The sequence below is a fragment of the Canis lupus genome, chromosome 2 (genome assembly GCF_011100685.1).
Source record: "Canis lupus familiaris isolate Mischka breed German Shepherd chromosome 2, alternate assembly UU_Cfam_GSD_1.0, whole genome shotgun sequence".
Classification (NCBI taxonomy): Eukaryota; Metazoa; Chordata; class Mammalia; order Carnivora; family Canidae; genus Canis; species Canis lupus.
In genome coordinates, this window is record NC_049223.1 from 28,903,991 (window position 1) to 29,012,684 (window position 108,694).

At 41.8% G+C, this 108,694-nt stretch overlaps 1 protein-coding gene and 1 long non-coding RNA gene across 4 annotated transcripts; one reads left to right on the forward strand and one right to left on the reverse strand.

Moving 5' to 3' along the window:
• Positions 1–492: 492 nt before the first annotated feature.
• Positions 493–86,191, reverse strand: LOC111091660. 3 transcript variants are annotated; one of them, XR_005355375.1, is made up of 7 exons: positions 86,132–86,191; positions 73,304–73,435; positions 33,969–34,219; positions 14,902–14,973; positions 7,688–7,829; positions 2,509–2,593; positions 493–766 (listed from the first exon to the last, which is right to left on the reverse strand). It is a non-coding gene; the product is annotated as an uncharacterized LOC111091660 (long non-coding RNA). The 3 variants fall into 3 exon arrangements; XR_005355374.1 differs by lacking the exons at positions 33,969–34,219; positions 73,304–73,435; positions 86,132–86,191 and adding an exon at positions 17,833–18,385; XR_005355373.1 differs by lacking the exons at positions 14,902–14,973; positions 33,969–34,219; positions 73,304–73,435; positions 86,132–86,191 and adding an exon at positions 8,699–11,368.
• IL2RA (interleukin 2 receptor subunit alpha) lies at positions 24,282–73,140 on the forward strand. The gene is made up of 8 exons (NM_001003211.2): positions 24,282–24,395; positions 61,360–61,542; positions 63,675–63,785; positions 65,950–66,156; positions 67,897–67,977; positions 68,420–68,491; positions 69,564–69,630; positions 73,080–73,140. The coding sequence occupies exons 1-8, from the start codon at positions 24,332–24,334 to the stop codon at positions 73,099–73,101; spliced, it is 807 nt and encodes a 268-aa protein (NP_001003211.2). The 5' UTR covers positions 24,282–24,331; the 3' UTR covers positions 73,102–73,140.
• Positions 86,192–108,694: the final 22,503 nt, after the last annotated feature.

A 108,694-nucleotide genomic window follows, 5' to 3' on the forward strand; every position in this document is an offset into this window, starting at 1 on the left:
TACTGGCCACATGCATACTATTTAGTATCTTACATAAAAATGTCTTTTGCAATAAAGATTTCAAGAAATTATCGCCTATTATATCTTGTATGTTTAATTACAAACTTGATGATAGATTATTGATTCTTTTCAGTGGTGTATTAATGATTTAAATTCTTTTTCTAGTCTAATAACTCCAAATAATGATTCCCCCTGTTACACTCTCATATTCTAAAGTGCATATTCTTAAGTCAGAGGATTGTTTCCAACAGCGAGCATGAAAATCAAGATGCAAAGTACAGAGGACACATTCAGGTGTGGTTAGAAAAATTATGAAAAAAAAAAAGGAAAAAAATGATGAAGATGGTCTTGGGGAAAATGAAAAACCTTTTCTTCTGTTTCCCCAACCTCCTACCTTCTGCTACATTTCAAGGTAAGGTGACAGCTCTGAATAAACAGCGCAAACTGTATTTTCCCCATCATGTGAAAAGACCACAAGCATTAAAGAGGATGTCTTTATCAAAATATCTGTAATTGTGACCTTCAGAGAAACAGAACAAGAAGTACTGGTGAATTTCTTGTTTTTTTCATGGGTATCCCTCCTCCCTTCCTTTCATTTCCTTCATATCTAAGACTTCTTCCTGAAGCAAAAACATAGTTTCTATTACCAAAAAAAGTTGAAAAACAGAATTTAATCCATGTCCATCCACTGACTTCTCTCTTCTGTGATGGTTGGTCTTCCCTGCTCTAAGAAGAGACATTTTGTTTGCTGGACCTGAATATTATCCTAGAGAGAGAGAGAGAAAAAAAAAAGCAAATCTGAACCATATTTTTCAAACCTGATTGGGGTCATTCTCCTGTCAAAGGCCACAAATGACTCCTACACAACTCTGCTTTCTCATGTGAGAGAAGGGAATGAAATTGAACAGTCGTTACAGAGTCATACAGTCAGAGGGCTGAAAGAAACTATAGGCCCCATCGCCATATTCAATGCTTGGATCTTTTCTATGGTACCCACAACATCGAGATTTCACGGTGCTAATCAATTTACTCTCTTTCCCCTCCGGGTTCTGAACCTGTTGAGAAATAAAAGAAGTGTGATTTTGTGACTTAGGGTAAGAAATATATATCTGGTCTTCATCCCTATTTCTGGTATAGAGTTTCTAAAGCCTTTGGAATCTCCTAAGTGATGAGAGTGATCCGTCAATGCTGTTACATTAATGAGGTGTCTTTCTGAAAGCACCTGTTGATGGAGACTGGTAACCAGGGGAACCAACCATGTGATCTGAGGGTGGAAATTTTCAGTTCCCACTCCTCCCCTTGACCTCTAGAGAGAAGAGAGGGCCTGCAGGTTGAATTCAATCACCGATGGCTAATGATTTAACAACCACACCTCTGTAATGGAACTTTCATAAAAACCCAAAAGGACAGGGTTAAGAGAGCTCCCAGTTTGTGAACAGGTGGAGATTCAGGGAGAGGGGCACGCTCAGAGAGCATGTTAGCTCCACGCCCTTTCCCCATACCTTGCTCCGTGCATCTCTTCAATCTGCCTGTTTCTAAGTGTACATCCTTTAATAATAAATTGGTGATCTAGTAAGTAAAATATTTCCCTGGGTCCTGTGAGCCACTCTAGCAAATTAAACAAACTCAAGAAAGGCATCTTTGGAACCTGTGATCTATAGCCAGTCAGTCAGAAGTATAGGTAACAGCCTCGACTTGTAATGGGTATCCTGAGGTGGAGGGGGTTGTCAGAACCTCCAGTTTGTAGCCAGTTGGTCTGAAGTATAGGTAGCAGCCTGGGTTTGTGGTTGGTGTCTACAAGGCAGGGGCGGGGGGTGGGGTCAGTCTCGCAGGACTGAACATTTAACCTGCCGGAGCTGACACTATCTCTGGGTTGGCAGGATCAGAATTGAGTTGAATTTGTAGGACACCCACCAGGTATCAGAGAATTGCTTATTGATGGAGAGAACCACCTAGCCCCATGCCCTCTGCATCGAAATTGATGACCAGAACACCTATAAGAAGGAACACAGGGACCAAAATATTAGCTTTACTAAGGTAAAACTAGGTTGTAGTGGGTGGTAGGTCTAGGCCTAGGCCTTGTGATACACATGGGGAGGATTGGGTGTGTAAAACAGACTCCTGCCCAACCCTGTGAGGGAGAGGCCTGCCATGTACTGTTGAAGACAACATGCTACCTATTTTACACAGAAATATAGAACATAAACAGCCTCTACTAGACTCTTGACATTTGGCCAATCAGGAAATCATACCGCTCTCTTGAGGAAAAGGCAGTGACGTGGGGAGGAAAGAGAGTAATTTCCACCCAGTACTTCCAGGAGCCAGAAACAGTATCCAGAAACTGTCTATACCTGGACAGTAGTGACTTCTAGAAAAATTCTTATGTGCAACAAAAATCCATATTGTTTTTTGCTTCTGCTTTATAGCACTTGTTCTATCTGAGAGTCTTTTTAGAATAAGACTAATTCCTCTTCCATGTAATAGCTCTTAGAAAGCTTTGAGACGTACCTTTAGACAGCATCATAGCTCATCTTCTCAGTTGAGCATTTCATTCAAATGAAAAACCGTTGGTTCACTCAGGCACCGTCTAGGTCTGCATATTAGATGTTTAAAGGTCACAATCATTTACAATGGACAAAAAGTAGACCAAATGGTAAAAAATAACTGAATATGCAAAGAAAACTTACTAAAAATAATAAACTATTATATTGAATGATGAAATACTAAAAATCTCTCATCAAAATCTAGGAATTGGACAGGTATGCCCACTCTTATCACTGTTGTTGATATCACTGTTGTTGATTGTCTTGGGAAATACTGACTACGCAGTCAGATGAGAAAATGAAATAAATGGTATGAATCTAGGAAATAAGACACAATAATTTTAATCTGCCCATGACATCATATCTTGCTAGTGAAATAACCATGACTTGTTAAAGATTTGTGAAACTGCTTTGCAATTTTCTTTATTAGCTCTTGCTGGATTCCAGAAAATGTTACTGTGTTAAGAGATGTTAGGTGTTATCCAACAATCTCTTCCTCTTAAAAATACAAAAAGCTATGTTCATGAACAACAACAACAACAACGACAACAACAACAACAACAAAACGAAAGCAAGGAGAATTAGGCTCTCTGTAGTCTCTGTACTATTAACTGTTCATGGCAAAGCTGTTGTGGCTGTACTTTGTCTTTTCTTTCAAATTTCAGCTCCATTTGGATTTTAGCTTTACTGTGCTATTAAAAGGACCCGTGGCTCATCTTGCATTCACCGTTGCTTTTACCTCTCTATCATGCACTTTTGAAATCCTAGCTTTTCAGAATCTCATTTAAGTTATTTAATTTCCTCTCTCACTGGCATCATTACTTGCAATTATACTAGCAGAAATGAAATGTCTTGGCTTTCCAACTTTCTCAGGCCATCTTTCTACTCCAAGTCTTATGTCGCCTGATGCTGCCCGCCTTTTTGTGAACTCCTGCAACATTCTTTTCTAAAGGTAAATGTATGTGTCTGATTGCTTCCAGGCTTTCTCTTTATGGTTATCACAAATTCCAGGAAAATAAATAGGAATATGGTTATGCCCCCCCCACTCCAAATTCCTTCTATGTCTACTATTACTCATTTCTTTCTTCTTCTCCATTAGAATAATGTAGAGCCAAGATTCTCTAAGTGTAGTTCCCAGGATAATGCAAATTCTCCAGTCCTTGGACTGGAGATGAGGCCCATCGATCTGTGTTGTAACAAGCCCTCCAGGTGATTCTGATGCATTCTAAAGTTTGCAAATTGCTGACATAAAGGACCTAATTACATCATTTATCTCATTGAGTTTTTCTTTTTTTTGAATTGTGGAAACTCTAAAAGATATTCCTTTATCAGAATTATCTAACTTGGGACGCCTGGGTGGCTCAGTGGTTGAGCGCTTTCTTTCAGCCCAGGGTGTGATCCTGGAGTCCCAGGATCGAGTCCCACATCAGGCTCCCTGCATGGAGCCTGCCTCTCTCTCTCTGTGTCTCTCATGAATACATAAATAGAATCTTTATTTTTTATTTTTTTTAGAATCTTTAAAAAAAAAGAATTATCTAAACTCCACATTCTGCAATTTATGTTAGGAATGTGGTTTTCTTAAATCTTCTCTCAAATTACTTCTTGGTTGCTTCTGTTTTCAAGGTGATAAATGTTCATGCAGATCTCTAACCTCTTGACATGTTATACTAGTCCTTCTCATCTCTCCAGAAGCCTGCTTCTTTGAATCAAGCATTTGATTCAATATTATTTTGAATGTTATATTCTAATCCTAAGTACCTATCAGTTGATCTTCAACAGTTGCTTCTGCATTCTTTACCAAGCCAACCAACTGTGTTAGATTTTCAAAAGGTCCTACTGTACACAGGGTTCCATGATGACATCTCGAGGCCCTGGGCCTACTGGGGAGTGGGGAGCTAGGGAAAGGCCTAGTGGGAGCCCTTGGGGTCCCCCACCTCCACTTCAACCAGAGTGACTCTGATTTTGTCAGTTTTATCATTGGCTTTACTCATTTAATACATTTGTTTCAAAAAGAGAGGAAAGTTTTCATGCTTTACAAAATATTTGACAGCGACTGGGTTAAATAAGTAGAATACTACATGCCTATCTAGAAATGCATAGATAGGGTACAGAGATGGGACAGATATCAAATGTCTGAAGTGACACCTGTCCTGTCATCACCATCATTATCAATCAGAAGGCACTCTCATTGCCATTCTTGATCTATAGCCACACGTAAAGAACTGCAGAGCAATATGGCTGTCATTAGTCTCATTCTTGGCCCTCTACTTTTCACTCCATCAGCCCAAGGAGTTAAATATTCCGATAAACATTTATTCCAATAATTTACTTATTTCAATAAGCATTTATTGAACAGTGACCACCCCCTTAAGTTAATCGCAGTCCCTGCAACTTGAGAAAGGGGCTCCAGACTTTGCTTTGCTTTCCACTAACATGATGCAACCAGTGTCCATTCTCTTCTTTCAAACTTCCCTCTGCAACAGTGTCAGAGCCTTGAAACAGGTTATGTGTATGAATGCCTCTTTTATTCAACAAAAATGTAGATCTTACATTTCATACTGATGGGCTAGAGTGAGGAAGAAGTGTGCATAAACGAACAGGGGAACAAGTAATACAAAACAGGAAACAAATCATCACAGTGGGTTTTTGATGTATGTATAAATATATTATTTTGCAGCAGTTTGAATTCTCATCTATGTTTTTATCACAGTTATTCGGTTAGTTTAGGTTTTCTCTGCTCAAAATAATTGAAAGAAATATAGGCTTAGAGAAGTATGCTTTAAGACAGAAAGAAGCTAAGTTGAGATTGTAAAATTTCAGTAAAAATTCATCAAACAGACTCAAGAGTTGCTGATAACAACACATATTCTAATTATTTCATTCTTTCCATCCATATTCTTCCTTTTATATTTCTGGGTTGTCCTTATTCTTTTTTGCATGCCTACTCAGCCCAGACTCACTATCTTTGGGAACTATGCCCCCAACACACACACACACACACACACACACACACACACACACACACACACACACAAATGAATTCCTGTAGCCATAACCATATTATATGGCCATGGCGCTTTGGCACAGTTGGTTGGACCAGGAATGGACCTTTGCCCTTAAGGAAATTCAATTCATTGGCTGTGTATGGCCAGTCAGATGATCTCTGGTGGATGTGAATCAATGGATGAGAAGACTGAGTACTGATGGGCAGTCCTCTAATTCTGGACCATTAGACCGACAGTCCATACTTTCCTACAAAGTCACCAGTTCTTGAGGCTTAGTTCAGCTTTCCTTGGATTCTGTGATGTACCCAATATCTTTCCATAAATACTCTCCTTCTCTCTCTCTGTCTGTCTCTCTCTCTCTCCTCTTTCTGCTTACTTGACTGGATTTCTGTTATATGAAACTAAATATTCCATAAGACACTCTATCTTTGAGAAGGCCCCTACTGTTACTCTCAAACATCAAACCATATGCCCCCGCTACTTCCAAAACTGTTTTTAAAAAAAGATTTACTTATTTTAGGGGAGAGAGAGAGCATATGTGAGTAGGAGGAGGGACAGAGGGACAGGAAGAGGGAAAGAGAATCCACAGGCAGACACCCCACAGAGTGTGAGGCCCCACACAGGGCTTGATCCAAGAGTCATCTGCTTTAAGTGAATGAATCACCCAGGCGCCTCCTCTACTACCAAACTCTTAATCTCAAATCTTAGTAACCATTTAAACCATGCTTCTCAATGCAGGCTACAATTGAAAATTACTTGGAAATTTTATAAAACCTATCAGTGCCCCAGCCACATCCTACACTGGTTGAGTCTGAAACTCCAAGTGCAGGGCCTTGATATTAAAAATGACTTTAAGATTCCCCAGATAATTCTAAGAACCACCCAAGACGGCAAAACACTGGAATATGACAATAACCACCCATTCTGCCGATGTATCCAGTGAAGGTCATACTCACTGTAAACTTTATCTGGCTGTGATGTCTGTGCTAAGAAAATCAGATATAGAAACATCATTAAAAAAAACAACAGACAGGGAGCCTGGGTGGCTCAGTCAGTTGGGCATCTGCCTTCAGCTTGGGTCATGATCCCAGGGTCCCAGGATCAAGCCTCTCTTCAGGCTCCCTGCTCGGTGGGGAGTCTGCTTCTCCTTCTCTCTCTGCCTCCTCCCCCCGCTCATGCTTTGTCTCTCTCTCTCTCTCTCTCTCTCTCAAGTAAATAAATAAAATCTTCTTTAAAAATTATCAAGGTAATTCTTCCCTTTAAAGGAGATTTATTTCTCTTTCCAATATGGTATTTTTTACTGTTTTCTTAAATAACTGTTCTCTCTCAATTAAAAACATGTTTCAATTTATTCAGCAACCATTTAGAAAGTGAAAGCCACAGACTGGGAAAAATATTTGCCACCAGTATCTATATACCTGACATATATACATCTAACATAGATATATATCTGAGATATATATATATGTCAAATGATTCATTATTATGCAGAATATATAAAGAATTCATAATAATTATTTTTTTAAAAAATACAAAACACCCAACTTTAAAAAATGGGCTAAAGATTTTAGACACCTGACAAAAGATATCCAAATAGCCAATAAATATATGAAAATATCCTCAATATTATTATTGCATTAGGAAAATGTAAATCAAAGCCACAATGAAATGTGAAATTAATAAAGTGATATGTGAAAGAATGAAGTAATTAGAATAGATGTTATTATTAACAATCATTAAATGCAAATTAAGCCCAGCAGAATATCTAAAATTAAAAAAGGCAGGGGTGCCTGGATGACTCAATCAGTTGAATGGCCTACTCTTGGTTTCATCTCAAGTCATGATCTCAATGTAGTGAGACTGAAGTGCATTTTGGGGCTCTGTTTGAAGCTTCTCTCCCTCTGTCCCTTCCTCCACTCATGTCCCTCTCTCTCTCTCTCTCTCAAATGAATAAATGAATCTTTAAAAATTAATAAAGTTGAAAAAGACAGACAGTACTGGGTGTTGGTGAGTATATGAGTATACAACCATTGCTAGCAGGAGTATAAAACAGTCAATTTGGAAAAGTGTTTGGCAGTTTCAAATAAAGGTAACATACACCTACCACATGACTTAATTATTCCACTTGCATGTACATACCCAAGATAATTGTATGTGTATCCACAAAAAGCTGTATACAAAGATGTTCCTAGGGGCTTTACTCATACTTCCTGGCAGTATTCAATTGTTTGGCAGTTTCATACAGTCAACATACACCAACCAACGACCCAGGAATTCACTCCTGCATATACCAGAGAGAACTGAGTGTAGGTGTTTACAAAAAAAAAAAAAGTACAACAATTTTCACAGGAGATTTATTCATATAATCAAAACCTGAAAATAACCCCAAATGCTCATCAATACAAGAGTGAATAAACATTTTGGTATATTTATATGATGGAATACTACACAGTAATACAAAAAGAAAAACCTACTGATATATGGGATGACATAAATGAATCTCAAAAACATCATGCTGAGTGAAAGAAGCCAATTCCCCTTCCTGCCAAAAAAATACACACTATATGGTTCCAGTTACATGAAGTGAAAAAACAAACAAAATTAGGGTATGGTTAATGAAATCAGAAAAGTGTTTTTTTTTCTAGCAGAAAGGAGACATTGATTGGCAATAAGCAGAAGGACATTTCCTAGAGGGATGGAAATTCTATAACAATTGGGGTAGTGGTTACCAGAGTGTGTATGTGGCTTGAAATTCATCAGGCTACACATTTAAGACTTAACGAATTTTAATGTTACATGCACTGAAATTATACTCCAGTAAATACGTATTTAACAAATATTTACCAAGGTTCTGTTATGTGCCTGGACATGTACAAGGCATTTAGAATTCAAAGAGGAATGAGATAGGAAGGGTACTTCTCCCTAGAAGGGATGTTGGCATTTTAGGCAATGTATTGATAATAACCTTCTCTTTCTCTCCTGGGCTCACAATTAAAGAAAGTAAGGAAGGTAGGAAGGAAGAGAGAGAGAGACAGAAAGAGGGAGAGAGAAAGAAAGGAGAAAGAAAAAAGGAAGGAAGAAAGGAAAAAAAAGAGAAGGAAGAAGGAAGAAAGGAAAAAAGGAAAACAAAAAAGAAGGACAGGGACTTACCGGTATCAGAATGTCAACATTGTTACTGACATAAGGACTGGAGAAAATGCCTCTAGACTTATCATCCAAATTTACACATGAGTTGGCAGTCCTTGGACTCCCAAGAGTCCATCCAAGGAGAAGTTTGTGTCCAGAGATCAGACTTCCCAAGATTGCTAGCTTCACATCCTGACATTGTGACATGGATGGACTTTGAGGACATTGTGCCAAGGGAAGTAAGTCAGCCAGAGAAAGAAAAATATACTGAGTGATCTCACTTATATGTGAAATCTCAGAAACCTGAACTAGAAACAGCAGAGCGGTGGTAACCAGAGGCTTGGGGGAAGGGGAAGTGGGGAGTTTTTTGGCCAAAGGGCACACACTTCTAGTCATAAGATGAATAAGTTTTGCGGATCCAATGAACAGCATGGTGATTATAGTTAATAATACTGTATTACATACTCAAAAGTTGCTACGTGAGAGATCTTAAGTGTTCTCACCACAGGGGAAAAAAAAAGGTAATTATGTGACACGATGAAGGTATTAGCTAACCGCACAGTGGTAATCATTTTTACAATATTTAAGTGCACCAAATTAACACGTTGTATGCCTTAAACTTACACAATGTGTATGTCAATTATATCTCAATAAAGCTGGGGGTAAAAAAAAAAAAAAGATTCCTGGCTTCTCAAGATGGCTGCAGAGTAGACCCACTTCCCAAGACTGTTGGCTCAGGGAATGGTAATAGAACAAGAGTGAATCTCTAGTGCTTTTGAACTTGCAGTAGATTAGCTCCACTCAATTGAGAAACAGAGGCCAGTGGATGTCACCCACCAATCAGGTAGGTCAGTCCTCCTCCATGGAGAGGAGTAAGTCAGGAGTGGGAAGAGAGGCTGACTGTACAGTCCAGCAGAAGATCATCCAAGTGAAAACATGAGGCCAGAGAAGGGCAGGATCACCCAACAACCCCCCAAAACAAGGAGATAGACATATAAACAAGCAAGCACAAAATGTTTTATAGATGATAACAACAAGTTCACAACACGTACGGAAGAGAATGGTGTACTCTATTGGGAGTGAAAGTCATAAAAACTTCAAAGAAGGAGAAAGACAAGCTGACTTTGAAAGACAAGAGGTGGAGGGCCTTCTCAGGCAGAGTTCTTCCAGAACATGAGAAGAGTCATGAAGATATGGCGTGGTGTGACACACCCAAAGAACTTTGGGGACTAGGTAGTTGGTGTAGCTGCTTGCTGAGAAGAGTGTGGCAAGAAATGAGGCTACATGACAAATGTCTTTGGAGGCTGGGCTAAGGATTTGGGGATTTATTTCCAAGTAATAGAGATGATCCTATAATGAGATTCCTATTTTTAGATGGTTGCATACAAGATGGAAGGTAAGTCTGAAGCTCAGGATTATAGTCAAGGAGAGAGACGCTGAGGATCTGACATCTCTGAAGGAGATGGAGAATCCAGGGAAATGACTGAAGGGAAAGATAGAGTTCAGCTTGCGAAGTGTTGAGTTTGAGAGATTTATAGGACCTGGGCAAGTCTCTCAAAGGCAGCCTGATGTATCGCTCTGTAGCTAAGGGGGAACACTGAGGCTGAATGTATAGATTTACAAGTGGTCCAAATGGCTACCGCTATGCCTAGACAGAGTGAAAATAGAAAAGCACTCCCCATCCAGGTGGAGGGTTCTCTATTTCTACCTGCCCTCTGTCTCATGAGTTGTGTTGTCTCTTGTGGGAAGACTTTACCTTCCCATCCCACTGGTGTCATGCTGGGCCATGTGACTTGCTTTGGCTGATGGAATGGAATGCATGCTGCACTCAGAAAGCTCTAGAAACTACTCTATGTTTCTGTAAACTCTCTTGCTTGATTCCTTGTGTCACAAGGTTGACACCTGCCAAACAGGGGCTGATTTTCTAATTGACATCTGCAAATGAAGAGGAACAAGACTGAGAAGAGTTCTAGTCTCCTCGCTGTCTGGAGTAGAGCAGACAGTGAGGCAGAGGTGTGCATGACCCTCAGCTGACATTTGGCATGGGTGAGATTTAAACTGTTTTTGTTGTAAGCCGTTGAAGATTTGGGTCATTTATTATTGCAGCAAAACTGGCTAATACCCATTCTCACCTCTCACATCTTCTTGAATCTACTACAATGTAAGTTCTAAGAAGGCACAGACATGATTTTGTTCACTATTGCTTTCCCTGAGCCCCCAAATGGTGACTGGCACATAGTAGTTGCTCAATAAAACCTGTTGACTGAGCTGTCTCCTCTAACATTCCTTGACTTCCCCTTTTTCTCAAGTGACAACCTTGTTTCTTTCATTTCACTGAGAAAATTAAGAAATCAGAAGACTCATCTTACCTCTCACCACTATATTTATCAGCAGACCTACCTCTGCCCCATTATTCACTATTTCCTACTTGTAATGGAAGCACTATCTATGCTGATATCTCAGGCTGGTTTTTTTGGTCAAAACATCGAATCCTCTGGTCTTTCTCTTACTCGAAAACGTTGTGCCTACAATTCTCTCTCTCTTTCTCTCTCTCTCTCCCACATTTTCATCAGCATACTACTATACTATAATGACTTTCTTCTTAGAAAACAAAATCATTTTTAAAAAGTCAATAATTGCCAGGGTCTAGGGGGAAGGAAGGCATGAATAGGCAGAGCATATCATTATACATTTGTCCAAATCCCCAGAATTTACAACCCTGACAGTGAACCCTAATATTAACTATGGACTCTGAGTGAGGATGACATGTCATTGTAAATTCATCAGTTGTAACAAATGTACCACTCTAGTGGAGGATGTTGATAGTGGAGGAGGTTGTGTGGGGGGGAAGTGGGCAAGGGGTAAATAGGACATCTCTGTACCTACTACTCAAGTTTTCTGTGAACCTAAAACCACTTCAAGAAATAAAATCCACAAAAAATCAACTCACTAGCCCCCACAATGCCTTCCAGCTACTGGTTTATTCTTTGTTTTCCTTTAGAGCATGATTTTTCAAATGAGTTATCTATCAATAGATCTATGACAAAGGAAGCTAAAGCATACAATGAGGACAAGAAGTCTCTTCAAAAAATATTGTTGGGAAAACTGGTCAGGTACATACAAAAGAATGAAACTGGACCACTTTCTTACACCATACACAAAAATAAACTCAAATGGATTAAAGACCTAAACATAATACCTGAAATCATAAAACTCCTAAAAGAAAACACTTGGTTATCAGCCTTTGCAATATTTTTTTCTGGACCTGTCTCCTCAGGCAAAGAAACAAATCCAAAACTAAACATTTGGGACTATATCAACTAAAAACCTTTTGCACAGCAAAGGAGACCATCAATAAAATGAAAAGGCAACTTACTGAGAAAATATTTGGAAATGGTATATCCAATAAGAGGTTGATATCCAAAATATAAAAAGAACTCATACATTTCAACACCACAACAAAACAAAAACTAAATAATCTGATTAAAAATTAAAAGACCCAAATAGAAATTTTTCAAGGAAGACATACAAATGGCTAACAGACACATGAAAAGATGCTCAACATCACCAATCATCATGGAAATGCAAATTAAACCACAATGAAATATCACCTCACACTAGTCACTAGTATCAAAAGAAAGAGAACGAAAGAAAGAAAGAAAAGAAAAGAAAAGAAAAGAAAAGAAAAGAAAAGAAAAGAAAAGAAGGAAGGGAGGAAGGAAGGAAGGAAGGAAGGAAGGAAGGAAGGAAGGAAGGAAGGAAAGAAAGAAAGAAAGAAAGAAAGAAAGAAAGAAAGAAAGAAAGAAAGAAAGAAAGAAAGAAAGAAAGAACAAGCGTTGGTGAGGATATAGAGAAAAGAGAATCCTAAAAAAAAAAAAGAGAGAATCCTTGTGCATTGTTAATGGGAATGTAACCTGGTGCAGTCACTGTGGAAAACAGTATTGAAGTCCCTCAAAAACTTAAAGATAGAAATATCATATAATCCAGTAATTCTACTTCTGGATAGTTACTCAAAGAAAACAAAAACACTAATTTGAAGGGATATATACACCCTCATGTGTATTGTAGTATTATTTACAATAGAAAGATACGGAAGCAACCTAAATATCCATCTATAGATGAATGGATAAAGAAGATACAGGGTGTGTGTGAGTGTGTGTGTGTGTTACATTTAATGGAACATTGCTCAGCCATTAAAAAGAATGACATCTTGCTGTTCACAAATGGATGGGCCTAGAGGATATTAAGTGAAATAAGTCACACAGAGAAAGAAAAACACCATATGATCCCACTCATAGGTGGAATCTAAAAAAAAATACAAAAACAAAAACAAAAGAAATGAACAAACAAACCAATGGGGGTGGGGAACAGAAACAGACTCACAAATATAGAGACCAAACTGGTGGTTGCCAGAGGGGAGGAGGTGGGGATAGGTGAAATAGGTGAAGGGGACTAAGAGGTACAAACTTCAAGTTACAAAAATAGTTATGGGGATGGAAAGCATGGCATAGGGAATACAGTCAATAATACTGCACTAACCTTGTATGATGGCAGATGGTGACCACGGTTATAGTAGTGAGCATTTTGTAATGTATAGAATTGTTGAATCACTATATTGTATGCCTCAAACTAATACAATATTGTATGCCAACTACAGTTCAAATTTTTTATCAAAAGTTGTTTATCTCTCACCTACACAACATTCACTTCAACACCAATTACCATGGCCAGAATAGAATTCTTGGCTTCACCCGTCCCTCATAACCCAGAGCCATCTTCCACTCATCTTGCCTCTCTTAGTAAATGGCGACATCTTTCACTGAGTATTCAAGCCAAAGATCTGAGTCATACTTGATTCTTCTATTTTCCTTATGTCCCTGACCCAATCTATCAAGCAAGTTCTGTGAGTGCTCCTTTGAAAATAGATACCCCAAATGGACACTTCTCACCAGTTCCACCGCTATCATGTCAGGCCAAGCCACCACAGTCTGTCCACTTGGACAACTGCAATAATCTGATCACTTTGCTCCTTCACTCTCGGCTTTCTCATAGCTTCCATCAATTCAAAATAATATCCCCAACTCTGACCTGGTCTATAAATCCTTAAATGGTTCAGCCCCTCCCTACTTTTTTAATCTGCATCTCTTTCCTCTGTCCTCTGGCTTGTTCACTCACACTAGCCAGATTGTTGATCCTAGAACACCAAGCTCATGCTGCCACTGGGATCCTGTTCTTCCGAATATCTACATGGCTGTCCCCTTCACTTACCCAGGACTCTGGACAAGTGTCGCCTCTTCAGATGGGCTTTTCTTGACCTCCCCACCTCAAGTAGCATCCTGTCCAGTGCCATTCTGGCGTACTTTACTTACCTGTATTAGTTTTCTTTGTAACACCTACCCCATGAAACACTACACTATCTATTCGTTTGCTTGCTTATTGTCTATCTGCTTCACCAGAACTTAAGCACCACAATAACAGCAAAGATTTTCTGCTTTGTTTCTGCTATAATGCCAGTGCCATGTGGCTGGCACATAAATTGTAGTGGAAACAGAGTACCAAAAATGAGCTCATCAGAAGATGAAGAATTTCTTTCTTTGTATAAAACAGATAAGTTACCAACATGAGGAAATATTGGTAATAACAGGAGATGTGAGTTTTATCAGAAAAAGACAGAGAAGTGAGAAAAGTAGGATTTAGTCCTTGTTTACAGCATGGATGAAATCAACCTAATCTCAACAGATCTCAATATCTTCATTTATCAACAAGAAACAGAATATTCCACAACAGATTGGGGAGAAAAAAAAAGGAAATAACTCAAACAAAAAGTTTTGAGCTTTTTCCAGAAGAAATGTATTTCACCAATTCGAGGTATTGTTAATACCCCATCTGGTCATGACTGATGGAATAGATTTTTGGATTTCACGAATTTAACAACTTGCTAATGTCACTTCTATGTTTTTTCTTTGTTCTGTTTTAATCCTCCAGGTTCATATTGAATACAAAATTTGCCTATCATAAAATAATCCTCTTGCCCCATGACCCAGAATGTCTTTGGTTTTGATTTTGCTTACCATTTTTCTTTATTTTTTGTTTTGTTTCATTTCCTTTTCTCAAGCTCTGAAACTAGAAGTTGCTAGAAATAATTGTAGGGAAAGTTGTGAGTTTTCATGAAAGGGTAAAGTTGCTCAGAACATTAAGTAAGCAAAATATTATTTCTCCATTCTTACCCGCTCAGTTTCTGGAGATCCATTGGCTCTTAAGGAGAGCAGGTCTAGAGCCAAAGAGAACACACTCTGTTCCTAAAACAAAGGAGCTTACATCAGAGAGCTAATTGCAACCAATTCTCTGGATTCATGCCTAAGGGATACTGACCATCTTTCTTACTAAAACTGAAGGTGTGAGTACCATCAAACCCTTTGTAGCCTATTGCATAATTGTGGACTCAGATACACACAATCAAATGATTTCTCCTCAAATCTAGTTCCTTAAAGTAAAACCTCTAATGAAAACCAGTTAAGGCTAATACCATATTGATCTTGTCTCCCAAACCAGAGCTCTAAAAGGACTCTCCACGTAATCATTCATTCAGCAGATACTTACTGAATACCTGTTATGCACAAAGTAGTACATGAGGCACTAGGAATAAAAAGGTGACTTAGAGGCATTTCCTGTCTTTAGAAACACGTAGAGGGGTGCCTGGGTGGCTCAATCGGTTAAGCATCTGGCTCTTGGTTTTAGCTCAGGTCATCATTTGGCAGTTGTAGGATCAAGCCCTGCATTGAGCTCTGTGCTCAGTGCGGAGTCTGCTTCAGATTCTCTCTCACTCTCCCTCTCTCTCTCTCTCAAAAAAAATGAAATCTTTTTTTTAAAAAAGATAAAAAAAGGAACACATAGAGTCTGGTTGGAATGATCAGATGTTTCCAGAGACATGTAACACATTATAAATTTGGAAATGCCCTGAGAGTGATGGAATAGTGACACTATTTAAGGTATCTAGACATGACACCATCCCTAATTAATCGTGTGACTGTGGGTGTTTCATAGCTGCAATGATACTCAATGTCTTCATCTGTAAACTGGAAATTATGATAATGCACTGGCCTTATCCAGGTGCTGTGAAAAGGCAACGAATGAGATAATACATATGAAATTCTTAACACAGTGCTTGCCATGTAGTGTGTGTTTAATCAATGGCAGTGATTATCATGGCCACTGAGATGCAAAGGAGAGATGAGGATACATCTAGGATACAGGGAAAAGGTGAGATTTCCATTAGGAGGTAACATTTGAGCTGTATCTTAAAGAATCAGTTAGATTTGGACTTGGGCATTTAGCAGAGAGAACTAAGGAAAGAGGAAGTCGTGTTGCAGTAAGGTTAGTGAGCAGTTGATGATTTTTGTTTATTGCTCATTTGTCTGTAGCAAAGCCAGCAGGAAGGAGAATAGTGGAGAATTCCTGTTGAAGAGCTAGGTTAGGGCAGATTAGGAAGGATCTTGAAAGCCAGGCTGATGAATCTGGGCTTAATCCAAAGACATTATGGATTCCGAAGACTCTAGGTTTGGGGTAAAGGAAGGGAAAAATGACTACACTTCAAGAAAACTAAACTGGAAGCAATGGAGAAGAATGATGGAGGAGACAGCATGCCCACTTCACATAAATCCCGACAGTCCCCTAGTTCTAATACAGCCCCAGGATCTGCTCCAGGCAGCCGTTAGTAATTGAGCAATGCTGGCGTGAAGGATGAGATGGAGGATTATCCATCCCTGAACTAGAGCCACGATGGAAGAGATGAGGGAGCTTTTGCTGGTATCCAGCTAGCAAATACACGTCTCAAATGGAAAGAGGGAAAAGGCACCTAACTTTCTGGCCATCTCTGTGAGATCCAACAGGACTAGTCATCTGAAGCTGCAAAATGATGGCAGGGTCAACTTTCACCTGTTACAGATGGAGGGCTCAGTTTTTGATTCATTCAAACCAACTGTTCCCTCCCAGTATCTTAGAGGCAGGGCAATTCACAATAGTCAAATGGCTCCTTGGAAACCAGACATATGAGGAGGGTAGTTATTCGATTCACAGTGGATTTAGTTTTTCCATGGTGCCCCTGCGCCCCATCTAGTAAAATCTGGTGGAAATTACAAACTGTAGAAATTCAGCCCTCTATCACAATAACAGGATGCACCTGTAGATTTCATAGAATTAGCAGCAGCATTCTCTCAACACCAGTTTGAGAGAAATAAGACTTTGCATAGCACCAACTGGGGCAAAATCTGAAGTAGTATGACATACCTCTCAACGATGAAAGGTGTCACAGCAGAGCAGACTCCACATCTACCACCCACTCAACAAACGTGTGCTGAAGACCTCCACCCCCGGCTTCCCTTGTGTTGGTTGATTTGCTATTTGGGGGATTATCAATTTAACAAATGTGTTTGCAATTGGTTGGGGGCCTTTCTGCTCCCAACCCTATAATTACATTGTGGGCTCTTGGTGAGCAGGAACCCTAGTTTTCTTGGTCTTTGCATCTTTCCCTGGACTGAGTGCTTTGTTCCTGGGTTCTCAATCTGATTCCTTGAATTAAACCTTATTGAAGGATGCCCCCAAGAGCACGTATGCTGTATGGAAAAAACTAAATGGCGGGACCTTGAATGGAGATTTCAGGCCCGTATCTAGAAGATGAAGGTCAGAAAGGCCTGGGGCACCACAGACTTAGGAAAACAGCCTCTTCCTGAACCTAACAAAAACATGAGCTATGTAAACAATCGGCTTTCTGCAGCACCCCTGGTCATTTGACTGCCTAGAGTCCTCCTCTCTCTGGATTCTGACTCTGAGGCCACAGCTCTGCAAGCGTGCTCTGCTAGGAGTGTGAGATGAGAGAGTGGGGCCGCTTTCATGTGGTGCAGCTGGCAAAGGCAGGGCAGGCCTGCATGCTCAAAGGATCCCTGCAGAACCCCAGTCATTTCTCTTGTCAAGAGCTCATTTCTTTCTTTCTCTGAGTAGATTGTGAGCATCCTCAGAGCGAGTCTGAATTTCTTAGATTGTCCCCAGATCCTAGCACCATACTTTAATCGCAGGTTTGCAGGCAACATTTGCTGAGGGGTGACTTGACAGAAATGAAATTCCTTTATCTGAGTTTTGCCCTCTCCCTTCCTGAGACTCACCTGTTGACGTTAGTCCACTACGAAATGGTGAAGAGGAGAGCAGCAGGGGAGAAGAGGGAGAAATCCTGGGATTCCTGAGCTCATGGGCCTTCTCTCTTGCCCCTGGTTCACAGAGGAAGCTGTGTTCAGCATTTTAACACACCCTCAAAGTGAAGTCAACTCCAAAAGGCAGGAGCAAGAAATGGGAATTTTATTTATTTATTTATTTATTTATTTATTATTATTTTTTTTTACTCAAGACTTTTGTGGAAGTGTTGGGGGAAGGGGTTAACATTGCAGAGCAAATTGCAAACTATTATTTGCCAATGATCTTAAAAATCCCTTTAAGCTCTCTATTATTTCCCCCAAAGTTCCCCTTAGTTTTTCCCTCTCTCCTCACCCCTTCTCTGTGCTGTCATCTCTACTTCTCCATTGCCAATTCACCATCTCTTTTTCCACTATAAAGCAATTTTTCTCACCCTTGACATGTCTAATGTGCATGCTCATGCCCACCCTATTGACTCTGCCTATTCTCTGTGGAGAACTGGTGACACCATCCTCCACAAATAGGAGTCAGCAAGCTGTGGTACCTCGTCCACCTATGAAGTTTACCATCCCTCACTGTTGTCACTTCTTTCTTATCTCTTTCTTCCTTATCTCATCCTTTCCCCTTACTTTTTATTTCTGCTCTCAAGCATTCAAGATGCAGCTCTTTTATCTCCTTTCAAAGGAGAATCTGTGCCACTTGGGACAAGGGTCTTTGTTGAAAGGACCAGCAAAATGACAAGCCATAATGGTAAATGAGGGGAAAATGAAAGAAGGTGACAGATTTCTCACCACATCTTTTCCCTTCACCTGCTCTTCCTTTACCCCCTTTCTCTGCATCGAGACTCTTAGAAATAGTTTCTGCTATAAGCTAACTATTCATTAGTATGGTGATGGAAGAGATGCGGGAACCAAGGGTTTAGGATAGTCTGGATGATAAATGCCAAAAACAGAGTTCCTGTCTTCAAGGACCACCCAATATAGTGGGAATGAGAGAACAACCAAAACTGAAGGACTAGCTCTTGTCCATTAATGGCACCACCTTTCTGCCCCTCACCTCATCTTAGCCTCAGGCACCTGGATTTAACCACCTGTTGTCTCCTCCCATCTGCCCTTGCTGGCCTCTTCATTCTGTGTCCACTAGCGTCTTCACCAGGGAACGTTCAAGGAAGGGAAAAGATGAGATCTAAATCAGTGAGTTTTTACTCTACCAAAGTTTACAACCGCCATTCTTTACTTCTTGCCCCTGTATACCAGGTAATAAAACTGCATTTTTCCTTTGCAAGATATCCTGACATCGTTCCTCCTTGCCATTCCTGTTTGTATCAGTTCATTCAGGTCCTTATTATTTCATGCCTGGGGAATATCATAGCATCTCGGTACACCCAGTCTCCCCTGCACCTTTAATCTCTCCTGTTTGCTGCCCCAGCTCAGGCATTGCTTGGATTGTGCCTGCCCTTGCTTTGATATCTTTAGGGATTAAAATTCAGATATCTTATATTGTCCATCATGGTCCACCTCAGTTTGAATCCAACTGATATTTCTACCCACAGCTTCCACTATCTGTCTACCTGGCTCTGCTTCTGGCCAACTGCAGACCATCCCTTGTTACCTAGGCATGTCCACCTACCAAGGCTGCACTTATTCCTCAAGGACCATTTTTAGACCTTTCTCCATCATAACAACCCACTAAATTTTCCCTTCCTGGCTTTCTGTTTTTCTTCTTATCATGACCATTTGTATTTATCATTTTTTACCATTAGAAAACCATCTCTCAAGCCTAAGATAAGGCAGACTGGATCAGAAATTTGCTGTCTGATGTAAGGAACAGTTTCTTCTGGGAAGTACCAAGCTTTTCTGGTAACAGGGTTGAGCAATTTCCTGATAAACTGAGACTCAACTTGCACAGTTGACCGTCTGTCCTGTGAGGAACTTAGCTGCCTTTAACCAAATGTTCCTTTCTTAGGCTGAATCTATCAATGTTATCTACACTTTCTTAAAAAGAAAACAAAACAAAACAAAACCCTCTAGTAGAACAAAAATCTTTGAACTGGACTCACTGGAAATTACCTCCTTGCAGCAGGCTTGAGACAAAATTTTGACATGTACTCACAAATAATTTATCTGTAATTGCTTTACCATATGCTAGTTATATTTTATGCATAATTGTCTTCACAAATAGCAGTATAACAGCATTTAAACAGTGCATTACAATACAGCATGGCAGGTACTATGACAGTGGTAGATAGGATTAGAAACGGCCTCCTGGAGGAAGTGATACTCAAGTGTCTTTCCGTCTCAATTATAAATTCATCAAGCACAACAGCTTTGGTATATAGAGCGTCAGTGTGAGATTATGTATAATTCATGACAAAATGGTTCTGTGACCTTCCCCTATCCCTAGATCTTCAGTCTCTGCATACTGCAGTGTGACATCAACTAGAAAGCTCAAGGTCAGGAAACAAGGACTGAAAGTTCACTCAGTGCAAATTGTAAAAGTCAACTAAGTTCTTTGTTTTATATTAGTCCATCTGAATACTGAGAGTTGGTTGTCTTACTTTGTCAGAAAAATTGTGGGGGCTTTGTGATATAGTATTATCTTGAAACTTTCCGTTAACATGAATTTAAATGTTTTATAAATACAATCAATTACTTAAAGGTATCTTTTTTTGTACTGCTTTTCTAGTGGACCTACTTGTTCCTTTGCTACTTGACCTTCACCATCTTGTTTCAAATGTCAAGATATGTTTATATGAAACTTTAATATTAGGAAGAAACTTCAAATTATGTCAGACAATGGAATCATTTAGCTAGACTTATGGTTTAAAGCAAAATGGCAGAACCTCCATATTTGGAAAAGATAAGGTAAAAGCATTTTTGCTTAGAAGCTCATAAAATGCTGTTTTTTTCCCATTGGTGAGTTATGGTTGTTCTTACATGATTCGAAAATTGTTGAGCCATTCCTAAGCAAGCCTGCTGTCCAATGGGAAATCACTAATGCAGGAATGTGTGACGTTTGCTCTGTCCATTGAGCACAATTATATTAGTCAGGGTAAGTCAAGCTGCTGTAACAAAAGACCCCACAATGATGTGGCTTAATGTGAAAAAATGTTTACTTATATATAGCAGTTTGAGGTACATACACCTGGTCATATGTAGCTGTGTCCAGGCATTCAGTAGCCTGGTTGGAGCACAGTACTGGCATTTTCAATACCCAGCTTCCAAGATTACTCTGGTCACATCATTCCAGTCAGCAGGAAAGAAGAAATGCCAGGGTTTCCAGTAAAACTAATGAGGTGGAAGTCCAAAACATCATTTCCACTAACGTTTCTTGGCAAGAACTTCATCATAGAATCATAGCTATATGGGATGCTACGGAGTGTACTCTATTCATTTGCCCAAGAAGAAAGGAATAATGATTCTGGTGAACTGCTAGAGGTTTCCATCACACTGTCATGTTGTGGCTGTCAATTTAGTGGTCTCTGGACTGTCATGTAACTTGAATTTTAATTTTATCATGTGTTTCTGATATTACACAGTTTGGTGAATACCCAATATTTATACTGCAGAGTCAGTTCTGTGACTAAAATAATTTTACATGGTTTTCCAACTGGGACTGACATGAGCAAGTAACGAGTCCTAACATTCCCAAGAGAAAGTGAAAAAATGCAACCTGAAATTTCCTGAAAATGGAGAAGTGAGCTTCTAAAGGCAAATCAGCTGATAATTTTTTTCTGAGCAGTGTGCAATTTCGATGCTTCTCTCTCTCTGCCAACATACCAATGTAAGATAGGGTATAAGGATTGTCAAATGTGGCCTCTGATAGAGGATCTACCTAAGATCATGATTCCAACACTCCTCATAAAAATTACTATTATATGGTTTAAAAGACCCCCTGAATCGCTATTTTCATTTTAATAATTTGTATACCAGGCGCCTGGGTGGCTCAGTCGGTTGAGCAGCCGAGTTTTGGTTTCAGCTCGGGTCATGATCTTCATGATGAAGTTCTTGCCAAGAAACATTAGTGGAAATGATGTTTCGGACTTCCACCTCATTAGTTTTACTGGAAACCCTGACATTTCTTCAGCTCCTGAGATCAAGCCCCACATCTGGCTCCAGGCTGAGTGTGTAGTCTGCTTGAGATTCTTTCTCTCTCTCTCTCCCTTTGCCCCTCTCCTCACTGGCACACACATGTGCTCACTCTCTCTCTCTTGAAATAAGTGAATCATTAAAAAAATATTTGTATACTTTTTTATAATAAAAGTGAAAAAAGATATTTAATATACTTTATTAATATTTTATTACTTTATTACTAATAAAATAAAATAGATTTAGCTCTGCTAATCATTATGAGGAGGAGCTGAGGGAGGTTCTGTTGTAAAGCAAAAAAAAAATCATGCTTCAAATTTGGTTATTTTATAAAGAAATTAATTGATTTGTGAGATTAACTTTTGCTGTCTTCTTTAACCCAAATGTACCTTATGAGTCCTGGTTAGTATTTCTTTGATCCTCAAACAATTGGTAAACAAATATCATTAAGTTTAATTTTACTTTAATTCATAAAAGAAAAAGAAACTGACATAAAATTGAAGGTATTAGTAAACTAGGTATTTTTCACTTTCCATCAAGAAATGTTAATTCCTAAGACCTTTCTAGAGGTTAAGAAAAACATGAAGGTCACTAAAAATCTTGGAGGTAATTGTGGTTTTATTTGCTTCTTTATTACATAGATGCTTACTCTTTGAGCTTGTCTGGATTTCACATCCCGTGGCCCTATTTTCCTTTTACTACTTAATCTTGCTGCTAGCCACTAGCTTTCCTCTTTTCCTTCCTTTTTTTGAAAAATTCAGCCCTAAAATTTTCAGGCAGAGCAAAGCAAGGGAGACAAAAGCAGTTTCTGGTGGAAGGTGATACAGTAGCCCAGAATAGTGGTGGGGTCACAGCCCAAAGGTAGTGAAGAAGGTGTCTCCAAGGGGATGCTGTCTGGAATGAGGAGTCAGGGTCTAAGCAGAGTGGAACAGGGGTCCCTACAGGGAACAGCCCAGTGGGGGGAAGTCAGAACCTGATCACTAAAGTATCGACGGGCAATGGAACATCCCCCAGCAACTACTGTTACATAGTTTATTGGGAGGAGATTTTTTTATGGTACTTACAATTTTTCTCGAAGTTTGTTTCAAAATTATACAATAATAACTACAGCTAGCAAAAAGCTCCAGTTTAATCAGTGGGACAGGCTCTTGGGATAACAGGAATTGTCACACTCATGCATACAGTTGAAAATGTTTCCAGCAGTGAGATTAAGCCTGCTCTGGAATCAAAAAATAATCTTGTCACACTTTGATAAGTGTCTCCCTCCCAGAAAGAGATTGGTTGACTATTTTTCTCTGCAAACTCTGGTACTCAGCTTGGAAACTGCTCTTAGTTCATTTGCAGAATTCCAAGGCTCTCTTCAGAGGCAGTTGCTTTTCCAAGAGAATGTCAGGGGTAGAGATAATACATAGTAGAATCATGAACCGCCTTGGTTTGGCCAGATGGTTTCCTTTTGCTTGTTCCCGAATATTTTAAAAATTGTGTTTTACTATACCTAGATGATGGCTAATAGACATGAATTTCCAGATAGCAAAACACAGTCAACCATTTCATGAAAAGCAGACATAACTCTGATAATTAAACAGGGAAGAAAGATTTGATTTTGAAAAAAAAAAAAAAAGAAAAGCCCAAGTTTAAAACTAAAGCCCACTTTTAGTACAACGCACAACCCTTTAAGAGAGGCAAAATATCTTGTAAAATGACAAATCACATTCAGGCACCTGGACATCGTGGTGAAATAATTATGGCTACTACTGAATATAGATCTCGGGAGACAATTCATGAATTCTGAGTATGAGTCAGTCTTCTGCATCCTTTTCAATTACCTGAATATTGAGGACCCCACCATGGTCCCCCATCTCATCATGTGGCACCTGCTGACTCCTCCAGGAGCTGCAGGTCTGGGGAGAACCTCAATTTCACAGTGATGTCATTTATGAAACACTAAAATGAGACCACTGCCAAGAAGTGCTTGCTCACCCTCTTTCAGCAGCAGGGGAATCTCCCTTTCCTTTTCTGGGTGAAGCTGAAAAAGGATTCATAAATGAAGTCCATCCTTCTCACTAACCCCAGCCCACACCTCCCAGCAATTGAACTTGAAAAAAAACCTGGTTAAAACCACTTCCTATATTTGAGAGTAAAGGGGGTTAGGCACAATTTCCTGGCTGAACAAAGCAGCCTAATACTTATAGAGAACAACTCCAGACTGTCATAGAGACTGGAGGGACCACAGCAAAGATGACACCCCGAACGGACTGATATCCTTTCATCTCCCATCCTCCCAGCATAATGAAATCAAGAGGCTGGTAGCAAACTCAGCCTTCTGCAAAGAAACACTTTCTCTTCACTGCCCTCAAGAAGGCAGCTTATCCCACGTGCCAGGAAGATGGAGCCATGTTTGCTGATGTGGGGAATCCTTACATTCATCACAGTATCTGGCTACACGACAGGTAAGAGCTCACGGGTGCCCTCAGAATCTTGGAATTCTAATGGATATTACCTCCTCCCATCCACAGAATTGTCTGCGGGCAGGCGGGCCGGCGGGGGGGGGGGGCACCTAAGTAGAAAGTGCAGACAAAGGGGTTGAATCTTGAAGTCTACCCCTTGTCCGTGACCCACCAGGGCCCCATGTTATGCTTCAATCATCCCTGACCTACAAACAGAGCTTGAAATGGTGGGATCTCCTGCCACTCAAAGTCTTTTGACTAACTCTGGGGTGAATAGAGTGCCATGATATTTGAATGTTAACAGGATACTAATGAGCAGATTCCTCAAGAAGTTTTCTCTTATTTTTCAATGTATTCAGTTTTTCATGGCTTCTAATCAGCTGTAAGATAACAATAAAAATCTACTAGGTATCTCTCTAAGACCAGGATAACGTCCTGAGATGTCAGTAACTAATATAGGAAACACTGGGATAATTTAAGATCCCAAAGGAACTGTATGCTGTTTTTTCACTGCCTCAGGAAATAATACCCAGGATTCTCCTTCATGTACAATGTCATAGAAATTTTAGAAAGCATAAGCATACTCACTTTCAGAACCCTATTTTTTCTTATATTCTCATGTGTATATATGCATGTTATGTACACACATATGCAAATTTTGGATTTCATTCATACTTTCAAATGGGTTTTATCAAAGATGTTTTTTTTAACAAATAAGAAACCACTAACTTCTACCTCAAACCACCTTTCCTAATTGAGTGTGAATTTTCTAATAACGTCTTCCCTTGCTTACCCAGGAAGACAGATATCAAAGTCTATAATTTTATAGCCTTAATTTCTAGATGTATGATAATGCTAACTGGCCATAGGAAGATGTGTTAAGAAGTGAAACGTATTGATGCATATAAGGAGGATTACGTTGGGTTATGTTGGGCTGTGAACTGACCCAGGGGTAGGAATTTCTTCACTTTGGAGTTGAAGAGGGCATGACGGAAGGCTTATGAGATGATTTCTCTTTTAGCATGGTCTTTGCAAAGTGGGAGGATAGTCCAAGTTAGGACAGAAAAACCTTTACAATAAATCACGACCTATCTCTGGGAAACACATTTCAAGAAAACTTGTGTTATTGCTAGCCACTGGTGACTTATCTGAAGATATGAAACGTCTTGGTGGCAGTGTGACACGTGGAATATTACAAAGACTTTTCCATTCACTTGGGTCTCCAAAAATCTATTCAATACCTCTTAGTCCCTGTCTCAATACTGTAGGAAATATGAGAGTGAACAAGACAGTCTCAACCCTTAAGAGACATAACCTAGTAAGGGAGGGAAAGGCATGGGTATCATAACAGTACTACAGATTAGAATTTGATCAGATCTGTGTAAGCAGGACTAACAGAGAAGCTTCATGACAGGAGCATGCAAAAAGAGCCCTGAGAGACTAGTAAATTCCCCTAAGTAGACATTCCAGAAAGAAAGGTCTCTGTGAGCAAAGACACAGCAGAGCAGCAAGTGGTCTGCTGTGGCCCCAACACTGGATGGGCATGTGGGGACATCGAGGATCAAGTCTGGAAAGATAGGATGGGGCCAAATGAATGCTCCAAGGCCTTGGATAGAAGTTATAAATTTTGCTTTCATTTGGTAGTCAATGACTGACTACCAGAAGATAAAAATGACTGTTTATAGAGTACCTCCTATGTGTCAGACATGTAAGTGTTATTTTAATCTTCATAACTACTTCGCAGGGTGGATATCACAAACTCACTGGATGAAGAACCCAAAACTCAGAAGTCACACAGACAGGCACAGAGTTGGGATTCAAACCCAGGGCTCCCTGACTTACTCTCTTTCCATTCATTGCATACACTTCTATGGAGGTGACTCTGGCATAGAGTGAAGAAGGATCAGGTGCAAGGCCCCTAAATAGTCCAGTCAAAAGGCAAATGAGGACCCAGGTGGTGAAAGAGAGTGAAGTGGTTGAGTTTCTGGGATTAACATATGGTTTAGGAAACACCTCAGGGTAAGAAAGAATCTCATCTCAGACTTTTTCCTCCAACAGGAGGAACCCAGTCTTAAAATAAACAAGACTTTTTATTCCTCAGGGGGGAGGTCTCTAACGAAATCAAACAGACTGTCAACAGATACAATTTCTAGCTGATTCATAAGGCAGATTTTCATTCTGAAAATTTCCAAAGCCACCAATTAAAATTGTGATGGGTTGCAGAGGATGTATTAGTCAACTTAGGTGTTTTTATTCTCTATATTACTGGGTCCTGGGATGTGGTTAAAAAGAGAATTCTCCTGATGTTACCAACATGGCACGTTAGCAAAGGCACCTTTCTCAGAATTATGGAAATTCTGAAAGCTTATCTATACTTTGATCATCTTTCTTTCATTCTAGGAATTCTGTGATCAAATCTTCACCCCCTAGACTGAAAAAAAAACAAAACCAAAAACCCAAAGTATGGAAACCCATTAAGATGATATTTTTGTCGAATTATCCCTTCTTGTAAAGATTACTGCCCACAGTGGAATTTCCCATCTTCTCATTTGTCATTAAAACCCAAAATGTTTGGGTTTTAATGTTTAAACTCTCCACACTTAATCATTCCACTTCTCTAGATCCCAAAGCATTATTATCATGGTTAATCTTGTTCATCTTTAAGATATGCCTTGGAGAGACAGGGCTTTGCTAATCTTAGAGAATATTTCATAGATCAGTTGCTACTTCCTTTAAAACAGCATGTCTTAAATAGGCAGTGCTGTATGTCACCTGCCCCTATGCTCCATTTTAGGTTTGAGAAAACCAAGGCACACAAAAAAAGTGACTTCACTCATGGTCAGAGGTACTAGTAAAGAATTGTTATTGATCTCTACAACTTGATTACTTGACCCCACTCATCTTAGATTTCTTATTTTATTATGAGATTTCCTTGGCTAAGTCTTGAGCATTCTGGATACTTCTTATAATGTCTTGTTAAAATCATTCCTGTAACAGCTAGAGTCACCCTTGAGTCAGGCTATCCCTCAACACAGTGGCCATTCAAGTGAATTTCCCTGCTCCCCTCCTTGCCCAGGAGTCAGTAGAAACCTCAAAACTTAAGAATTCCCTTAGAAAGTAGGGTCTGTCACCTGAGGTCAGTGGAGAGAAGAATCAGGAGAAAACTGAACTTTGCAGGGAGATGAAAGTGGGTGAAGGCAGCTCCTCACAAATATTGTTGGAGGACTGAAGACAAGACATGAAGAGCACGACTTTTGACAAGTTGCTCTACCTCCCTGGGCCTCAGTTCCTCTCTGTAAAATGAGCAGGTTGATAGAAATGATTTTGAGACTCCTGTTGTTTTGTCAAAAATTCTTAAAAGGAAATAAAATAAGCTCTGCTTAAAAGGCATTTTCAAGCTGGGGTATTTTCAGATGAGAAAGTTTCCAGACTAAAGACATACACACAGGGTCTGGGTTAAAGAGACATTTAAGTGGCAGAGTACCAAAGCCTGACATCTCATTGCAGGTTATTTCCAACTCTTGAAAGGTACACCACTGCACTCAGGCACGACCCACTGCTTCCGTACATGCTGCAGTTGTGAGCATGAAGGCAAACACACCACCGAGTGCTGGTGAGGCACTCTACTGCTTGCCTGCTTCCTCAGGGAATCTTCATCCTCAAACAATTTCCTTGTTCCTCACAGGAGAGGTCTTACATGAGTGGGAAACTATTTCTCTTCTCTTTATTGCTGGCCATTCTCTGTGAGGAAAGGAAAGGTCTTCACTCAATTGATTGATTCAAAAGTTATAAGCCCTCCATCCCTGAAAATGTCCAAATTGAGGCCTTCTAGCTACTTCTAGAGGATGCCATTGAGAGGTGCACATGCTGGCCAGGAAGAGGGACAGGGTGGCATTCTGGCCTCTTTCCAATCTTCCCCCATGGTTGTCCTCTATCTCCTTCCAATCTCTATGTTTTACTTCCCCTTCTAGAAGATGAAATTAAAGATACGTGATTTTCTTTTTTTTCAAGTACAAGAGCACACATGGGTGCATATTTTTGGCTTTAGGAGAAATAGCACAATCCAGTCCACTGTCTGCCCCCTGCCCCAAACTCTGGGCAGTGGTGAGAAACAGAAAAGAAAAGGGGATTGGAACAGGAAGGCAACTGAGACTGGGTGAGGGGAAGCCTCTGAAAAGGTAGAACTTGAACCATAGGTTTATTTGTGTTCAGCGAGCTTCTAGTGGCCAAACATTTGGAGTAAAAAGTTCCTCTGCCTCTTTCCTCTCCACAAAGTCATGGGCTCCCTTTCTCTGGAAGTGGTTAAGTGGAGCCTCAATGAGCAGTTGTCAGATATGGTGCAGAGATTTCCCAAACCAGGCAGGAAGCTGAAGTGAGAGCCTCTGATCCCTTTGGACTTAGAATCTGTGACTGCTTCTCTCCAGGCTAACAATAAGTGCCCACCCCGGCATCAGTGTGTGGTCCACCTGGGGGCCCTCAAAAGCTTCTTGGGAGATGGTCTCTAAACTTCTTAAGATCCTTGTCTTTTGTTCAGCTCTTCATCTAGGCGAGGTGAGGAAAATTCAGAAACCCTTAAAGATCTTCCTCCTCACCTGTCTTCCTAATAATTAATTTCTTCAGGAAGTTATTCTTTGGTGGAGTCAGCCAGTGCCCCCCAGGTAGCATCAAGGGGGCCAAAAATAAATAAATAAACAAACAAACAAACAAATAAACAAATAAATAAATAAAAGGCCTGGAGAACCTCACTGCATAAAGATCAACTCACTTGTCACTTCTATACATAGAGCCTGAACATTTCAACAGGGAGAACAATGTGACAGCAAGAATCCATCTAGCTTTTCCATTCTTAATCTTTTTTGAATGGTGAGTCCTTGAGAAAATTTGATGAGATCTGTCTCCTTAGAAAAATGTACCTATACACACAAAATTTTGGAGTATAGTTATCTGGGTCGTAACCTTCCTGTAAACCAGGGTCACCCAGTAAGACCTCTGAATTGTTCTTTACCATAATAACACTCATAGTCATGAACAGAAAGAATGACACACAGAAAGTTACTCTCCCTGGTAGGAGAGCCGTAGCCGGCTTGGCAAAGTCAACTTAAGAGGTATGGTTGTACCTAGCGAGGACAGCAAGACAAGGGTGCTAAGGACAAACCAAAAACACTAGGCAAGCAAGAAGAATGAAGAGCCAGAACTAGAATCCAGGCCTCTTAGATTCCAGTCCACTATTCCTGCATGTGTTTATATGGGACACTCAGTGATATGCATCCATCCATCCATTCACTGGTTACGATCATCAAGATGAAAGGGGGTGTGGTCCTTGCCCTCAAGCTGCTCATGGCTTAACATTGGAGATGAAACATCTGTTGGGCAGTTCCTTCTAGAAGACGGTCAAAGGAGAGCAAACAGTGTCTGCCGATGAGTCAATACCCATCGCTGAACCCCCGCCAGGCTTTCAAATAAGTCACCCACTTAGGGGCAAACAGTAATGTAATTGTCTCTAGGTATTTTCGGTATCTTCCACCCTAAGATTACTCAGATAGTTTTTGGCTATTTGACTTATCTTATGGTTACTCTTGGATTTGCATCCATCAATAAGAGAACACAAATCTCACTGAAAATTGTATTTACAGCAGCATTTCCCAGGGTATATTTGGGATGCTTCAACAAATGATATCCAAGCCTCACCCAGGACCAATTAAGACCAGTTAGGGTAGACTCTCTGAGGATGAGAAGTGGACATAACAGTAACATTTTTTTCTAAGTTCCTCAAGTGATTTAAGACACAGGATTAAAATCCACAGAATGACGATGTCCATGGTTGGTCTGATTCCATGATTTCAATTCTATTCACTAAGAATAGGTTCCTTAACATAGTACTTCCCAAAGTTTAATGTATTTACAATCACCCCAGGGAATATTGTTATGTAGCAGATTCTGATTCAGGATGTCTAGGGTGGGGACTGAGATTGTGGTTCAAACAGGCTCCCATGTGAAGCCCATATTGTTGGTGCAGGGACCTCATTTTGAGTAGCACGGACCAAGGCAGAGCTTGCAACTAAAATGGGAAAACCAATTTGGGAAAGACACAAGATCAAATATTTCAAAGTAGTACACAGCAAAGTCAATGCATGCCATAGCGATCAAAATAGGGAGGGTAATATGCTTTCTGGAGAGTCTGGAAAGGCTCTAGGACATAACGACTCTGAATTTGTGCTTATGACTATCAGGACTTGGGGGAGAGGATAGTAATCTCTAACGATTTTGCTAAAGTTGTAGACGTGGGTCATGCCTTGTGAGTAATAGACTGAAAACTGAGGTCTTTATGAGGGCAATGAAATCAATGGCCCATATTTCATGTATAAACAGAAGCATTTGCGTGTGTGCTGAGTAAAATGAGGCTCAAATGGCTAGTGGTTCTCTGATGAAAACTAATACTTTTGCTCAGACAAAAAGCACCTGAGTCCTCCCCTTACTTTCATCCTCTAGGTGTCTACACATGTCAGTGGTGTCTGGTGGATTTCCTTCACACAATGAATCATTGGATCAGCATCACCAATACCATATGACAGCCCTGGTAATAGTCAGGAAGTCTGGGATCTAATTTCCCCACTAATTTTGCCCCTGACCTGGCTGCAGCTAACCACATACCATGAGGCTAGATTCTAGGGGTTTCCATCCTGACAACCCATCCCTATGTCCCCACGCCCCCAATTCATGGGGCTTTTGATCAGCAGCTCAACTGGATATCCACATATGGGACAATTTCAGACAGAAAACTCTAAGGCACCAGAATGTGGGCAGTATGGGTGGGGGGTGACCAGAAGTTCACCTCACTGGGAAGATGAAGGGAAGGAGTCAGGGGCCGATCTGAATGCCATCTGAATGCCTCTAAGCAAGCCTGCTCCACGGTGGAAGGCAGGTGGCAGGTTAATCAGATGTGCTTTCTGGAACCCCCATGGGCCTCCTGCCATACATGGTGAGAAAGTAGGCTGGTGCCAGGAGGCTAGGAGCAGTTGAGTGCTTTTCCCCAAAAGTAGAAGAAAAAGCAGCATCTTTATTTCTTTTTTTTAAGATTGTATCTATTTATTCATGAGAGACACACACACAGAGGCAGAGACACAGGCAGAGGAAGAAGCAGGCTCCATGCAAGGAGCCCGATGTGGGACTCGATCCCGGGACACTGGAATCACACCGTGAGCCAAAGGCAGGTGCTCAACCACTGAGCTACCCAGGTGCCCCGAGCAGCATTTTCTAAAGAACAAATAGAGGCAATTGGTTCCTTTCCCCAGAAAAGCATGAAGAATGGCCCGGTCTCCAGGACCTACTGCGGGAGAGAAGTGGGAGCAGGTGAGCGAAGCTGTAGGCTGGGGACAGCGGACCGCGGGGAGCAATGCGGCCCGCAGACCTCATACCAGTGCCTACTGCCTGCTTTCAGGCTCACCTGCCTTCAGCCTTGTTCCAAGAAACTTTTTCGACAGAGATCATATTACCAGGAGCTAACACTCACGGCCTGCACGCTCCCTTTCAGGTGTTCCCTGAAGGCAGAGCGTCACTTCAGTTAATCTCAGAATAAGTGGGCCCTAGTATCATCCCCGGGTTATAGCCGGACACCGGAGCTCGTGCACGTTAAGTTGCCCAGTCATACAACTAGGGAAACTTGCGTTCCTTACTATTCTCCTAAACTGCTGCCAAGGTCAAAAATTCAAGCACCGTATTAATAAAGAAGTTTATTCTCGCTTTGTAAAAAGCTTAACTAAGGGCACCTGGGGGCGCTCAGTGGTTGAGCATCTGCCTTCGGCTCAGGTCATGATCCCAGGGTCCTGGGATCGAGTCCTACATCGGGCTTCCTGCAGGGAGCCTGCTGCTCCCTCTGCCTATGTCTCTGCCTCTCTCTGTGTGTCTCTCATGAATAAATAAATAAAATCTTTAAATAAATAAATTTTTAAAAGCTGAACTAAGTATCTCTAAGGTATGGCCCACTGCTCCTGCCATTGTGTAGATTTCTGCATCTGTGCTCACAAAATCCAAACCCTGCCACCGTGTCACTGCCCTGGCATCCACCCAAGGGACCCAAGTAACCTCTTAAGTCCCATCACTTCCTTGGAGTCTTAAATTCTCTGAATCCTGCTGTTCCCCTCCACGGCTCTTTCCACCACCACCACCACCCCGCCCCTCTGAGCAGCTTGGAGTGTCTTTCTTGCTTTTGACTGCTTCAAAGAAAGCACTTAAGTGGAGCCAAGTCTGCCCCGGCCGCCCACAAAATAGAGGAAATTCTGAGCACCTTCAGGCATGAGTCAACCCCACCATGTTCAGGAATCTCTGCCCACGGAATCACCCACTCTTTTCTGTTTGGGACCGAAATAGATACCTTCTTTAGAAGCCTCGCTGCTTTTGGTATTCTCGGCAAGAAAAAAAAAGAGAAAGAAAAAAAGGCAGGGATAAGGTGTATGCCCCTGAGGCGTGATGGTGGGAGTCTGCTCTGCTGTGGAGCGTTTCAGAGCTTAGAAAACATTGCCACCGAGGTGCAGTGGATAGACGGGCACGGGAGGGAAGCGGAAGGGTGGCAGGGGACAGCCTCCTCTGCGGCAGGACTTTCAGTGACCTGTTCATTCCTTTGCTTATTAATCATTCAGCAGGTAGTGCTTGAGCAACGACTATGTGTCAGATGAGGGGTTAGAGATGAATGTAGTAGCCCAGTCCGTGGCCTCCGGGAAGTCCTCGCCCAGCGGGAGAGAGAGGCAGTGCAGAGAGCAGGGGCGCCTGGGGGGCTCAGGGGTTGAGTGTCTGCCTTCAGCCCAGGGCATGACCCCAGGGTCCCGGGGTTGAGTCCCACATCGGGCTCCCTGCCTGAAGCCTGCTTCTCCCTCTGCCTGTGTCTCTGCCTCTCTCTCTGTGTCTCTCGTAATAAATAAATATTATAAAGAAGAAGAAGAAGAACAAACCGATTGCCCCCAGGGCCCCCAGGCATTTCAGAAGCACCGTGTAGACAGTGCTGGCCAACCACCACATCCCCAGCTGTGTGTGGACAGGCCCCGAACCCTGGACATGCAGCAAGCACGGTCCTCTCCGAGAAAGAGATGAAGGGAACCGAATCCCTGCTTATTACTCAGCTATTAGAAATGACAAATACCCACCATTTGCTTCAACGTGGATGGAACTGGAGGGTATTATGCTGAGTGAAGTAAGTCAGTCGGAGAAGGACAAACATTATATGTTCTCATTCATTTGGGGAATATAAATAATAGTGAAAGGGAAAATAAGGGAAGGGAGAAGAAATGTGTGGGAAATATCAGAAAGGGAGACAGAACGTAAAAACTGCTAACTCTGGGAAACGAACTAGGGGTGGTAGAAGGGGAGGAGGGCGGGGGGTGGGAGTGAATGGGTGACGGGCACTGGGTGTTATTCTGTATGTTAGTAAATTGAACACCAATAAAAAATAAATAAATAAAAAATAAAAAACAAAAAATAAAAAAAAAAAAAAGAAGCAAAGCCGAGGGGTTTCTCCATTGCAAAATGAAACGAGCCCCTGGGAGCAGACAGGCCCATCCCCTCGGGGAAAGATGGGTTTCTTACGATGCCAAGTAGAGGGCGGGGGGATCATTTCTGAGAGTTTTGCTTGACGCCCTGAAACTTAGCTTGACGTCAGCTTCTTCCTGTCTGGGAGCCGTGTGAGTTTCCCGGGAGTTTTGGGGGCGCTGACTTTGCAGGAGGCGCCGCAGCTGACAGCTGTCCTGGCCGCGGTGGCTTCCCCGCCTTGAACCCAGCTGAGCAGCCGTGTGGTGTCTGCTTCCGGCCCCTGTGGTAGTGACACCTCTGTTCAGAGCCTGATTTAGAATAAAAGGACCTTTGTAAAGAGAAAACTCCTTATTTTAAGTGGAAAGCAAAACAAACAACTACAAAAAAAAAAAAAAAAAAAAAAAAGCCTTTATATAATGAAAGGCAGTTTCCTCCGACACCCAGCTGGCCCCCGGGGGAGCAGAGACCGCAAAGGGTAAGCGTGTCAGCCCGAAGCGAGCAGCTCGTGTCGTTCACGCTGGGGCTTTCACTGGCTGTCACCGCCTTTCACCCGGCGGCCCTGCAGTTTCACTTTCCGACTCCCAGGGTCTCGGCCGGCTCACAGCAGGTGCGTGCGATGAGCCGCGCTGGGCTGCACACCCCGCACCCGGCACCCCAGGCCAGCCCTGTGCGCGGGTGGGGGGCACGATCGCTCCCATTTCCCAGGCCGGGGGTCTGAGGTGTTGAGGCCAGGGGCCGGGCGGGCTGTGTGCAGCAGAGGAGCACCGGCACCAGGTCCCGGGCTTCCTGGCCAAGCCTCCAGGGCCCTCACTTTAGGTAGCCTTTCGTGCATCCCCAGATAGAGTCCCCTGAATGTCACTTTCGGGGCTGCCTCTTCCCTAGCCAAAGAGTTCCAATCCTTCCCTGCTGCCTCTGGGACACGGTCCGTTAGGATCCTCTATACCCGGGACCAGCTGCAGGCCCTCTGCTCACAGGACACCTCGCTGCATGCACCCCAGCCAGCAGTCCTGTTCTGCAAACGCAACTTCCCCACCAGGGTTTCAGAGCTCGGCTCCTGGGGCACCTTCCCTCTCACCAGAACAATCTTCCCCGTCTCATCTGCTGGCTTGGCCTTCTTCCCAACTGAAAGCATCTTGGGAGGGGAGGGGGTCATGACTTAGGGGGTCTTGAATGCAAAGCCTAGCTCGGACTTGGGTGACCCCGCTGGTCTTCAGAACTGTTGGTGAGTGCCATGGTCTGCAGGCCTAGCCACGGGTGTGCACCCGCTGACACAGGGCAGTAGGCGTGGGTGAGGAACCCGTGGGTGGTCTAGGAGGGCAGAGGATCGCCGAGCAGGCGGCAGGGGCCAGGGGGCATCCTCAAGGGAAAGGCTAGGGAGGCCCGCGTGACTAGCACGAGTCGAGAAGACGGGAACCGAGTTGGAAGCGCAGCAGCATGAGCGAGGCCGAGACAAGCGGGTTCTGAGAGCGGCTCATAGTTGCACCAGACTCAGGGAGTTGAGGCGGGTGGTGGATGGGGAGCCTTCAGGGCGGCTGTGAGCTCGGAGACAGAGCCCTGCCGAGCTCAGGCCGTTGGACGCATCCTGCAAGGAGCAGGCTACGACAGGGTGGTCGTCGCAGGCCAGGGAAAGACACGATCTGTGCATTCCACAGTCTAGGTAAGACTCGCTGGCAGGTGGGTCCTTTAAACCTCCGTGGGCCTCGGCTGCTGTGGGTGTAAAATGGGAATAACTGGGGCACCTGCCCCGCTCAACCGGTGGAGCGTTCGACTCTTGATCTCAGGGTTGTAAGTTCAAGCCCCACGTTGGGTAAAGAGAATACTTTATTTTTTTTAAGATTGATTGATTGATTGATTGATTGATTTATTATAGACATAAAGAGAGAGAGAGAGGCAGAGACACAGGAGGAGGGAGAAGCAGGCCTCATGCCGGGAGCCCAACGTGGGACTCAATCCCGGGACTCCAGGATCGCGCCCTGGGCCGAAGGCAGGTGCTAAACTGCTGAGCCACCCAGGGATCCCAAGAGAATACTTTAAAAAATAAAATCTTGGGGCGCCTGGGTGGCTCAGTTGGTGACGTGTCTGCCTTTGGCTCAAGTCATGATCCTGGGGCCCTAGGAAAAAGGTCCCACATCAGGCTCCCTGCTCAACAGGGAGTCTGCTTCTCCCTCTGCCCCTCCTCCCGTTCGCGCTCTCTCTCTTGCACACATGCATGCTCACTCTCTCCCTCTCTCTCTCTCAAATAAAAAAATAAAGTCTTTTAAAAAATAAAATCTTAAAATGAAATAAAATGGCATGGGAATATCACACCCCCATACCAGGTGCCCAAAAGGCTTGCAAGAGAGCCTGCCTAAGGTAACTGGGACATAGCAGGTGCTCAACAGACATGACTTGCTGGACTTCTCACCTGCAGAGTCCAAGGCCCAGCAGCTATGTCTGGATATCTCACAGGCTTCTCAAACTCAACAAATATACAACTTCCCCCACACACACCCTGCTCTCTCTCCTCTATTTCCCGTTTCAATGAAAAGCATTAAGACTGGGGGGCTTATTAACAACAGAGCTTTGCTTCTTACAGTTCTGGAGGCTGGAAGTCTGAGATCAGGGGCCAGTGTGGTGGGATTCGGGTGAGCACCCGCCCCAGGGCTGCAGATAATGATCTCATCGTGTCCTTGGTGGTGGAGAGCAGAGAGAAGAAGCCAGCTCTTCCGCGGCCCTTATAAGGGTGCTAACCCCATCCATGAGGGCCCCACTCTCATGACCCCTCTCCTCCTAAAGGCCCCAGCTCCTGACACCATCACCCTGGGCAGTAGGGTTTCATCATGTGAATTTGGGGTGGGGTGCAAACATCTAGTCCAAACAGTATACACTATGTCTTGTTTCAAATTGGAGTGATTCTTGAGAGCAGGAAGGCAGAGTGTCCTCCGAGTGAGGACAAGAGGGACAGCTGGGACACAGGGTGGCTGCTGGCAACTTTGGATCCAGAGCCACGCGGGCTTCTGAGCATATGGATTCAGTGTGCCTGACACAATTAGGGCCTGTGTCAACACAGCTGGCCCTCACCTGACACCCGGGATGGGCCGTGGTCCCGCAGAGAAGCACCTCACTTCTGAAGGCTCCCTCATGTCCCGAGACCTTTTCCTTATTCCTTCTTTTTCTAGGTTTCCTTTCTGATCTTCAGTTTCCGCCAGCATCGTCCTTACCTGTCTGGTACTCTTTGAAATCTCAGTGGAAACTCTGCTGCTCTGTAGTTGAGAATCTCAATTCTATTTCGTGGAAGAGTCTCGGCAGCAGACTCTGGGTGGGATTCACCAATGTACCATGCTTCTACTAAAAATACTATCCGGTCCCAAGAAATAGGTTTCAAAGGTTTGAAGAAAAACTGCTTTTAGATTTCAAAGAACAAGAGTCTATTTTCTAACCCCTTTTTGTTTTTCTTATCTGATAAGGCTTTAATTTTCATCAGGCTGACATTCTGTGGTGAGCGTGTGGTTAACCCTTTCATGTGCAGGAGCTTGTTGCCAACCCAGAAGGCTCCCGGGGCAGACGATAACCGCTCCCTGCCCATTTCACCTGCAGAGGCATTTGGGACTCCCAAACATGTCCCTGTTGATTCAGGGACAGCTGCTGGGAAGACTATTTTTGGTTCCCTGCCTCCTTCCTCCCTTCCAAGGTAAACAGAAAGTTTACCACTTTCCCACCCCACTCCTGCTTCTTTTGTTTTCCCTTGGTAACAAATGTTCTGGAAGGCACAAGCTGTCCTCCAAAGGGTCTTACCCTTGGAGTCACTCCTTCGTGGGGTGTGGGAACAGACTATTTGGCCCGCAGGGTCCAGCCAGACCTCAGAAACAGTGGGTCTGACAACACACAGGAGCCATAGATGATCAGCGCTCATGCTCACAACCGCAGGGTGTGCCCTTCTGCACTGAGATTTTTCTCCCTCAGAGCTCACAGCATCCCCTCTTGTACCCTCAGGGACCATGCACGTTTTCTTTGATGGCACTAACTTCTTTTAACCCTCTGCCCCCTGAGTTCCCAGCCCCATGACACCGAGCTTTGCTCCTGCCACGTTCCCCTCAGCATTTATGCCTGCCGAGCGAAGATGGATGTTTGTTTGCATGACTGACTGACTGACTGACTGAATGAATGAATGAATGAATGGACAATATTGCCAATGCCAATAAGCCCACGCACTTATTCATTGCCTCCTGCTGCCCACGTTGATGAAATACTTTAAATAAATAATAGGTGATGTGGGCAGCCAACAACCACCAGAAATGACTGGAAGTATTCAAACTAAACTGGGGTGATCGGTTGGTGGTGAACAGGAAATTGACCGTGTTTTAAAATATTTGAAATCCATCATAACCTATTCATGTGAACATAGGTGAGAAGAAGGAAAGTCACGGTGAATTATCATAAACAGTTCTTAGAAGATGAATTCAAAGAAACTCCATTTCCTTGTTCTGACATAATCAAGGTTTAAGTAATTAACATTTTAAATATTTTTTTTCCCAGTTCACATAGTAACCTTATATATTTTACCATTTGGCCCTGAAAACAACACTGCTCGAGGGGTGATAATAGCAGCAATGAGGATTTATGGGGCATTTTATAGATTTAAGGTTCCTTCACTCGCATTATTTCCGCTGACACATTTCTGTTATTCATGCCCTTGCAACTCACACGCCAGCAAAACGTTCTACTCGTAGTTCCCTGAACACAACATTCCGTCCGCTGGGGTGACCTAGTCTGCTGAACCTGCGGGGTGAACCCTATTCACGCTTCACCAGTCAAGAGTAGCCTTCCTCCCTACCCGGCCCATGGACAGAGAACAATTCCCCATCAGGGGCACCATGTTGGGAGGCCCAGAAGACCAATGGGCACCAATGGTGAAAGCCAATGTTTCAGAGAAACTCCTTCAGCCACCTGCTGGTTGATCGGACTCCATCTCCAAACTAGATCCATGAAATTCTGTAGGTACTTCCCAACAAAAACTTGGTCCATATTCAACAAACTCACTTTCTGGATCAAAAACAAAACCCCCTTTCTGGATTGCCTTGAGGGGAACTATTGTTGCAACCAGACATTAATCACAGAGGCGGAGAAGATACTAGTGCTCACCTCCAGGCTATTTATTACCCTCCTAGTGCAACGGGTTCTGTGATTTAGGTTGCTTTATTTGGCAACATTTTAAAGACATGTTGGAGGGGTGGAGAGATGGGAGGTAGAGATGCTACTGCTCTGACAGGTGAGTAGCTGGGGGTTTAGCAGAGTGTGAAGGTCATGGACGTGAGAGGAGATCGTGTGCAGAAGGGATTACAGAGGCAGAAATAGTGACTCTTGGGAAGTGATTTGATATGGGGGCCAAGAAGGGGTGCAATTTATTTATTTCTTATAAAATTTTTAAAAAGATTTTATTTATTTATTCATGAGGGACACACAGAGAGAGGCAGAAACACAGGCAGAGAGAGAAGCAGGTTCCCTGCGGGGAGTCCAATACAGGACTGGATCCCAGGACCCCAGGGTCACGACCTGAGCCAAAGGCAGATGCTCAATCGCTGAGCCACCCAGGCATCCCAGGGGTGGAATTTAAGGAGGATGCGGAAGTGTCAAGCTTTAGGTGACACAGATGATGGGAATGTAAGGATCACGAAGACAAATAAGGACAGGAAGAGAAACCGAAGACAGTTAATTTCAGTATTGAGGCATCCCAATAAAATACCCAACCAGTATTCCTCAGAGATGTCATGGTCATCAAAAACAAGTAGGACACTGTCCTGTAATCTTCATAGCCAAGAGGAGCTGGAGGAGATATGACAACTCAGTGAAATTAGGAATCCTGGATAAGACCCTGGAATAGGGCAGCCTGGGTGGCTCAGTGGTTGAGCACCGCCCTCAGCCCAGGGCCTGATCCTGGAGACCCGGGATCGAGTCCCACGTCGGGCTCCCTGCATGGAGCCTGCTTCTCCTTCTGCCTGTGTCTCTGCCTCTCTCTCTCTCTCTCTGTGTGTCTCTCATGAGTAAATAAATAAAATCTTAAAAAAAAAAAAAAAAAGACCCTGGACTAGGAAAAGAATAGTAGGGGAAAACTAAGGGAATCTGAGTAAAATGTAAATGTTAGTTAATAATAAAGTATCCATATTGGTTATTAGCGTGACAAACGTACCACACTAGGATGTTCAGAACAGGAAAAACTCAGGTCAGAGGACGTATAAAACCTGAGTAAAGTGAACATAGAGAAAGAAAGCCAAGGAGATGAGGAACCAGGGGGTCGTGATGTCTTATGATACCCTGAGTGAAGTATCAAGAAAGAAGAGCTAAAGGAACCATATGCTGAACAAACTTTGAGGAGGACAAGTGCCCCTGGGCTTGTCAGACTCCTAGCTTTTTTGGTGTGCTCTGAAAAAAACAAAAAATCATTCCAGTGCAAGCAGAGGGCACACTAAACAGTTATGGAGTGAGCAGGCGGGGAGGCTGGAGGAACCACAAGGTGCGCAACTCCCGTGAGATACTGAATTCCGAGGGGAGGAAATAAAGATAGATGGCTGGGGAGGCCTTAGTACCTGGGATGCTTCCAGCTGAGGAGGTGACGATGAGACAGGGGAGGCCCGAGAGGGGGTCACTGGTGGGGCACAGCTCCAGGGGCAGCAGAGAGGAGGGGACCCGAAGCACACCATGTCAGCCTTAGGGACAAGAAGAATGTGTTTGATGCAGAAGGAAGAAGCTATGATGAGTACAAGGGGATGTGACGGGGAAATGGCGAGACAGGGCAAGAAAGTTGAGGAAGTTCAGAAATGAGGGGGCAAAGGAGAGAGTGAGTGAGAAAGGGCGATCAAGCAAGCACTTGATGTGGACAAACTGCCAGGGTCACTAAGGCTGGGCGGCTGTAGGAATCCAGAGGAGCATCGGATCTTCTGATTTCTGTGTCACTCTGCACACGCTGTTCACAAGAGAAACCTGCGCTTCCTTATCTATGAGTGAGATGCAATTCCTTCCCAAGGGATGTTATGAAAAATCCTGGGTAAGCTTGGAAAAAAAAAAAAATCTGTGTGCTGAAAGATAACATCACAATTGTCAAGCTAGTAAATCTCGACCCCAGGATCCCCAAATTCTCATACACTTCACCCAACTATCATGGACAGCCTCTGGCTCCAACGTCCCCCTTCTGGCCTCCCACAGGAGGTAGATAAGCTTAAGGTACTGTGAGATTTGACCAGGGATCTGGGAGGAAGTCTTCCCACTCCCTCTTCCAGACAGAGGGCACCTGAGGCGATGAGGGGACGGAGTGAGCCATCAGTGGAACAGGAAAAGACTCAGGTCTCTGACACCCAGAGCTGACATTTAGAGGGTAGACCCAATGAGGACGGCAAGCTCTCAACTCGGGGTCATCATACTCAATACCTTACATTTTAAAGTGAGGGCAAAATATTCTCTTCTTTAAGATGGTCCATTTCTTGCCTTACTGACGCTCATTTCTGTTGACTGCACCAGCACTCTCCTTGCCCCGGCCGGATTTCTCTGTCATCGATTTCCTGTCTTCCTTTCTCCACCTCTCCAAGTTGTCCAGTGCTACCGATCTTCCCATCTCTCCAGTCTGCCTATCTCCTCCGCTCCTTCCCATTCCCAAATTCCTCCTGGCTCTGACCCAGCCTATTAAAGTGATCTCCTAATTCCTTACTCCTCCAAAGTGTGAATGGGACAGCGTCAGAAAGCTCTGGGGGAAATGCAGATTCTCAGGCCCTGCCCCAGACCTGCTGGATCATTATTTGCATTTTAATAAACTCCCCCTGGTGACTTGGGTGCAAAACTTTGAGAAGTGCTAGCCTAATTGTCTCCCACCTCTGTCTGCCCCACTGCTGCACCCAGCTAACCTCATGTTGTTATAGACCCAAGAGGTCTAAAAAAAGCTACACTTTTTTTTTTTTGAGAAGAGTGGGAATAGGGGGAGAGAGAGAGAGAGAGAGAGAGAGAGAGAGAATCTTAAGCAGGCTCCATGCCCAGTGAAGAGCCTGATGCGGGGATCAATCTCAAGACCCTGAGATTATGACTCAAGCTGAAATCAAGAGTCAGACACATAACCAACTGAGCCGTGCAGGCGCCCCACCCTTGGTACCCTTGTTCTTCCTAAAGAAGGGGTCCAAGCACAGTTATCACTCTGTGCTTTGCATTAAAATCATATACCTGTCCTATCCTCTTTACTAAATTATAAAGACCATGGAGGCAGGGACCACAACTTTAATTTTTTCTAGTTATCCTCCGGGGTCACAAATACTTAGAAAATATTCATTGGAAAAAAAAATATTCATTGGATGAATAGTTCATAAGGGACCAAAGTTAATTCACATTATTAATTGTAAACAGAATGTCATTATCAAATAAAACAAAAGGGAAATATAATATGAGTCAAATATAAATATGCTCTAATAGGTTATACTATATCTTTGTGATATTTTAGATCTTTGTAACTACTTATTTGTACTAATTATTTAATATCTGTAATTAATTATTTAATAATTAATATAAATATTAATATTTTAATATAATATCTATCTAGAATATAACTTCCATGAGGGAAGGGGCCTATCTTCAGCATTCACTCTAATCCCTGGGCCTCAGCAAGGGCCCAACACATGGTGGGCATTTTGTATGGTCTCCTACACCACATTATCAGTTGTAGAGCAGATGAGTCCTACCAATAATGCCCTTTGAAGTTAAAAATAGAGCTACCCTATGATCTAGCAATTGCACTACTTGGTATTTACCCAAAGAATACAAAAATACTAATTCAAAGGGATACATGCATCTTGATATTTATAGCATCATTATTTACAATAGCCAATCTATGGAAGCAGCCCAAGTGTCCATTGTTTGATGAACGTATAAAGAAGAGGTGGTGTATATACACAATGGAATATTACTCAGCCATAAAAAAGATTACAATCTTGCAGTTTATAATGATTTGGATAGAGTTAGAATGTATAATGCTAAGTCAGTCACAGAAAGACAAATATATGATTTCGCTCATGTGGAATTTAAGAAACAAAATTATGAAAGGGGAAAAGAGAGAGGCAAACCATGAAACAGACTCAACTATAGAGAAAAAACTGATGGTTATTAGAACAGAGGTGGGGGGGATGGGTTAAGTAGGGGATGGGGATTGAGGAGTGCACTTGTGATTAGCACAGAGCGTTGTATGGAAGTGATGAATCACTATATTGTACACCTGAAACCAATATTACACTGTATGCTAACTAACTGGAATTTAATAAAAACTTAAAAAATAATAATGTCCTTCAGAGAGTGATACTGTCCCAAATCTATAAAAAAACTGAATGCTATTAGTCACCTCTTTCCTGGGTTTCAAAGAAACGAGTTTCTTTTTTAAACAACCAGAAGTAATTCATTACCAGGCGGAAAAACTTTTCCTTCTTTTCCCATTTTTTCTATCACAATGTCTGGGTGTGGCTTCTTCCAGGAAAAGATCCCTTAAACAAGTTTTTCTTCTGCAGAGCTGGAGCAAATCATAGAGACAACCATCCTTTGATGCTAGGATAGAAAAATCTCTCCTTGTTTCTTGAGCTACTCTTAGTATGCTCTGGACACCTGTTGATCTTATGTAAACCTTTGTTTTGGTTTTGGTTTTATTTATTTACTTATTCATTCATCGTACATTAAAATCCAAAACTGAGTTAGTCATTAAAATCTAGGGTGCGCTGTCCTCATGGGTCTATACAACCTATACATGCCTCTCTACTGTTATTTTCCTTCTCCTTATTCTTACACTTCCATTTTCCCCATAAACATTATGTCCCTACATTCAACTCCTCTACTATCATGTAAATGTACAATGTGTGCTTAAAAAAAAAAGGTAGGTTCTGTTATTGTTGGAATATCTTTCTGTAGTTTTCCATTATATTAACTTTGTTAGTCATGCTTATCAGTTTCTGTATATTCTTATTATTTTTTTTTGTCTGCTTGATCTGTCAATCATATAAGAAGGCTTTGAGGGCAGCCCCGGTGGCTTAGTGGTTTAGCGCTGCCTTCAGCCCAGGGCCTGATCCTAGAGACCCAAGATCGAGTCCCACGTTGGGCTCCCAGCATGGAGCCTGCTTCTCCCTCTGCCTGTGTCTCTGCCTCTCTCTCTCTCTCTCTCTAATACATAAATAAAATCTTTTTTTAAAAAAAGAAGGCTTTGATAAATCTCTCACAATGTTGGATTTGTAAATTCATCCTGTTCTGTCAATATTTTCCTTATGAATTTTAAAGCTAAGCTATTAGGTACATATAAGTAAAAAAAATTGTTTCTAGATGTTTGCCTTGTATATTTTGAAGCTGTGTTATTGGGCACATACAAGTAAAGAATTATATTTTCTGGTCAATTGGACCTTTACCAAAGTTCTGGATTTCTACGAATAGCATTGCCTCAAAGTATGATACTAATTGATATAACAATCTTTTGGATTGTGATTGTCCATTCTTTTAGTTTCAAACTTTCAGAGCTCTTATGCTTGAAGCATGTCTCTTAAAAACAAATGCATGTCAGTTCAATTTTTAAAAATTCTTTTTTTTTGTTTAATTGCAGAGTTAGTCTATTTACATTGGTTCTCATTGCTGATATATTTGGATTGATTCCCACTATTTTATTTCCTTTATTTTGCTCTTCTCTTTCTATGCATTTTTCCTCCCTTCCTTGGACTTAAAGTAGTTTTTATTCAATTCCACTCTTTTTCTTTACTAGTTTGTAAAGTATTCACTTGACTGCACATTTTCAAAATTTTGACATGAATCAAGATATTACAAAGTCCAAATTTAATCAATATCATAACCTTCCTCCCAAATAATAAATAACCTTTGAATGTTTTAACTCCAGTCAGCTTCCTGATTTTCAATATTTTAATTCTATCTTGATATCTTTTAGCCCAAAATAGACATTTTGTTTATTTTATGCAGCCAATATTGGTTTAAACTCACAAGTTTACCTTTACCTTTACTCACCATCCCTTCTTGCAACTTATACTTTCCTTCTGGACTCAATCCCTTTCTTTATGAAGTATAACATTAGAATAAAATAAGCTGGTAGCAACCAATCCAAATGCATTCGTAGTTATAATCAATGTAAATGGGCCAAACTCTGCAGTTAAAAAAATTAATAGAAATCCAAAGGTTGGTTAGTAGTGATAAAAGTTCAACACACCATATACACTTGTATGCACCCAATACTATGGCTTCAAAATACACAATACAAAAATTGACAAAGTTGTCAGCTTTTTAAGTTTCTCAATCTGGGCCTCCCAAATACCTAATTCATATTTCTGCTATATTCATATTCAATCCATCTGTTGGGTCCTTTCTATTCAGTCATTTTAGTCAATCTCTAGATGTTCTTATTCCTGCCTCATGTTTTCCATAGTCTCCCTCATCCCTTTTAGGCCATTAAAAGCTTATTAGAATTATTTTTTTCTGGTCTGTTGATTCTGCTTTGGCAAGTATAGGCTTCTCAGTTAGTTGCTCTTTCTTTTTAATGATGGCATTCCTCACCTATTCTCCCCTTTGAGATCCTTCTTCCTGGGGATATCAACCCAAATGTCCTAGGAGAAGGGGCAAGGGATGGGCCCCAGACATGGTCAGCTGGTGAGTTTGGGACTGGAAGGGGGCAAACCTTCTTCAGGCCAGAGAGGTCCACTGCCTCCCCCACCCCTGTTGGTCACACCACTATCCTCACCTTCAGGCAACCTCTCTGAAGACAAGGGCATTGATCTTCTCGAAGAGCTGTCGTTCTCCATAGTAATCACCTAGCCTCAGAGGTAAAGAGGAGAAGAGCAGGAAGAGAGAATGTCCAGGGACCAGTCAGTCCCCTGTGGCTGTCGCTGTCCCTTTGTCCACTTAACCATGCTTAAAGCTACCCTGGAGTAAGCCCACTCCCCACCGCTACTGGTAGCTGGCTGCTGATTCTCTGCCTTATAGAAGTGATAGAGAAGGAAGTATAAGGGAGAGAAGGACAATTAAAATCTTTGCCCCCCAAAGGTAGCTTCCTATCCTCCCCAATTTTGGCTGCCTCATACCTCATAACACACAAATAAACAGAAAGAAAGACCCAGCCACCTTCCATCATGTTTGTGCTAGTTCCTCAGATCTCTAAACAGCCCTCTGCTTCTATGACACTCCAGGTTGGAATTGCAAGAGGGAGCTGGACTTCCATGCTACTTTGCTACCATGTCTGGGAGCACAGATCTCTTTAAAAGGGCCAGAGATGTATTTATAACCTACATATATTATAGACAAGTCAGCTAAACCAAACACATAATAAAACAACAGATTTTTAAAAACAAATAACCTGACATAACTGAATCTTGGAACAAGTTCTGACCCTATGCCATTTCCAGCAAATGCAGAAGGATGTGATGTTCTAGAAGCTGCAAATATAACTAATATTCAGTACATCATAACCTATACATTTCTCAAAGTCTACAGGCATTTCTTGACATTGAACAGTAAGCCTGTCACTTCAAGGAAAACAACTCATAGTATTTATTGTGATAAATTTTCAGGTTTGATAATGATGCATGATACATTTTGATAAAATGATCAAATTTGAGCAAAATTAGAATTTTGGGAAACTTGTATCACCCTGATCTTGACCACTTTGTAATACTTAAAGATTTTTCTAATGAGATAAGAGGTGATATTAATAAATCTAACTTTTGGTTGTTGAATTATGAATGTGTCAATATTTAGAAGATCTGTGTAACTCAGCAAACCATTTTGTCCTAAATTACTAATGCATGGTATTATAAAATCAGGTATGAGCACAAAGTTCTAAGTTTAAGATAGACACGTGGATTTGGGCCTAATAGATCACTGATCTGCAACTAACAATGAAGAAACTATCCCCTGTTGAGTTAGCAACAAAGAATGTCCACCATTATCTGAAAAGGCTATTAAAATACTTTTCTGTTTTGTAACAGTAAGAGGCTAGGATTTTCTGTATATACTTCAATCAAAACAACAAGCAGTAGCTTAAATGTGAGAATCCACATTTAATCCAGACATTTTTAAAGTTTGCAAAAATGTAAAACAATACCACTATTCTGACCGCTTTTTATTGCTGTTGTTTTGGAAAATGTAGACTTTTTTAAATAAAAATTATTTGCTAGTGTGATGGCTTGTTATTGTTATTTTAAAATGAATTAATAAACATGCACTTTTAAACTTTCTGTTTTAATTTCTAATATGGTAAATAATGATTGATGCAACCCATCAAACACAAAAGCTTCTAGGCATCCTCAACAATTTCTGAGAGTGAATTTGTATCAGGGGTCCCAATACAAAAAGGCTTGAGAATCACTGCCCCAATCATCTTGTTTTTTTTTTTAAATTCTTTATTTAAAATCAATTTAGTTAACATATACTGTGTTATTAGTTTCAGGGTAGAATTTAGTGATTTGTCAGTTGCATACAACACCCAGTGCTCATCACATTCCTCCTTAATGCCCATCCCCCAGTTACCCCATCCCTCTACCCTCCTCCCCTCCAGTGACCCTCAGTTTATTTCATAGAGTTAAAAGTCTCTAATGGTTTGCATCCTTCTCTGTTTTCATCTCATTTTACTTTTCCTTCCCTTCTCCTATGTTCTTCTGCTTCATTTCTTAAATTCCCCATATGAGTGAAATCATATGGTATTTGTCTTTCTCTGCCTTATTTCACTTAGCATGATAGCCTTTAATTCCATTCATATCATTGCAAATGGCAAGATTTCATTCTTATGGCTGAGTAATATTCCATCGTGCGTATCTGTGTGTGTGTGTCTCTGTGTGTGTATTCATCTCCTCTTCTCTAACTATTCATCAACTCATGGACACTTGGGCTGCTTCCATATCATGGCTATTGTAGATAATGCTGCTATAAACATAGGGGTTGTATATTGTTTTTTAAAGACATAATGGCCATTGCACACTTCACAGACTATAGTGGAGTGTAAACAATATTTTTGGAAACCAAAAAATTTCACTGGACTTGATTTATTGCAATACTTGCTTTATTGCACTGGTCTGAATTGGACTGAACCTGTAATATCTTCGAGTTATGCCTGTAAAGGGTTAATACCTGTCATGCTGGGACTTCAGGACCCTCCAGAATCTTATAGTATCTCTTCCCATTGGTTCCTGACACCGCTATCCTGCTTCTTCAATATTTTGAGTCCTTCTCCTACAGAGAAACCGACTGCATTGTCCTCTGAGCATTCGTGGTGACCTAATGTCAATGAAAACCTTTTCTCTACACTTCTGTCCTCTTCATTGTTGTTTCTTCCTGACACATTTAAGTTTGATGTTTGATAGCCTTTTCTGAAAATAAAAGTGAGATTTTTTTTTTTAAGGCAGAAATGAGGGCCGCAATACTAGCCTTTCTTGTGATTCCTCTCCTACCACCTTGAGCTATGTGGTTTGGACAATCTACCGAACCCCCCCGGAACTCAATCTCCTGCCATGTAAAGTGGAGATGACAATATCTATCTAACAGGTTGTTGTGAGCTTTAAAGGTAATCTATACAAAGAAGCAACACACAGCAGCGCTCAGATATCATAGTTATTAATATATATTATGTATATAATGTATTTAAATATATATATATAATATATATATATAATATATATATAGCCAAAATGGAGGATCTGAGTTCTCTGACTTCTTCAAAGATAATGATCTGAATTAAACCACAACATTTCGCAAGCACTTCCCAGTGACCCAGATAGTTTAGACATAGCTCTACTTCTCAGCAAGAGAGAACCTTCCACCATTGGGTGTAAAGCATGCATATTCCTGAAGATTATAATTCTACATGATGCGAAAGCACTGACCTAAGAATCAGGGCTCTGTTGCCGGCTCTGTTGTCAGACTTGCAAAAACCTGAGGAATGATACATAGCTTCAGTTTCCTTATCTACAAAATGTGTGGGAGGACCTAAACAATCTTTAGGGTCTCTTTCAGCTCTCAGATCGTAGGATCCTATTAAGAGGAATAGTCAACATGTGCCTTGATATTTTATTTTGTACCAAAACACTTGCTTTCTGTAAGGCCCAAAATGCTGGATGGGTTTGCCAAGGAAGTTGGAGACTATCTTTGACATTAGGTACAATTTTTGGGATTTTTCTTAGATCTGACTTGGAGGTGAATGGCTTTGGGTCAAGAACCAGTATTTCTTTATCAGGCGCACGAGCTCTTTGTGTACTCTTATGTCCTTTATGTAAGCTTAGTAAATCATCATCCAGAAGTTTCTGTGCTTTGTCAATTTTTCTGGTGTTCATCCCCAATTTCTACTGTATAGATGGAGGAAAGAAAAACACAACCATGAAGCCATCTACTTCTCAGTTCTGGCGGAGCTGCGGGTAAACATCTCTTGACCTTGATTCGCCCACCAAGCAAAGAATCTTATCTCAGATTCTGTCCACATCCTTTTGAATCCTCTTTATTTTCCTTGCCTTTCATGTTGCTCACATGGGCCACAAGGGCCAGAAGCATTCTCTTTCATTTTGAACAACATCAGAAAAGAAAAACAAATCACCTAGCCCACAACCGTTTTTCACCCACCCACCTTCCCTCCAGCCAAGTGAGTTTTCACTGCATCCTCTTAGATACTGAGTAAGGCTCATGGAAACAGAGTGCTTTGTAAACAGGTTCACTGGCACCCAAGACCAGCTCCCTGCCCACCATGGGACAGGTGGGTCCTTTGGAAAGGGGCAGATGGAGAGGGGAGATGTGGCAGTTGCTGCTACTGTGTGGTTGAGGTACCCGCAGCATCTGGGAGCTTGTCCGAAATCATCTTAGCCTCCACGCTTGCCCTATTAAATCCAAATGTATATTTTAATAAGACCCCCAGGTGACTTGTATGCACTTTAGCATTTGAGAACCACGCCCATAGACAACAAGGACAGTCCCAGTGTTTGTGGAGAATCCACTTTCGACATCACTCTCTCAGATCGAATGATGACTGCAAACTTTAGTATTTCTGGCTCACTTGAGGGACACAAAAACATCAGCAGGAAACTCACTTTAGTTCTATTCCCCTTTAAAAAACAAAAGGTTAAAAGATAAAGGAGTAGATTAATACTGGTGGGGCGGAGCTGAGGGCATGTGGAGAAACAAAATAAAGGGAGTGTCACAATTCCAAACCCAAGTAGAAACCTCTGATCTGTATCTCTTGCTCCTATTCTTCTCACTGTGGGATGGGAGCCCCTTATGGGAAGAAAGTATCTCATTTCACCAAGTTTTTCATCTTTTATTTAAAACCCAAGCAGCAGAAGCTGCACAGGTGTCCTTCTGGGAATAGTGGTGGGTAGTTGATGGTATGATCTAATACTTGAGAGAACAGATGCCTGAGAGACCAAAAAGCCCGTTTGAACTCCTAAATCTGTTGCTGTGTGTCATTGGTTGTCATTCCTGTCCTCTATGACACGAGAACTACAAATGCCTAATCTTTCCCAGCCTACAGGGCACGGTAAGATGAAGTTGAGCCTCCAGCAATCTATTGGAGGGAAAACAAAAACAGAACAAAACAACAGCGAAAAGAGAAGAGTGTCCTAGGGCTCTTCACCCCACCCCCTTCTCCCCAGACCTGTTTGGTGACACTGTCCAGAGGAAGTGGCTCTAGTTACTGTCCTTAATGTCAGCTGAAGAAGCCAAAAGCACGCAAGGGGAGTTGCACTTCAGTTAAGTAGGAAAATCCTGGAGGCAGCAAATCTGCAAATATCCCATGGGAAGATGCCCCACGACACTGTTTCAGGGACAGTGATGAAGGTGAAGTATGAGAAGGAAGTGGAACATGTGAGATCCTGCCTGTGTCTTTCAAATTATCATTCATACCAAAACTCCAAAACAAGATGTGAAACACTTTCAATGTCAGAAGAGCTTGATGTAACTCCCTGTTAGTACATGGCAAAGGCCTTGGGATTTTCAGGGTTAATAATAGGTGTTATCTGCCTCTTTTCCCCTCTACCCACATAAAAGGTACAAGAGCTAAAAGGCAAGGCCATATGAATAATACACCTCTGAGCCTATATAGTAGGAGTCCCATCCTGGAAGCCCCATTTTCAAGCTCGGTGCATTAGTCCCCACTTCCCAACACCAAGTTAGTAATCCGAAATTCTTCCTCTACTCCACAGAAAGTAGACATCTGACTCCCAGAAGAGAAAATGACATCTAAATCCAGAATTATACCAATACTTAAAAATTACAGAGAGGAAACTATTTCCCTACCCACTTTCTAAAGAAAATTCTGAAAAGAAAGAAAGAAAAAGAAAGAAAGAAAGAAAGAAGAAAGAAAGAAAGAAAGAAAGAAAGAGAGAGAAAGAAGGAAAAAGAGAGAGAGAAAGAAAGAAAGAAGAAAGAAAGAAAGAAAGAAAAAAGAAAGAAAGAAAGAAAGAAAGAAAGAAAGAAAGAAAGAAAGAAAGAAAGAAAGAAAGAAAGAAAGAAAAAGAAAATTCTGTGTCTGCCTCCTGAGCTTCCAGGCCCACTGTGGTGTGAGCCAGGGGAACGGGTAGAACTGGGAACATAGAACAATTTCTGTTAAAAAGTCAGAGCCGATGGAGAAGCAAGAAATGGATCTGGAAAGAGATACAAGGGTTAAAACAGAGAAAATCCCCCGTTAACTGAATTTCAAGAAAGAATATTCAGAATTTTTAGTGAGTAAAACCAGGGAATGAATGTGGTTGCCATGCTGTGTGGGAAGAGATTTTGTAAGTGATAATACAAGGAAAAAGTATTTAAAGACATTTTGCTGAGTCACATATGTAGAAATCTTCTTCTTTACTCCTGTGCAAGGCTTCAGAATAGACAGTGTTTTTGATTCTTCTTTTTTTTTTTTTTCTAGATGTTGTACTGCTGTTTTTTTTGTTTTCTGTTGTTGTTGTTTTTTAATGCTACCTAGGAGGGCTAAAAGTATCCCAGATTTACTCCAGTTAGATTAAAAAGAAGGAACGTTTCAGGGTTACATTTCCCACACTCTCATACCTCCCACTTCCTTCAGATAATATCTGGAACACCCTTGGCAAGGCACTCCAGAGGAGAAGATTATAGTCAAGCTCTTTACCTGTTCTTAGCTCTGGATCAGAGAAGGTTCAGTGCTTCTAAATTCCAGGAAAGATGCTTTTATGGAAATGAAGTCTGTGGGAGAAAGAAGTTCTGGAACTCCCCTCGTCCCCATATGATGGATGTCCTTAGATATTCAGGCAAATTTGGGATGACTCTGGGAACTTCCATGGTCTTATTTAGAAAAGCATATCGTCATGTAATTCAACAGTTTTTAAGGACACAAAGTTGCCTCAAAAGCAATTTGCCTTAAAAAAGATGTAGGTGTTTAGAAACATTCTCGGTTCATGATTAAGTTGTCAGATTCCGAATGCTTCTGAGGTCAATCCTTGATTAGTTGTGCTAATGAATAATTACGAGAGTTGCTAAGTATACTTCTTACTGATTTCCCTGAGGGCAGAGTGAGAGTGAAGTGCAGTTCTTAAGTGTACAATTTGATGAGTTTTCAAATATGTACACCCCTGTGATCAACATTTCCATCATTTCCTGCCTTCTTACAACCAGTCCCACTCACCACAAGCAACCACTACTCTGATTTCTTCGCGTGTACTGTTTCCCGTCTTTTCGCAAGCTTCATACAAAGGGAATCAAACTGGATGTAAGATCTTGTGTATATCTTCTTTTGTTCAACACAATATTTTTGAGATTATTTAAAGCCACTACAAAGATCTTGTACAAGTCTTCTTCTAAACATATGCTTTCACTCTTCTTCAATAAATACCTTGGAGCGGAATAGCTGGATCATAGGGTAGGGAGGTAGCTAGTTACCTTCACTGAAAACAAAACAACTACCAGCTTTCCGAGGAAGGGTATCATTTTACACTCCCACCTCCTCTCCCACTTCTGTTGTTGTCAGTCTTACCTCTAATAACCTTTCTGGGTGGAATATTCCATGGTGCTTTCCAGTTTGCTTTTTTTTGATGTCTGATGATGTGGAGCATTCTTTCAAGTGCTTGTGGATAATCACCTGTCTTCTTTGGAGGAGTGACTTGTTCAAGTCTTTGTCCATCTATTTAGTGGGTTGTTTGCCTTTTGGTATTGATTCATAGTTCTTTAGGTAATGTGGACACAAGGCTTTTTGTCAGAGGTATGTGCTGCAAACACCTGCTCCCAATCTATCACTTTTTAAAAATTTTTCTTAATATCTTAGGATGAGCGGAAGTTTTTAATTTGCTTTTCTTTTACAGTTGGTGTGTCTTGGCTCCTCTCTAGGAAATTGTGGCCTATTCCTAGTTTGCAGAGCTATTTGCCTTAGTTTGCTCTTAGAAGCTTTATAGTTTTAACTTTTATGTGTGTAACTATCATGGTTAAATCTAAGGTATGGATTTTTTTATGTTTATATATAAAATAAAATTAATTTTTGTATGTGGAGTAAGGTTTTTTTCCCCCATAAATTTATCCATTTTTTCCAGAGCATTTGTTGAGATCTTCCTGTCTTCATTGAACTGCCGTGCATATTTATAAAACAATTAACTGAATGCACATGTGTGAGTCTATTTCTGGCTTTTCTATTCTGTTCCATTACTCTATTTGTCTATCCTTCTACCAGTATATACTGCCTTGGGTACTGCAGCTGTATAGAAAGTCTTGGTATCAGAAGATGTGAATTCTCCAAATTTGTACATTCTTTTTAAGATGGCCTTAGAAATGCTAGGTCTGTTGTGTTTTCAAAGAGGTTTTAGAATCAACTTGCCAAATTTCTATTAAAAAATGCATTGGATTTTTTAAAATTATGATTGTATTAAATTTGTTGATCAGTTTAAGGTAAACTGATGTCTTTTTTTTTTGAGCTGATGTATTTTTTTAATGAATCTTTCAATCCATAAACATTGCACATTTCTCCATTTATACAGTTTTTAAATTTATGTTGGCAATGTTTCAGTGTTTTCAGTTCAGAAGTCTTACAAGTTTTTGGAAAATATATTCATGAGTATTTCATTATTTTTGATACTATCATAAATGAAATTGTTTTAAAATTTTTTAATTTTCTAATTGCTTACAGTACATAGAAGTAACCACAAGTGATTTTTGTATCTTGAGACTCTAGGTTTACCAAGTTGTAGTAGTTATTTTTCAGATTTTTTGATAATTTTCTATAAGCAATCAAGTCATCTGTGAATACTATTTATTTTGAAATCTACTTTCTGATATTAATGTAGCCACCCCAGCTTTCTTATGCATACTTCTGCTAATATATCTTTATATACATCTTATTTTCAATCTATCATTGTCTTTGTATTTAAAGTATGTTCTCTTATAGACAGCACAGAGTTGGGGGCCTGTTGTTTTTCCAGTCTGAAAGTTTCTTTTTTTTAAAGATTTTATTTATTTACTTATTTGAGAGAGAGACAGAGAGACAGAGAGAGAGAGAGAGCACAGAAGCAAGGGGAGGGACAGAGAGAGAAGCAGACTCCCTGCTGAGCAGGGAGCCCAATGTGGGGCTTGATCCCAGGACTCTGAGATCATGACCTGAGCTGAAAGCAGATGTTTAACTGACTAAGCCTCCTGGGCACCCCTGAAAGTTTCTTTTAATTTATGTGTTTACTTTATGTTTCAGAAAATTACTGATATGGTTGGCTTTAAGTCTGCCCTCTTGCTACCCTGTTTCCCAGGTGTTCCATTTGGTTTTGTATTCCTCAGTTCCTCCTTTTCTCTCTTAATTTTGGCTAACCAAAAAAAGTATTTTAATACTCTATTTTATGTCTTCTATTGCCATTTTAGCTACATACTTTGTATTATTATTTGGCAGTTTCTCTAAGCTTTTCAGTATGCATCCTTAACTTATCATGATCTCTTTAGACATAATATTGTATTATTCCATATATGATACAAAAGATTTATGATAGAAACATTCCACCCACCCCAACTTTTATACTGTAGTTATTTTATATTTTACATTTACATGTGCAATAAAACTCACCGTGCACAATTATTTTTATTTTAAATAGTTCTCTTTCAAAGAATTAAAAGATGATCTTTCCATTTATCTAAAAATTTACCAGCACTCCATTCCTTCCTGTAGATCTGTATTTCTAACTTGTAATATCCACATAGCCAGGAGAATTTCCTTCAGCATTATCTTCTACAACACAGGTGTGCTGATAATAAGTTCTCTAAGCTTTCGTTTATCTGAAAATATATTAGTTTCATCCTCATTTTTTGAAAGATATTTTTTCTAGGTAGAATTCCAGACTTACGTTTTTTTTTTTTTCTTTTTACAACTTTGAATATGTTCTGCCATTGTTTTCTGACTTCCATTATTGATGCTGAAGAGTTAGCCATTATTCACTGTTGGTCCATGTAGTAGTGTGTCCTTTTTCTCTGGCTACTTTTAAGATTTTCCAATTATCTTTAGTTTTCAGCAGTGTGGCTATGATGTATATAGGTATGGTTTTCTTTATATTTACCCTGGTTGGAGTCCACTGTTTGGAGCACCTTGGAACTGTAAGTCAATTTTTGTCATCAAATTTCAGACATTTTTGGCCATTATTTCTTCAAATATTTTTTCTTCTCCATTTTTACTCTCCTACTGCTTTGGGACTTCAATTAAATATGATAGACCATCGTATATTATCCCACAGGTCACTGAAGGTCTATTCAAATTTTTGTTTAAAATTTTTTTCTTGGGCAGTCCAGGTGGCTCAGCGGTTTAGTGCTGCCTTCAGCCCAGGGTGTGATCCTGAAGACCTGGGATTGAGTCCCACGTCAGGCTCCCTGCATGGATCCTGATTCTCCCTCTGCCTGTGACTCTGCCTATCTCTCTCTCTCTCTCTCTCTCTGTGTGTGTGTGTGTTTGTGTGTGTGTGTGTGTGTCTCATGAATAAATAAATAAAATTTAAAAAATAAAAATAAATTTTTTTCTCTGTCCTCGTCAGTTTGGATAATTTCTATTGATCTGTCTTCAAGGTGTGATGAAGCTCATTTCGGATATTGTAATTTTTAGTTCTAGAATTTTTATCTGGTTCTTTTTTATAGTTTTCATTTATCTTCTGAGATATCTTATTGGTTCACTCATTATGGCCGAATTAGTAGTTGACAATTTTTTTACTCAAAGAGCCAGAAAGCAAATATTTTCAGCTAACAGACCAAATAGTCTCTGTTGCAACCACTCAACTCTGCCTTTATAGCACAAAAGCAGCCACAAACAAAACGTAAATGAATGAGTATGGGTTTGTTCCCATAAAACTTTCTTTATAAAAATAAATGGCAGCCAGTTGTCTGCTAATTCCAAAATCTTGGTCATTTTAGGGTCTGTTCCAATTGATTCCTTTTTACAAATGGGTCACACTTTCCTATTTCTTAACATGTCCAGAATTTTAAAAAACTTGCCAGATATTATGAATTACACATTTTGGAGAGTCTGGAATATGTTGTTTTCCTTTAAGAGTTATTGAACTCTGTTCTTACAGGAGTTAAGTTGCTGGTTCCTCCTCCTATCTGTCAAGTTTGGTTTTAGTCTTTATAAAGGTGGGTCTGTTTGGGGGAGTATCCAAATTCCAGCCATGCCAGCATCCTAAAACTCTGATTTTTTCCCTCCTCAGGTCAGTGAGACCATGGCTCTGCTTGGGTTCCACTTTGGTTCTACCTGGCAGGAAAGTGGCCATGAAGGAATCCATGGCAATGGTGGGGTTCACTTCATGTTTCCCTCTTCTCGAATCATAACAGACATTGCTACCAAATGCCTGAAAACACTTTTTGCACATTTTGTCTTGTTTTAAAGTTGTTTTCAGCAGGGGGGGAGGGTAGGTTTTGGTACCAAAATTTTGTCATGGCTGGAAGCAGAAGTCCTCATTGCTTTTTTTTTCTTCCCTTCAATTATTTTATATAGCTCAGGGAATGTCCATTCCTCATAAGTTGCTCCTTTTTAAAAATTTGACTTTATGGATTAAGGTAATTTTAGGTTAACAACAAAACCAAACAAAAGCTACAGAGATTCTTCATATACTCCTGATTTCATTCATGCATAGCTTCCCACATTATCATATTATCAACATCCCCCACCAGATGGTACATTTGTTTCAGTTGATGAACCAACATTAACACATCATTATCACCCAGAGTCCACATTTTACATTAGGCTTCACTCTTGGTGTTGCACATTCTAAGGGTTTGGGCAAATGTATAGTGACATATATCCACCATTATAGTAACCTACAGAGTATTTTCACTGTCTCAAAAATCCTTTTACTCTGCCTATTATTCATCTTTCCCTCCTCCCTAACACTTGGCAACCAGGATCTTTTTACTGTCTCTATATTTTTGTCTTTTCCAGAGTGTCATATATCTGGGATAACACAGTATGTAGCATTTGAAATTGGCTTCTTTGACTCAGGAATATGCATTTAAGTTTCCTCCATGTCTTTTCATGGCTTGATAGCTCACTTCTTTTTAGCACTGAATATTTTATTGTCTGGATGAACCACAGTTTACTTATCCATTCACCTACTGAAAGACAGCTAAACATAGCTTCCAAGTTTTGGCAATTATGAATAAAGCTACTAAAAACATCTGTGTGCAGATTTTTGTGTAGACATAACTTTTCGACTTCTTTGGGTAAATACCAAAAAGTGTGATTGCTGGATTGTACAGCAAGAGTGTGTTTAGTCTTGTAAGAAATTGTAAAACCCTCTTCCAAATAGGCTGTGCTATTTTACATTCCCACCAGCAATGTATGAATGTCCCTGTTGCCCCACGTCCTTGCCAGCATTTGGTGTTCTGGTTCTTGGCCATTTTTAAAAGGTATGTAGTGGTATCTTGTTGTTGTTTAGTTTGCACTTCCCTGATAACATATGACGTGGAGTACCTTTTCATGTGCTCATTTGCCATCTATATACCTTAGTGAGGTAGCTGTTCGAGTCTTTGGTCTGTTTTAAAAACCAGGTTGTTGGGGGCCTGGGTGGCTCAGTCAGTTAAAGCATCTGTCTTCAGCTTGTGTCTTTATCTGGGGGTCCTGGGATCAAGCCCCACATTGGACTCTGCTCAGTGATGAGTCTGATTCTCTGTCTCCCTCTGCCCCTCCCCTCTGTATTCTCATTCTGTGCTCTCTCTCAAATAAATATATAAAATCTTTTAAAACATTAATTTAAAAAATCAGATTGTTCACTTTCTAATTGAGATTCAATACTTCTTTGTATACTTTAGATAATAGCCCTTTAGCATATATACCTTTTGCAAATATTTTCTCCCAGTCTGTGGCTTGTTTTCACTGCCTTGGCAGTGTCTTTTGAGAGCAGACATTTTTTTCTTTTAATGAGGTTCACCTTCTCAGGTCTTTCTTTCACGGATTGTGCCTTTGGTGGGGGTGCATATAAAAAGTAATCATTAAATCCAAGGTCATCTAGACTTCTCTGATCTTCTAAAAGTTTTATAGTTTCATGTTTTACATTTAGGTCTGTGATCCATTTTGAGTTAATTTTTGTGAAGGATGTAAAGTCTGTGTCTGGATCCATTCCTTTCCATGTACATATCCAGTTGTTCCAGAACGATTTAATGAAAGGACTCCACTTGCTCCATGGTATTGCCTTTGGTTCCTTGCCAAAGATCTGTGACTATACTCATCTGGGTCTATTTCAGGACTCTCTCTTCTGTTACATTGGTCTATTTGTTTATTCTTTCACCAATACAACATTGTTTTGATTACAATCAAATCAATGATAGTAAATCTTGAAGTCAGGTAGTAGTGTAAGTCCTTCAACTTTGTTCTTCTTCAATATTGTGTTGGCTATTCTGGATTTTTCCCCTTCATATAAACTTTAGAATCATTTTAGAATCAGAATTGACATCCACACAATAAGTTACTGGGAGTTTTATTGGAAATGCATTAAATCTATAGATCAGGGATGCCTGGGTGACTCAGAGGTTGAGTGTCTGCTTTTGGCTCAAGACCTGATCCCAGGGGGATCCCTGGGTGGTGCAGCGGTTTAGCGCCTGCCTTTGGCCCAGGGCACGATCCTGGAGACCCAGGATCGAATCCCACGTCGGGCTCCCGGTGCATGGAGCCTGCTTCTGTCTCTGCCTCTCTCTCTCTCTCTCTCTCTCTCTCTCTCTCTGTGACTATCATAAATGAAAAAAGAGAATCTTTAAAAAAAAAAAAAAAAAAAAGACCTGATCCCAGGGTCTGGGGATCAAGTCCTGCATCAGGCTTCCCGCAGGGAGCCTGCTTCTCTCTCTGCCCATGTCTCTGCCTCTCTTTCTGTGTCTCTCATTAATATATTAAAAAAAAATCTTTTTTTAAATCTGTAGATCATGTTGAGAGGAAGTAATATAGTGGCAATATTGAATCTTCCTATCCATGAACGTGAAATATCTGTCCATTTATTGAATTATTTGATTACTTTTGTCAGAGTTTTGTAGTCTTCCTCATATTGTCCTTATAGATATGTTGTTATAGTTATACCAAAGCACTTTATTGTGGTGCTGCTAATAGAAATGGTATTGTGTTATTAAGGTCAATTTCCATTTGTTCCGTGCTGGTATGTAGCAAAGCAATTGACTTTTGTATATTAGCTTTGTATCCTGTAACCATGCTAAAATTGCTTATTAGTGCCACAAGGGTTTTTGTCTTTTCTTTCAGCCTGTCTATGTAGACAATCATGTCATCTGCAGAAAACCAAAAAGTTTTATTTCTTCCTCATCTGTACATCTTTTATTTCCTTTTCTTTTCTAATTGCATTAGCTAGGACTTCTAGCACCATGTTGAAAAGTGGTGATGAGAGGGAAGGAATATCCTTGCCTTGTTCTTTAATTTTTTTATTATTATGCATATCTTGTCTTAGCAATAGGTTTACCTTCTGATACTTAAAACATAGGTGGGTACTGATATACAAGTACCAGTGAGTGGTACTGAGGATATGGACTGTAGAGAGAGATGACCTTTTGCAGAAGGATAAGGTTGAAGGTAAAATTCAGCCCAGCCTCCATCTGAGGTACCATTCTCCTTTCCTGAACAGAGGAAAAAAGGAAGGAAGAAGAACAGGCATCTATTCTGTGTCTATTAAGTATGGGGTGCTCTGCAAGTTACCTTTGAATGTTATTTCATACAATCTTTAAAACAAACAATAAAATGATGATGATGATGATTATGCCCAGTTTACAGAAAAAGTGGGCAAAACTCAGGTAAGTAAAAGGAATGACACTATATACCTAGTAAGCTGGTAGAGCTAGGATCTAGAAGCCCATTTTTCTCCCCTTTCCACCATGCTACCTTTATTGCCTTATTATGATGATTATATGATTACCAGTATTTATGGAGTATATATGTTACATATTCCTTTACAGTCACTGGCCCTTTGAGCCATTCAAATTATTTCTATTTAGTTCCTTCCTGGTCAGAGGTGGAGTAAGCTGTCCACACTCTCCTCATCTTCTGTTATTCAGGAGATCAGGAGTATCCTGAGTCTTGGATGAGGGTAGCCTTCAGTATGACAAGATGCTGGGCACAGTGTAAGGACAGAGAGAGTGATGACTAATAAGCAATCGGTAGATTATCATCTGTGAGCAATGAGTGAAGCAACCAGCCTGGATTTAGTGCCTATACTGGTGAATGGAGAGGCTGTCAGTGCTTTCTCAGATTTTCCTGCTTCTGTGATTCTTCCTATCCACTTTCTTTATCTAAACTGTGGCTTTTCCCTAAAAATCTAATCTCTTGAAGCAGGACTTATTGCAAGATACACAATGGATTCATTTTTCTCATTTGAGCAGTGCCTTTCCACCCACCTTAATAACTTGGGCATTTGGCCACTATTTCAGGTGTCCTTGGTGGGAAACCAGAGTCCATTTTGGAAGGGGCTGAGAAAAGGTCAAGTCTTTGTGGTATGAGAAGGAACTTGGTAAAGTCAGAGATGGGTAGGTGGGTGAAAAATACACATTTCTTACTCACATCCAGACTTTGGGTGAAGCACTTTATATATATTTCTCAAAAAGCAAAGCAAAGAATTTATTATAGAAATTCTGACAATCCTTATTTCCTGAAAAGTATTTCTCACAGATGCAATGTTGTCCCTCAATTAAACTTACGTGGCTTTCCTCTCTTCCTTTTCTCATATCATTTGGTCCTCTTCTCTCTTTCCATACTTGCTCAGCATGAGGCATATTCAGAATAAAACCTCATTCATTTCTATTCATTTAGTTTGAATTATATTGTAATTTGGACAGGAACTTGATTGAAGTCAAATTTTGAACCATTTCTGATACAAAAGTTTCTAAAGGACAATGGCAACAGCCTAGGGTTCTCTCTGGGAAAATGTGGGGTACCCATAAATCTTTTAAATAAAGTGAAGAAATGTGTGATGAAATCATTACATAGTTAAGTATGTGAGTGTGTGACTGGAACCTCCTGAATTCCTAACATGCCTCTTTTTCTTTGCAGACCTCTGTGATGATGACCCACCAAACCTCAAACACGCCACATTCAAAGCTCTCACATACAAGACAGGCACGGTGTTAAATTGTGATTGTGAGAGGGGCTTCCGCAGAATAAGCAGCTACATGCATTGTACAGGAAACTCTAGCCATGCTTCCTGGGAAAACAAATGTCAGTGCAAAAGTATATGTAAGTGTTTCCTTTTGTTTACCGAGGGAAATAGAAGAACTCTAACAAGAGGGAAAGAGCTTCAGCTTTTGTTCACTCAGCCCTATAGATGAAAACTGGGCAGCCCAAACTCTACAATAACTCATCTTAATGGTTTCTGGAAAATAATTCACTAAACAAATGTTTAAGAAATACTTCCCAGTTCCAAGGAGTGATCTAGGCACTCGGGATACCCAGCACTCAAAGAACTTATATTCTGCAGGGAAAGAGGGTACGGATGTTATACTAATAATTACTGAACAATTAGAAAATAAGTCTAATTCATGGCAATGTGAATGCACTTATTGACACTAAAGTATACATTAAAATGATTAATATTGTTTTACACTACATATATCTTATCACAATTTTTAGAACTAAAAATTAAAAAGAATAGTCAGAATGCACCTATATAAAGAATAATAAAAATAATAGCAACCCCAGTGAGTATCTACCTGTAGGGCTGTATTAACTCTTTTGCATTTTGCTTTCCAAAGCTCACATCTCCTATCACCCGTATGCTGACTGGTGACATAGACCTATCCTAACTCTACCTCCAGCAACATGGCAGCGTGAAATCCCAACAACTCCCCATGGCTCCTCTGTCCCCTCTCCTCTTTAGTGTCCATCTCCACAACCCTAAGGAAGAAGGTCTGGGCAGAAAAGTGGAGGCAGTGGGTGAGGCATTTCCTTCCCTGATGAGAGTAAAAAGGGAAAGGAAGCTCATGCCACTGAATTCCAGAGTCCTACCTATTACCGAAATTTTCACTCTGGCTGCCATGGGCTCTTTCAGGCATTTCTTTGGAGGTAAATATATGGTCAAGCAGGAAGTATTGTCAGTTCAGTGTCTTCCCAGCCCAGTGTCAGGAACTGACATTCCAGAGCATGAGGAATATTCCCCCAAACACCCCTGTCCCCCAAATATTGCTGTCTCTTGTTCCAGTCCTGCAAGACCCTGGCTGGGCTTGGGAAAATCAAGAAGAATAACAATCCCGTAGGCAGGTCAGTCTGGTATGTGGCAAGACCCCAAATCTTCATTAGGGAAGCAGAAAGGAAGAGAAGGCTATTCCTTTCAAATTTCTTCATTTCTGGATTTCAAAACCTGGCTTGAGAGCCCCGTGGCCCTCAATGTTGAATGTGATTGTAATCGGTGATGGACTAAGGGTCCTGAACCTCATCGTTGCTGGTGAGGCTGAGCAGAGAAGGCCACTTGCTCAGAGACTGTGGGTGGGTCACCTCGCTGGAGTGGAATGTTGAGGGAATGACCCCCGACGGGCTTTCGAAACCTAAGTTGATCTACTTTTGCTGGTGTATGCTCTTCTTTGAGTCCTGAAAGCCCAATTTCTCTACCAGGTGTTTTGTCTACTCTGTGATAATGGAACACAGTGAAACGTGGTGGGTCCATTTGTCCTTTTGTTTCTTACCTCTGGAGATGGTGTCTGGGAGCCACCGTGAGTTTTGTTTCAGCCATGCCATGCATGGACTCCAAGGTCTGGAGATGGCTGCTCTGCTGAAGCATCCTGCTGCCTCTTTCCCCAGCAGAGCCTCCCCAGACTCTCAGCTAGAATCCCAAGCCCCTCGTGGCAGTGCCCATACTCAACTCCTTTGCCAAAGTCTTCACGGTAGAGAGGAGTATGGTAGGAGGTTTCTCTTGTCCTTGCTTTAAGATTGAGTCCCTTCAACTTACAGATTAACTGCTTTAGGGAGGTAAGGGGAGAGAGTGGGTTCTGTGTCACCTCATTCCTCACTGCTATCATGCAAACGCCCACGCACCAGGGTGGCAGGTGGATAGCCAGAATGGAGTCCCTTTTGGGGAGACACACAAACACCAGAAAAATCTTTCAGTTCTTTTAGAAACATGTAGTAGGCCACACACATCATGCACAGGAATACTCTCAGGCCAGTGCTGAGTCAGGCGTGAACAGTTGCTGCTGAGAGCACCCTAAGGACAGGGTGTGGTGTGGTTCCTCTTCGTAATTCCTGCACCCCGCTACTGCCTGGCATGTCACAGGCAGTGGAAAGGCACTCTTTTTGAATAAAAATGAGTACACAGAGAGGTTTTCTATTTTAAGCATATGTGAAGTTACTTGCTTCATTCTATCCATATTCTCTAGCCCCAGAGAACAGAAAAGGAAAAGTTACCACTAAACCTGAGGAACAGAAGGGAGAAAACCCCACAGAAATGCAGAGCCAAACGCCGCCCATGGACGAAGTTGACCTTGTAGGTAAGAGGTGAAGCTGAATGGCTGTCTGGCTGACTCCTAAGGGCCAACCCTTCTCTTGTAGGGATATTGTGTGTTCCGCAAAGTAGGAAGGTCTGTCCCACTATCCTCTTCTTTAAGGATATCAGGTAAACAGGAACTATTGTGTCATGGTCGTAAGCTGTAGTACAGCTCAGCATTTCAAGCCAACCTGGGCTCTGGACTTCCTTGGGTTTGGGAGCTGGCGGGATAGAATTGAGCTCAATTCAATTCAATTCACGTGAACTGAATTCCAAGGCATATGTTGGGACTAACTATGCCCAGCACCATAGCCAACTGTCTCTGCCCTCGAGGAAATGCTTGGTTTCACCCTTAAATACAAGACAATCAATGCCAGCAAAGCAATTTACTTAAAAATGTTTCTGATAAACAGGGCCCTAAACTACACTGTGCCATGTCGGTGAGTATGAAAGCTGCAGACAAGCACCTCCTAGCTAGTGGGCTGTGGGTGAGTGAGCACCGTGGCCACCCAGCTGCTGCCGTGGCTCTAAAATGAATCACGTTGAAGTCAGGTCCTCACATCAGGAAGAACTAGAGCCCGTTAGGAAAACCTGAGCTTTGGGGCGACCCACTCACCTTTATAGGACCCTATTGTCCTATGTTGATTTTACTACCTTACCAAAAAACTTTACCATCTTGTATATAATTTCTTTTGAATCCCACAACCCAGTGAGTCAGGGAGCAGGATCATGACTTCGATTTACTGAAGAAAATGAGACACAGAGAAGTTTAAAAGACTTGGCTAAATTTACATTTAGGAGTAAGACCTCAGGTCTCCTGAAATATACGAAGGATCTTTCTACTGATTACTTGTTTCAGATTAATTTTATTTGCAGCTTCCATTATTAAAAAAAAAAAAAAGACGAATCCAGGGGCACTGTTTGCAATATGATGTTTTTATGTTGTTCCTCCAACCGTGGGCTGAATGGCATTTCAAAAACACATTCAATTGTTTGTTTTTCTCTCTTTTTCCCATATTCCTCTGAACAGTTATTTCAAAGTTTCTCAGAAGGTCAATGTTTGTTGTCCTTATTCAAGAGACAACCACTGGTTCTGGCCACAGATCTTCTTAACGGGATGTTTTCATTTGAAAGAAGCAAGCGTAATTTAAACAGGTTCAGACCACTATGGATTTTATTGGCTGTAAAAAGAAATTTTATTCTGAGACGAAAACACCAGTTCAGTCACGATTTGCAAGGTGTTACACTAGAGCAAAACACTTGGGGCAGGACCACTCTCAGCTTCCCGCTGGAGCTTCCGTCTGGAGCAGGGGGGTTATATGTAAGATACTTTGAAGGTCATATTGGGTATTCGGATCGTGGAAGGTCTGGAGGGTCAGAGCATAAGTGTAGCCTCATGTTTCTGGGGAGACAGGAACCATGGAGACATGTGGTTCCATATATCCAGATTTGGGGTGGGGTAGGGAATCCTGAAAATATATCAGAGCAGGACATGATCACTGGGGTGAAAGGCCAGTCAGGCTTGGGTTTTCGTTGGGCGAGTGAGGGCACAGGGAATTTTCAGAGGTTGTGGCAGGGCTCACATTGAGCAGACCTTAGGTGTGGCTTGATGAGAGATCAGGTTCCATTTGCCCGAGATTCTCTCAGCCCTTCCTTCTTTCTGGCTTTGGCTTTATCTCCAGGCCTTCAGCCATGGCCCCAAGATGACCAGCAGCCACCACCCGAGGATGTGCCTCCTCACTTAGCAGTGGAGACCCAGGGTGGGCTTTGTATTTCACGGGCCCCAATGGGCTTGAGCCCACCCTTATCCCTCCACTTGAGAGCCCTTCCCACAGCTGTCCACTTATGAGAACCCTCGCCGTCACCACAAGCAACTGCTGGTTCCTCTGTGTCCCCACAGCAACTGTCTGTTCCTCAGAGATAACACTCAGCGCATTCTGTATCCAGATGTCTTCCTCATTCGATGGATTATCCACTCCCGCAGGAGTGACGGGGTCTGTGTGCCTTCCCACAAAGTGCTTGGCGAAGTTCCTGACACACGGACGCTCTCAGTACATATTGGTTGAATAAAAGAAAGAATGAATGAGGGGACAAAACAATAAGAACCCAGGCCCAGCCTCTAGGAAGAGACAACTCAATTCACTCAGAGCTTCCTTCCCCTCTTCCAGGTCACTGCAGGGAGCCTCCTCCCTGGGAACATGAAAACTCCAAGAGAATTTACCACTTTGTAGTGGGGCAGACACTTCACTACCAGTGCATGCAGGGATTCACAGCCCTCCACAGAGGTCCTGCCAAGAGCATCTGCAAAACCATCTTTGGGAAGACCAGATGGACGCAGCCCCCGCTCAAGTGCATAAGTGAAAGTCAGTTTCCAGGTATGGGGGCACCTTCTGAATCCACCACACTGCTTTTTCCATCGGGCTGACCGGAGTAGAATTCCTGACCCATAAGCAATGTGACTGCGGGCAAACCACTTCATCTCTGTGGGCCTCTGTCTTCTCTCATTCTAGAAAGTAGACTGGACAAACTAGGGTCTCTACCACCTAAGGTCCCCTGCACCCTGAGTGAGAACAAATAGCAGAAGGTGGAGGAGGAAGGAAGATCTCTCGAGTGTTCTAAAGCCCCCCAGATACTCAGATGCTGCCTCACTAGTGATAACGCTGCCCCTTCCCAGCAGATCCTAAAATTCGGCTTCTTCTAAACGACCAAGACTTCCTCTCATTCATTCTGGCCACCCGCACACTTCTAATTTGCTGCTATGCGACGTAAACTCATTATTTGTACAGTGCTCCACTGTTAGCATGCTCCCTCTCCTTGTGTAATTCCCACCTGAGCTTTGATAAAAGTGCAGGGAAGGGGCTTATTCAAGCACGCATGTGCACACATGCACACACACACACACTCATTCGCATGTATAGACAACGCACCTATGTTGAGGGTTTCATTCTGAAAGTGTATTACCATTTTTATAATAAAAAACCGCTCACATTTAAAAATAAGTGTTACAGGTTTCTTAGCTCACCACCTATTGGTTCTTAACCCTTCTGGGAGTTTCCCTGGGTGGAATCTGAAACCACCCCTACAGGTGGAGGAGTGCAGGGAGAGACCAAAGGGAGAGGCAGGCCACCGCTGGTAGGTGGCGGTTTTAATAAGCAAAGGGAACTTACTTATGAGGCTCGTGTTGGGGTGGCAGCAAGACGAAAGGAGCCCCGTGCTCGCCTGCCGGATCCTAACTGGACTGGGTCACATACACCCTGCAGGTGCTCTCCCCACCACATCACTAACTCAAGGCTGTGTCCTTGGAGCAGCCCCTGGGAGCAGGAAAGGCAAGCGGGACCCACATTCCAAGGACAGGGGACGAGGGGAGGAGCCTCTGAGTGCCTGGGTCCAGCCCGAGGGTCAGCTGGCATATGTGTCTTTTTTTATTTTTTAAGATTTTATCTATTTATTCATGAGAGACACAGACAGAGAGAGAGAGGCAGAGACACAGGCAGAGGGAGAAGCAGGCTCCAGGCAGGGAGCCCGATGTGGGACTCGATCCCGGGTCCCAGGATCAGGCCCTGGGCTGAAGGCGGCGTAAACCGCTGGGCCACCCAGGCTGCCCTGAGTGTGTGTCTTTTTGATGACATTCCCCGACACCGCCGCTTCCCGCACCCCATGTCCTCCTCTGGGGCTCTTTGGGGGCCACTGAGCTTCCTTCCCACAGTGCGCCAGGGTGTGTGTGCTTCCCTGTGAAAGCGTGACAAGGCAGGGCAGTGTCCTGGGTAACTGGACGCCCCCACAGGGACAGGGAACCTGTCCTTCTGTGCCTTCCTACTTCCTCCCAGGTCTCCCTGGCATTTGTGTGACTATGACCTGTCTCTGAGCCACAGGTGGAAACCAGGGCGGAATAGGAGGCTTGGGGAGACGTGGCTCAGGACTCCAGAGCTGGGATCAGGGTCACAGTTCCCTCTCACCCAGCTTTGCGGGCGAGGTGACCCCTGATGGGGAGCCGCACGGTGCGGGGGCCCCCGACAATGTGACTCGCTGAGTGTGTGTGGGGTCAGCCGAGGCGGGCAGGCCGGGGTGCACTGAGACCCACGTCCCCCTCCATCATCACTCCCTGTCTCCCCCAGATGACGAAGAGCTTCAAGCAAGCACTGATGCTCCTGCTGGGAGGGACACTTCGTCTCCCTTCATAACGACAAGTACTCCAGGTAAGGCTACAATCTCTGGCCCTGAAACCATCATGCAGGGGACCAAGCGGTTTGCCTCGCGGAGCCCGGCCCGCAGCTGCGTCAGGGATGGGCAGGCCCAGACGACCTCCCGGCCCTCACACGTGTCAAACGCGGGGCGCCTGGGTGGCTCTGTCAGTTGGGCGACTGACTCTTGGTTTCGGCTCAGGTCTTGATCTCAGGGTCGTGAGATCGAGCCCGTGTGGCCTCCACATTCAGTGCAAAGGCTGCTTATGTTTCTCTCTCTCCCTCTGCCCTCCCTTCCCCCCCTGCTCACTCTCTTTCTCAAACAAGTAAGTTTTTTTATTTAAAAAAAAAAAAAGAACACAAAACATGTCAAAAGCAAGCGTCCGAAAGAGGAGAAGCCAGGCTGAGTGGTCATCAGCACACACCGAGCATATTCTCTCTCGTCTCTTCTGCACAGATTTCCACAAACACACAGAAGTGGCTACAACCATGGAGTCATTCATATTCACAACCGAGTATCAGATAGCAGGTGGGTCGGGGGCGCTTCCCCTGCTGACGACACCCAGACAGACTGGGGGTATGTTGCTGGCTGGGCCAGCGGGCCGGTGGGGTGGTTGATGAGTTAAAAATGCCCCCTCCTTACATTGCGTAGTAGTTACACAGTAGGAGACGAATCCGGTGTTAGCCACATGGGCTCACAGTGGCCCCTAGAGTCAGCAGGGCGGGCCGCCTCAAACGAGCCCCAGGAAGCTCCTCCTGAGCCGATCCTAAATGACAAGGTATCCCATAAATGCTACAGGTGTTCTCTGGGAGGAGAGGAAAACAGGCTTAGAGCGTTAGAGAAAACTCCCGAGCCCCTCGAAACCGGGAGCTGAGGGTGGGGGCCCGGGAGGTGCCAGTGGAGGCCGCACACTTCCAGGCAGAGGGTAGGTCCCGGGGAGCTGGGGGACAGAACGGCGACCGCGGTCGCCACTGCCGTCTAGTGGACTGGCAGTTTGCCACGGGAGTGTTCCCACTGCGAAGAGAAATGGCGAGTAGGAGGCGTGCTGGTAGTCCTGCTTGGATATGTGCTCACATCAGCTCAGGGCCCCGTGTGCCCTAAACCTCCGCGGTTTGCGCGTCGGGCCAGGGTGCCAACTCCGTGTCACTGGAGCGGGTGCGGGGAGGCCCACGGTGAGCTGGGTGGCCGGCGGCGGCTCGGGGACCAGAGGCCCGCAGCTCTGGGGATGTGGAGACGCTTCCAGGGGACACTGTGTGGCATCTATCCTTGTACTTCGATGCTCCTCTGACCCATCGCAGGCCACTGCAGCCTCCTTGCCTGAGGCCCCTGAACCTTTCTGAAGAGCGTGCAGGTCAGGTCACTTCCCTGGGAAAGAGCCAAGCCCCCTGAGGAAAGGCGCCCTTGTCCTTTCCCATCTCCCCAGGGCTCCAGGGGACCCCGGCTCGGGGGGCCTCCTAGGAAATCACATCCGGGCAGGAGCAGCGTTCTGTAAGGGAGGGGAGAAACCCCAGCGTTCCCCTCTTGGGGAGACCCTTGCTCCCGGGGGCATCGGCCACCCAGCCCAGCGGGCGCCCTTGCTGAACTGCTTCTCTGTTGACAGTGGCGAGCTGCGTCCTCCTGCTGATCAGCATCGTCCTGCTGAGTGGGCTCACCTGGCAGCGGAGAAGGTGAGTCCCCTGCTGTCACCAAACTGAGCCCAGGCCCAGGCCCACAGGTGGAGCCGTGCAGGAGGGGCTCCTGGGCAGAGATCGCGCCCCCAGCCCACCCCACTCTCCTGGTAGCCCGCAGCGCCTCGGGGCCTCTCAGGGGCCCACTGGCCAACGCACACATCCCCAAAGTGTCCCACGAGGACTAAAGCGCAAGGGAAACGGGGAAAGCAAAGGAAACTAGCATTGCGTGAGCGCCTACTGTATGCCAGGCCTGATGCTTAGCTAATGAGCATTCTCACAACCTGATGTCTCAGAACATTTGAAATAGCTACAGGCTCCCCGAACTGGCAATGCAAACAGGATTGCATGGCCAAGGCCAAAACTACAACCCGAATCTAGAGCCCAAGACCCTCCTCCTCCCACCACTTGGCTAGAACAAAACCAACGGCACCATCCACCTGAGTTTATCTGCCTTGCGCTCCTCACCTACACCTACTGCAGACATTCAGACCAGAACCCCCTTGACAGGGTCGTGACCCGCCTGTGGCCTTAATTGCATTAATTCAGATTTTCAACCGTAGTTGCAGATTAGAACAACCAGGAGAGGTGGTATTTTTTTGTTTTTGTTTTTTTTTAAACCAATGCTTACTCTCTAACCAGAATCCCCGACATCTAGGCCTCTTTTTTTTTTTTTTCAGCTAAGATAAAATTCATCATTCTAACCATTTTAAAGTGCATGATTCAGTGATTTTGGGCAATGCTGTGTATATGCCAACCACCACCTCATTACACATTAGAACATTTCCATCTCCCCAAAAAGAGACCCTGTGCTCCGAATTCCCCATTTCCCCCATTCCCTGGAAACCACAAATCCAGTTCCCATCTCTATGGATTTGCCTGTTCTGGACATTTCATGTAAATGGAATCACACAGTATGTGAGCTTGCGTGGCTGAGACACTGGTATTTCACTGAAGCTCCCCAGATGCACTGAATACATACGCATTCAGTTTTGACAACTCTGCACTAGGGCCAGGGATTCTCAAACTTGAGGGGGCTTGTTAACCAGAATCTCCTGGATGGCTTGTTAAAACATGGACTTCCAGGTCTTACCTCCAGGGTTTCTGATTCAGCAGGTCTGGGGTGGAGCCTGAAAAATCCACATTTCTAACACATCCCCAGGTCATATTGATGCTACTGTTCCAGGCACCAAACTTTGAGAACCATTGCCCTACACAGACAGTATTAAGGACCAAGAGAGAGTGAATTCATTTCACACACAGGCCAGTTTCTCCCTCCCTTTAGAGAGTGGAGTGTAGACCTACTGTGTCCCTCTCCTGACTGTTGAGGACATCCCTAAAGCCTTCCACCACCCCCCGCAAGTGTGCAGTCTAACCAGCCTTGATACAAACTTCCCAGGAAGATCCCAAGAAGACACAGATTCACCCCCCCTCCAAACCCAGAGTTCTTAGATCCTATTGTTAGCCCAGACAGAGGAAAACCAGCAGATTTCCTTTATCATTATATTGATCGTCAGGCCCACAATGTTCTCCTCATCTGCCTCATGTGAATTAAAAAGTGCAAATTATTGTGGTGCAGAGGATCAGCCCCTGAACGTTGTTATATTAGGAACTGCTCATATACACACCTGACAGTCTCCCAACTTCTCTGCAGGATTAGCTGATTCCTGAGATGTTATTTTAAGGTAATGAGAGATGAGCTATGTCAAGTACTCAGTGCATTGTGGGAACTTGACACATGGCCAATCCCTGACAAGACTTAATACCTATCAAGGAAATTTTCATTTGGTGGCTTAAAGATTAGAAGCCGTCATACCCAAAGGGAGGAGGCTGTTTGGAAGTGGTTAACGTTTGGAACTTATGTTCTGACATAACGAACAGCCTGAAACTATGAGTTCCTACAAGTGCTCCCAGAATTAGTCTTCCTTCCAGGAGCCTCACTCTTACTTGGTCCTCAAACTAAGTCCTTCTGCCACCAGCTCTAGCTTGTGCAGAAAGCCTTCCTAGAATCTAATTTCATCTAATGGTGCCCTCTTGTGACCACACAAAAATCCTACATTTGACCTGTTTTTTGTTTTTTGTTTTTGGACGAATTACTAGGAGCCAGTGATAAACAACAGCTGTTGGCTTACCCCGGCTCCTGACAGCCAAAATTTTCCTAAATTTTTAGGAATTTTGTGAACTGCTTTTAGGCATCGTCGTTATCAAAAATTCAGTATATAAACATAACTAAATAGATTATATTAGAAATGGAGGTAACAGATGCTCAAAATTAACCACTTTCTAATTATTTTACTATTTTATTTGTTCCCAGGGTTAGTTTATATCTAGTTGTATCTGTATCGAGGAATTGCAATATGATGGTGTGCTACTGCATATTCCTTCCCAACTCTATAATAAGTTATGTCACATTGATAGCTCGAAACTGGGCATGTTGGGCGCTTTTACACCTGGAAATAAGCCAACTTTCTCAAAGGCTTTTAGAGTTGACAATGCCTAAGACCAGATAAAGGCAGGCAGGAGATGGCTGTTAAGGCGTGGGAGCATGGGGTGTGAAGGGGCATGACAATGTCTGGGGGAAGTCAAGAAGTTCTGAACACTAGGAGTTGAGGTGCATGGGCAGCAGTGACAGTGGTGCTATAGGGATGGACAATGACCACGTTATGGAAGACCAAGTCATATGGAGGGACTTAGACCCTATCCTAAGGGCAACAGAAGCTTTCCCTTGGGACATAGAGTAGCACTGGCCCTTCGGACAGTCTGTCTACAACAGAGGCTAGTTTTAAGGGACAAAGTAACCATGGTGGCAGTTATGATGTAATAAATCCACAAGAGAGACAACATGAGCATGAGCTAGGTCAGTGGGTACACATTAAAAAGAGGAAAAGAATCAAGAAATACATAAATGGGGTTCAAATGAGCGGGATTTGCCAGCTGATTGGCAGTGAGGGTTAAGGAAGATAGATGGCCCAGAGATGACCCCAAATTTTTGACTATGACAATCTATGGAACCCCTTAGCCACTCTACACTAGGATGAAATGCAAACAGTAGAACACCTTTTGGAGGATCAACCCCTAAGCAGAACCCATGCTGCATTCACTGAGACCCACTCAGCCTCCACACCTGTGACCACCCAGCCCTGGAACTGACAAGGAAATGGAGGAGCTTCCTTGGGCTCTTTCTCAGATCTATTCAATGCACATTGATTGAATCATTATGCTGTAGGAACCCTGGGGCAGCCAGTCTGGGCCTCTGGAGACATGGGGAGGCCTTGGGTTCAAATTTCAGCATGTGAGAAGGTAACAGGATCCAGGGATGGAATTTTAAGTTAGCCAGTGAATAGAGGTTTATGATGAATGCTCTACCCACAATGGTTTAGGGTGGGGATCACATTTTTTTCTTGGTGAAGTATTACACCTATGACTGTGACTGAGCTATATCACTACAGGAGGAAGAGTAGAACAATCTAGAAAACCAAGAGTGGTAAGAAGCCAAGAAGAGCTCACAGAAGTCATGGAGCACAAGAAAAATCAAGGAAGTCAAATGCTCACCCAAGAGGCCTCTCCTAAGATCTTTTGGGTTTTGGAAAAGTCTGATGTCACATGCTGAAACACCAGGCAACTGCAACCTCATTACAAAATCAGCTCTATAGTATCAATGAGTGAACCCTACCTGCTTCTAAGCAGCAGTTCCAAGGTCATTGGAGGAACAGGAAGGAGCGGCCAGAAGTGTAGGTCTTATTTTCATGTCTACATGGTCACTCAAGCTTGAACAGCATGGCACTCTCTGCACACCATAGATGGTCTAAAGAGAAGTAGCTTCATGTTAATTTCATCCTAACTTCCCCGTTTAGAAATCCCAAGGAAAACTCTAGGACGAATGTAAATAGACACACACACACACACACACACACTCCCTACCTATGTAATTGGACCCTGTCCCATGATCAACCCAGATCCTTTCCCAGCTTCTGGTTGATTAGCCCCTTCTCCCAACCACATTCCTTAATGAATGCCTTTTAAGTAGAACTCTGAACTGGCAACTCCGAACCTTTTCATCCTCAGTGCAGTCCTCTAAACTAGCCCCTTCCCACTTAACCTTCGATTTGAATCTCTAAACAGAAGCCATTGCAGAGTAATCTTTGGGTAACACTGGCAGAGGACAACCAAGCTTCTGTGGATCACAGAGCTTCTGTATTTAAAAGGATTTTACTGGAGGTATGCTGGGAAAAGAAGGGTTAACTAAGTCCCAGGTGATGAACTGTACCTAGTAAAATCCTCTACCTTGTACATTACTAATACATCCGTTTACGAGTTAGTCTCCGTGGGATTGCTATAAATGATGCTCTGGATTTGGTCTGCATGAATCTGAGGTTCACAGGCACATCATGTGCGAACACCTACGTTTCCTAATCAATGTCATAAAAGAACTGATAAGAGATCAAAACATTCAATGTTTATGGATGGAAGGAAAGAAGGACGTGGGGAGCAGGGAGAGAGATCACACTGGCAGGATGTAACATGGCAAAGGTCATCCATTAGCAGGCCTCAAACTGTTAGCAAAACAGTTAGCAGGTCAAATCACCTGGAGGCCCTGTTAGACCACAGCATGCTGGGCCCATCTCCAGGGTCTCCGAGTCAGCAGGTCTGGGGCCAGGCGGGGGGTATATACACTTGGAAGGAGTTCCAGGTGATGCTGCTGAGGCTGCTCTGGAGACCACACTTGGAGAACCACTGGATTCTACTTCTCTATGCCCACCCATTCTCAAAAATCACCTGAGTAAGGAGATTAAAGAAAGGTTTAAACCAGCCAGTTTTCATTTCTGAAAGGCCAGAAAAGTGTTATTTAAAAAGTGGGCGGGTGTCAGCAGGTCCATATCCAGATTAAAGTACGATTTTCTGCCCTTTCTATGAGTAGTAACCAAGTATAATCCAGATTCCAGTGTCCACATTCCATCCCTCCCCCAAGTATATGTTTTCTGAGTTGAGGGGCAACTCAGATAAGGAAAAAAAATTTTCTTAATGTTACTTATCTTGAGTAAAATTGAATTGAATTATCATTGCTCATTTTTTTGTTGGGGGAGACCTATTTTTTAGGGAGGAAATCAGATTTTTTAAATAATAATTAAGATGTTATTTACCTTTTTCACATTCATTCTAAGTGTATGAGTTTTCCAGAAACTACATGATATGTGATGATGTCATCACTCTGATGTTAGTTTATTACTGTTGTTTGTAAGAGAACTAATAAATAATATTTTTAAAATTTCTTGTTTTTAGTCTCTAAGTGTGATAGCACTAGCTATAACTACACAAATAAAAGCAGATAAAAGCTCTTTGGGATTCTCAATGCTCTTTTTTTTTCTTTCCCTTAGATACAGCAGTGGGGTGAGGGGTAGCCAGAAAAGGGAGTGGGAGACAGCAAGAATCCTAAGCAGATTCCATGCTGCATGCTGGGACCCCAATGTCAGGGCTCAATCCCACGACCCTGAGATCATGACCTGAGTGAAAATCAAAAGTTAGACACTCAACCGACCGAGCCACCCAGAAGCCCCTCCTCAATACTTTTTAAGAAAGTACAGAGGTCCTGGCTAATAGTTAACAAACACATCATCTTTGGTCATTCCAGAAATGTAAAACAAAACCACAATGAGATACCACTTCATATCCATTAAGGTGACTTTCAGCAAAAGGAAAATAACAAATATGGACAAGGATGTGGAGAAATAGGAATTCTTGTACATTGCTGGCGGAAATGTAACATGGTATGGACACCATGGAAAACAGATTGGTGGTTCCTCAAAACATTAAACATACAATTACCACATGATCCAGCAATTCCAAGAGAAACCCAAGGGACATGAAAACCTAGAAACTTGAACATGACTATTTATAACAGCATGACAGCCAAACATCCAAGAGGTGGCAACAACCCAAGTGCCCATCAGTGAATAAATCATGAGCAAATTGTGGTCTATCCATTCACTGCAATATTACTCAACCATAAAAATGAATAAAGTATTGATAAAAAAAAGTATTGATAAAGTATTGATAGATGGTACAATGTGGATGAGCTTCAGAAACATTATTCTAAGTGAAAGAACCAGAATCCAGACATAAAAAGTCACATGCTGTGTGATTCCTTTTATATGATATGTCCTATGCAGATCCATAGTCAGAAAGTATATTAGCGGTTAACAAGGGCTGGGAGAGTGATTATTTAACATTTTACACCTCAACCTTGTGAAAACACTAAATGCCACTGAGGTGTACACTTTTTATGGTTATGTGAATTTCACCTCAATTAAAAGAAACAAAAAGAGAGGTTCTGAGACCCAAATATTTGAGCATAGCTGGTTCCATTCATGATTCTCAAAGAACAGTCCTCAGCTCACAACAAAGGGCCAAGGTCTGCCTGCAGTTTTCATGGTGACTTACTTTCTAGTATTCTATTAAGTAAGCTATTATGAGACCCTGAATTTTTTTAAACTAAAATTACCATATTACTAAAGTTTCCTGAAGACTGATTCAGGATTCTATCGAGAATGTGAAATTTGCATAGCTTCCGGGAAGAATGCTATTATTGATAAACTGCTAGAATGATCTTGGGTTGGTTTTAGTTTTCAATTGCTGATACTCTTTCAACTAAATCATAAATTACCATCAGTACTTTTCACATAGGGGTAGTGTCTGATGGCCCTCAACACACACTCATCATAATCAATTTAATTTGTTTTGGGTTTTCTGACTTACTCATCATATGCAGTGATATATCTTTGCCTCAACTGTGTGGCTGGCTTATGATTTTCAAGTAACTAGGCTTTAAAGCACAAGTGTGTTCTTGTTTAAAAGTAATTGTTATGACTTTCAGTTTCCAGTCTGACATAGAAAGAACTTGGAAGCCACTTTCTCCCCTCCTACCAACAAGAAAAGTCCCAAACAACTGAAAATCAATGACTCTTCAGAGAATTGAAATCTGGGCAGACCTTTACCCCCAAATTGAAGAGACAGGTGGGTATGATGAATCAGAGTACTGGAGCAGAAGCCCAGAAACAGACGCGGGACGAGTGCTAAAATGACGAATTGCTGGAGGATCAGTGTGGACAAGTCTAAGACCAAAAACTCAAGTCACAGGAGCCCTACCCTTTCATGAGTTTTACCTCTAGAAAGTGTCTGAGGTTCTCACGGTAAAGATCAGAGAAAAATCCCCTCATGGTTTCATAGCGGGGAGGGGAAAAGGAACCATTTTGAAATGATTTACCAAAGGCCTGTCCTCAGGAGAAACTATTTTCCTAACTATCTTGGGTTTTACTAGAACCTAACCAATCAGAGAGAACAGAAATACCCAATCTTGACCTTCCTCCCACAGACGAAAGGGAATTCTGTGACTCCAACTCCTCTAGCCATCTATCCTACCTGAGGGGTGCAAGGAAAGAAGTACTGCCACAGGCTTCTCCCAGTCTTATGGGTTCAGATGAGGCCTCATGTCTGTACTGTGGACAGAGGATGTAAGGCAATGCTTATTTCCTTAAGCCTGAGCCATATTCCCCACGTCTAGAACCAAGAGTAGAACCAACTTCCCTCATTGGCTGCTTGGAGTGGACAGAAAAGTAAGACCCAAACAAAAAGTAGGTCATTACCAAGAGAAGGGAGAATAGAGGTAGGGAAGCAACCACGATTTTCTTTGTGCTTTTGCGTCCAGCCAGTATTATTCTACTAAGGAATAGCCTAAATGTTCACATCAGTCATACCACTATAAAGCTTAGGAAGGGCTAGGTCGGGGATCCCTGGGTGGCACAGTGGTTTAGCGCCTGCCTTTGGCCCAGGGTGGGATCCTGGAGACCCGGGATCGAATCCCATGTTGGGCTCCCGGTGCATGGAGCCTGCTTCTCCCTCTGCCTATGTCTCTGCCTCTGTGTGTTACTATTGTATAAATAAATAAATAAATAAATAAATAAATAAATAAATAAATAAATATAAATAAATAAATTTTTAAAAAAAGGAAGGGCTAGGTCAAAGCTCGGTCATGGGAGCAAGAGAGAAAATGTGGACAACAGATTTGTAGCACATGGGAGTTTTTAAGGATGTAGAAAGGCTCTTTTGATGTTCTCCCACTGATGATGTGCTAGGCTGTGCAAGTGAAATGGAGACTCAGGATCTGAGCCGCAGTACTAGAGGGCTGGAATGAATGGAGCAGAATGTTGAGTACAGGTTGGTCAAGGTCATCAAGAAGATGTGATTGCCAGTTGACAAGTGATTGGAGGCTTCGCCCCTCCTCCTGTGTTCTTGGAATGTGGGTTCTGCTCCACATTCCCTCTCCCAGAGGCTGCTCCAAGGACACAGCCTTGGAGATATTGATGTAGTGTTGACAACATCTGCAAGAGGTACAGGACTGACCCAGTGAGGGCTTCTTTATAAACTTTTAGGATGCAGTAGGTAGGTGTGGGGGTCCACTCGTCTTGCTGCCACCCAAGCTACATCTTGTATGCAAATTCCCTTGCTTATTAAAACTGCCACCCATCAAACTGTAGTGACCTGTCTTTTCCTTCAATCTCCCCCTTTCCTCTTCCAACAGACGCTGGTTTCAGATTTCACTGGAGAAGCTGAAAGTGAAAGGTTGCAAACCAGCTGCTGGGGACTGGAGAATAGGGCCTTGGGAATGAGGCATCTCAGGGAAATCCTGGGTTATCAGGTGACCTCTGTGTGGAGATGGGTGGCCTGTAAGTCAGATGCTTGTGTCCTGCCACATGAGTGTGGGATGGCCTGAAGACCCCAGCTGCTCTGAGGGGCTTGTTTGAGGAAGTACATGCTGCTCCTGGGCAGAGAAGAGAAGTGCAAGGCCTTGCAGTGGGCGGGCCTCTGCTGTGGGCAGTTCTGCTGGCCACTGATGCCCACCTGGAGGCTGAAGCTTGAGTCAGAAAGTTAGAACTATCCAGAAAGGACATGCTGGTATCCACTAGTCCACAGGCTTCAGCGGCTGGCAGATATGGTGGGAGAGCAGGATAATAAGTTAGAGGTCTTAGGGGCACCTGGGTGGCTCAGTCAGTTAAGCATCTGATGCTTGATCTTAGCTCAGGTCTTGATCTTGGGGTTGTCAGTTCAAGCCCGTTGTTGGGCTACTCACTGGATGTGAAGCCCACTCAAAAAAAAAAAAAAAAGTTAGAGGTCTCATCATGCTGTTTTTACAAAGCTGGGAGGGCTCCCAATGCTTTGGATTAAGATCTGGGCACTTGTGACAAAGCCTGAGTAGGACGTTAAGAGATGGAGTCGTGATAAGAATGAAGAGGAGGCTATTATGGTAATTGATGAGAAAATGGATAAAATGTACCATGCCTTCTGACCCATCATATGTGAAATAACATTTTAAATTCCAAGGACCCCAAAACTCCTAGGGGGAAAACTTGCATTCTTTCTCTTTCGCTTGATACTGTAAATCTCATCAAGTCCTTGAAATGTAAACACCCCTAGAGATAAACAAAACATTGCTCACAGAGACTGAAGACACAAAAGGGACGGGGGAGGCATGCTTTTTAAAATAGAGAATGCTGTAGGAGTTCCCTTGCCCAGAATCCAGTCCACAGCCTTCAAAAGATCACAAATATCAGTAAAACGCTTTAGCTGTGGGAGTGGGTACATGATTCACAGCTCGAGATTGGGAATGAACGCTGAGTGGATATAGAAAGTTGGAGGTCTATGGGAAAGAAATTTTGAAAAAGGCATGTTATATGTCGTCGAGCTATGATTAAAATAGACTTACGTAAGGTAAAAAAACAACAACAGAGTTTTACTATCGAAAGTACTGGTACAAAATTAGAATTTACTTTCCTCTGTGTTAAAGGAAGAAAGTTTTCTTAGATTATTGGTTTGCTCTTAATAAGAAATTGCAAACAAAGGTTTTTCTCTACCTCTGATGGAACCTGCCTGGAAAATACAGATTCTGTGTTTTGTACTTATCAGGTCTTTGATTACTCAAGAAACTAAGTTTTCTCTGTTTAAAAAAAAAAAAAAAAAACACGTTGTTTACAGCTCTGTAACTTTTGTTACCTGTTAAATTTCATGGGAAGTATTGTCAAATAAGAAATGATGCTAGGGACGCCTGGGTGGCTCAGCAGTTGAGCGTCTGCCTTTGGCTCAGGGTGTGATCCTGGAGTCCCAGGATCCAGTTCCATATCAGGCTCTCTGCTAGAGGCTTGCTTCTGTCTCTGCCTATGTCTCTGCCTTTCTCTTTCTCTCTCTCATGAATAAATAAATAAATCTTTAAAAAAGAAAAATAAAAAGAAAGAAATGATGCTAAACTTTCTTATAGGGTGTATTAGTATTAATTCCCCAAATTCTAATATGTCCTAGTATAATAGTATCAGTCATATTTTTTAAATGTATGTCAGAGAAATAACCAAATCCCCTTGTCACTTGCATTATAATGACCTCTCTTCAGATCCATAACCATGGCCATTTGTAAGTCTTTTGTCATTTGCAGCTATTGTTTTATCTGATGCTTTAGCCAAAAACATTCCTGCAAAAGGGCTTCATCTTCAAGGATATTCATGGGAAAGACTCTGACAGATTTCTAGTAGATAAGATCAATTTGCCTTCATGTGGGAGAGATAATAATAAACTTTTCCAGCATTCCCCCAAGGCCATCTGTACAGCTCAACAATATGCCATGGGATGGTACCAGGGACCTGTTCCCACATCAGTGAAATGGGTCCATTATATGGATGATATATGCCCCTGCTGCCCACCCTGTAGGCTTTGTGCAGCATCTATAGAGGATGGGCAGTGAACCCACAGAAAATTCAAGACCCAGATACTACATTAAGGTTTTGGGTGTCGTCTGGCCAGGTAAAACACCTGTTGTTCCAAAAGCTATGATTAATAAGGTGTAAGCTTCTCCAACTCCTAAGAACATGAAAGAAGTGCAAAGCTGTGTAGAGATTTGGGGGGTTTAGAGGACTTTAATTCCCCATTTGGCACAGTGTTCCTGTCCCTTATGCTGCCTGGCAAAGACAGGGTACATGTGGGACTGGGGGGTCAGAATAGCAGCAACCTCCAGAAGGCGAAAACACTAGTAAAACAGATAACAGCTCTGGGCATCTCCTAAGCAGGGCTGCCATTTGTGTTAGAGGTGTTCATGACTCTAGAAGACACGGGTCAGGCATTGCAGCAGGGCCCACAGAAGGAGAGAGTACTTTTGGGACTTTGGTCCCAGCCCTGGAAGAGGATAGAAAGCTGATGTACCCCTATAGAACACTAGCTCCTACTGGTGTCCACAGCACCCCTCCAGGTGGGGCCTCTCACACAGCAGCCAGTACAGCAGCCAGAGGGCTGAGCTCAGAGTGGACTGGCTGGTGACCACCCATGAGCCCTGGCTATTGGCCCTTTGCACTGACAGCAGGGCTGCTCTAAAGCAATTAACTCTGTGTCTAGGACAATGGGAAGCAGAAGGGTGGGTGATCATGAATATGTCTTGTGGGACCAGAATGTATGTGGAAAGACATTTGGGTCCATCTGCAAGAGCTTAAGGCATCCTGACTACTTTTCATGCCCCAGTTAATAAGCCCCCACCCCTAGACCCAGCAATCAGGAAACTTGATGCATTAGCTTGGGTATGAGCACTAGCTACTGACCATTCTGTAGATACATCAGATTGGGTGCATAGAAAGAGTGGTCACTGCAGTGTCCAAGTAATACAACTTATTGCAAAAAATTTCAGAATGCTCTTAATGTGTCTTGGTTCATGCAGTAGCAGCATGTCCTATTTGTTCTAAACAATGCCAAAGGCAACAACAAAAGAATCTAGATCAAACTCCTGGGGAAGATGGCAAAGGAGGAGGATCCTAGGCTCACCTCATCCCATGGATGCACCTAAATAACACTCATATAATTGTAAATAATCTGGAAAATGATTCAAAGGCCAGCAGAACAAACTCTTCTACAGCTACATGTAGAGAAGAGGCCACATCAAAGAGTGTAGGAAGCATAGACATGTGGTCGGAGCCAAACAGACCCAAAGGACCATCTACAAGAGTCAAGGATGCTGTGGGTGCAGAGAGGGGAGAGAAGCAGACTCCACAACAGGCACCCAAGGCACATGGGGACCAGCACTGTGGAGACAAATCCCCATAACATTAGGCTTTGAAAACCAGACAGGCCTAACTTTGTGAATTCTTTTTTTTTTTTTTTTTTTTTTTAATTCATGAAGGACAGAGAGAGAGAGAGAGAGAAGCAGAGACACAGACAGAGGGAGAAGCAGGCTCCATGCAGGGAGCCTGACGTGGAACTCAATCCTGGATCTCCAGGGTCAGGCCCTGGACCAACGGCAGCACCAAACCGCTGAGCCACCCAGGCTGCCCCTAACTTCGTGAATTCTTACAATCAGTGGGACTTAACACCTAGAACTTTAAAAATCAGCAGGCTCAACTCTGAGAGAGCCAGAGGGTGATAGAAAACTGAGTCCCCACCCCTACCCTTAAAGAGGTAGCACACACAAAAAAATAGCCCTGTTAAGATACAGCATAGAAACAGCAGTTCTAAAAATGCCTGGGCTATATGGAAAGGAGATTTATTTACTAATTTCAGAGCATGTGCTAGAAAGGCAGGGATCTTTGGGAGACTTTTCCAAGAGGAAAAGAGCTAGAGGGTACCATTTCCATCCCCCACCCCCACCCCAACCTAGATACCAGGGACACCTGGGGTAACAGCACAGTACAAACACTGTCCACTTGGCTTGCCAACAGCATGCCCCACCTCCACATTCTTCTGCAGACCCACCCCCTTCATCCCAGCCTGGGCAGGATTTTCCTGTGCAGCTGCAGGGCTCTCCCACAGCAGACTAGACCTGTGAGGACCTTGCTAGCACCACATGCCCCACCCCCATGTTTCTCAGAGGACCTGCCTCCACCAACATGCCCTTGGAAGGAGTCCATCCAAGTTGGACTACAAGCCTGGCAGTGTGCAAGCAGCCCCAACAGGGGCGAGCACCACTCCAAAGTGATCCTAGCCCCAGGGAGAAGGGAAGACAATCACACCCACTAATCCAACTGTAGCCCTAACAGTGGGCTGGAGGAAGACATCTGGTCTGACTATAATCCCCACCCACCAGTGAAAGCTTCTTAGGTAACAACGCAGGGAGAATGGCCTGCAGCTTTGTGCTACCACAGCTCTGGTAAATGATTGGTTTGACTAAACTTAAGCCCAAGATGGCCTCAGACTGGCCCACTAACAACAGGGACCAAACCCTGCTCACAAAAGGCAAAGGAAACCATTGTAGAAACCTGGACTGAAGGCAAATGTGGCTCAGCCACAATAGTAGGGTGCAAACAACACACATAGGAGACACTCTTAAAAGTCCCAGGTCCAGGTGAACAGGGGATATTGCACTGCAGGACATTAAAGGACCTCTTTTTCATAAGGCCACTACTTTCAAGAGCAGAAGACATAGCTGACTTTCTTTTTTTTTTTTTTTTTTTTTTTTTTTTTTTTAAAAAACTATCTATTTATTTATGATAGTCACAGAGAGAGAGAGAGGCAGAGACACAGGCAGAGGGAGAAGCAGGCTCCATGCACCGGGAGCCCGACATGGGATTCGATCCCGGGTCTCCAGGATCACGCCCTGGGCCAAAGGCAGGCGCTAAACCGCTGCGCCACCCAGGGATCCCCATAGCTGACTTTCTAACAGAAACAGAGACAGAGGGTTATGGGGAGACAGGAAAATATGTCCCAAATGAAAGAAGAGGAGAAAATCACAGCAAAAGAGCTAAATGAAACACAGATAAGTAATATATTTTAATATGTATGATAGAGAATTTAAAGTAATGGTCACAAAGATACTCACTAAACTTGAGAAAAGAGTGGAGGACCTCAGTGAGACCCTTAACAAAGAGATAAAAAAGAACCAACCAGAGATGAAACACACAATAACTGAAATTAAAAATACACTAGAGGGAATAAATAGTAGGCTACAGGAAGCAGAAGAAAGGAACAACAATGAAGGAAAAAATAATGGAAAGCCATAAAACTGAACAGGAGAGAGAGAAAAAGTAATAAGAATGAATGAAAATAGATTAAAGGAACCTGGCAATACCATCAAGCATAAAGACATTCACATTACAGGGCCCCAGAAAGAGAAGAGAGAGAAAAGGAGTCGGATAATTTATTTGAAGAAATAATAGCTGAAAATTTCCTGAATCTGGGGAAGGAAGCAGAAATCCAGATCCAAGGGGCAAAGAGAGCCCCCAATAAAATCCACCCAGTGAGGTCCACACCAAGACACATAGTATTTAAAATGGCACAAAGTAGTTAACAAAGAGAGAATTTGTAAAGCAGCAAAAGAAAACAGTTACATACAAAGGAAACACCATAAGGCTATCAGCAGATTTTTCAGCAGAAACTTTGCAGGTCAGAAGAGAGTGGCATGATAGATTCAAAGTGCTGAAAGAAAAAAACCCTGAAACCAAGCATATTCTATCCAGAGAAGCTACAATTCAGAAAAGAAGGAGAGATAAGAGTTTCCCAGACAAACAAAAGTTAAAGGAATTCATCACCACTAATCCAGCCTCACAAGAAATGTTAAAGGGGATTCTTTGAATGGTAAGGAAAGACCATAAGCAGGAGTAAGAAAAGTAGGTGGCACAAAAGCAGAAAAATTAAGTGTATCTATAAAAAAAAATCAAAGTATTCATAAATAAAAGCATGTAAAGTATGACATCATACATCTAAAATGTAGGGGGTGGGGGAGTAAAAATGTAGTGCTTCTAGAATGGGTTTGAACTTAAGCAACCAATTGGTATATGCATAAGATGTTGTATATGAACCTAATGGGAATCACAAATCGAAAACCAATAATAAGTATTAAAAAAATGAGAGAAAAGAGTCCAAGTAGATTAGAAAGCCAGAAACTATCAAAGAAGAGAACAAGAGAAGAAAGGAATATTAAAGAACTACAAACAAACTTAAAACAAGTATAACAAAATGGTAATAAATACATATCTATCGATAGTACTTTGAATATACACAGACTACATGCCCTAATCAAAAGACACAGGGTGATGGAAAGGATAAAAAAAAAAATAAGACCCAGCTGTATGCTGTCTACAAAAGACTGTTTTTCAGACCTAAAGACACATGAAGATTGAAAGTGAAGGGATAGAAAAGCATTTATTATGCAAACATAAGGGAAAAGAACCCTGGGGTACCCATACTTATACAGGACAAAATAGACTTCAGAACAAAGGCTATATAACAAGAGACAAAGAGGGACACAAAAGCAATCTGCTAATTTAATGAAATCTACATCAGAATACCAATAGCATTTTACTTTTTTTTCTTTTTTTGACAGAGAGAGGCCACCAGGGGAAGGGCAGAGGGAGAGGGAGAGAGAGAATCCCTAAGCAGACTCCACACATTCAGCATGGAGCCTGACATGGACTCAATTTCATGACCCTGAAATCATGACCTAAGCTGAAATCAAGAGTCACCTGCTTAACCAACTGAGCCACTTAGGTACCCTCAAGAGCATTCTTCACAGAACTAGAACAAACAATCCTAAAATTTGTATCAAACTACAAAAGACCCTGAATAGCCAAAGCAATCTTGGAAAAGAAAAACAAAATTTGAGGTACCACAATATATTTCAAGATATACTACAAAGCTATAGCAATCAAAACAGTATAGTGTTGGCACAAAAACAGACACATAGGTCAATGGCACAGGATAGAGAGCTCAGAAATAAACCCATAATTATATGGTCAGTTAATCTTCAAAAAAGGAGGCAAGACTATGCAATAGGAAAAGGACATTCTCTTCAACAAATGATGTTGAGAAAACTGGACAGATAGATGAAAAGAATGAAACTGGACCACTTTCTTACACCGTGCACAAAAATAAACTCAAAATGGATTAAGAACCTAAATGTGATACCTGAAACCCATAAAAATCCTAGAAGACTGCACAGGCAGTAATTTCTCTGAGGTTGGCCATAGCAAACTTTTCTATATATGTTTCTTGAGGCAAGGGAAATAAAAGCAAAAATATACTATTAAGACTACATCAAAATAAAAAGCTTCTTCACAGCAGAGCAAACAATCAACAAAACTAAAAGATAAACTACTGAATGGGAGAAGATATTTGCAAATGACATATCCAATAAAGGGTTAGTATCCAAAATATATAAAACTTATACAACTCAACACCAAAAAACCAAATAACCCAATTTAAAAATGGGCAGAAGACCATTTCTCCAAAGAAGACATAGAGATGGCCAACAGACACATGAAAAGATGCTCAACATCACTCACCATCAGGGAAATGCAAATCAAACCACAATGAGATATCACTTCACACCTGTCAGAATGGCTAAAATCAAAATCACAAGAAGCAAGTATTGATGAGGATGTAGAGAAAAAGGAACACTTGTGCACTGTTGGTGGGAATGCAAACAAATGTAGCCACTATGGAAAACGGTATGCAGGTTCCTCAAAAAAATCAAAAATACCAAAAATACCTTATGAGGGCAGCCCAGGTGGCTCAGCAGTTTAGCCTTCAGCCCAGGGCGTGATCCTGGAGTCCCGGGATCGAGTCCCACATCGGGCTTCCTGGATGGAGCCTGCTTCTCCCTCTGCCTGTGTCTCTGCCTCTTTCTCTGTGTCTCTCCTGAGTAAATAAATAAAATATGAAAAAAAAGAGAACATAACTTAAAAAAAAAAAGAATTACCTTATGGTCCAGTAATTCCACTACTGGGAATTTACCCACAAAATATGAAAACACTAATTAGAAAATATATATGCACCCTCATGTTTATTGCAGTATTATTTACAACAACCAAATTATGAAAGCAGCCTAGTGTCCATTGATAGATAAATCGATAAAGAAAGTGTGGTGGTATTAATAGAGGAGTCAAATAAGTGACAGGGATTAAGAATAAACTTATGGTTAGCACTAATGATTTACAGAATTGTTGAATTACTATAGTGTACACCTGAAACTAATATAATGCTGTATGTTAAGTATGCTGGAATTTTTTTAAATGTGGGGTACCTGGGTGGCTCTATTAACCACCCAACTCTTGATCTTAGCTCAGGTCTTGATATCAGTGTTGTGAGTTCAAGCCCTATAATGGGCTCCACACTGGGCATGGAGTCTACTTAAAAAAAAAAAAAGAAGAAGAAGAAGTGACGTGTATTGTGTGCCACCTCTCCAGAATGGACGTTTAAGAGATAGCACATGCCTTGCCACAGAAAGTTTCCAAATAGAAGTTTCTCTGTCAGCCTGGATTGCAGTGTGAAATCCCAGAGCAGAGTTTTAAGCAAACTGTCATCAAGGTAGCTTGAATAAGAAACGAACTTGTGTTGTTACAAGCCACTAATATGTAAGGGCTGTTTGTCGCTGGAGCCTAACCTGCCTGATTCTGACGGATTCAGTACAGAAAATGTAGCTTCTGTATTTAATCCACAACAAATCAGGCCCCACCCACTAGTTGGCAGGAATAGTAAAATGAAGTAAACAAAACAACCTCTCCAATTTAAACAGTCTCTGTAGGCAATGTTGTCTCTATTTAATAAAAATGCTCAATGTCTCAAATATCCTTGTTCTCTCTCTGCTTCTTGCCCAAGATGGTAGTGTGGAGAAGGGTGGGGAGAAGTAAGGCTCATTCAACTTCATGGCCATGGGAAAGAGTCCGGGTCCTCAAAATCCATCCTCTGCTTTCTCCAGACCCCAATACTGATCGCTCAGCTAGAATTTTCAGCTGCAGCTGCAATGGTCATAAATTGCACCCCCAACTTTTTTCAGATCTGACCACCACACCTGATAGCTCTTCCCTGCTGATCCAGATTTATCTCAGGCTTCAGAGGCCATTCTGGGGGGTCTGAGACCCACCTAATCCATCTAGGCTTCCCTCCCTACACTTAGACCGCTGGAAAGCTTCCCAGCCAGACTTGCAATGATTATCTGGGTCCCAACTACAGAGTCTTTTCCCTCCTGAACACACTGCAGCCCAGGAGGCTGCATGGCTGTGCTTCACGATGCTGTGGGGACAGATCAAGAGGTACATTTTACACAAGTCACCACTGCACAAAGCAGCTGTCCTTCTTTCCACAGACTCCCATACATCTGACCCCATCACGCACCTCCCTCCCTCTCTCTTTCTGTCTCACCATCTCCTGGGGAAAGAGAGGGGTAGATACTCCCCCACCCTCACCACCAGTTCATGGTGTCCGGACTTCATATATAAAACTCTATAAAGCTAGCAACCAAACCTAGCAATATGCTAGACAGGGCATTGAAGATAATTCTTTCTCAAGGATATAACTTGGCCAAAAGCCTATGTAATCTTTTGTTCCAAAATCCTATTTTGGGTTAGTTTGTGAAGCACATGAGAAACAGTATTTAATGCAATCCTGGGAAGCTCAAACCTACTCTGTCACTAACTAGTGACCTTGGAAAATTTACATAACCTCCCTGATATTCCACATCTTTGTTGGTAAAATGTGGCTATTAATTTCTTTAATGACTGAATGAAATGCTTATATGCAAAAAAATGTAATATTTTTGACATCTAGAAAGTAATAAATGGTGGCTATAAAAATTATCATCATCATTAGTGACGGCAATAATGAATCAAGATCGGCTGTTTAAAGGCTTGAATCTACTTCTACCATATAACTCAGCAATTTTACTCCTAGAACAATTTTAAGAAAAATATACATATATATACTATATATATAAATTTATATAGGCATAAACATACATACACATATATAATATATAGGTATGCACACATAATTTATATAGATACATATACAATATATAAATTTATATGTATATACACATACACAATACATACACACACAAAGTGTCCATACAAAAATGTTTATAGCAACTATATTCATAATCGCCCAAAATTGGAAACAACTCCATGTCCATCAACAAACAAGAGAAAGATGAACAGATTGTATATTTCAACAATGGAATCCTCCCCCACAATAAAAAAGAAACAAACTACTTATATACACAAGATAAACCTCAAAAAACATTATGCTGAGCAAAAGAAGCCAGACTTAGAAGACCACACATGGTTCTATTTATATGATTTCAGAACAAGCGAAATTATGATTTAAAAAAATCAGAATAGTGGTTGCAGGGAAGGGGGTACTGGGGGAATTGACTGGGAAGAGACACCAGGGATCTTTCTGGGGTGATGGAAATGTCCTATGACTTGATAGGGGTTTAGGTGTGTGCATTTGTCAAAATTCATTATATAAAGTCAATGTCAACTAAAAATGTTAATCCTATGCTGGATATCAGAAACTATCAGTAGTTTTTCACTCAATCCAAGATGATATCAATTGTAAGACTCATCATTATTTTATGTACAAGAAGAGAAAGAGTAAAAACACTAAAACCATGACACATTGTAGGCTGTAAAATGCATGTTTAGAAATGGTAAAAATGGCAAAATGTACATTTTAGAATCAATGACCTTTGGTCGCTTAGTCTTTTCTTTGCATTTCTCCTATAACAAACCTAAACTCTCATCTTCCCACTCCCCACAAAACATGTGGATACCCCAGGCCAACAACAATAAAGATCGTGGTCTCAGAAGACAAACCAGGAAAGCACATTAATTATTTTCTAGATACTATTCTTGTCAAACAGGCATATTGACCCATAATTCTTAAGTTGTCTAAGTTCAAAGTCCTTAATGAATGGTTAAATGATACAAGATTTTTCTTTTTTTCTTTTTCTTTTGGTTAAAGAGGCAGGAACACACCTGTCTTGACTTTAGGTCAAAATTGTCATCCTCACTGCAACTCCATGACATTTAGATTCTACTTGCAGTGATCTCTTGAGTGGGTTTCCTTTCTGCAATGGAAGTCTCCTGGTTACAATAGCTTATAAAGAGCTTATCTGGAAGGAGTTTGGAACTCAAAATTCATTTTTCCCCCATATTTAGCAGTGTGCCTGGGGAAGCGGAATTTAAATTTATTTAAGCTCTGGACCCAATCTCTTCTCTGTCTGGATGGATATTGCTGTTTGCCTTAGAAGAGAAGGTCTCCTCCCCATTTTGAGTCGTTGTACCTTTGTTATGCAAATATGAAGCAAAGTGATAACTCTGGCCCTGGTAAAGTTTGTGACAAGACCTGTAATCAATTGGGAAAGGCTACCCTCCCAACCCATTCAGCTTGTAGAATTGCAAATAAAAAGTACATTTCCTTAAAAAAAAAAAAAAAAGATCTTTATGTTTGTGAGAGAGAGAGAGAGAGCAGGGGGAGGGGCAGAGGGAGAAGCAGATTCTTGGCTGAGCAGGAGGCCAGATGCGGGCTTGATCCCAGGACCCCAGGATCATGACCTGAGCAGAAGACAGACAGATGCTTAACCAACTGGGCCACCCAGGCTCCTGGAAAGTTTCTAAGGGAGCTTCCCAGAGAGAGGAAGCTGACACTCAGATGCTTTCTCCTTTGAAGTCCAGTGTGTGTAGAACTTCTCTAATATGTTAAGATAATCCCATAAGAAGTAGCCCGTGGAAATAGACGCCACAAGCTCCAAGACACCACGAGGGAACAGGCATCTGTACCAGTGACCCATGTCCCGAACTAATCCTCAGATATTTGTGGGGTTGGCTGGACCTAGCTCAGCAAACGAGGCAGTCACTTTGGTAAACATGCATTACGAGTTGTGTCAATGTCCAGCCTGGAGAATAGAAACCTTTCTCTGTATTTCAGACACAGGAGATTTGATACAAGGTGTTGGTTGCAAAAGTTTTGGAATGGTTAGCAGGACAAAAGGTGGGGTGACCTATGGTTCAGCTACTGTCCCTAGAGTTGGAGTTACAAAAGGTACTCTCCAGAGCCCAGGCACACACACAGGCCACCACTGCTACTCCATTGCTGTTAGGGCCACCCCTGCTGATCGGGGGGGGGGGGGGGGGGGGGGTGCCTGGAATTCTATGTTCTTTCTGAATCGGTTGCCAGGAGCAAAACAGCTTACGCATTCTTTCTATTTACGATCTTGTGCCACTGGGCGAAACCTAATTGGACTCAGTTGGCAAGGGAGGTTATGAAATGAAGTTTTCAGGCTTCAAGCTCAAGCAGTATAAGAGAGAGTATGGATGGACGACGATGGAGCTTAGTGCCAAATGTCAACGTCATGACAGTAATGGACAGAGATGACCTTGGACAGATCAGATCACGTTGCAATTATTTTTGACAGTGACATTATATAAGATCAGAAGCAACAGAAGTAGGGGACTAATTAAATGCCTCTCAAATTCTCTGCCTCTGCAGCATAAGAAATACAGCCAATGGTCTTGTAATAACATTGTGTGGTGACAGAGGGCAGCTACATGTGTGAGAAGAGCATAAACTATAAACTTGTCAAATCACTATGTTGTACACCTGTGCAAACTATACTAAAAAAAAATTGTTTTAATTCTCTACCTCTGGGTTTTGTATGCAAAACCCACTGCCTTGGAACTAAATCCCTGGTGGTCTTGGAAAATTTCCTGGAATCAGGAAGTGGGGAGGTCTCAAGAAATAGTTACCTGATTTCCTTCAGGGATGGGCAGTGGAAGTTGGATGATGACATTAGAAAAATAAGCTTAAGCACACTGCACACTCAGATTATTTTTTAAAAAGATTTATTTATTTATTTATGATAGACATAGAGAGAGAGAGAGGCAGAGACACAGGCAGAGGGAGAAGCAAGCTCCATGCCGGGAGCCCGATGTGGGACTCGATCCCAGGACTCCAGGACCGCGCCCCAGGCAAAAGACAGATGCTAAACCGCTGAGCCACCCAGGGATCCCTGCACACTCAGATTAAAACCCTACTTAGATTTCTAGTCCACTGCTTTTAACCTACCCAGTAGCAAAAATGTTGTATACCTCATTTTCAAAAGGATTTAAATAAAAATAAACCAATACTGGTATACTATTAATCATTTAATTATCCCTATCCCCAAACCGTCTTTACTTATCTACGGCCTTGGTGCAATTAGGAAAAGCAGACTTTATGAGAGAAAGATGAGGTGGTAATACATATTTTTCTGGAGACTCTAAAGGGGAATTCTGGAAACCTCTGAGGATATTGGAGATTGTGAAAAAATCTTTTATTATGTCAATCATAATTACAAATTATTTTGCTATCATTTCAATATGTGTGCCTAAACTCTGGCTGTTGTAGGCAGAATAATGGCCCCCCAAATACGTCGGCATCCTAATTCCTGGAACCTGTAAGTAAATATGGTATCTTACAAGGCAAATGAGAATTGAGTTTGTAGATGCAAATAGAGTCGCTTAATCAGCTGACCTCAAAACGGCAAGTTTGCCCATGCGGACCCAATGTAATCATGAGGGTCTTAAAAATTGAGAGAGGAAGGAAAGAGGAGTCATGGGGAAATGTGATGATGGAAGAATGACCAGACAGACGCAGTGTTGCTGGCTTTGAAGGTGAGGCCGTTGGACCACCAGCCGAGGAACACGGGCAGCCTCTGTAAGCTGGAAAAGATAAGCCAATGGATTCTCCCCCTGGAGCTCTGGCAATACCTTGATCTGGGCCAGTGAGACTGGTGTTTGACTTCTAACCTCCAAAACAATGAGATAATAAATTTGTGTTTGTTTAAAGCCACACAGCTTGTAGTCATGTGTCACGGCAGCAAGAGAAAATGAATATACACCAGTTCTCCTGGCTGTTCTTCAATTCCTCTCTCCTCTACTAAAGGTAATATGTTGTGGCTGCTAAGCAGGCACAGGATAAATACTCTGTGTCAAAACTTGGGACGCCTGGGTGGCTCAGCGGTTGAGCCTCTGCCTTCTTTCTAAAATAATAATAATCATCATCAATAATAATAAATGTACTAGGACAAGAGGAAGCTGCTGGTCTGTAAAGTGGAGGTTTAGATGGCCTCTGAAGAGTTGATCAACGTGTGTACTGCCCTACAACCTGAAATAGCTTTCTTTAAAAGATTAAGTTCTTTTTTTTTTTTGTATATTTTTTATTGGAGTTCGACTGCCAACATATAGCATAACACCCAGTGCTCAATCCCATCAAGTGCCCCCCTCAGTGCCTGTCACCCAGTCACGCCATTCCCCCACCCACCTCCCTTTCTACCACCCCTTTTTCGTTTCCCAGAGTTGGGAGTCTCTCATGTTGTCACCCTCATTGATATTTCCCACTCATTTTCTCTCCTTTCCCTTTTATTCCCTTTCACTATTTTTTATATTTCCCAAATGAATGAGACCATATGTTTGTCCTTCTCTGACTGACTTATTTCACTCAGCATCATACCCTCCAGGTCCATCCACATTGAAGCAAATGGTGGGTATTTGTTGTTTCTAATGGCTGAGGAATATTCCACTATATACATAGACCGCATCTTCTTGATCCATTCATCTTTCAGTGGACACCGAGGCTCCTTCCACAGTTTGGCTACTGTGGACATTGCTGCTATAAACATCGGGGTGCAGGTGTCCCGGCGTTTCACTGTATTTGTATCTTTGGGGTAAATCCCCAGCAGGGCAATTGCTGGGTCATAGGGCAGGTCTATTTTTAATTCTTTGAGGAACCTCCACACAGTTTTCCAGAGTGGCTGCACCAGTTCACATTCCCACCCACAGTGTAAGAGGGTACCCCTTTCTCCACATCCTCTCCAACATTTGTTGTTTCCTGTCTTGTTAATATTCCCCATTCTCACTGGTGTGAGGTGGGATCTCATTGTGGTTTTGATTTGTATTTCCCTGACGGCCAGTGATGCGGAGCATTTTCTCATGTGCTTGGTGGTCACATGTAGGTCTTTTTTGGTGAAATTTCTGTTCATGTCTTTTGCCCATTTCATGATTAGGTTGTTTATTTCTTTGCTGTTGAGTTTAATAAGTTCTTTATAGATCTTGGATACTAGCCCTTTATCTGATACGTCATTTGCAAATATCTTCTCCCATTCTGTAGGTTGCCTTTTAGTTTTGTTGACTGTTTCTTTTGCTGTGCAGAAGCTTTTTATCCTGATGAAGTCCCAATAATTCATTTTTGCTTTTGTTTCCCTTGCCTTCATAGATGTATCCTGCAAGAAGTTGCTGTGGCCAAGTTCAAAAAGGGTGTTGCCTGTGTTCTCCTCTAGGATTTTGATGGATTCTTGTCTCACATTTAGATCTTTCATCCATTTTGAGTTTATCTTTATATATGGTGTAAGAGAATGGTCTAGTTTCATTCTTCTGCACGTGGCTGTCCAATTTTCCAAGCACCATTTATTGGAGAGACTGTCCTTTTTCCAGTGGATAGTCTTTTCCTGCTTTGTCAAATATTAGTTGACCACAGAGTTGAGGGCCCATTTTTGACACAAAATCAATGCCCAGAAATCAGTGGCATTTCTATACACTAACAATGAGACTGAAGAAAGAGAAATTAAGGAGTCAATCCCATTTACAATTGTACCCAAAAAGTATAAGATACCTAGGAATAAACCTAACCAAAGAGGTAAAGGACCTATACCCTAAAAACTATAGAACACTTCTGAAAGAAATTGAGGAAGACACAAAGATATGGAAAAATATTCCATGCTCATGGATTGGAAGAATTAATATTGTGAAAATGTCAATACTACCCAGGGCAATTTACACGTTTAATGCAATCCCTATCAAAATACCATGGACTTTCTTCAGAGAGTTGGAACAAATAATCTTAAGATTTGTGTGGAATCAGAAAAGACCCCGAATAGCCAGGGGATTATTGAAAAAGAAAACCAGAGCCGGGGGCATCACAATGCCGGATTTCAGTTTGTACTACAAAGCTGTGGTCATCAAAACAGTGTGGTACTGGCACAAAAGATTAAGTTCTAATGAACAATTAGAAGTAAAATAAAAATTAGGGGTCTCTGGGTGGCTGAGTCAATTGAATGTCTGACTCTTGGTTTCAGCTCAGGTTGTGATCTTGGGGTCATGGGATTGAGCCCCATGTCAGGGCTTCACACTCATCAGGGGGTGTGCTTGAGATTCTTCCTCTCCCTCATCCCCATCCACCTGCTCATGTGCTTTCTCTCTGTGTGTCTCTCAAATAAATCTTAAAAAAAAAAAAAAAGTAAAGAAAAATTGGGTACTATCAACAATAGCATCAAAAAGCATCAAATATTCTGGGACAAATTTCCCCAAGCAATGAACCTAGTTTCAGGTAACAGGATTACATTAAACAGGATTAAATTACATTAGAACAATTTGAGGAAATTTGATATCTCAGGAGTATTGAGTCTTCCATTCCATGAATGTGGTATATCTCTCCATTTATTTAGATTCTTCGTGTATCTCAGTAAAATTTAGTAGTTTTCAGTTTACAGGTTGTATTAGTTTTCTATTTGCTGCTGTAAGATATTATGACAACCTTGGTGGCTTAAAACAACACAAATTAATTACCTGGAGTTCTGCAAGTCAGAAGCCGGAAGGGAATCTTATAGAGCCAAAATCAAGGCTCAAAAGAGTTGCATTCCTTCTGGAGGCCCCTGAGGGAAATCTATTCCCTGTCTTCCAGCCTCTGGAGGCTGCTGGTATTCCTGAGCTCATGTCCACGTCATTCTGACCTCTGGAAGCATCAATACACCTGACTTCTCAAATTCTGGTCCTCTTGCCTCCCTCTTATTATGACCCAGCGGGCCCACCTGTATCATTCAGAATAATTTCTCCACCTCAACATCTTTAACTTAATCACATCTACAAAGTCCCAAATTGTTGCTCTTAATATTTCTAATGAAATATGACCTGAGCAAAAGGCAGATGCTCAACCACTGAGCCACCCAGGCACCCCTCTATTGATTTTGTTTCAATCTCAATGATCCGTTGATATATTTATTATTTCCTTCATTCTGCTTATTTTTATTCTTATTTGCTCTATTTTTTTATACTTCCTTTAGGTGGAACTTGAGAAATCAATTGGAGATCCTTCTTTCTCTTTAATACAGGCACTTTACGTGATAAGCTTTCCTGTGAGCTCCGCATCAGCTGTATCCCATACATTTTGAAATGTTGTATGAATATGTTCATGTTCAATATGTTCATGTATAACATATGTTCATATGTTACATGAATATCATGTAGTTACATATTTCTATTTCATCTTGTAACTTCTTCCTTGACTCATAGAGTATTTAGAAATATTTTGCTGAATTTCCAAATATTTCAGACAGTTCCAGGTATTTTTCTGTTAATAATTTCCACCTTAATTATGTTGTGGTCAGAGAATACAGTTTATATGGTATGAATCCTCTTACATTTATTAAAGTTAAGAATAGAATCTTATTTTTTCTGACCCAGAAGATGACATCTGTTGGTGGAATGTCCCATTGCATTTGTAAAGAATGTGTTTCTTTACACATTGCTCTTGTTTCTTTACAATGCTCTTGTTGAATGGAGCATTCTATCAGTATCAATTAGGTCTAGTTGGTTGGTAGTGTTTTCAATCTTCTATTACCTTAATATTGATTTTTTGGTTTAGTTGTTCTATCAATTAGTGAGAGAGGAGAGATGGACTGCATTCCAATTATTATAGATTGGTTTATTCCTCCTGTCAATTCTTTCAGTTGCTAATGTGTTTTGAAACTCTGGTATTACTTTCACATTTAAGACTGCAGTGTCTTCTTGAATAATTTACCCTGTTAGTACATAATGTCCTTCTTTATCCCTCATACTATTCTTTATTCTTTGTTCAAAATCTACTCCATCTGATATTAATATAGCTCCAGTTTTCTTTGATTAGTATCAGGGTGGTGTGCTTTTTTCCATTGTTTTAACTTTGTATCTTTGTATTGTATCTTTCTATTTAAACTGGGTTTCTACTGGTATAATATAGTTGGGTTTTGCTTTTTAAATAGAATCTGACAACCTCTTCTAATTTATTGGGTTGCTTAACCCTTTTATATTTAATTATCAACATGGTTGAGTTTACACCTATCCTCTTGCGTGTTTTCTATTTGTCCCATGTCCTCCTGGTTACTTTTTCTCACTTCCTGCCTTTTTCTTATAATACATCATTACTATTTTTGCTTTAGAGAGTCAATTATCCTTTAAAGAGAATAAAAAATCAGAAATAAGCATTTTCTTTTTTTTTCTTTTTTTTTTTAGAAATAAGCAATTTCCATGTTTGCCCACATTTTTACTATTTCCAGCACTCTTCATTCCTATGTGTAGATCAAAATTTCTTTCTAATCTCATATTCTATCTGCCTGAAAATATACAAGCACATCTTGTTTTATTGTACTTTGCTTTATTGCACTTTGCAGATACTGCCTTTTCTTTTTTTTTTTTTTTTAAGATTGATGGTGTGCAGCAACCATGGGTTGAGCAAGCCCATCACTGCCATCTTTCCAAAAGCATTTGCTCATTCCACATCTCTGTGTTGCCTTTCTGTAATTCTTGCAATATTTCAAACTTCTCATTATTATTATATTTGTCATGGTGCTCTGTGATTACTGATCTTTGATGTTACCACTGCAATTATTTTGGGGGTGCACAAACTACACCCATATATGACAGCAAATGTAATTGGTAAATGTGTGTTCTGATTACTCCACTGACCAGCCATTCTTCCATCGCTCTCTCTCCCTCTTCTTGGGCCTCCTTATTCCCCGAGACACAACAATATGGAAATTAGGACAATTAATAATCCTACAATGGGGGCACCAGCGTGACTCAGTGGTTGAGCATCTGCCATTGGCTCAGGGCATGATCCCAGGGTCTTGGAATCAAGTTTCGCATCAGGCTCTCCCTGAGAGGAGCCGGCTTCTCCCTCTGCCTAAGTCTCTGCCTCTCTCTGTCTCTCATGAGTAAATAAATAAAATATTTTTAAAAAACACACCCTACAATGGCCTCTAAATGTTTAAGGGAAAGGAAGAATCACATAAATCAAAAGCTAGGGGGGCACCTGGGTGTGCAGTTAGGTGTCCAACTCTTCTGCTCAGGTCTTGATCTCACAGGTTGTGAGACTGAGCTCAGTACTCAGTGCAGAGTCTGCTTGGGATTTTCTCTCCTCCCTCTGCCCCTCTTGCTCGTGCTTGCTTTCTCTTTCTCTCTCACTTTCATTCTCTTTCAAAAATAAGTAACTAAATCTCAAAAAAAAAAAAAAAGAGTTAGAAACTGTTGTAAGAGTGTATCTGAGTTAGGAGTACAGACAATTGCGTGAGCAAGTATATCCAGCTAACCAGATAGTGGCCTTCAAAAGCTACTAAGATCTGATCTAGAAATGGAATGTTTTAGGCCACTGATAGAATCAGATGTTTCCTCAGAGCCCTAAATCATAAAATATTATAAATTGGGCTAGGCAGGTAACATGACTAGTCAGAATTTGTCCCTAAACTTGAACTCACCAGGTTAAATGAATGACCAATGTTAATATGCCTTTATAGAGAGACTAATTAGAATAATCTTCTATACATTTATAAGATTTAAATGCTCTTGCAATTGTATCATAAATTTAATCATTTATTAAATTTCTGTATAATAATAACAGGCTTCCTATCCTTTAAAAATACAGCATAATTGTATGTGTTTCATAAATGAAATACAATATTTATTTTAAACCAATAAAAGATAGTAAAGATGTGAGGATAGGCTTAACAGTACATTAAAATGGATAAGAACAAAGAATATATTATATATTTTTCCTTCCATTGAAGAAACAAAAATAATAAGGAAGATTTATAAGGGAAAAAAGGCAAGACTATCTGAAATGTAGTTTCTCTTTTTAGGTGTGTTGTTAAGATGACATTTAGTTGTTAGTAAGACAAAACCCAAAAACAACAATGACAAATAAGATAGATATTTAATATCTCTTTCAAATTCAAGAAGTTCAAAGGAAGATGGTTCAGGCTGGTTTGGTCTCACTAGTGTCAGGGACCTGGATTTTCTATCTTGTTTCTACTATTTGGGTGGCCTGTGGCTTGCATTATCAGGAATAGTCATGGTCCAATATGACTGCTGGAGCTGCAGTCATTATGTCTACATTCAGCTAGCAAGGAGGAGGAACAGTAAAAAATGGCACATCCTCTCCTCTTAAGGTTGTTCAAAATGAGTCACAAGATATAAAAAGCATGTCTCTGTTGTTTTCAAATTTCTTTTGCAACTGAAACAGCAAACAAAAATTGTCTATTGGTTTTGGAAGAGTGTCTTAAGAGGGTGCCTGGAACATATGAACTGTCTTTTAGTTATGCAACAGTCTTGCCTAACTAGCTTCCCACTCTACTAGAATGCTAGACTTTAAATCTCATTGGTTAACTCTTCTGGAAACAGTTTCATTTTATTTTTCTTCTTTCTTTCTTTCTTTCTTCTTCTTTTTCTTTCTTTCTTTCTTCTTTCTCTTTCTTTCTTTCTTTCTTTCTTCTTTCTTTCTCTTTCTTTCTTTCTTTCTTTCTTTCTTTCTTTCTTTCATTCTTTTTCTTTCTTTCCTCTTTCTTTTTTGTGACATTTTCAATTGAGAAGCCTGTTCACTTTAGGTATATTATTTATTTAAATAGCTACGTTACACTAGAAATCTCCCTAATAAAATGGTCAAAGTAAACTCACTGGCAAGCATATCTGCAAAACTATATTACTGCCATGTTTCAATTTTTAAAAAATTGTCCATGAATTAAAAGCTTTGTTTTTAAAACAAGATATTTAACCTTTTCTTGAGAATTTTTAAATTTAATTTTTAAAGTTGATAACTTAATGTTTTAAAATTTTTAAAAGGAGATTAATATTCTAAAGATATAAAAAACATACACAACTTAATATAAAAAAAACAACTTGATTAAAAAATGGGCAGAAGACACGAATAGACACTTTTCCAAAGAAATCCAGACAGCCAACAGGGACATGAAAAGATGCTCAACATGACTTACTACCAGGGAAATACAAATCAAAACCACAATAACACCTAACATCTGTTTGGCTAAAATCAACAGTACAAGAACAACAGATGTTGGCAAGGATGTGGAGAAAGGGGAACTCTCTTACATCGTTGGTGGGAATGCAAGATGGTGCAGCCTCTGCGGAAAACAGTACAGAGGTCCTTCAAAAATTAAAACCAGAACTACCAGAATTCCAGCAATTCCATTTCCAGGTGTTTATGGGAAGAAAATGAAAACACCAATTCACAGAGATTTATGGACTCCTATGCTCATAGCAGCATCATTTACAATAGTGAAGATATATAAACAACCTAAGTGTCCAATAAACTGTGGTATACGTATACAATGGAATATTACTCAGCCATAAAAAAAGATTGTGCCATTTGTGACAACATGAATGGGACTCAAGGGTATTATGCTAAGTCAGACAAAGTCAGACAAAGACAAAGACCATATAATTTAACTTATATGAGGAACCTAAAAAAAAAACAAAACAAGCAAATAACCAAAACAAAATAGAAACAGACTCACAGATATAGGAAATAAACTGTTGGTTACCAGAGGGGAGAGGAGTGGAGAGATGGGAAAAATAGGTGAAGGGGGTTGATTAAAAGGTACAGACTTCTGGTTATAAAATAAAATATGGGCATGTAATGTATGCAAAGGGAATATGCTCAATATTAAGATAACTTTGTATGGTGACGGGTGGTAACTAGACTTATCATGGGGATCATTTCATAATCTATGAAAATATCAAATTGCTTTGATGTACCCCTGAAACAAATAGGATCTTTGTATGTCAATTATGCTTTAAGGAAAAAAAGGACAGGAACCTTGTGGCTCAGTCAGTTAAGCGTCCAACTTGATTTTGGCTCAGGTCATGATCTCAGGGTCGTGAGATCCAGCACTACGTCTTGTTCCCTGCTGGGCTCGGAGCCCGCTTGGGATTCTCTCTTCCTTTCTCTCTGCCCCTCTCCCCCCTAAAAATAGTAATAATTTAAAAAACCTTAAGAAAAAGGAAAAAGAAAGGTAAAAATAAAGGTATACATTGAGGCATCCACCACTTATCCCCATCTCCCATCTATTCAGTTAACACCTCTGTAGGGAAGAATGTGTGTTGCTCTCTTGTGTGCTTTTCCATTGTGTTACTGAATATGTGTGTGATCACAGGTAAATATATTCTTATTTTCTCCATCCTAACATAAGAGGTAGCGTACTGTACAAACCTTTGCATGTTGTTTGTTCATGAGTTTTGTTAAAATGTTTCTTAGAGATCTTTCACACGAGTATACAAGAAAGCAAAATTTTAAGGGCACCTGGGTGGCTCAGTTAAGCATCTGCCTTCAGCTCAGGTCATGATCTCGGAGTCCTGGGATCAAGTCCTAAGTAAGGCTCTCTGCTCAGCGGGGAGTCTGCTTCTCCCTCTCTCTCTGTGCTCCTCCCCTCAGCTCTTGCTCTCTCTCACATGCACGTCCTCCCATTCTCTCTCTCTCAGATAAATGAATAAAATCTTTAAAAAAAAGAGAGGGGGGGAGCTAATTTTTTAAAATAACTGCATGGTATTCTCTTTATGCATGCTACATTATTCATCCAATCATTTCTCTGTTGATGGACATTTGGGTTATTTCCATTCTTCACAATTAAGATGCTTTTTAACACATTGTTTATGACATAGCTGGAGACATCACTTGAGGGAAAAGAGAGAAGGAAATGACTCTAACTACAACTCTAGCCCCAGAGAAATAAATACAATAATTTCAAGTTCATAAATAGCTTATATTTCAACTCAAAATCTCTAAGTTCTCACATTTAAAAAATTACGATATCTATAAAATATTACTCCTTACAGACATTTTATTCTTAGCAGGTTAGGTCAAGGATTCTTTTGAAAAAGCTGATGAAAATCATGGATCCTTTCTGCAAAAAGTACACACGCAAAAAAAAGAAACAAAAACAAAAACCCATAACTTTGCAAAATGTTCCAAAAGATTGGGTTACCTATTGTGATTGGTCATAGATCTAAGATTTAAAAATTCATGACTCAAACTCATTCCAGTAAACTACCATTTCTGATTCTTAGCATAGTGAAGGAAGAGAAATGTTTTCATTTTTTTTTTTTTCAGAGAGAGAGGCAGGAAGAAGCAGAAGGGAGTGAGAGAATCTTAAGCAGACTCCACACCCAGCATGAAGCCTGATGCAGGGCTGGATCTCACAACCCTGAGATCAAGACCTGAGCCGAAATCAAGAGTTGGTTGCTTAACTGAGCCACCCAGGTGCCCCGAGAAACTTTTAATAGTTGTCTGAATAAAAATATCACTACATATTAGATGTTGCAAAGCCTGTGGGTGGGCTTTGTTTGGCCTGCATGGTGTTTTGATTTTCTTTTTTTCTAAAACAACAATCACTATTTGTAAACTGGAAGATTTACAAAAGGATCGATATTTTTAAAGTTTCTTCAAAAATTGAAAATCTGAGCCCAGGTGGCTTGGCAGTTTAGCACCACTTTCAGCCCAGGGTGTGATTCTGGAGACCTGGGATCAAGTCCCACGTCGGGCTCCCTGCAAGGAGCCTGCTTCTACCTCTGCCTGTGTCTCTGCCTCTCTCTCTGTGTGTCTGTTATGAATAAATAAATATCTTTTTAAAAAATTGAAAATCTGGTGGTACTGGCCACACATTGCTCCCTTACAGTCTACAAGCGCTTTCTTCCCACCCTCTCTTGTCTCCTACCACCAGCCCTGCTGTCTGGTCCATCTAGGCATCTGGGTTTGAGGTTCCCAGATAAATCTCAGGTTTGCTATCTTAAAAGCCTCAAGTTCTCTCCTTTTCTTCCCTGGTTTTATCCTAGTTATTTAAGGGCTAAACCAAAAAAACAAAGTTGAAAGCAAGAAAGTCTTTAAAGGTTTTTCTCTCTTTTTCCAAGTTCTCTTCAGCAGGAGATGAGATAAGGAAGGTAGGCAAGGGCTTGGGAGCAAAAGAGAAAGGGCAGACCATTTTTTTTTTTGTAAAGAGGAAGGAAGAATCCATGGGTGAAGGACAAGTTGGGCTCCCAGGAAGATGAGGGTCAGTGAGGCATGCTTGTGGTGTCATTGGGAGTGGAACGTGAAGCCACTTCATCTTGGGGTGGTTCGCTTTACGAGTTTATCATCTCAGTCGGGTGCAGTCTCGCTGTAGGAAGTGATAGCAGAAGTGGGAATGTTGGTTCCAGTGGTTGGAACTTATGCAGGGTGGAGTTAATAAATTACCATCTGCTCATGGGCGTCCCCATCTATCTTCTTGGTCCTCTGGCATCCTGCCCTGACAGATGGCTCTGGCTTAGTATCATGGAGAGTTCCAGTATTTCTCTCAATGCTCTCAACTCCTAACTTGCACTTAACAGTTTTAGCTGACAACTTTCTCTATAATCATCTTAGGTAGTTGACAAAGAATAATAAGAATAATCTTAAGTAGTTGACAAATATATATATATATATAGGTCTGGGGACGCCTGGGAGACTCAGTGGTTGAACATCTGCCTTTGGCTCACGGCATGATCTCAGGGTCCTGGGATCAAGTCCCTCATCGGGCTCCCCTGCAGGGAGCCTGCTTCTCCCTCTGCCTGTGTCTCTGCCTCTCTGTGTGTGTCTCTCATGAATAAATAAATAAAATCTTTAAAAAAGAAAAGAAAAGAAAAATAGGTCTGGGTCAATAACATTAGAAAGCCCCAGTAAAAAACACAATATGCCAAGAGATCATTACAACGCAGTGTGATAAATGGCATGCACAGAGAGGGGCCGGCCCCAGACATGGAAAGGGGATCAAGGATTGTTTTCTGAGGGAAATTCTTGAGCAGTTTTTTAAAGGACAGGCAAATTGAAGTAGATGTGGAGTCAAGTATTCCCAGCACAAAGGCTCAATCAACATCCTTGCTACTAGAGAATCAAGTAGTAATAAGATATATGATATGAGGAAGAGGAAGAGGGGACCAGATCAGGAATCTTCCGCTCATCACCACAACCTCGAGTTTGGATTTCATACTGAGGTCAGTGGGGAGCCACTGAAGGATGGGGAAGTGATGAAATTTAATCTCTGTGTTTGAATTTTTAAATGTTTCTTCCCTTCTTTCCTTATTTTGTAGATTACTGCAGGAGCCCTCTCACTGGGCTTCTGCCCAGGGATCCTTGCTTCCACCAGCCCCCAGTCTATTCTCAACACAGGAGCCAGAATGATCCTTTAAGAAAGGAAGACCAAATGCTTTGCTCCCCTTCTTAAAACCATACAATGGCTCCCCACATCATGGAGGGTAAAAGCCAAGACAGAAAGGGAGCTCCTTGCAGACTTGTTCCATGCAACCTCCGATCTCTTCTAATACGCAGCCCTTGCTCACTGTCCTCCAGCCAGTCCCTGGAATTCACCAAGCTTACTGCTTCTGCCTTAGGACCTCTGCATGGGCTGTCTACCTCATCTGGAATATTCTCTCTCCACCTCACTAAATGCCCTCGTCTCCTTCATGTCTTGGCTCAAATGTCATCTTCTCAATGAGAATATATTTAGAGCTGCACCTTCCGCATAAAACATTCTTGGTCCACCTTATCCTATTCTTTTTCTATGTAGTATTTTAACAATGTTCCATATCATTTCCTTATTTCCTATTCAAAATAATATGTCTTTACTGATGTGCATAGTAATAAGCAATCAATTACTTTGTCTTAAAAGACTATTGTTACTTTATATCCATCAAGACAGGCCACAGGGTTTCCAATAGTGTTTTTGTATTGAATTTCTTTCTTTTCTTTCTGACTTTTTTCTTTTATACTTTTTAGATTCCATATATAAGAGATCATACGTTATTTGTATCTATATTATTTCACTAAGCAATTTGTAGCTGCATGATTTCAGTAAGCATATGCCCTGGCGATGCCACAAATGGCAAGATTTTTATGGCTCTTTTTATGGCTAAGTAACATTCCTCTGTGTATGTGTGTGTGTGTGAGGTAATTTCCTTATCCATTCATCCATCGATGGACACTTAGGTTGTTTACATATCTTGGCTATTATAAATAATGCTTCAGTGAACATGGGAGGACAAATATCTTTTCCAGTTAGTGTTTTTGTTTTCTTTGGATAAATACCCAGAAGTGGGACTGCTGGATCTTATGGTACTTCCCAGATGCTCCTGGTACTTCTATTTTTAATTTTTAAAAGAAACTTCACACTGTTCTCCACTACTAATTGCACCAATTTACATTCCCAGAAACTGTGCACAAGGGTTCCTACTCTTCCACATCCTCACCATCACTTGTTATTTCTTGTCTTTTGATAATAGCTATTCTGAAAACAAAAATAGCTATTCCGACGGGTGTGAGGTAATATCTCGTTACAGTTTTGAGATTTCAGCATCATAATTCTCACCCATATGCTTAAAGGCAGATATCCATAGGACTTGCGCAGGAGAAGTGCAGACAGACAAGGTATGACCAAAATAACAGGTGGCAAACAGTGTCTTTTAACAAGAGGAAGTGGGGGGTATAATTCAGTTTTTCTTGAAGACTCAAAATATGTTTGAGAATTATTCAATACTGCTGTTTTATCTGCATGACATCCATTCACTGTTGTCTTTTCTGTGTGTACAAGTGCTAAGAAAAGAGATACCTAGCCAATAAAATGCAGAATCATAGAGAATATGGCTTCAAACTCAGCTAAAAAGTAATACCAAGACAACTGTGAGTTCAAAAACAGAACAGCTTTAAATAGTTGTTTAACTCACTCTACTCTGACATGTTTAAATATTTAAAAATCAAAATCCATTTTGTAGCATAATTTTTTCAACTACAAAAGTGATCACATTATGGTTATGAGACTCTAAATTAATATAACTGGGTGAGCTATCAAGAAAAGAACTAACTTCTTGTGGATTTTTGCTCCCAAGAATCATCACAAAAAAGAAAGTAAGGGGTGATTTTTCCCCAAGAACAGTCAAGTTTTTAGTATTCTAGAATTTGTGGCTCTCCCTCCTGGGGATGCAATTGACAGATTGCTTATTTGCTTGGTGTTTGTTTATTTGATTGGGAGGCTAACCCAAATAAGTCTTTTCTGGAGGAGGACCTTGACTAATTGAGATAATTATCTGGCACTGACATCAGGAGTGGCCAAGAACATACAGGTCACAGTCCCCCTCCCTATTCTTCCTGAGTCCTGGTGAGACCCAAGGGAAAGGAAGAGAACCATTTGCCATTGGCGGGGAGGTGTTGTTGGGAGACTGACATCAAATTTTTGTTGATCTTGGCAGGTAGACGCTCCGAGCCAGATATAACCATGACTTACAAAAATAAGGACACGTGGTTGTTTTATATTTTGAATACTGAGAAGCAATTCTCTCTTACATCTGTAGTTTTTTGTTCTTGTTTTCTGCTCTTGAGCAAAACTCCTACAGGGAGAGTAGTTTCTTTCATCTCCTCCACCTCATTTCCACCAACCTTGGTTTCCCCAGGGTAGCTGCAGCAGCTGGATGCCCTTACGCTGGTCCTGTGGTTCCTAAGTCAACATCTCCCAAAGCCAAGCACGCTATCACTTGGTGAGCACTCAAAATGCATCCCCCCCCCCCCCCCCCCCGGGTCTGAGGACTGATTGTGCTGACTTCCTAAGCGGTTCCATGAGTCTTCTCGTTGTCCTTTGGGAATCTCTAAATTACCACATGACCCAACAATTCCACTATTAGGTACACAACCCGCCCCCCCAAATGAAAACATGTTGACCCAAAAGCGTGTATATGAATGTCCACATATATGACAAAACTCCATAAAACTAAACACACACACACACAAATGCATGGGAAAAACTGACAAAACCTAAATAAGGTCCCTGCATTGCATTAATGTCCTTCTCCAGGTTGTGCTACGGTACTTAATTATGCATTACAGCCCCCAAATGAAACTAACTCAAATATCCACAAACCGATGAATAAACAAAGTATGTAATATTTATCTAATGGAGTATGTTCAGTCATAAAAAGGAGAGAGGTACTGATATGTGCTACAACATGGACAAAACTTGAAAACGTTATGCTGAGGGAAATCAGACACAGAAGGACATATTTTGTGATTACCTTTTCTTTTAATATTTTATTTGTTTACTTAGAGAGAGAGAGAGAGCATGAGGAAGGGGGTAGAGGCAGAGGGAGAAACAGACTCTCTGCTGAGCAGGGAGCCTGACCTGGAGCTCTATCCCAGGACCCTGAGATCACGATCTGAGCCAAAGGCAGACTAGACTCTTCACCGACTGAGCCACCCAGGTGCCCCTATGATTGCCTTTATAGGAATTATTCAAAACAGGCAAATCCACAGAGATAGAAGTAGATTAGATGTTAACAAGGGCTGGGAGAACAGAAACTGGAAGTGACTACTAAGAGGCACTGGGTTTCTTTTGGAAGTGATGGAAATATTCTGGAATTAGATAGTGCTGATGGTTGGGCAATATGGTGATTATACTAATGACCACTGAATTAACACTAAAAAATGGTGAATTTTGTGTTATATGAATTTAAAAGTTTAAGATTCTAATACAGCAAGAAAGAAAAAGAGAGAGAGAAGAATCCATCAGCCTTGAGTCATAGCTCTCTCCTTCTTGGTGACACAATCTGACATATTACCCTCCAGCTCCAAGGATCTGCTGTCTACCACCCCCCCACCCCCCACAGAGGACAGCCCACAGCACTGTTCTTTCTGACCACACAGCATTGTTCTCAACTCCAGCTCTGCTCAGAGTGACAGCTGCTGGCCAAGTTCCCCAACCCTCTATGGACACGCTGTTCTGGAGCTCGCCAAGGCACTGCCACCTGTATTACCCCTGAAGTGTAGACACTGCACCCCAGGCCTCCAGCCATTCTAGAGTCAATTCAATTTCCTTTAGCCTGAGAATACAGGTCCTGAACTTCGTTTTACAGAAATAAAGATACCATATTGCCACAGGTGGAAGTGTGTCAATCCCCAAAGTCTAACCCCCCAGTACTTTATTGGATATAATGTTTTTACAGAGGTCATCAAGTGAAAATGAGGTTATCTGGATTAGGGTAGGTGGGTCCTAATCCAATAATCATTATAAAAAGGAGAAATTTTGGAGACGGACACACACAGAAGAAAGATGGCGTGAAGATGCACAGGGAGAAGACAGCCATGTGCCTGGAGTGATGCATCTACTAGCCTAGGAACATCAGGAATTGCCATCAAACACCAGAATCTCGAAGATGCAAGGAAGGATCTGCCCCTAGAGCCTTCCAAGAGAGCGAGGCCCTGCCAACACTCCTGGCCTCCAGAACTGTGAGAGAATCAATTCCTGTTGTCTTAAGCCAACTAGTTGTGGTACTTTGTTACAGCAACTCTAGGAAACTAATACACATAGAAAAGCACAGGGTTGTCGCAGCATGGATGGCACAGATGCCTACGTTTAAAAACAGAACCCGCCAGTGCTACTCATAAATGGAACAAACCACCCATAGGACAACCCGAAGGGATCCCCAGGGGATTAATTACACTGTGAGAAAAAAGTCCACCTCTAAGGGTTACAGACTCTACGGTTCCATTTATAAGCGCTCTTCACGTGACAAAATCCTAGAGATGGAGCAAAGATCCCTGGTTGCCAGGGCGTGGAGAGAAGGTGAGAGAGGAAGGCGGCTGTGGCTGCAACAGAGGAGGAGGAGTCCCGCCTTGTGACCGGGACTGCTCTGTGCCTTGAGGCGCTGTGACAAACCCGTCCAGGACTAAAGGCACACGCGCACGGATGCGTGGAAAGTCAGCAAAAGATGAATAAGTCCTGTGGATGGTGTTAAGGTCAATTTCCTGTTTGTGATACTGTATTACAGTCATACCAGATGCTCCCACACGGGGGGTGGGGGGGGGAGACAGACTGCCGCCCAGGGACCACTCACTCGTCTCTTGCCTCATTTCGCTCCTGCTCCTATAACCGGGATCTCTGTGCCATCCGGAGCTTTTTTTAATAACGTCAGGCTTCAGGTTAGGAAGGAGGGAAGGAGGGAAGGAGGGAGGGAAGGAAGAAGGAAGGAAGGAAGGAAGGAAGGAAGGAAGGAAGGAAGGAAGGAAGAAGGAGGGAGGGAAGGAAGGAAGGAAGGAGGGAAGGAGGGAGGGAGTGAGGGAGGGAGGAGAGAAGGAGGGAAGGAAGGAGGGAGGGAGGAAAGAAGGAGGGAGAGAGGGAAGGAAGGAGGGAAGGAGGGAGGGA

What these genes read in the sequence shown, in the direction of transcription:
- IL2RA (NM_001003211.2), top strand. Translation starts at nt 24,332, where the DNA reads ATGGAGCCATGTTTGCTGATGTGGGGAATCCTTACATTCATCACAGTA. An exon ending in CATAACGACAAGTACTCCAG is followed by an intron (nt 67,978 to 68,419) that starts GTAAGGCTACAA and finishes TCTTCTGCACAG; the next exon opens with ATTTCCACAAACACACAGAA. An exon ending in CTCACCTGGCAGCGGAGAAG is followed by an intron (nt 69,631 to 73,079) that starts GTGAGTCCCCTG and finishes ATATCACTACAG; the next exon opens with GAGGAAGAGTAGAACAATCT.